This window comes from Thamnophis elegans, chromosome Z, assembly GCF_009769535.1.
Source record: "Thamnophis elegans isolate rThaEle1 chromosome Z, rThaEle1.pri, whole genome shotgun sequence".
Taxonomy (NCBI): Eukaryota; Metazoa; Chordata; class Lepidosauria; order Squamata; family Colubridae; genus Thamnophis; species Thamnophis elegans.
In genome coordinates this window covers 30,860,296-30,976,504 of record NC_045558.1, presented here as the reverse complement: position 1 = coordinate 30,976,504, position 116,209 = coordinate 30,860,296, and the positions used below count along the sequence as shown (strand labels likewise).

At 39.0% G+C, this 116,209-nt stretch overlaps 1 protein-coding gene across 2 annotated transcripts; it reads right to left on the bottom strand.

The window, feature by feature from the left end:
• Window positions 1-21,889: 21,889 nt before the first annotated feature.
• VPS50 (VPS50 subunit of EARP/GARPII complex) lies at window positions 21,890-115,916 on the bottom strand. Of its 2 annotated transcripts, XM_032237394.1 has the most exons (28): window positions 115,791-115,916; window positions 114,605-114,673; window positions 100,694-100,816; window positions 100,299-100,370; window positions 98,593-98,646; window positions 97,200-97,270; window positions 94,608-94,725; window positions 94,489-94,524; window positions 92,223-92,305; window positions 86,902-86,944; window positions 86,105-86,203; window positions 83,484-83,624; window positions 81,691-81,820; window positions 80,335-80,426; window positions 78,489-78,583; window positions 77,416-77,514; window positions 72,816-72,906; window positions 69,882-70,058; window positions 59,640-59,758; window positions 56,935-57,041; window positions 40,304-40,425; window positions 38,491-38,571; window positions 32,280-32,428; window positions 30,747-30,843; window positions 30,418-30,576; window positions 26,280-26,401; window positions 24,879-25,068; window positions 21,890-22,350 (listed from the first exon to the last, which is right to left on the bottom strand). In XM_032237394.1, exons 1-28 carry the CDS (start codon window positions 115,821-115,823, stop codon window positions 22,231-22,233), a joined length of 2,892 nt encoding a protein of 963 aa, XP_032093285.1. In that variant the 5' UTR covers window positions 115,824-115,916; the 3' UTR covers window positions 21,890-22,230. The 2 variants fall into 2 exon arrangements, with proteins under 2 accessions (XP_032093285.1, XP_032093287.1); XM_032237396.1 differs by lacking the exons at window positions 21,890-22,350; window positions 24,879-25,068; window positions 26,280-26,401 and having other exon boundaries at window positions 30,441-30,572.
• Between the last annotated feature and the right edge of the window lie 293 nt (window positions 115,917-116,209).

Genomic DNA, 116,209 nt, shown 5'->3' with positions numbered 1-116,209 from the left:
AAGCTACTAATTTGATTTTTCCTGTGGCTTTTGTGTTTCTTTTAGGAGAAAAGAATAGCAGCACTGCATTATTTTACAATCTTAATTTTTCCATTTATGCTATTTCAACTGGGTAGGGAAAACCGGGAAGCTTTCAGATTCAGGTTTTCCCAGATACGCCAACATGGCTCTCTTAATAAATTGGAACTTTGAGCAATACTTTGCCTTGGACTCTGATTTATTCTGAATGCTATTTGGAACCCTAACACACACATACATTCATACACACACACACACACACACACACACACACAAACTAGAAAAGTATTCTCAGAAAAAGGGCTACCTAAACCAATCTTAACCATTACTGTATTGTATGGTGGTAGAACATTTATTTTCAGGAATTAATTGTGGCTGATGAAGTCGACTGTCAGACTTCAGTGATACAACACTGCAAATAAATACTATTTGAGGAATATTTTATGAATAGGAAAAGTATTCCTATTCCTCAAAAACATCTTTAGTTCAATCGCTGGAATTTTCAGATAAAAATTGGACAGCACTCATTTCTGTGAATGACTGCCAGGGAGTGTACACCATACCAATGTAAGTACTGTGGTCCAATGCTGTAATGACTGTGACTGTGCCTGACTCTGAAAACTTCTGCTTAGTTAACCCTCATGTAAGTGCTCGGTCTCTATCTCTATAGCGTCTTTAGAGAATAACCTGGATGATATTTTTCTGTCTCGTTTATTGCCAGCTGTGGGCGAATAGCCATCACTGGATAGTACACACTAAGCTACTTTTTCTCAAGAAATTAATGCACACAACTCAACACTAGTGATCAACTATAGTAGACATGCAAAGCTCCAGAACATGCGGGGAGGAACCTATGGCAGGACAATGGCTGTTCAGAGAGTGACCAATGATTGGGAAAGTAAGCAGTCCTAGTGACAAAAGATAAGTGCTGAGATGGTTGTGTCAGAATCTATATTCCATTCTTTCTACATGCAATATATAGAAATGGCAATCATACTCTGTTGTTTTTGCTCTATAGATTGCCCTTTTTTCCTGAAAGAATCTGATGTACAATCAAAACCAAGACATATAGCTGTGTAAAGTGGAGTCACAGTTAAAAAATATTGTATAATCTAATTTTACTACCATTATCTCTGTCTCACACAGAGAAGAGTACTTTATAATCCAGAAAATAGGCAGGCTTTATTAATATATATAAATAAAAATGATTCCATATATAGTGAAAGTTGGGCCATAACCTTTTGCACAAGCAAGATTTCATTATTTTATGCTGAAATTATAAAGACTAAATATTCACCAATAATTTCCTTCCTTGCTCAGGTTTGGGTGGGGCTGTTCTGTTTTGCCTTTTTAAAACAACGTTTTATTGTGGATCATCTATTCACAAGAAAACAATAAAAGCATACCCCCCCCCCCAAAAAAAAAACCCAGGAAAGAGTGAAATTAGAAAGGATGGAAATACTATCTCTAATTCTTTCTAATACAGTATTTGGAAATCATCAGCACATGATTAATTATTTGTAAGAGATCCATTGAAAAATTATTGAAAACGAGGATATAGAAAACATTCAAACACCTGTCTTTATTGCATATCCATACAAGATAAATTTAATAAAGTTTGTAAAGTATTCTGAACAGCCCATCCATTTGCCAAGTTTTATAACATGGATATATGTGCAGTTTCTTTTTCTACTGAGTTTGTATTTCTACTGATATTCCCACCGTAGCATGGCTGATTCTCAAAGTAAACAGATTAGTTACAGAGATCATCAAGAAATATTGACTAAGCAGTAATTAAAGCAAACTATATCCCAGGTTAAAACACTAATAGACCATTTCCATATTGCTGCCGGAAAAAAAAATCTACATTGATTTCTCCATGATGTCAACCTCAACTTGAGGGAACCTCCTACTGACATTCATAGTAGGTCTAAAATGGAATGGAGAAATACTGAGATGTTTGCTGACTACATCAACTAATATTTATTTATCCTCCAATTAGTCCTAAATATTTATAAGTTCTCTAAGTGTTAAGCAGTGCAAATTAAACAAATTAACACATTGCCATCTGAATAGCTCTCCTATAAGTAAAGGATTCAAAAAGCTGTAAAAAAGTAGACATCAAGGGCAGTTTTTTGTAAATGAAATTCACTCACCCACAATTTATTTTGACCACTTGATATTAATTCATTCAGTCTGCAGAAAAAACTAGTCTTAGATGGCTAAGCAAAACACAATAACAGAACCTCTTGGAAGCCAGCAAAATAGGTTAATGAAATAAAATATAGGTGGCTGAATTGTTTGTAAGGCAGAAATAATGTGCCAAGGAATTGATGCACTTCCAAAGCAGAACATTAGGAAACAGTGTGAGTTATTTCTGAAAATGTATAGAGTATATATTGCCCAAGTCATTCTTGTAAATAAAAATTATCCAAGTCCCCAGTACATTCTCTGCAACAGGCCACCTTCCTCCATTTCACCTTAGGAATTAGAATTTGAAAATTAAAAGCGGGGGGGGGGCAGAGAAAACCAAACAGCAATAGCACTTAGATTTATATACCACTTCACAGTGCTTAACAGTCCTCTCTAAGCGATTTACAGGGTAAGCATCTTGGAAGGCTGAGTCAACCCTGAGCCTGATGAGATTCGATCTGCAAACTGCTGGCAACTGGTGATCAGGAGAACTAACCTGCAGTACTACATTCTAACCACTGTGCCACCACGGCTCTTTGGATATTAATGTGGGCATCTACTGGCATAACAGTCCTTAAAATAATCAAGCAAAGCTCCAGTTATATGTCCAGTTAAAAAACCCATATTTTATAAATTTCTCCATACACTGGCAACCATATCTATGGGTTTTTAAAAATCTTCTTTACTTAATGGCAAAATCTGTGATGATGAAATAGCTTTTTAAAATGGCCTAGCCATTCTTGGAAGAAACTTTTTAAAAAGCATAAACATTTATTTTCTACGAAAGCAAGACTCCAGGAACAGGGAATAGTGTGCTCTAAATGAAAGACAAGCAATTAATGTGTGTGTGCTTGTGCATTTTAAAAACTGAATGGTCCTGAGTACAGAGAAATAAGGATACAGAAAATCAAAATGATATGGAGTGATTGCAGGTATGGACAAAAATAATTACAGGGTAGCTTTGGATTGAAAAGTAAAGGAGTGACTATGTTTGAGCTTGTTTTGCTCATTATGGAATATTGGAAGGGAAGATGTAGCAACAACATGCTGAATGAACACCTGAGCAACCATTATTCTGGGAAGTAAGCAACTATTCTCAGCAAGCACCTCCACTTGAGGAGAACTGCAATTTCCATTCAACAGCTTTGCATTATTTTCCCATTTCCTACACCCCATTATGAGCAATTCTTTGGCATTATACATTCTGTTCACAGAGGAGATCTGTGGGCCCCAGTGGAGGGAAAATGAAAATTGAACCCAGCACCTCAAAGAATAAAAAACTCAATTTTTAAACTCCATGTAGTCTGATTTGCCATGTGACCACCTTCATCACCTTCAAAAGAAAACACCCCCCTTCTGTTTCATTGAAATAGCAGGCTTTTAAAAAACCCCGGTGTACATTTCTGCTGAACATCATAGTCATTTTTAAAAATCTTTTAAAATGTCTGTTGTTCTGGAAAACAACTATTGATTAATCTTAAGTAGACATGCAAAAATAAACCTATCTCAATCATCAAATATAAGCAGATCCCTTCATCTTAAAAACTCTGAAAGTGTGTCACCTAAGAAGTAATTTAAAATGTATATCATTCAACAGAAAAAGACAATATTTTGAGCTCTATTGCTTTATGACCTCATTTGAATGCTTCCATTTGGAACCTTTATTAAGACAAAAAAAATGTACATCAGCTTTCAAAATGTATCTGTTTAGTCCTGTGTAATACAAAATGGCTGGACAAGTTGGTACCCACCAAAGCTAATGTCACTTTTGTATTCTTTTGCCAAAATATATATAAATAATTTAAAATTGCACATCATGATTGATTCCAGAAACTGTAACTCACCTAACTATGCTAAACATTTGCAAATTAAACCTCTAAAATGGCTTGAGGAAAGACAAGAGTAGCAGGAGTCTCTAAAGAAGGTTATATGAAGTGGGGAAATAATGACCCTCAGATGCTACTGAACTGAACTCCAACTGCCATTAGCCTGAGGCCAATGGTAAAGGATCACAGTAAAAGATCCTTAATATTTGTAGGTTGTCCTTTAAAAGCATCTGGTGAGCTACAGATTTTCTTCATCTTCAGACCTAAAAAAAAGTTAGAACAAGTCGCCTGATAATATTAAAGAGGAGTTTTGATGAAATCTATCCTTTGATTTTTTTTTTTTTTTTGCAGCACTCATTCTACAAGTTTTCATTACTTACTCCTCAGCTTTGCCTCAAAAGAGCTCAAGTTCACTCTTTCCTAATTTATTCCCATAATGACACTGTGAGGTAGGCAAAAGGATTTCCAGAATCAGATCGCTTTGTGAATAAATATTTAAATTTAGAATTCCTTGATCCTAATATGGCTCCCTAACATTCTAATTCTGTGCTGCACTCTTATTTCTAGTCTCATGTAGGAATACATTACTTTTATCAAGGTAGCTAACTAATCTTTCTAGCGCAGTATTTAGTTTTGTGGTGGGGGAGACAGGGTTGGGCTGACAAGGGTACACAGAGGTTCGGGAGAACCTCTAGCTAAGATTTTGTGCAGTTTGATCCCATTCCTGGCTGGTCTCATTCACCCCATCCCACCCTGCTCCTCCCAGGAGTCACCAAGTGGCCCATTTTGGATGCAGCATGCAGAGGCTCAGAGAGGGTGAAAAACGGGCCTACCAGAAGTTTGGGAAGTCCCAAGAGTCGCCCACGGGCTGTCTCCAGTTTCCAGAGTGCCTCCGGAGCCTGGGGAGGCCATTTTCACCATCCCAGGGGCTTGAGGAAAGCCTCTAGAGCCTGGAGAGAGCAAAAACATCCCGATGTTGTGGCGTAGGAGTCTTGACTAGGCCATGCCCACCATGGCCACACACACTCAACTGGTCAGAGAACTGCATGCTAACCCCTGGGTGGAGACATGGATTTTCATCATGCAAAGACATGCTATGGCCTTAATCCAACTAGGTGGGAAAAGAGAGAGTGGAACCAGTAGCAAAACAGATAGCACTGATTTGTGTAGAGGTGCTTGCAAATGTTTTATCTTTGTCCACACCAAGCATGAAATTACCATATACTAAATAAATAAATGGATGAAGTGCAGGACTTACAAACTGAATCTACCATAGAAAAAAGAGAACTATGGATTTAAGAGTTGGTAAAAAGATCAGGATGGATTATGGTGGGCATTGGGTACTCCCACAGGATATATTGTGCATGTTTGTGTTTTGGCACATAGCATAGCACATCCAGATAGGGAGCCAGTGAGACATCAACTTCAAGCTTGTCCTTGGTTTGTTTGTTTGTCCTTGGTTAATACAGGTCTTCAAAAACTGATGGTTGTATTATCCAAAAGATGAGGATACAAGAAAATATTTCAATACCTGCTGTACTAAAATATAATTCCAAACTATGCATAACATAACAGATAAAGAATAAGCAACAGTTTTACTCATCTATGTCTCCTGATGTCTCAGTGATTTCTCTGTTTCATAGATCTCCTTTTCTTCAACTTCTTTGATAAGATGGTATTCACAATTCTGCTCTTTTATGCTCATCAGATGATGATTAACAGATATGGTGGCACAGTGGTTAGAATGCAATGCTGCAGGCTATTTCTGCTGATGGACTGCTATCAGCATTCAGCAGTTCAATTTCAATGGCTCAAAGTTGACTCAGACTTCCATCCTTCCAAGGTCGGTAAAATGAGGACCCAGATTGTTAGGGGCAATATGCTGACTCTGTAAACCGCTTATATATAAATCTACTGTACTTTTCAGAGTATAAGATGCACCTTTTTCCTCCAAAAAGAGGCTGAAAATCTGGGTGCGTCTTATAGATTGAATACATTTTTTGCCTCCCGAAGCTCCGCCCCTTCACAAAAATGGCCATGCATACCCTTATGGAGGCTTTCAGAGAGCTCCTGGGGGCTGGAGAGGGCAGAAATGAGCAGAAATGGGTCATTTTTGCCCCCCACCAGCCCCCAGGAGCACTCTATAAGCCTCTATAACAAAAAACAGTCTGTTTTTGCGGAAAAAAATGGGCTTTTGCTCGTTTTTGGGCCCCTTACACTCCAGGAGCACTCTGTAAGTCCTCCCAAGGCTATTCATGCCTTTTATTTGAAAAACAAATGGGCCCGTTTTCACGAAAAACGGGCTGTTTTGGGGAGGTTTGCAGAGTGCAAAAACTCCCCCCCCTTTCGGAAAGCTCTTTTGTTAGAGTGATTGATGAAAATTACATTGATCAAGTGCTGTGCCAGCAGAAACAAGTCTTAGGTGCTGCAGGTTGTCAGCGATTTCCTGCTCCAGCACATGGATAAATACATCTGGAAACATCTACCTACCTATCTACTCTCTCTCTCCCCTTATCTACCTACTGTATTTCTCTCTCTCTCTCTCTCTCTCCCTCTCTCTACCTACCTACCTACTCTCTCTCTCCCCCTACCTGCCTACTGTATTTCTCCCTCTATCTACATACCTACCTCCTCTCTCCCTCCCTACCAACCTACTGTATTTCTCTTTCTTTCCCTCTCTCCCTACCTACCTACTCTCTCTCCCTACCTACTTATTGTATTTCTTTCTCCCCATGCCTCTACCTACTACCTACTCTCTCTCTCTCTCTCTCTCTCTCTCTCTCTCTCCCTACCTACCCTACAATACCTATTGTATTTCTCTCTCTCTCCCTCTATCTACCTACCTACTTTTAAAAAAATGCCTCTTCAAAACCTTGGTGCGTCTTATACTCCGAAAAATACAGTAAGTGCTATTGCTATTTCTATTTTCCTCTAGAAAGCTTTTTATTATTTGTCTTCTATCAATTCAGGCCTATTCTAGGGTCAGTATTTTCAATTTTTCATCCACATGTAATCTATGGCACAGAAATATTTACATGTTTTGCTTCACCATTATCAAGTTAAAATATAATTCTCTGAGGCCTATACCTCCATAGTAGCTTTAATATTTGAAAAGGTATCAATAGGTCACAAGCAAGAAACAAGAGTTGGGTGGTGGATTGGATACTGTTGTCAAAAATTCTCAGTTCCCTCTCCTTGAAAACTTCAGGCAAATTCAATTAATTTCATGCTGGCACAGCATCCTGTTATTAAAATGTCAATTCAAATCATGACAGTGATTCATTAGGACTCAGGAAGAAGATTCTAATAATGCATATAATTTGCTTCTTTTAAGATTCAACTAATATAAAAATTAGTCCCAATGAAAAGAGGACATGCAAATCAGACATTTGATTTTTTTTTTAAAAAAAATGGAGCCATCTACTTAAATCTAAGTAACTGTGCATCTCATTGAATTAGAGTGGTTCATTAACTAAGCAAAAATTCAAAAGTCAGAGTGCCAGGATTGGGAGGAATTTCAGCTTCGAACTATGCTACCTTGGGACAATTACTCTAAATGTAGGTTGATGGTAGGAATTAACCCCACTGCTACTGTATACCCAAAATTATGATCTGTACGCAACTCTGCTCATTATATGTCAGGAAACCTTTGACACTTTTGCAATGCCAAAAAAGAGAAAATGTATCACCAAGCAAAGTAAAGCAATGGAACGTTGGTATGAAATTAAGTATATGTATAATCAACAAACAAAAGTTATATTTTAAATAGAAATATACTGACCATATTTGGGAGTGGCAACTTGGCCATTAAGCAAAATGGTCATTGAACAAAATCGTGATTGGGTGTATGATTTTATTTCAGCTTTTATTTGCTTTATAGATAGGCAAAGATTGTAAATGCGAGAACTAGTCATAAAGTTTTCATCACTGATACGAATGGCCTCTAAATGAAGCAGTCACAAAACAGTCATTTGTAATAGATCCCACCATTTGTGGAAGTGATGGAAATTGTGACTCTATTCAGTGTACTTTTCAGTGTGACGTAGTGATGGATAACTTCAAGTTTCCTGCTTTTATGGATATTCTTATTTGTAAGCCAAACCTGGGTGGACAGTCCCTAGAATTATGTAAAATAACACATTATTTGCTATCTAAAATGATTTATCTAAGTAGGAACTTTCCCCTGATATTTAAGCAGACAAAGATGCAAATGCTATGGATTCCTTTTAATCTGCAACAAACAATGAACAAATATGGACAGAAATATTTCCAATGCCAAGTATTCATTGTTCCAAAACTTCCAAACTCTGGAAGTAAGTCATAATTCTGGTTGCTTAAATCAGACACTGCAACACAAATCTGATCAGGAAAGTAAACCTTCTTAATTGGAAACATGAATGGGCTTGTCCTTAGGAAGTTCTGAAAGCAAAGAGACAATTAAATCACACAATGAGTTTAAGAAAAGACTAATGTTCATGACATTAAATTAAAATATAACAAGAGTAACATTTCCAAAAATGCAAAAGCAAATGCAAATATGCTATTCTAAAGTGGCCTATGATCTATTCCTATTAGAAGAGGTGCAAAAATATACTCAGTTACAAAACTGTGCATTAAACTAAAACTGAAGGGGAGGATGAACATAATCCCACATATGAACCCCAAAACAACCAATCAAAACATAAATTAGAGAATTGTGAGAAGGAAGGGGAATTCATATATAAAACAGGAGATTTAGAAAGCAAACACAGAATTGGCCATATACGTTCAGATGCCTATACACTTGTGCTCAAAGTACAAGGAACAAGCAGGATGAACTTGAAGTCCTACTACATGAGGGTAGCCAGGTTATTATAGAAACTTGGTGGGATGAAACTCATGACTGGAATGTATTGCTGGAAGGCTATAAATTATAAAACTAAGGATCCCTCATTTCAGCCCTGAGCTACAAATATTCTCCTTTTAAAGGATATAAGAAAGAAACAGACCTAATACAAGAGGTGGAGTTGCATTATATATGAGAAATCACTACATCTCTACAGAAATGTATAAAACCAAGGATGAAAATCTTCATGAATGCAGATAAGTTAATATAAAGGAAAATGAGTGCATTTTCATAGGTGTATAACAGACTATCCAATCAGGCAGGAGAAATAAAAGAACTTTTTGCTAATCGGTTAGCTAAGAGTGCAAGAAACACACCAAGTAGTAATGGAGAATTTTAATCATCTGACATTAACTGGGAGACATACTTTTCAGCAAGTAGAGGATTAAACGGGGTCCATATGAATCTCTAGGATACCTCATTTCAACCTGAGCTACAAATATTCTCCTTTATTGGGACCATTAAGAGCGATTCAACTTGGAATTAAGGAGGAATTTTCTGACAAAGAACAATCAATCAGTAAAATGGCTTGCCTTTGGAACTTTGTAGATGCTTCATCACTGAGGTCTTCAAGAAGATACTGGATAGCCATTTATCTGAAATAGTATATGGTCTCCTGTTTGAGTAATGGGTTGAACTTTAAGACCCTTCTAACCCTATTATTTTATCTTCTATGTTCTATTAAGGGACAAGGGGAAAAAAGGAAAAGTTGCTTAGAAGTAGAATGTTGGCTTTCCCCCTCTATACTCTGTTGCCATCCCAAATGTTCTACAGGGTAGCTTTGCATTTTTCCACAAGATGTATGAATGAGCTTTTTCTTCCTTTATATTTCATTTTTCTTTCCTCTGTACAAAAAGCAAACTCAGCAAAAAATGAAAGCAAAGCTGAGAATTGGCTGGATGGCTGGCTGACTGCCCCTCTTTATGCTTTTTTTCCCTGCCAGCTGGAAGAAATGAATGGTTAGCTCCACTGGAAGGTGGAATAGGACAGCAGCAGAGGTGGTATTCAGCAGGTTCTGACCAGTTCTGGAGAACTAGTAGCGGAAATTTTGAATGGTTCGGAGAACCGGTTAACACTACCTCTGACTGGCCCCACCCCGTCTATTCTCTGCCTCCCGAGTCCCAGCTGATCAGGAGGAAATAGGGATTTTGCACTATCCTTCCCCTGGAGTAGGGAGGAAATGGAGATTTTATAGTATCCTTTCCCTGCCTTGCCCATAAAGCCACGCCCACAGAACCTGTAATTAAAAAGTTTGAATCCCACCACTGGACAGTAGGGGGACTTTCCTGCAGCTGCACTAAACAGCAAGACTGGAAGCTCATATGAAAGGTTGGAAGGAGACTCATAAAATAAATCATTTGGAATAGATTAAAAATTAATTTAAGATATACTCATTTTCAACAGGGTTGATGAAAGCCGTACTCCAAAATATTTAGCTATTCCCCTCCATTATAAAAAAGTAATCCTCTTTTCCTTTCTTATCCCACTTCGCCTTTTTATTCGGAGGGATAATTATAGCCCAAAAGTATTACCCGCTGGGTCAGAGGATAACCTACCTATCCTATAGATTCTGATCAATAGCAATAGCAATAGCAGTTAGACTTATATACCGCTTCATAGGGCTTTCAGCCCTCTCTAAGCGGTTTACAGAGTCAGCATATCGCCCCCACAATCTGGGTCCTCATTTTACCCACCTCGGAAGGACGGAAGGCTGAGTCAACCCTGAGCCGGTGAGATTTGAACCGCCGAACTGCAGATAACAGTCAGCTGAAGTGGCTGCAGTACAGCACTCTAACCACTGCGCCACCTCGGCTCTGAACTGTTTTTAGGGCAAGCTTTTATAATTCTCTGAGACATACTGTGTCTCCAGGTGTTGGGAAAATTGGCTAACTACACACTGATTATTGGGAGTAAAATGAAATTATAGCCTCATTATCTCCTGTAAGCCTGCTTAGCTCAATGCCCAAATCATCACTAGTGGCAACCCTGATAAATGTGTTATTTTTTTGTATGCTAGAAAACAAAGATAGTATCTTTTGACACATTTATTGCAAAATACCTGGATTGCTGTATCATTAATAATTGTTTGGGTTCTAAAAGGAATATAAACCATGAGTGTCTACTTCCAAATGAGACCTACAATTCAAATGAAGAGCTTTCTGCTGACAGCTAATTTCCAAGTTGAAGAAAGAACCCCAAGATCTGGCAGCAACTGGAATTTCTGGCTTACTGGGACATAAAGCTGGTCTTGAGAGCTTGAGATCATAAAGCAGATCAGGGTTCTGCTTTATACAGAGAAGATCTATTTCTACAGGCAAGAAAAAACAACAAAGGGAAACAGGAGAAATAGCTTTCAGTGCTATTTTACAGAAATAATCAAACAAATACCTTGATTTAAAACTTGAGGTAAAAAGACCCAAACCAACAATAATCTAAATCTAAAATGTAATCTTTTATTAAAGTTTATCCAAAACATTTATTTGATCCAGCAATTTGATCTGCACTAAAGCCTGCTTATGTCCTTTTACATGAAGGAACAAAGGACTAGAAAAGGAAGGTGGACTTCAAGCTCTTCCTTTACTCTTCCATTGACATGGAACATTGTGACATAATGGAGTCATTTCCCCACTTTATAGAATTTTCTATTTTAAGCTGTTTTTCTAAACTGAGGTAGATTTAATTTGGATGAAATGGAATATAAATGACTGCAACTTGAAATAATGATTTAAATTACTAGTTATTAAGTTTTAATATAATTATTTACATTACAATGCATTCACTAATCAGGATTCTGGCATAACTTTTACTATACAGTATATGAATCTTTAGTTTGGATTTAACCTGAAAATATATAATATATTCATGAATATTCAGTATTCTTTGGGGGGGGAATTATATCTATATCTATCTATCTATCATCTATCTATCTATCTATCTATCTATCTATCTATCTATCTATCTATCTATCTATCTATCTATCTAAAATATTTAATTATAATTTCTGCAGAAATTAAAGAAATTAAATTAAAAGCAAGTAGATATATAAATGTGACTTATCAAGTATTTCATTAAAATAGTTCTGATTTGGGGCTTTTTTTTGCAACCTGTTAATATATTTTAATCAATGGTATGTACAGTTCAGGAACAGAAAAAACTATTTCTCAAATCCTTCAGAACTGCATTCTACAATTAACATATTTTCTTTTAATTTCTCTATCTCTACCTGTTCTTCTGTCTATATCTTTTTTTCATCCAGATCTTCTAAATCATCTAACTGGATCTTTTCATGTCTCTATGTATTCTCTATCTATCTACCTACCTACCTGTCAAATTTATACATCACCCATCCCATGTAAGTGGTTCTGAGTGGTTTACAAACAACACAATAAAACTTTATAAAACATGAATAAAAGCTTAATTGAAACATAGCTATCTGTTGCAGAGTGTGGTTGTGCAGGCAGCTTTGGGGGCATCTAGAGTAGCCCGTTACAATGCTGTTCCGCGAGCTGCAATGGCTGCCAATTTTGTTTCAGGTGCAATTCAAACTGTTGGTTACCGCCTCCGCAGCATAGGTCCAGGCTACTTGAAGAATCATTTCATCCCAATGGGACTGGCCTGGTTAAAATGGCACATCAGTTATCAAAACAGGTATTGTCTGAGCTGATTTGAAGATGTTTGTCTAATTTTCTAATACTGCTCTTATATCTTTTTACTTTTACACTGAAATTCTTTGTGTTAGCAGAGTCTGATCTTGTCCCAGGACTAATAAAACTCTTGAGGGGAAACATTGAAGTTTATTTTATCTTTAATGTTCTACCTCAAGTCAAAATTACCTTTAAATGTAAGTGGAGCCAACCCCTGCATTAAAAATGTTAAATTTATCCAGTAGCTAAAACTTTTTCCCCATTTCCTGGTCTCAATTTTTATTAATCCAATTCTTTCTAGACTGTTATGTTAGAAATATCATCGGCACCTGAAAAAATTTCCTTAGAAAAGCAGCTTCAACTTTCTGTAATTTCTCAAGATGAACACCAGGGTTTAACTGAGATCTACAAAGAAGTGCCAATGGTTTGGTTGCAAGTAGTTTTAATGGTACTACTGAACTGTAATCTACTTTCTATTGTGGGGAAAAAAGATATCATCTCTCAGAACTCAAAATAGATAAAATAATAGAAGTATTTCATTTGACAGAAGACTGAAGTAGAAATCCCAATCTAAATGTAGTCTTTTGAGTTATGACTGCAATTGGGATCAGAATTCTGTTGCTAAGTGATGTGGTCATAAAGCCATATCATGTGGTCATATCACTTAGCAATGACAATCTCTGAAGTCCCTGTTGCCATTAAACATGGAATATGGGTTGTGAGGCATGCACCTCTTTGCAAATTCCTGCCAGCTTCCAAGAACCAAAGTCAGTGAGAAAAGTTCCAGGAAATTGGAAGTCACAGCCATCTTGAAAGCAGGCCAATAGTCAAGTAAGTTGGACTGTATGTATGTATGTGTGTGTGTGTGTGTGTATGTATGTATGTATGTATGTATGTATGTATGTTATATTTGTGCTGATAAATAACTTTAAATGTGACTTTAAAGATGTGTGTGTGTGTGTGTGTATACAGTCCAACTTACTTGACTATTGGCCTGCTTGCAAGATGGCTGTGACTTCCAATATATATAGCTGACCAGGAAAGCATGGCATAAACATGCTGGGGCTTGAAGTGGCTACTGCAGGGTGGGGAAAGGTGGCAGGAGAGGCATAGCAGAAGTACAGCAATACTTGGGATGGCTGCTACTGGGTGGGGCAGAATGTACAAGGGCATGCAAGTGACAGCGAAGTGTGCAAGCACAGCACAAGCAGAAAGGGACAGGATGTGCAAGTGAAGGAAACTTACTCAAACAACTTGCACCTTCTCTGCTAGCTTCCCCATTGACTTTGTTTGTGAAGGAAAGGTTGCAAATTGATATCAGTTGACTGCAAGATGCCACAACCATCATATATATGAACCATTTGCTAAGGACTCAGATAAGTCACATAACTGTAGGAGTGTAGGGACAGACAGAACTTCAAGGACCACTTCATAACACCATTTGTTCAGCACTACTTTTAAGCCCAATGGTAATGAAGACAAAATTATTGTATCATTTGCATAGGCAAAAAAGCTACTGGTCTGTTGGCTAATTTTGGTGGGTGATGTTCATCTTTATTAAGGTATTTCATTGTTATATTGATATAATAATGAAATAAAAGTGGAACAAGAATACATTTGTTTCACTGAAAAATGTTGGAAACGTCATCAGACGCCAGGCACATTCTACCACATGTGGTGGACCTGTACTGAAGCAAAAAAATATTGGAGTAAAATCCACATGTGGTTGGAGAAAATGATACATAAACATACAGATTTAAAACCGGAACTCTTTCTATTGGGAATAATACCAGAAACATACAACAAGGACTTGAAATATCTGATTGTGAATGTTTTAACAGCTGCTAGAATTGTATTTGCCAAAAACTGAAAAACGAGAAAGTACCATCACAGGAGGAAACTATTAGGAAAATAATGGAATGTGCTGAAATGAGTAAGCTTACATTTGAAATTAGAAAACAAGAGGATGAGCAATATTATAAAGTATGGGACTTGTTTTACCAATGGCTAGATAAAAAAAACCTGGGAATGAAATTGTTTACTTATGTTGTAATAGTTTTTTGTTTTTTCTTTTCTTGCTATGATATAAAGTACTATTCACATGATATATAAAGTACAATAATGATTTTAATGTATAAGAATGGGATGATTTGAATACCTTGGTATAATTCTATGCAGTGACCATTTATATCAGAAAGATGTTTGTATATTAAATGGATGAATGATGATGTAAGGAACAATTGATATATACATGAATTGAAATACTTAACCACTATATGGATTAATAATTAATAATGGGATGATTGGTGACATTTCAATTGACATTGGTCAATTGAAAATATGAATGTATATTATAAATTAATGGGAATCCTTTGTTCTTAGAGATAGATGACACTATAATACTTTAAAGACTCATTGTTATTTGATAGATAATCATGAATTTAAGGAAATAAGGATTGTTACAAATGAAAGAATATTAATGTAATTTAAATACATAATGCCCAATGACAGCGAAATACTCAGTTATGTTTAATGTAAACCAGTAATGCTAACCCTGAGCTTAAGAATTGGTGCACAAAAACCTGTAACCAAACGACATGCTTGATGAAATGGAGGAAAATTGTTTTCTGTTCTGCTCTTGCTTTGTTTTGTATGTGTTTTGTTTAAAAAAGAATAAAAATATATTTTAAAAAAAAGAATACATCTGTTTCACTCCTTTTGTTGCTGTACTATGTCCTACCTTCATTGGTATCAATGCTCATTTAAGAATAAACTTGCAAAAGCAGTGGGTGAATGCGTGTGAGCAGCTCCATTTGTTTGAGTGGTCGCCAATGCAAATAAAGTTGTGTGAACTTGTCCGCCACTCACTCGTAACCATTTCTTCTCCCTCCCCCCTCCCACCAGTTCATAAAGCTGAAAAGGATGGGCATCACTGCTCTAGTTACATGAGGTATACTATATGTTGGGGGGAGGGGGAAATCTCCCATTTGAGGCTGTTTCAGGTTTTATGATTTTCTAAAACTGATTGAAAGCTAATTCAGGAAGTGGGGCCTTTCTAGAACCTCAGTTGAAAAAACAGGAATTGTGTCACATAAAAATGATGGAAATGAATTCTTAAACTGTTACTGGAAAGGGGCAACATATACAATATGGAAGTATATTGTAGCATATTGTTACTGGAATGTGGTAGCTACAAGAAGGCTGTTAATCTCGGAATGACTGAACTTCAAAATTTGGATGGATTTTTGTGTCTTACTGCTGCAAATAACTATTGTCAGGCTAATGAATACAGTCCCTCTTCAGATTTTTTTATATATATTTTTCTTTGAAGTATTCTCTGAATGAAGTTTGGGAGTTGAACTTTGTCTTTGGAGTTCTCTGTTGGCTAGTCTTTTCCTCTTGAGCCTTATGCAGTCCCAATGTAACCTTCATTTTGATGTAGTTTGTAGAACATTGTCATTGTATGCATGAGGCGTGCTTGTCCACAAGTATGAATTAAGTTTTGATAGGGACTGAATAGTTTTCTTAGCATTCTTAACAACTTTTGAATGAGCATGAATCAGTTGATGAATGGCCAGAGGAAGCCTCACTTTACAAACTGGTTTATCTCTGCCAGTTTTGTATTAAAAAAATGCACAGGGGGGAGCGCAGGCCCCCGCAGCCCGTTTTTGGTCCCAGGAGGCTGAAGGGAGATCTGCTAGGCCCAAAATGGGCCACGCGAGTTGTCTGTGTGTCATGAACGCATAGGCAGGGAGTAGGGGCATGGGGGATGTCACGCACACATTACATTATGGGTGTGGGCATGTGCTATCGCATGCACGCACTTGCTTTCGGCACATGATGACAAAAAAGTTAGCCATCACTGCCTTAGATAGACCACAAACATCTGGAAAACTATTAGTTGACAGCATAAAGTTACAGAAAACTAAAATTCAGATTCCAAGAAATAATGATTGGATTTTTGTAGTCTAGTCATTGTACACCTAACAATTCACCAAGAGGGAGCGGCATAAAAGTCCTGGGAGCCTTGGGAGCTACTCCAACCCCTATTGACTTCAGGGCAACACAATTAGTGATTTATTTTTTCAAACACAACTAGCAATGAAGTCAAATATATAAGCTCTCTTAGCAGTCTCTATTGTGACTAAAAGAAAGAATTTCACACATTCCCCAAAGTAAACAAAATAGCAACAGTGGTGGTTATAAGGATTATAATTAAGTTGCAAATTAGGAAAGCTATATGGAAACAGGATGAAGCTCCTTAATCTTTAAGAACATGCAAACAAGGGATGTTCAGGAGATAATCCTTCATCACACAATCATTAATTTTTTTTCAGGAACATTATCCTATTTTGATTCTGGCCCTTATACTCATTGTTGAAGCTGAAATAGTTTCAGAAGAGCCAAAAGAGGCATTAAATTAACTACCTTTGTTACCTTTAAAACGAAGACTTAGCAATATCTGAATATATTGCTAAATATAGATCCAGACAAAATTCTGCTGCAGAGGTATTTTGTGAATATAATTGTGACAAAATTGAGTTAACAGTTCTTAATTCTTTTCATCTCATGTAGGCCACATAGCAGAATGCCATGGGGGCAGATCTACTGCCTAAGCTGCCAAGAAAAGATTCCAAAGCACCATTTCCTAGCATTCAGTGTTTATTATTTTGCCATAATTCCTAGTGAATTCCTTTGACAAGATAAGATTTATTCTGAAACAAATTTACATTCAAAGGTATGAAAAAAAAGCTAATAGGATTAAGCCTTGCACATTTAAAAGACATGCACAATTCATAATCTCGATACAAGATGTTCCTTTTATTTTCACTCATACTATTTTCTCAGCATAGAAGACAGAACTACCTAGCAACCCTTTGGCAAAAAAAGACAAAAAAGTCCCACAAACACCTCCAAAACCACAGAACCCCAACAAACCCCCCCCCCCACCAATGAAATATATTATTTTAGCTTTCATATTATTTTCTTATTCTGATTTTACAGTTGCAAGAAAAAGTATGTGAACCCCTTGGGATTACATGGAGTTTTGCATGAATTGGTCATAAAATGTGCTCTGAACTTCATCTAAGTCACAACAATAGAAAAACAGTCTGCTGAAAATAATACTACACAAACATTAGATGTTGCCATGGTTTAATTGCACATAACATGTAAACATTCATAGTGCAGGGAGGAAAAAGTATGTGAGCCCCTAGCCTAATGACTTCTCCAAGAGCTAATTGGAGCAAGGAGTGAGCCAACCTTGACTCCAATCAGTGTGATATATTGGATGTGTTGCTGACAGCTGTTCTGCCCTTTAAAAACAGATACCTGTTTTGGGTTTACTGGTTTCAAGAAGCACTGTCTGATGTGAACCATGCCTCGCAGAAAAGAGCTCTCAGAAGACCTACGATCAAGAATTGTTGACTTGCATGAAGCTGGAAAGGGTTACAAAAGCCTTGACATTCATGTGTCCACAGTAAGACAGACTGTCCACAAATGGAGAAAGTTTAGCACTGTTGCTACTCTCTCTAGGTGTGGTCGTCCTGTAAAAATGACTGCAAGAGCACAGCGCAAAATGCTTCATGAGGTAAAAGAAGAATCCTAGAATGTCAACTAAAGACCTACAAAAATCTCTGGCACATGCTAACATTTTTGTTGACACATCTACTATAAGAAAAACATTGAACAAGAATGGAGTACATGGGAGGACACCATTGAGGAAGCCATTGCTGTCCAAAAAGAATATTGCAGCATGTTTGAAGTTTGCAAAAGAGCACCTGCATGTTCCACAGCACTTAAAGGGAGGGATACGGGCACTCCCTTGCAAGGTAAGGCTGAGGAGTTCGGTCAATTCCTCGCGGATAAAGTGGCTCGGCTTCGGGCAAACCTGGACTCCAATTGCGCAGAGCCAGCCAAGGTACCGAGGGAGGGTCTTGAGCACCATCGTTGGATTGATTTTCAGTCTGTTACCCCTGAGGAAGTGGGCGCCATCGGAGCAGTGAGTGCCTCCACTTGTGTACTGGACCCGTGTCCCTCCTGGCTGGTCGCGAACAGCAGGGAGATGACACGGGGCTGGATCCAGGCGATTGTGATCGCGTCTCTCCAGGAAGGGTCTTCCCCCCCCCTCTTTAAAGGAGGCAGTGGTGAGGCCCCTACTGAAGAGACCGTCCCTGAATCCAGCCGTTTTAAATAACTATCGTCCAGTCTCTAACCTCCCCTTTGTTGGGAAGGTTGTTGAGAAAGTGGTGGCCTCTCAGCTCCGTCGGTCCTTGGAGGAAACCGATTATCTAGACGCCTTCCAATCTGATTTCAGGCCTGGCTACAGCACGGAAACTGCTTTGGTCGCACTGACCGATGATCTCTGGAGAGCCAGAGACGGGGGCCGTGCCTCCGTTCTGGTTCTCCTGGACCTCTCAGCGGCCTTCGATATCATCGACCATGGTATCCTGCTGCGGCGGTTGCGAGAGGTGGGGGTGGGAGGCACCGTTTTTCGGTGGTTCTCCTCCTTCCTCTCAGGCAGGTCGCAGTCGGTATTGGTTGGAGGACAGAGGTCGACCCCTAGGCCCCTTAATTATGGGGTGCCGCAGGGGTCAGTCCTGTCCCCCCTCCTGTTCAACATTTACATGAAGCTGCTGGGAGAGATCATCTGACAGCACGGGATAGGATACCACCAATAAGCGGACGATACTCAATTGTATCTGTCCGCCACGTGCCAACTCAGTGAAGCAGTTGACGTGATGTGCCAGTGCCTGGAGGATGTGAGGGTCTGGATGGGGGTGAACAGACTGGCTCTCAATCCTGACATGACCGAGTGGCTTGTGTTTTTTCCTCCCACAAATTGGCTTAGTATTCCATCTCTCAGGCTGGGGGGATGAAATTATACGCCCCTCAGACAGGGTTCGCAATTTGGGAGTCCTCCTAGACCCACAGCTGACTTTAGATCACCATTTGTCGGCTGTGACCAGGGGGGCATTTGCCCAGGTCCGCCTGGTGACCAATTGTGTCCCTACCTGAACCAGGAGGATCTTACAACAGTCACTCATGCCCTCGTGACCTCAAGACTGGACTACTGCAATGCGCTCTACATGGGGCAGCCCTTGAAGAGTGTTCGGAGACTCCAGCTGGTCCAGAATGCAGCCGCGCGAGCGATTGTGGGTGCACCCCAGTACACCCATGTTACACCTATCCTCCGCGAGCTGCACTGGCTACCGATTGGTCTCCGGATACGCTTCAGGGTGCTAGTTATTACTTATAAATTGAATTGAATTGAATTTATTATATTTCTATGCCGCCCTTTCCCCCGAAGGGAACTCAGGGCAGCTCACAACCCAAGTCAAGGGGGGGGGGTGTACAAATAAGGAATAAAAAAGACAAACAGAACAATACACAATTTAAAAGCACACAACAACCATACCATTCGAGGGGGGACAAAAGCTCATTAGCCCCAGGCCTGTCGGAACAGCCAGGTTTTAAGGGCTTTGCGGAAGGCCTGGAGGATGGTGAGGGTTTGAATCTCCACAGAGAGCTCGTGCCAGAGGGCCGGAGCAGCCACAGAGAAGGCTCTCCTCCGGGTGGTCGCCAGTCGGCATTGACCAGCGGATGGAATTTGGAGGAGGCCTAATCTGTGGGATCTAATCGGTCTATTGGAGGTAATTGGCAGCAGGCGGTCTCTCAAGTACCCAGGTCCAATACCATGAAGAGCTTTATAAGTGACGACTAGCGCCTTGAAGTGTATCCGAAGACAAATAGGCAGCCAGTGCAGCTCGCGGAGGATAGGTGTTACGTGGGTGAACCGAGGTGCACCCACAATCGCTCGCGCGGCTGCATTCTGGACAAGCTGAAGTCTCCGAATGCTCTTCAAGGGCTGTCCCATGTAGAGCACGTTGCAGTAGTCCAGTCTTGAGGTCACAAGGGCACGAGTGACTGTTGTGAGGGCCTCCCGGTTCAGGTAGGGACGCAACTGGTGCACCAGGCGAACCTGGGCAAATGCCCCCCTGGTCACAGCCAACAAGTGGTGTTCAAAAGTCAGCTGTGGGTCCAGGAGGACTCCCAAATTGCGAACCCTGTCTGAGGGGCATACTGTTTGACCCCCCCAGCCTGAGAGATGGAAAACTTGGCCAATTAGTGGGAGGGAAACACAGCAGCCACTCGGTCTTATCCGGATAAAGCCCTACATGGTATTGGACCTGGGTACTTGAGAGACCGCCTTCTGCCGGTTACCTCTCACAGACCCATTCGATCCCACAGATTAGGCCTCCTCCGTATTCCATCTGCCGGCCAATGTCGGCTGGCGACTACTCGGAGGAGGGCCTTCTCTGTGGCTGCCCCAGCCCTTTGGAACGAGCTCCCTGTGGAGATTCGGACCCTCTCCACCCTTCAGGCCTTCCGGACAGCCGTGAAGACCTGGCTGTCCCAGCAAGCCTGGGGTTGAGTTCCCCCCCGACTCGAATTTGCTGTGTCTGTTGTGCTTTTAAATTGTTTGTATTGTCTGTTTGTCTTTGTCTTACTTTTGTAATTTCCCCTCCCTTGGCTTTGTTCAGCCGCCCTGAGTCTCTTTGGGGAATAGGGCGGCCTACAAATTGAATAAAATCCAAATCCACTACTGGCAAAATATACTGTAGATGGATGAAACCAAAATTGAGTTGTTTGGGAAAAACACACAACACTATGTGTGGAGAAAAAAAGGCACAGCACACCAACATCAAAACCTCATCCCCACTGTAAAAGATGGCGGAGGGAGCATCATGGTTTGGGGCTGCTTTGCTGCCTCAGGGCCTGGATGGATTGTTGTCATTGATGGGAAAATGAATTCCAGAGTTTATCAAGACATTTTGCAGGAAAACGTACGACCATCTGTCCGCCAATTGAAGCTCCGCAGAGGATGGGTGATACAACAGGACAATGACCCAAAGCATACAAGTAAGTCAACACAAAAATGGCTTCAACAGCATAGAATATGCTTTCTGGAGTGGTCCAGTCAAAGTCCTGATCTCAACCCGATTGAAATGCTGTGGCATGACCTTAAGAGAGTGATTCACACTATACATCCCAAGAATATTGCTACACTGAAACAGTTTTGTGAAGAGGAGTGGTCCAAAATTACTCCAGATCGTTGTGCAGGTCTGATCTGCAACTACAGGAAACGTTTGGTTGAAGTTATTGCTGCTAAAGGAGGGTCAACCAGTTATTAAGTCCAATGTTCACATACTTTCTCCTCCCTGCACTGTGAATGTTTACATGTTATGTGCAATTAAACCATGGCAACATCTAATGTTTGTGTAGTATTATTTTCAGCACATTTTATTACCAATTCATGCAAAACTCCATGTAATCCCAAGGGGTTCACATATTTTTTCTTGCAACTGTATGTTAGTGTGTGTGTAAATATATGCATACACGAACATGCACATCTACACATACAAACACAAATTTAACTCATCATGAAAGAAAGCACACTGCCAAAGTGGCAGTGAGGATAGAGGATTGAGAAGACCACACACTGATTTCAAATGTCTTTGGAGCCAGTCAGAAAAGGATGCCCACTTTCTCCATTTAGCCAAACTTCATCTGTCGTTCCATGAGCTATTTCTTCATGTTTCACATAGTCAAATAATAACACAGGCCAAAAGAAAAGAATCATGATACCGGATAGTCTTATGAATTATCTTTTAGGCCTATCTAAGTCATCAATAGCCGCTAGTAGTTTCTGCTTAGCTTTTTTGTTGATGTGAGATCCCAGACAAACATTCACCAAATTGGTCAGTTGCTTGGTGGAATATTCCTATACAAAGGAAAGAAATAGTTTAGTTTCCAGCAAACAGAATATAAGTGCCAAGAAAAAATTGTCATAGCAAAAAAAGTATTTTTCACCCCAAACGGCCATTCTGGAAAAAATGCTGAACTGGGACTGAGATGGATATTGTTTATGGTACAAACTGCTGAAGAAAATACCAGTACAAGGATAGCAGTTTAATAGGAGCTAGTTAGAATTTTAGTAAAATGTTGAACAGCATGAAATTCTATGAATAGTTTAACATCCCATGGCTCTTAAAATTTATTTTCTACTCCTCAGGAAAAACATGTCAGATTGACTTAAGACTCAGAGATACTATAAAAACAAAGTTTCAGGAAATCTGCTCACATTTGGAATTTAGTTCTGCCAAAGGGACTAGAGAACAAATTATCAATGCTGAATCTGATCAAAAGAAATAGACTATGATGCATGCAATGAATTATTACAATCCTATAATCCTTAAAGATGTGTCAGGACACAACTAATTTAAAAGCACAGTTTTGCCACTTAAATATTGCCAGAGCATTTGATTGATTATTTGAATCAGAATTTTTTAGATAAAACAGCAAAGGAAAGCAGTTCATCTATTTATCACCAGGAAAAGTAAATGTCTACATGACTGAAAGCAATCCAGAATTACCACTTAGGTCTCTCAACTGCAAACATAAGCAGTTGCAACTCTGCTGATTAAATACTTTATTTACAAATTCAAGTATGTCAAAATTAGCCAAAAACCCCCAATCCAAATGAAAAAGAAGAACCATTTTTAATAGAACTATTCAAGTTATGGTATTGATTTCTTGTTTGGAAACAGCCTGAAAGATTTGTGGATGACCCACAGGGGAATAAAACAAAGCTTCTAAAGGTTTTATGGCTTTATTACCCAAAGTGTTTTTTTTAACTGCCAACGTTATCACCAAAATTTAAAACTTACTATTTTTGTTTAGATATTAATTGATGTGTTTGCCCAAAGTTTCCTTTGGATGTCTTTCTAAATTAGAAAAGCTGAATACATTTCTGGCTCAAAGAATGTATTTTGTTTCTAGAATGTCTTAGTTATCATCTAATAACCCAGAAATGTTCATGAACTGACAACAGTAGTGCTCCAGTTTTAGCACATTACCAGGTAGAAAAACATTGTATTTCTTATTGTTATTCAATCTGATGTATCTTTGTACTGGAGCTACTGCACTGGGACATTTTCTCTTCCTATTTTTTTGGGTGGGTGTTAATATTCTATTGATTACCTAACAAAATGTGGACACTGCATATTAATGTTTCTAAATGTAAGTTCCTGCACTTGGAGAAAAAGAATTATCTGGAAAAGTACAGTATTAAGGGTACCATGTTAGCCAGAACAATATAAGAAAAGTGTTTACTGTATATACGTGCTGCTAGCAAATGACTATACAATTAATGCATCGCTAGGCAGCTACGAAGGCAAACAAAATTCTGGGATGCATCACGAGAGGTCACCAACAGGAAAAAGGGAGGTCCTAATCTTGCTATGTAGAGCTTTAGTCAGATCCCATTTGTAATATTGTGTCCAATTCTGGAGACTTCACTTAAAAATATTGATAACTAAATATTGATAATACTGAGTCTAGAAATGGGCAACAAAAATGGTGCAGGAAAGATTGAAGAAACTGAATATGTGCAGCTTGGAAGATAGGGAAAGCTCTAAATATATTAAGAATGTGAATAAGGTTCTAGAAGGCAGTATTTTCAATATTAAGCAAAAATCAAGAACAGGGGGATGTAATCTCAAACTGACAGAAGTTCAAAAGTAATGTTAGAAAGTATTTGCTTCTCAGAAAGAGTAGTTGGACCATGAAACCAACTCCCAGCAGAGGTAGTGGATCAATCCTCAGTAACTGAATTTAAATATGCTTGGGATAAAGTCATCCCATCATTTGACAAAAATTAATAAAATAAAATAAAACAAAAAAATTACATAAGGGGGGAAAAATCAAAAAGCAGCCTTGATGGACCGCTTGGTCTTTTTTCTGCAGTTTTCTATGTTTCTCTTTAAGCATAACTTAGCAGCTCTAGAACTCACCTTCGTGTCCACTAAGTTCAACACAGAAAACCCGAATTGAAAAGGCTGCCAAACAGGCAATGGATGCACCACATCCGTGCACAGTAGGCTTGGTTTCGTTAACAAAGTAAAATGAAGTCATGAGATTCTCTTTCATATTTAAACATTAGCAAAGAACCAATTTGGACTCACCAGCATATCAATATACATCACGAACTCTTCTGGCCACAACCAAATCGGGTTCCAACCAAAAAAAATTATCTTTTCTTATTTTTGCAGACAATTTCCCCTTCTGCACCATTTTTTTTTGTAAGCCCAAAATTTCCAAAATTTGGAAAGCTCTCAAAGTTCGGATCACAACCAAATCGGCTTGCAACCAAAGTTATGGAATGAATTATGGTCGTGACCAGAGTTTCTACTGTAAATTTCCAGCCCAACAGATCCAATACAATGAGAAAACCTAAAAATCGGTTCTTACTCTGTGTTCCTTGATCCAACGTTCCATGTCATTTTCAGTCAAATAATAAGCTTTAATGTAGGTCTCCACAAATTCCTTGTCTGGAATAGGCCTAATATCTGTGAGTTTCTCCAGCTTCATTAAAAACTGTTGAAAATCCAACTGCATCAGAGCACGACCTTCATTGCTACACTTCTTGACGTTGGCATAACTAGATAGACAAGTAAGCAAAGAGATAAGAATCTGGCTCGGTGCTTTAATTTTCTGAAGATTGTGGTTAAATTACAAGGGAAATAGCAAAAGGTCATCCAAGAACTAAGATTTCTAGAGATAGTTCTCATTTAATGGCCAGTGTTTAGCAACTGTTCGAAGTTATAACAGACCTCCCCCGAGCTACTTCTGACCCATTCTGAAGCCAGAAAATCGCATTTTGGATAGTTGTTAACTGATTTGCATTTATGACCATTTGCACATGACCACAATTTTTGGCATTTCCCCCATTTCCAGGGTTTGCTTCTGATTTCCAGCAAAAAAGTACCCATTGGGGAAAATAGGTACATGGTCTGTTTAACAACAGTGATCCCCTTAATGAGCATCATGACTTAGGACTATATTTCCAGGCTCGATTACAATGGTAAATCAAGCACTACTTTTACTTGGAACTGCATTAGAATAGGAGCTGTTGCTTCTGCACATACAAGAAAGGAAATTATTTTGGAATGCATCTAGCAATAGCAATAGCAGTTAGACTTATATACCGCTTCATAGGGCTTTCAGCCCTCTCTAAGCGGTTTACAGAGTCAGCATATTGCCCCCCAACAACAATCCGGGTCCTCATTTTACCCACCTCGGAAGGATGGAAGGCTGAGTCAACCCTGAGCCGGTGAGATTTAAACAGCCGAACTGCAGAACTGCAGTCAGCTGAAGTAGCCTGCAGTGCTGCATTTAACCACTGCACCACCTCGGCTCTTTTTTTAAAATCTAAACATTTTAATCAACACACATTCTAAAATACACTCCAAGAATTACTCCATGGAGTGCTGGAGCAGCTGGTCTTTTTTGAATAGAAGTGTTATTCACTAATAAATAAAATCCTTACACATATATCCAAGTTATATGCTCAGCGGAATTCAGCAATTTAACTTCACGTAAGACATATGGCACACAGTTTGCAAGCATATTATACTTATAAAACGAACAAAATTCTAAGCTCACTTATCTCACAACTACTAATTAAGTCTGCAATGGCACATTTTTGATCAAGGGTGGGCAACATTAGGTAGCTGGCGGTTATGGTTATAAGACTAGAAGAGAAAGAGAGATAGGACTTGAGGGAGGAATGCATTATATGAATAAAAAACTCTACTAGTCCAACTGTGAGTTAAATATTTATTTAAAAAAGACTATCCAAATAGCACTTACCCTTCTACAATTGTTCTATTGGCTAGTCGTATGCAGTGTTCCCAAAGAATATTTGAAACTGGCAGTGGAATACGAACTCTCTTTGACACTTCATTCATCCTCTTGTTAAACTGTTCAAATTCCTAAATTATATAAAATTTATATAATGTATAAATGTATTAAAATATGGTGAAATATACAGTAAATACCAATAAATATACATCTAAGCAGAAAACATGCAAACATACAAAATTAAAATCACAGAAACTGTCAGACAATACAATAGCAGAGTTGGAAGGGGCCTTGGAGGTCTTCTAGTCCAACTCCCTGCCTAGGCAGGAAATCCTATACCGTTCCAGACAAATGGCTATCCAACAACTTCTTAAAGACTTCCAGTGTTGGGGTATTCACAATTTCTGGAGGCAAGTTGTTCCACTGATTAATTGTTCAAACTGTCAGGAAATTTCTCCTTAGTTCTAAGTTGCTTCTCTCCTTGATTAGTTTTCCCCCATTGCTTCTTGTTCTACCCTCAGGTACCTTGGAGAATAGCTTATCTTCCTCTTCTTTGTGGCAACCCCTGAGATATTGGAAGACTGCTATCATGTCTCCCCTAGTCATTCTTTTCATTAAACTAGACATACCCAATTCCTACAACCGATCTTCATATGTTTTAGTCTCCAGTCCCTAATCACCTTTGTTGCTCTTCTCTGCACTCTTTCTAGAGCCTCCAAATCTTTTCTACATCGTGGTGACCAAAACTGAATGCAGTATTCCAAGTGTGCCCTTACCAAGGCATTATAAAGTGGTATTAAAACTTCACGTGATCTTGATTCTATCCCCGTTTATGCAGCCTAGAACTGTGTTGGCTTTTTTGGCAGCTGAGTACACTGCTGGCTCATATTTAAATGGTTGTCCACTAGGACTCCAAGATCCCTCTCACAGTTACTACTATTGAGCAAGGTACCACCTATACTGTACCTATGCATTTCGTTTTTCTTGCCTAAATGTAGAACCTTACTCTTTTCACCATTGAATTTCATTTTATTAGATAGTGCCCAATGTTCAAGTTTGTCAAGATCCTTCTGAATCTTAAGCCTGTTTTCTGGAGTGTTGGCTATTCCTGCCAGCTTGGTGTCATCTGCAAATTTGATGAGTTCCCCATTTATTCCCTCATCCAAATCATTGATGAAGATTTTGAAGAGTACTGGGCCTAAAACAGAGCTTTGGGGTACTCCATTGCATACTTCCCTCCATGTAGATGCAGTTCCATTGAGGACTACAGGTTGAGTGCGGTTGGTCAGCCAGTTACGAATCCATCTGGTGGTGATGCTGTCTAACCCACATTCTTCTACTTTAGGTTATGGTCTACCTTATCAAATGCCTTACTGAAGTCCAAGTAAACTATATTGACAGCATTCCTCTGGTCCACTAACTTTGTCACTTTGTCAAAGAATGCAATAAGTTTAGTCTGGCATGATCTGTTTTTGACAAACCCATGTTGGCTTTTGGCTATTACTTTGTTTACTTCTAGGTGTTCGCTATTGATGGGCATTCTAGAGCAGCTTTTCCCAACTGGCTCTTCTTACTTATAAGAACTAAAATTCCCTGTATTCCTTCCTGACAGCCATACTTTAGACTCAAGAGTTGAAGTTACAACACATCTCAAGACTAAATTTGAAAAGGCTTACTCCTATCATCTCTTTGTGTATCTCAGTTCTCATTGAATGAATCTGTTTCTGCATAAGAAGGTTAGTAAGAGTCATGAAGAAAAACTATTTTATGATGTATTAACTACTGATTATCTATGTATGGAAACATTCTGATCATATAACTAATGAAATTGATTACATCTAATGAGGCTGCACCAACTGCATCCAAGCTATTAAATGCACATTCTGCTGACCTAGAGTTAATTATAGTTTACCTATTTATTTACTACAAAGTATAGGTGCTTAATCCAGCAAGGCTCAAAGCTTCTTGCTGAAAATATAGTATTAAAATATGAACAATAACATAACAATTGCAGCCTGAAAAATAGCTAGAACATCCAAACCCATTGCAGAAGGCCTTGATTATCATAGGGCAGATCCTGAATATGCCAGGATCGAATAGCTTTTGAGGAGACTAATAGAGAAAAATCCAATCTGATCACAAGGCTACTGTTCCATATTACATTTTACAAAATGTTCCTTTATATTTGCTATTTTTATATTATAAATAGGAATCCAATAGAATAGAATATTTGTAGTTCAACGTTAAATTGTGGGGTCCTTGGTGAATTCTTCATTTAGTTGTTTTCATGCAGAGGTTTCATTACCAAACTAGGTAACATCATCAGTGCTAGCAGGGAATGGGTTTGTTCTCATTTTATATTCTAATGGTTTGCTCTGTCAGTGTTGGTGGGAGTGGTCTTGGTGATTCCTTGACTGGGTTGTTGTTTACGGTTTGTCAGTTCCTTGATTGAAGTATTTTTGTTTCTTGATTATTGATTTAATTTTAATCTTGATGTTAATCTCTGCTCCTCTGAATGTTGATTGCTGATGAGGAGCTGTTTCAGGTTTTTTTGTTTATTCTCTGGCTCTTTTGATTGTCTCTTTTGAATGGTACTTAGATGTTTTTTATGTCTATGTGCCTGTTAATGGCCAATTTGTCAAGAGTACCAGGTTTCCAGGAATACTCTAGTGTTTTTGGATTTGGCTTGATCTAAGATGCTCACAATTTCCCAGTTGAAACTATGATTGAGTCTGTTCATTTCTATAAAATTAAGGAGTTTTCATCAAATCTACTACTAGTTGGTATTAACAGATATGTTCTGCTAGAGTTCTGCCTGTTGGTCCTACATCGTAAATATTACAAATTTACACTGTACATTGTTAGATAGATGATTCCTGTTTTTCCCCTGTAGGTCTTTTGGTTTACTTAATGATTTGAAGGGATTTAGTTGGTTTGTGCGCTATGGTGCCATGTGGTTGTAATAGGAATCCAAGTAATATTGTGGTTACTCCCATCTAATGTTTTTATTATTATTATTATTTTAGCTTGGTGTGCGATCCTCCTCAGGGATTTGTCTAAGTGTATAGAAGACTTCAGACATGATGGAAAACCAGACATGCATGCAGCCTTCTTCTTGATTCTCTTCAATCTTTCAACTGAAAGATTTAAAAGGCAGCTAAACCTGTGAGTCATACAAATACGTACCTTGGAATCCTTCTTTACTCATATCCCAGGTTATGTAGAAAACATGTTAACGTAGCTACAACATTTCCTTTCCTTTCCTTTAAAGCTCCAGCTGAATACAGAAGTGAGCTGAGCCCACAGCATTATCCACTCTAGTGTGAAATGCTCAGAACATTCATGCAAAGAACAGAAAAAGGGTGTTCCTTAACCATTAAAATGGAAAACATTCCCCGCGAATAAAAGCTTATTTGGGACTATAAATTATGAATAGAGGAACTACAGAATACATATGCTTCTGATTTCACTCTTAAAGTATTAGGACTTTTAAGTAAGCCTGCAAATAATTCTTTAGCAGACTTAAAGAAACCCATCCTGGAATGGACAGACAAAAAGGAAATTGCAGAAGATTGAACGGCAATGGTGCAGTAGTTAGAATGCAATACTGCAGGCTACTTCTGCTGAATACTAGCTGCCTGCAGTTTCAATTCTCATCAGCTCAAGGTCGACTCAGCCTTCTATCCTTTCAAGGCAGGTAAAATGAGGGCCCAGATTGTTGGGGGCAATATGCTGATTCTGTAAAACACTTAGAGAGGGCTGTAAAGCATTGTGAAGGGGTATATAAGTCTAAGTGCTATTGCTATTGTCTTCAGTAGTAATTGGATTTGATCTTCTCAGCACTGATTAAATTATAAGTAATATGGTATTTTTTTCTTTATATTATTATGTGGGACCACATTTTAGTACTTCTAATTAAAAGAATATTACAATACCTCTGTTAAGATTCATAGACCAGATTTTGGTGAGAATGTTTCCATATGCTGCCATAGTATTTAAACATGGATAGACAAAAATGAAGGAAACTGAAGGAATCAAATTACTTAAGGAAAAATGTATTGCTTTCAACATGGAACAAAGCTTTAATATTAACAAGTTACCTCTTAGTTAGGAACATTTAAGTATGAAGCAATTAAAAATAACTTACTTTTAAGAGTGAATCGACATATATATTGTGTTGTGACATGATTTCTTTCACATCCCACTTCATATTTGCCATCTGAAGTAACATCTGTTCATAATCAATTGCTTTAGCAGCTACAATCCAGTATATAGGTTTACGTAGTTCGCTGGCTGTTGAAACTGTCTGAAACACAAAGTTTTTTCAAATTCTATTGCAGTAATTACATTAAAAACAAGAATGCATTAAGCAAATGGCACTAATTGTTAGGCATTTAAAGGTGTTTCTTCACAAAATCATTAACACACTCAAAATTACAAAAATAAAATAAAATAAAATGTATTCAGAATCCTGACCTGTGAGTAGAACTGTTGAAGAAAAGGCTTCTTGGCTGGAGGCATTACAGTATCAAGATGAGACTGGAGAAACTCAAATTGTTCAGCCAAAAATACTCTAAAAAAACAAAACAGGGATGGGGTGAGGTTTTTGTTATTGGGATTTATTATTTGATAGCCTTTTTTAAAACATTTGCAAGTCACATCAAGTCACCTATGTGTGAGTTTGGTAGCTATATAAATATATTTAATTAATTAATTACTACAGAAAAGTTACTAAGATCAAAATCTGTTTTGCCCTTGACACTTAATAGGCCTATTTAGAATGGATGCCTATCAATATTGTATCTGCAGTTACATACTTATTCAAAGCATTTATATGGCAGCCCACCTAAAGTAACTCTGGGTGGTTTACAAAAACCATAACTTCAATAAGGAAAACAATCATACAATCAATAAAGCTAAAAACAAAAACCCTGTGCTCTAGTCATTCCACTTGCGATGACCCCACAGCAGATTCTGCTACTCGCCTTCCATGCCTTCCAATCCCAGTACCTCAGTAAAAAAAAAGCTACATCTTAACACTCTTTGAAAGGATAAAAAGCTGGGATCGCTGGCAGAAGGGCGATTTACCAAGTAGGAGTTTCCATGAAAAAAGCAGGTTTTTTAGGTCCACTAGATGGCAAAACTTCAGAGAGGGGACCAGAAGCATGCTCATCCTATCTGATCTAGTGGAACAAGGGTGTCAAATTGGATTTCTACAAGGGCTGGATCAGCATTGTATTTCTCTTCTGCAGGCTGGGGGAGGGGCATGCCTCCTGCAGCACCCTGCCGGCCAAAATGGGACATGGGTGGGCTCTAGGCACTGTCCCCGCACCTCATCTTTGGCTTTGACGGCCTCCTGCAGCACTTTGCCAGCCAAAATGGGGCACTGCCCCCACATGCCCCATTTTGGCCATCAGAGTGCTACAAGAGACCATCCATGCCGAAAATGGGGCACCTTTTTTGGCTGCCAGAGGTACTGTGGGCTGGTCCTTACTATTTCCAGGCCGGCTCCACAGCCCAGATTTAAGCACTAGTGGCCCAGATTTAAGATTTGAGTTTGATACCCCTATAGTAGAACAAATGGATATTCTTAGAGAAAGGCAATAACCAGCACCTTGAAGTGCACCCAGTAGACAACCAGGAGCTAGTGAACCTTGCACAACAAAGATTTAATATGGACAAATTTATGGATGCCCAATACTATATGTGCCATTGTGCTCTGGACCATTTGTAACTTTTAAATAGTCTTGAAGGGCAATGCTTTGCCTTTGTTAGATATAAGGAGGAATTAATCAAATTAAAAAAACTCTATGCTCTATGCTAACATTCTCCATCTCTGGTACCTTTCAGATATAGGATATTTTTCTGAAGTGGGCCAGGAAAATGTTGGCAAACTTTACTATGTCCTGCTGCAGTTTTATTTATTAATAGATGCCTAAGTTAATTTATAATATATCTTGCAATTGATTTTAAGAAGTAGAAAATAACTTTTGAGGATTCTTAACGTACAAGGATTCTGTGGCTACCACTCTCTCTGCCAAACCATAAAGACTGTTGCTGGATGTCAAGACTACAAGATGACTTAAATGTGGCATTGGAACTTTTTCCTTTCTTTCTTCAACAGCAGTCAGAGTTCCAGCCACATCAGAGGACACATCCTACAAAAGAAGTAGGGTAGAAAAGGATGGGAAAGAAATTACATTGATTGGAAAAATAATCAAATGAACTTAATTAAGTCAGATAATATGAAGATAATCATCAATACTCTTCAGTAGTCCTGAGCTAGCATAATTAATAATAAACTCTGCATTTCAAGGGCATAAGTTAGCATATTTACTTCTTCTGACAGAAACTTTACATTACATACAGCATCTTTAGCTCTGAACACTCTTTTATGAATAACAATGATATCTTCTAACCCATGATTCTGATGCATTTTATGAGCATAGTGTATATAAAGTTTGTTTCACTGAGTAAAACATTCTTATTTCCTCTGAGGCCATAATTTTATAGTTTTTCAATGAGGGTCACAAGAACCGGATTAGAATTTATACACCACAATCCTTGGGAACTCCTTTATTGCCCTAAAAATAAATGCACTTTTAGGAATGAATCAATTCCTATGCTCAAATTAGGATTGCAGAAAGAAAAACTTAAGGAAAAATCAATAATGATTTCTCATAAAATATTCTAGATAACTGAAAATATAACCTACACTATATGCAATGTAGGAAGATTCTGAGAATCATTATCTATATTGACAATATAGATAATTAAATGGAAATACAGTTCATATTCAGATCTGAGTAAGGCTGCAACAGGAAACTTGAGAGTTATGATGCACTCCCTTTCACTGAACATGTTTAAGTGGAGGCTAGACAGACATCTACAGGAGATATTTAAGTTTAAAACAAGGGCTGTTTTAAACAAGGCACCCTGGAAGGCCAAATTATTGGTTGGGTAATTCCTCATTAATGGCATTTAGCATTATTTGAACACATAGACATGCAGTAAATAAGCCATTATAAACTTTAATTCAAAGCACGTAGCAACTCAGAGGTAACACAGTAGTTCAGAAGTACTTTCATCCTTTCATCAATATTGAAATACTCTCCTATGTGCTTGTTTTGTTACTGTTTGTTTTATAATCTCACTGAAAGAGGCAAACATGTTCAGTTATTTGCAGAGGACAATAATATTTGAACCAGCACCAATTGTCTTCAGGGAAACCATCACAGGCATAAATATCACTAGTTTGTACTACAACAAAACCACTCCATACTGTGTGAGTCATAATCAGTCAAGAATCCTCATGTGACCAATCAAAGAGGGTGAAGCCACAAAATTCGGAAGAAGAAAATTAAGAAATTTGCTATCGGGGCACAAAAGAAGAGAAAGGGAGTATCTGCCAAGAAAAGAATCACATCTCAAACAATGTAGGGTTTTTTGATCCAATATGGTAGGCCTCAGAAAGTCCTATTTTTGATCCAAATATCTGAGCAGAAGGATATGTCCTGCAATCCTAGCTATGATGTTGCAAGTAGACATGAGGGCAAGATACAAATGAAAAAAGAAGTAAATAAAAAGTTCTTGGATTCCCATCAGCATATTGCTTCAAACACTCTGGGTCCTCATTTCAATCTATTGATGAAAAAGTCTTGTTTAAGACATCAAAAAGCAGGTAGACACACACAAAAAGTCTTAAAAGGAACCAATTGTTTCCTGGTCTCAATTAATTCCTGTACAAGAAAGAGCGAAATTTCTTTCTTGCATTTTCTTCTTACTGCTTGGGGAGGTGGGGGGGTATTTTTGAGCAATTGCCAGACAGTACACATTCACAAAGACATGTATCAGTTCTCAATAGATTTTGCACATTAGTGTTTCCTATATTTAGATTCCTATGTAGGAGGAAGACATCATGGACAGTTCTATTAAAACATGCAATCTTTACTACTGGACACACAAATGGACTTGTTGAACAGCTTATTCTTATGCATGAAAACTGGTTAAATTCCTTGGGCCACTTCTCTTAGCCCAATCTACCTAAAAGGATTGTTGTTGTAGAGAAAATAGGAGGAAGAAGTATTATGTATGTTGGATTTCTTAAATAATAAAGCAGGATAAAATTTAATAAAATAAATAAGTAAATAAATTACTCCCATTCTACTCCTATTCCTTAATCTAGAAAAACCTGCCCCAACAACTTACTGGGCTCACCAAGACAGAGATAATTGTCCTAGTTTTCCATATGGAAAAATTAAGCCATTTCACAATATTTCCATTTCTGGAGAGAAAAAAATTGTCTTCAAAGGCAAGCAACACAAAGGAATTAATATATAATTTGGCCATCCATTTCTGTAACAATTTAAATTATATAACAGGTCGTTGCCTTGGTTTTTGCAGAAAGAAGTAAAAGTATTTTTTCCTTCTCTAAATCTTTCTGTCAAATATGAAAAGAAGGCAACCCATTACCTACAAAATCCTAATTATATTCAGTCAAGATATATTTTCAATTTCAACATTTTGTAAAAAATACCTTCTCTTCTCCATACATACTGAACAAGACATGATAGGGCTGATCAAATACACTGGACCATAACGATACCTTTTCAGATCCAGAAAAACAGTTAAAAACCCAAGAGTTGATTTAATTTTCTACCTTAGCTACCTATTTGTGTGCTTGTTATCCTATTATTGTTGAGAAGTAAATGCTGAACCTTTCCGCTGCACACATATGATTTTCATGTTTGTTTTAATTAATTCTAAAGCACTAATTTTAAAGTAATATCAAACTCTTAAATCATAACTGAAAAGGAAGGAAATTTGCTGTTTGATGCAAGTGATTACTTTTTTTTTTTGCTTCTTACACAACTACTTAAGAACTTGCTCTATTTAAAGCAAAATTACCCACATTAAACTTAATAGAACCATTCAAAGTCAGCACGATGCAGGAAGTCATCTAAAATACAGTTGGTCAAAAAGGTAACAGCTAGACGTCATTACCAAAGAAAGATTTCTCAGAAGTTAAGGAATAGAAGGGATAAAGAAGCTTGAAGCCTTAGACCTTTCATATAAACAAATAATCTTTAAAAGCCTGAAAAGTAGTTGGGGCTATTTTCTGCTTATTAAACCTGCTACAGTACACAGATTAGAAACTAAAAACTCATATAAATCCTAGCTGATCATTTATTAAACCTTTTAACAACTTTGGGTGACATTTTTGGCTTTGATTTTTTTTTTTTAGATATTAGTTACATAAAAGAGATGTACTTCTTGTATAGGGTTGCTCAGGCTAAAGTATGGCTGAATACCAAAATTACCTCTACACAATCTTCTTGTAGAATATAACACAATATTTTTCAAATAATAAAAAGTTATAGATTTTAAGCATGATTATGTTAAACATACCACAATTACTTGATTCAGTTTTAGTAGGTGAAAGCTTAAATCGGTCTCTGGACAACCATGATTTGTATTCATCAATCCATCTATAGGGGTAAGTAACTTGTTCTGCAAGGATGAGGGAGATACCCTGCCTACCATGACACTACTTTTATGTTCCCTTATAAACTATGACTCAAAAGTCCTTTATGCTCAACTAGTCCAGTACGTGATTACAATCAAAGAACTGTTTCTGAACTCCTAAAGAAAACTGTTCTCCAATGACATCAGTCCTAGTAATCATCATTCATTTTACTTCTCTGTAAATACTGTGTGTTTCCCACCCAGAAAAAGGAGCATGGGTGAGATCACCTGCTTTCATTCAATGTCTGCTAATTCAGCAGATTCTTAAGGGAAGTTAAGAATCTATGGCTATAATAGCATAGACTTTCCTTCCCAGTAGAGGTATAACTGTGCAGATATATAGCTGCAAATTAAAGGTGATTTACGGAATAGTTTGTCACTAATGCAAGTTTATTTAAAGCTTTCTCTACTTTTTACCCTTCAGAGGTTTTGAAATATAAATTAAAGAAATCCTAGCCACACTGGCAAAATTAAGTTTGGCTGTAAATTCTGGAAGTTCTCTAGGACCTGATTCCATACTCAACACATGTAAACTCAAAACAATATAAGATTCGTTTATAAAGGTTAGTATACTAACGTTAAAATAAAACATTTCTACTAGATTTTTTTAAAATATTCAAATTCCTACTTAGTATGAATAATTTTCTCCCGTAAATATAAATGATGTAAGTCCATATTAGTAAGCACAAATTAAATGACAACAACAAGATTTTACATCACATGTTTCAAAGCCAAAGCCAATCTTTTTTTCTCTTGGGAAGACTACTTTTCTCTCTTAGCTAGTCCAATTAACTCCTTTCATTTTTGTATAGGCTTAGAAATAAACTGTGCATGAGCAGAATAACTTTATGTGTATTTAGCACAAACACACTCTGGAAATATCTTATGGAGATTATCATTTAGATGGTTTTAAAAAAAGAAGAGAATATAAAGAATACAAACTTAAACAGCTTCTGAATGAAACACTTACCAGTTTAAAACTTAAACTTTCTTTTAGGAAAGAAAAAAATTGCCTAAGGAAAGCAAATACAGATTTAGAAAGAATTCTACTTTGTCTTCCCTGAAAGTATTTGTGCAGCTAACCTGAGGAAAAGATTGTGATGTTGAACATACCGTATTTCCCTGAAAATTCGACCTGTCCTGAAACTAACGCCTTGCCACATTTTTTGCTTGGGCTAAAATATAAGCCCACCCCCAAAAATAAGCCTCCTGGACAACCCCCCTCCAGCCAGGCAGAACACCGCTCACTGACTTAGCAGTATCCTGAAGGCGCCAAGCCACGGGAGCCGGGGGAAAGGTGCTCATGTTGCTTGGCACCTTCAGGATACCACTAGGTTGGGGAGTGGCATTCTGCTTGGCTGGAGGGGGGGTGTTGCTGGACAGCTGCTCCCTTGCGAACTGGCTCCCAAAGAGTCGGGCACAGCCTCAGGGGTAAAGCAGCCATGAGGAGACCACTCTCACGAGCAACCGCCCGGCAAACCCCCTCTCCAGCCAGGCAGAGTGCCATTCACTGATCTAGGGGGTATCCCTAAGGCGCCAAGGCAGGTGGCACTCTGCCCGCTCCCCAGTTCCCATGGCTTAGTACATTGGGATACCCTCTAGGTCAGTGCATGGAGCTCTGCCCGACTGGAGAGGGGGTCTTTCTCCAGAAGACTAGCAGCCATCCCACAACCATAGAGCGGATTCCTAGAGTGGCTGCTGCTGGAAGACTCGGCAGCCGGGTTTTGGAGTTTGGAAGCCACAGAAGAAGTTATGCTCAGAGCGCAGCGGGGGCAGAACAGGCGCTTGGGCAACTCCCCTCTCCAGCTGGGCAGAGCTCCATGCACTGATCTAGGGGGTATCCTGAATGTGCCAAGCCATGGGAGCTGGGGAGCGGGCAAAGCGCCAAGTACTTTGGCGCCTTAGGGATACCCCCTAGGTCAGTGAATGGCACCAGGCAATTGCTCATGAGCATGGTCACCTCATGGCTGCTTCGCCCCTGAGGCTGTGCCCGATTCTTCGGGAGTCAGTCGGCAAGGGAGCAGCTGACCGGCAACCCCAAAACAATAAGCCCTCTTCCTATAATAAGCCCAAGGCCATATTTCGTGGGGCAAAAGACAATAAGACCCCAGTCTTATTTTTGGGGAAACATGGTATATGTTTTCATGCCATTTTTGGTGATACCCCAAGGCTTCTAGACCCTCTGGGTCATGCGTCAGTGAACTCTAGAGCCTCCAAAAAGCATGTAAGAATGGGGCATGTTTTCCACTCTTTTTGGATACTGCAAGGACATTCTCCAAAGATTCCAGGCCACAGCTGCTTAGATAGGCATTTTCAAAAATATTTACAATTTTACATTGTAAATATAAAGTATTTATTTATTGATTAATATATTTAAATGATTTAATATATTTTATTACCATTTGTTATGAATTGTTTTTCATGTGTGTTTGGGTGCGTGTGGGTGGGTGGGGAGATGGCAGGTACATTGTAGTGTTTTTTCACCTAAGAACATGCACTACAGCACAGCATCTTCATTACAAGTTTATTTTGTTCATGACATAAAAATACGGAGAAAGGATTAATCCTCAAAATTGTTCTGTTAGAAACAAAATATATCTTAAATCCCCATATTTTCTTAAGATAAATTTGAGAATACATGAATCTTCCCATTTTAATCCTCTTGCAAAAATTCTAGCAAAATCCTGTGACTTACCAGATCAATCAAGCTTTCCTGGATTCTATTCAATGTGGTGCGAAGCCTACTGCTGCTAAGTCCAAGTCCTGTTGATTCAAACTAGAAATGAGAGGGAATTTTCAGTAATAAGCCTTGGGTTAAAGATAAATAAATGCAAGACAATTTCCAATTTCCAATACTGCCACTGACATGTTCTTCATAACCAATGCCCTAACCCCAATGAAATTGCTGAAACATGAAATTAATTAATTCATCAATCCTATCCATAAATATTAAAGATGAATTAATCTCTGTGCTATAAAATAGCTACATACATTTAATATTGTCATAAGAATTATCTACTGATTTGGAAGATAGTAATCAATATTGTTTATATTTCTTCAATATGATTATACTTTGAGGCATAGAAAAACCCAAGTGAATGCAAATCTGATCGAAGAATTACTACTCAGCAACATCCCTTGTCATACTCTCCGATCACCAACTTTTATAATGCAGATTTTTAAGTTTCCAAGAAAAGTGTCAGTTAACAACAGGATCATGGAAGAATTAAGCTGATTTTGATTCATTGGTATGGACCATACTTAGCTACTGCCTTGTTTAGCAACCAATCAAATTTACACTGGTGCCAAAAATGTAGCTTTATAACCAGTCATAAAGACTCAAACTTAGCACTGTTGCAGTATCCCCTGGTCACATGACTGCAATTCAGGCTTTTGACAACCAGTTTGCAGTTATGATATTGCAGTGTCCCATCGTTATTTGATCACTATTTATGACCTTAGTCAGCTTTTGAAAAGCAGAATGGATTGCTAGGTTGGCAGTAAGTCACAAGACATGGTTATATGTTGTTGCACTTAAATGACTGTGGGTGAATCACTTAACAACTACAGCAGAACTGACATTATAAGGGCCAGCTTATCAAACTTTGGCAGTATTTTATCCAAATGTAGAGCACAAAACTTCACTTTTTCCTAATTTGAGCCAAGAGACCTAATGACCACAGCCAATTCTATGCTCTCTGAAGACAATGGAACTAAAATAATATTCATTTATCTATAAATTAGAACCATATTGTTGAGGTTATATATATACCATGATCTTCATGGTATTATATTGAGATAACTGTACAAATAACTACTTTAATAGTAGCTACTTTAATCTATTTCCAAATGCTAATCATTACATCAGACTTTTATTCAGATGTAATTATCAACATTAGCATAATACAAGGCAGGATCTTTGCAACAAAGTCACTGAGATATGGAAAGGAAGTGCACTTAACCTGAAGTTTGTTTCCATCTTTTCACTGAATTTTTCATTATATTTAGAATCAATGCACATGTGATACCATTGACCTCTTGTTTTTATTCTTCCAGGACATTTTTTTTTCAAAACATAACAATACAATATCAGTCCCAAATAAAATCTTTCCATTGGTTTAAAACCATTCCCTTTCAGAACGGATAATTATATTGTATTTATCATTGTCAGTACCTTCCATCATCTTTATATAGGCAAATTAAGAGGCATCACGTTTAAAGCCCTAAGATTTGAACAATAATTAAAAAAAATATTTCAGAAAAAACTATTTCAGAATATCTTATGTCTTTTCTTCATCAATGCTCAATTTACAAAAGCTTTATTCTTTGATTACATAGACTGTATAGAAACATTGGGGGGGAGAAGTACTCTTAAAAATCAAAGTAAGAAAAACACTTCCGCGGTCTTTGTAATATTTCACAGGTAATGTACGGTGCCAGCCACAACTAATTCCATTATTTTCCATTTATAAAGTGCTCAAAATTACTGTATATTTATATTTACTTACTGTGTTATTTCGGCCAAAAAATGTATATATTGCATACATATAGTAATCAAAAAGCTGCGACATAAAGTGAATCACATCAAATGCAATGGGCTTCAAAATGTTCATCATTTGCATATATTTACCTTAGAGAAAAAAACAAAAACAATTCAACTTCAAGAATATCCCTATATAGTGCCTATTTACAAAATTAAACCAGATCTTAAAAATTATTATACTTTTCCCCAAATGAGAATGACAAATAGATCCAGTAGATCTAAGGCAGCCAGTTGGCACCAAGATTAAGATATTGAATAACAGCATTATAAATCAAACAAATCAAACTAAATAATTATTAAAAATCTTAAGTACTAGACATCAATGAAATATCTATCACATATTCAAAGGATATACACTGGGTGAACTAAGATGTAGCTAAGCTGCTAAAATAAGTGAGATAGCAGTATTAGTTGTGTTTTCCCTCTAAAGTTCTCATTTCCTATTAAAGCGTGCACATCCAACAGTTTCTCAAACTTCCAGATTAGGCTTTTTTTGAAGATTCAGAGACTGTAAATCACCCCCAGGAATGGTATAAAAATAATGCCCCCCCTTCTTTTTGTCACAAAATAGATCTGATTCTGAATACTGTACCACATAACTAAAATCCAACACATTCTACTATCTCTGCTAATAATACTGAATGTATATTTTGTTCTTGCTGCAATAACTGAAATGCTCAGGTTATTGTCAATATTCTTTCAAATATGTTAATTTTACTTCTGCTTTACAGAGAAAAGGAACTATGGAAAGAGATAAGGAGGTCCATGTATGGCATAGACCAAGGGTGTCAACCTTGATTTCATTGAGGGCTGCATCAGGGTTGTGTTGGACCTCTCAGCATGATGTCACTTGTGTCGAAGGCACCTGTGGCAGCCTGAGTGATCTGCCAGTGAAAATGGGCTCCCGAGCTCCGTTTTTGGCTGTCATATCCTCCTGCAACCTTCTGCCAGCAAAAATGGAGCTCCCTCCTGAGCTCCATTTTCATTGGCAGAGGCACCATGGGCCAGTCTTTTGCTGTTTTCAGGATAGCCCCAGGGGGCCAGATCTAAGTACCCCATGGGCTGAATTAGTCCCCCGGGCCTTAAGACTGACACCCCTGGCATAGACTATCTATCCACATTTTTCCTGTGAGACAGAAGCTTATTCCTTTAATACCATTAAGTTCCCATTTGTGGAACAAATTAGGTTGTAATGGTAGAATTTGGCACTGATATCTCCAATGGGAACTCTTTAAAATGCTGCACAGAAGACACTTTCCTTTCTAAGATTCTCAAATATATATACTATTCTTTATTCAATGCCATATCTTCTACCCCAAATGTCAGCTAATATTTCATGCAAAAAGTACCATCTTAGTTAAAAGCAATTATACAATATGGACATCATAAATCATGGAAATAATCAGGAAATTATAAATTATTTATGCTAAATTTTCCAATGAAAATCATTATCCTTATAGAAACATACCATAATCATAAAATATTGTATGCCTCAGTGTAAGAGATGCACAGTGTATTTTTTAAGTCAAATGAAACAAAGAATAAAACTCTTCAGTCGTATGAATGAACATCGAGTCTCTAATGCTTCTGGGTGCAATGCAAGGAGTTGGTTATTACTTACAAAACTCTTCATGGCACACAGCCAAGCTATTTGCAGGCTTGGTTATCTCCAATTCTTTCTGCCCTTTCCAAAATCTGACAAGAATGGCATATGATGTGTCCATCTAGTAAGCAATGCTATATAAGGAGTCATGCCTTCTAAGTCATTGTGCCTACTGCGTAGAATAACTAGCATCCACCCACCCCAATAATCCTTCTGTCCTTCTGTAAAGCATTGAAAATGTGGGTTATGCCTATAGGCATTTGACCAGGCTATAAGGTGAACTAATTTTTATTAATTGTTAGTTTGTATGGGATTGGCATCCCACATGTTTTTATTTCTGTTGTTTTGGTGCTTTCTTTGTTGTTTTTCACACCAGAGTGGCATTGTGCAAGAACATTAGTTTTAAAGAGGAAATCATTTGTGGATTAAACAAAAAATATTTAGACACTGGTAACAGTAGCTTAATTTTGTTTATAAATGTTTCTATTACTCCAAATATATATATATGAGAATCAACTTTTTTTCTTAATCTTGGTTTTCAATGGCTATAATACAGATTTAATCATATCAATTTTCTTAAAAATAACAGCATTTTGTGTTTAAATATTCAAATTTTGCAAAGAATTAAAAGATGCTGACACAGACCTGGAGAATGAATTTAATTTATTGAGTTTAATTTATGATTTAATTTTTTCTATGCCCTGATTTGGTGCTGAATCAAAAATAGGAACTATAGCTTTTCTTTTCCAATACATAAGTTAATGTTAATGTTAAACATCTGACTCTTCTATATTTTCAGTGGTATTCACTTACTATCTTATCCTAAACCTATAAGTAGTAGTAAGACAAATTGCCCTGCAAAATATGTACAAAATGCCCACATATCCTTTTAAATGACATTTCTTCTTTTAATGGCATTAACAAAATTAAATAGTGCTTCTGTACCTTTTCTGAACTTCTGTCTCTAGCTGACACTCATTTCTCTTTAGGACTATAACACAATAATTCAAGTACTTAAGAACATCTACATCCAATATAATTCACTCTTGCCATTAAGACACCAATGTTTCATTTTCCTTTCAATATGCATGTTTAGTTAGCAAAGAGTTTGAAGGACAATATTTAAGAAGCCATGGGAAAAACTAAGTGCTCCTCACCTAAATCTTGTCCCTCTTAGATATTTTTCCCACTAGATGCCAAGAACATTTGTTTATCATTGCATCATTGTACAGCTCAATACTATTTATCTTCCAAGAACATTTCTTCCTTCCGGCTATAAAATAAAACCAAATTTTCAACTTGCTTCTACAAAACTAGCAACCAGCCAGTAAATTGTCATCACCAGAAAGTTCTTTTTTTATTGTACTCTACAAAAATCAAAGGCAATGAAAGCAAATGTGAACAAAGCAATTCATGTTTCTTGACAACTACAACCAGTCCTCATTTAACTATCACTACTGGGAACAGCAACTCAGTCATAAGCAAAATAGTCACTAAATGAACTCTGCTTAGAATCTTGCTTTAGTTTGTCTTTGTTTTGCAGACCTGCAAAGGTCATAAAGCTGAGGACTGGTCACAAAACCCCTTTTCATCCCCATCGTATTTTAAAGAAAACAGCATGGTCACATTTTTATTTAAAGTCTATATTTTATTTCATTTTCACAAGCTTACCTAGCTTGTAAATTGCTCGGTGATATGAGTAAGAAATATATATTTTTAATATTAAAATGTATTTATAACACATTTTAATACTAAAAATTATAATAAAATACAATACTTATATAATGGTGATTTTCTTATGAAGTTATATATTGCAATTCCATTTTGTATTGGTACAATCTAAGATATCTTTTCCATGGCTAGGTATTTCTTTCTTAACAAACTACCTTCATCTGTACCAATGTCAATTTGGATAGATGAACTGAAAATAGATATTTAAAGTGTTTGTCATCTTATATGTATTTACACAAACTTGAAAAACACATACAGTATATATGAAAATATATAGGTGATCCTCAACTTATGACTGTGGGTAACAACCATTCAAAGTTACGACAGACCCTGGAAGAGCTACTTATAATCCAGATTCAAAGTTCTGATGCCTGACCCTCTCTCCAACAGTCATGTGAACACATTTTAGGTGCTAGACAACAAGCCCATATTTACAACTGTTTGCCACATCCCATATTCATGTGCTTATGATTTTGAAGGAAACTTGTATTTACTTCCCGTTTCTGGCAATAACACTTCCTAGCAAACAGATTTGCATAATGACTGCACTTAACAACCACTGCAAAAAAGGTCACAAAATTGGGTAGTCATTTGATGATACACTCAAGTACTGTCATGACTTACAACCCTTATTGCAAGCTCAATTATGGTCATAAATGATGAACTACCTCTATGTGTATTGTTATTTTTTTTATCCTTTTCACGTTATTTTGATTGTTTATCAACTTCTTCAAATATTCCTATACTTGCTATGACTTATGGCTGTTCTGTTATGCAAATATAAAGAAAGGAAGGAAGTATCAAAGAGAAAACGATCGGTATTTACCTGAACATCGCTTCTAATGATGGGGAGGGGAGGTGCTACCATCAGCCCCCTCGTCCGGGACTTAATTGTTGACGAGAGGGCAGACCTGGCATGTATTACTGAAACCTGGCTGGGCACAGAAGGAGGAGTCCCCCTTGTAGAGATGTGCCCAGAGGGATTTCAGGTGCTTCATCAGCCGAGAGCCCAGGGAAGGGGTGGCGGTGTGGCTATTGTAATCCGGGAGTCTCTGTTACCTCGTAGGGTCCCTGCTCCGGAGCTTGTCGGGTGTGAGTCTCTGCTGATAAAGTTGGACCTCAAGGGTCAAGTGGGTTTGCTGCTAACGTACCTGCCTCCCAACTGCGTTGCAGCATCCCTCCCCTCGCTCCTCGAGTCAGTAGCCGAGCTGGCAGTTGAGTTCCCCAGGCTTATAGTTCTGGGGGATTTCAACTTGCCATCGCTCGGTGAACGCTCTGAAGGGGCGCAGGAGTTCATGGCTTCCATGACAGCCACGGGCTTGACCCAAGTAATTCGGGGCCCAACCCATGCAGCGGGTCACATGCTCGACCTCGTATTTCTCTCGGAGCAGTGGATGTGTGATCTTGGTCTGAGGGGTAATGAGATCATACCCCTGTCGTGGTCAGACCATTGCCTACTGAGGCTTGACTTCCGGAGGCCAAACCCCCACCGTAGGGAGGAGGAACCGACCAGGTGGTTCCGCCCCAGGCGACTTATGGACCCTTTGAGGTTCCAGACGGAGCTTGGGGTTATTCCTGATACCCTCGCCCACAGTTCGGCGGAGACTCTGGCTGCCGCCTGGTACTCGGCGGCGTCGGAGTCTCTCGACCGGATTGCGCCACTACGGCCCCTCCGGGTCAGTGGATCCCGGAGAGTTCCCTGGTTTACCGAGGAACTCCGGGAGAAGAAACGCCGGAGGAGATGCCTAGAGCACCAGTGGAGGTCCGATAGGTCCGAGGCAAACCGAGCACTCTTAACTACCTGCACCAAGGACTATGTCCGAGCATTAAGAACTGCAAAAAGATCATATATTTCTTCCTTGGTTGCGTCCGCCGAGTCACGCCCAGCCGCCCTGTTCAGGATAACCCGCTCCCTCCTTAATAGGAGGGATGCGGGAGACCCCTTGCAGGGTAGGGCTGAGGATTATGCTCAATTCTTGGCGGACAAAGTAGCTCGGTTTCGATCGGACTTGGACTCCACCGCAGTAGATCCAGCTGAGACACAGGAGGATCATTTGCCACATCAGTTCTGGGTTGAGTTCCAGGAAGTTGCCTCTGGGGATGTGGACAAGGCCATCCGAGCTGTAAGTGCCTCCACTTGTATTCTGGACCCGTGTCCCTCCTGGCTGGTGGCCAACAGCAGAGAGGTGACACATGGCTGGATCCAGGCGGTTGTCACCGCCTCCCTTCGGGAGGGGCACTTCCCCGCCGCGCTCAAAACGGCGGTGGTGAGACCCCTCCTAAAGAAACCATCGTTAGATCCAGCCATCTTAAACAACTTTCGTCCTGTCTCCAACCTTCCCTTTATTGGGAAGGTTGTTGAGAAGGTGGTGGCCTTTCAGCTTCGACGGGCCTTGGAGGAAGCTAGTTATCTTGACCCCTTCCAGTCCGGCTTCAGACCTGGTTACAGCACAGAAACCGCTTTGGTCGCATTGACCGATGATCTCTGGAGGGCCAGAGATGGAGGCTATGCGTCCATCCTGGTTCTCCTTGACCTCTCAGCGGCTTTCGATACCATCGACCATGGTATCCTTCTGCGACGACTGCGGGAGGTGGGAGTGGGAGGCACTGTTTTGCGGTGGTTCTCCTCCTACCTCTCGGACAGGTCGCAGTCGGTGTTAGTGGGGGGGCAGAGATCGTCCCTGAGGCCCCTAACGTGTGGAGTACCTCAGGGTTCGGTCCTATCCCCCCTACTATTTAACATATACATGAAACCGCTGGGCGAGATCATTCGGAGGCACGGGATAAAATACCATCAATATGCGGACGATACGCAATTGTATCTGTCCGCCCCGTGCCAACTCAATGAAGCGGTGGACGTGATGAACCGGGGTCTGGAGGCCGTTAAGAACTGGATGAGTGCTAACAAACTGGTGCTCAACCCGGATAAGACCGAGTGGCTGTTGTGTTTCCCCCCCAATAATTTGGCTAATACACCAACGCTTAGGCTGGGGGGTCAAATTTTATACCCCTCAGATAGGGTCCGCAACTTAGGAGTCCTCCTGGATCCACAGCTGACTTTTGACCATCAGCTGTCAGCTGTGACCAGGGGGGCATTTGCCCAGGTTCGCCTGGTCCGCCAGTTGCGGCCCTACCTAGATCGGGGGGCCCTCACAACAGTCACTCGAGCCCTTGTGATCTCTAGACTGGAATACTGCAATGGGCTCTACATGGGGTTGCCCCTGAAGTGCATCCGGCGACTACAGCTAGTCCAAAATGCAGCCGCGCGAGTGATAGTGGGCGCACCTCGGTTCGCCCACGTTACACCTGTCCTCCGCGAGCTGCACTGGCTGCCTGTTGGTCTCCGGGTGCGCTTCAGGATAATGATGACCATCTTTAAAGCACTCCATGGTAGTGGATCTGGGTACTTGAGAGACCGCCTTCTGCCGATTACCTCCCTAAATCGACCAATCAGATCGCACAGACTGGGCCTCCTCCGAATTCCATCTGCCAGTCAATGTCGACTGGCGACCACACGGAGGAGAGCCTTTTCTGTTGCTGCCCCGACCCTATGGAACGAGCTCCCCATGGAGATCCGCACCCTCACCACGATCCAGACCTTCCGCGCAGCCCTCAAGATCTGGCTCTCCCAGCAGGCCTGGGGATAGGCTTCCAATTACCCGCCCGAGTGTTTGATTGCTGAATGAAAGTTGTGTTTTATTATTTTTCTTTTGTTCACAAAGTGTTTGTTTTGACCTTGCACTTCCCCACCCCTGTGGTTGTAAGCCGCCCTGAGTCCCCTCAGGGAAAAGGGCGGCATATAAATCCCAATAAAACCTAAACCTAAAACCTAAGCCTATCTTCAATCCTGATTGGTCCATAGACTGAAAGAAAGTGTTGCAGCCACGCCTCTACTCTTTCTGCCCAGTTCCTCGAGGTCGTAGGGAGTAAAGTCTTGCAATAAAAGTTACAACAAGGGTACCTCCTCCCCCTATGCCTAAATAGTATGGGAGGTAGTGCCTCCCATCCCCATCTTTAGAAGCGAATTTCAGGTAAGTACCAATGATCGTTCTCAATGATGGGGAGCGGAGATACTACCATCGGGACATACCCAAGCTACCGTCTCTAGGGAGGAAAATAAATTAAGATTCCGTGGCGGCTGCGGGAGCCACTACCTGCTGCAACACTCTACATCCAAAGGATGCATAAGCCAACACATAAGCATCCAGTCTGTAGTGTCAAATAAAAGTAGGGGATGGCCCAAGATGCTGCCCTACAGATATCTTCAAATGGTGCTCTAGTCGCCCATGCCAGCATAAAATGCGGGTAGAATACGTGGTAATACTCTGAGGTGGAACCTTGCCCTTGGCTTCATAGTGTAGCTTTCTTCAACTATCTGCCTATTGTGTTCGGGGTTACTCCAGCATCTTGAGTGACTGACTGGAAAGACCCCAGCAATGCTTCCGACTTACGAAACGAGGCCGTTCATCTGAGATAAAAGTCTCAGTGCCCTACGGACATCTGGCCTGTGCCAGAAACTTTCTCTAGTGTGGGAGAGAGTTGGACAAAAGTTGGGTAATACCACCTCCTGTGCCCTGTAAAAGAGGGTATTAACTTTGGGGAGGAAGGAAGAGTCTAGCCGTAATGTTACCCTGTCCTGATGGAAAACGCACAAGTCATCACGAGATGAGAGAGCCCCAAGGTCTGAAATGTGTCTAGCCGACATAATGGCGATTAAGAATGCTACTTTCAGAGTCAAGAGCTGAAAAGAGATTGTGCATATGGGTTCAAAGGGTGATTCTGACATTGCCTGTAGTACCAAAGGCAAGTCCCATGTAGGGAACCTATATATAACAGGAGGGGCACGATTGGCTGCCCCTTTTAAGAACCTCTTGATTATAGGGAAGTGTGACAAAGGGACCTGACCCTCCCCCAGTAGAATGGTAGAAACCACAGCAATTTGGCAGCGCAAAGTATTGTAGGCAAGGCCCCTGTCTAAACCGTCTTGCAAAAAATCTAAAACCTGAGGTACGGAGGCGTTCGATGGAACAATGGACGCCAATTTGCACCGCCTGACAAACACCGACCATGTGAATTATCTCCGCCCCTCTGACATTATCTTCCTGATGGTCCCTGGAAGAAGAGCAAGGGGGGGAAAGGCATATAAGAGGCCCTGATCTTATATGCATCTCAGAGCACCCATGTCCTTGGTCCCTCGCACTTGGCATCTGCTGACAAATCATGGAAGCTATGTATTCGCCGGGATCGCAAAGAGGTCGATCACCGGCGTCCTGAATCTGCGGCAGATGCAGTGAAAAAGATTCCGATAGAGCTGCCACTCCCCATAGTCCACCGTGGCCTGACTGAGCCAATCTGCCTGGTGATTGGCAGTCCCGGAAATGTGGTATGCTATGATCAAGACCACGTGTCTCCACCCACGAAATGAGTCTGTGTGCCTCTATCCACAGAGCTTTGGAGTGAGCCCCACCTTGCCAGTTCACATGAGCCTCTGTGGTGATGTTGTCAGTGAGAAGTAACATGTGCTTGTGTTGCAAGTCCCGCTGGAAGTGATGTAAGGCCAGACGGGCCTCCTTGAGCTCTAGATAGTTTATGTTGTGATGTAGATCTGTGGCAGACCAGCGTCCCTGCATCATCTTTGAGCCCATCAACGCACCCCAGCTGTAAGACCTGCATGGTTACCCTCGTCGGCTCTCTGAACTGTGACCCCCCAGTTGAGTGCTGCCGAGAGCCACCACCAGAGCAACAGGCGGACCTGTGGAGACACTGGAATAGCCAAAGATGAGTTGCTCATCATCTCTCTTTGATATGGGATTAAGGCCCACTGCAATGTCCTGGCATGAAGGCGCACCCAGGGGACTATTCCTTGCACGATATCATTGTGCCTAAAAGAAGTGAAAGGTCTACTCTAGGGATCATCCACCAGAAACGTATCCTCCATACTAATTGTTGTAGCTTAGACTTGCAGTCCTGTGACAGGAAAACCACCCTTCCCTAGAGTCTATTACCACTCCCCCGTATGGTGCAGATGCCAGATGGAATTTCAATTTGTTATCTGCCTGTCAGTTTTTCAGCCACAGAAAACATCTGGATGCTACAGAGGCAGACAAAGCTCGAGATGCAAATTTAACCGAGTCAAGAGTGGCATTACTGTTTTTTAATTACCTCAAGAAAGAGAGATGGGGCTGGAACCTCCTCCTTGTCCAAGGTAGTCTTAGCAAACATATTTTGCATTAAATCTTTTCGGGTGGTCGAAGCAGATGCTTCAGTGCTGTTGCCCAGTTTGGTTATAGATTTGCCCTTGCCTAAAAGTTGTTTAAATAGGGAAGGCTGGAAGAGGCCAGCAAAGGCTGGGGTGTCTAGCTTCCCAGTATCCTTATCATCTGACATCACCAACCTCCATATGGGTCCTCCCATTACTGAACCCTCACTGGCTAAGGAGAGTGACCCAAGCCTATCATCCTCAACTGGTTGGGGAACTGCTTCTATTGGTTTGTCCACTGTAGTAGTAATGCTACTGGATCTGGGTCTTTTGGGCGGCCTGATCCTGCTTGTTTTGATGTTTCATGCCTGAAGCTATGCCATGTGATATTGCTGAGGCAATCAATTTCTGAATATTGGGTGGTAAAATCTACAGAGCCTCATAATCCTCATCCAGGTCCTCTACCACAGGGAGATCAGATTGGGGTGCTAAGACCGGCGTGGAACCAAAAAGTCATGCGAGGACTCCTCAAGAGGATTCCCCATCATCCCCTGATAGTTCTGGGCAAAACAGAGGGGGAAGGGGAAACATCCATTCTAAAATTCCTGCCACACACACACACACACACCCCGGACAGGAAATGGAGCTTGGGAAGACTTAGGACTGGAAGCCCTGGAAGGAGACCTGGAATCACACTCCTATTGAGCCTGCAGCAGACATTCAGCCCGGACCACATGTTTTTCAGGGGCCTGCTGTCTGTGCTGCTTATCAGGTTGCGTGGCCCTGGAATGTCATTGTGCTGATGATGGTCTAGTGGCCTTAGGCCTGGTGCTAGGCCTGGGGGAAGCTTCCTCCATTCCCTGATGGTCAGAGAGGTTCTCAGATCTGGCCACCATTAACCATACTGTTCAGATATGCTGCACGCTACTGCACACCCTGCAGAGTTAATCCGTGCAATGTGTCTCTCCTTCCCACTCTCGCTGATTAAGGGCAGGTGACACTAATCTGTTTGTCAATTTCCAGGTGCCTGGCGAGGATTGGGCCTCTATTGTTAACCCTCATGGCTGAAAACAAAATGGCCATCACCCACTATTTGGCACTCAAAATGGCCACCTGGTTCAATTAAGGCCTCCCGCTTTGCTAGAAATGGTGAGAGACCGCGTGTTCAAGTGAGTTGCACTCTGGAGCAATCCCTGCCAAGGAGTCAACTAAGCCAGCAACGAGCACGATGCTAGGTGGCCAGCGAGCTTTGTTGAGGTGGAGTAGTGGCTGACTGGCTCGTTGAAAGGGAAGGAGAAAGAAATCGCATCAGAAAGATACTTTTTAAAAAGCGGCTTTTCCCGATATACGGGGCTACAGCCATGCAAGTCCTAATTGGGAAGCCAGCCGTCCTCTTACCTCTAGTCTCTCCACATGGAGTTCCAGGCTGCCAGATTAAAGCCGAATGGGGATCCGGCGCCTCTGCAAGGCAGGAGCAATGCCCGGCACCCCTTTGATCGCAGCTACAGTTATATTAATTTGGAAACTCAATCTAGAAATAAGCCAATTTAATTGAATTTTTTTGGTTCTTAAAAGATGAAAATCGCAATTCCTGCACTAGCTAAGAAACTAACAGCCTATTCGGACCATACACTAAGAGGAACTGGGCAGAAGGAGTAGAGGGGTGGCTGCAACACTTTCTCTCAGTCTATGAACCAATCAGGATTGACGATAGCACCTCCCGCTCCCCATCATTGAGAACAATTCAAGATAAGGTTATCCAAAATGGCTTATGGAGAAGCAGGATATACCATGAGCCAAATCATGTCTGTGTGTGTGTGAGAGAGAGAGAGACAAAGAGAGAGAGAGAGAGAGAGAGAGAGAGAGAGAGGGAGGGAGGGAGGGAGGGAGGGAGGGAGGGAGGGAGGGAGACAGACAGACAGACAGACAGACAGAGATCTTGTAAATTCATCATGGCTTCAAAAATGTGTCAGTGAAAATTGAAATTCTAAACAAACAAACAAAATCCTCGTCTTGGAAGCCTCTGTTTGCACACTTTCCAAGATTCCTTTGGGATATCCCTGCTTTTTACTCCAAGGCCTTCATCAAGATATACCCTTCATTTTCATGCTGAAGTTGGTTAATACATGAAAGCACAGTTTTGCCATTTTTCATCTTTATTTGCTTTAGACTATTACTATGAGAATGAAAACAAAGTTTCACAAGTTCAAATACGGTATTTCACACAGTTAAAAGCTCTGCGGGCATGCCAATTAGCAATTCTCAATACAAAACAGTAGAAGTTAAACAGAATGCCACCACAGAAATCTAACCAAACAAATTAATTGACACCACATGATTAATTGTAGTAAACATTCCATTAACTCATATATTCTACTTTGGGAAACCTTTTTAAAAATTACGTCATTAAAACAGGGACAAACAACTTTTTCTTAGCTGAATCCTACCTGCAGCAGCCTTTGGTAACATGCTAAAAACTGCACTCTGAAATACTGATAGAGCAAAGGGAAAATAGTGGGTATTGTCAAGCTAAATGTGAAATATGTTATTTTTTTAATATAATTAAATTTATATTGAGAGCCAGTTTGTAGTAGTAGTGAAGGAATCAGGCTACAAACCAGGAGACCCTACATTCTAGTCCAATCTTAGACAAAGCCAGCTTGGTGATCTTGAACCAGTCATTTTCTCTAAGCCCTAAGAAGATGACAATGGAAAGACATTTCTGGAAAACCGTGTCAAGAAAACTGCAGCGACTTGTCCAGGCAGTTTCTGAGAATCAGATACGATTGAGTGGAAGAAAAAAGTTAAATTCAGTTTACTGAACGCAATGTCTTTCCTCTCTATGAATTTAATTACTTTCCCCATTCTGTCAGGCTAAAAGTTATAGTTTTTTGAGAGGTTCTGGAAGCTTCACTCAAAGTTTGGGGAATTTCAAGTTCAACCTACCCATTTATCTCCAATGATTCCAATCCTTCCTAAATGGACAGAACTACAATAATGGTTCAAAAGTCATTCCCTTGTAAAGTTTTGCTGAGATCGATTCTCTCCCCTCTAATATCTATGTAAGCCTGATGTGGGAAGTTATCAACCATATTGGGATGAGGCATCATTAGCTTGCCAAGCTAAACACCATTATTCTGGGCTAGGCTGGGCTGGAAATATCATGGAAAATATGACCCAGAAGCTGTGAGAGTCTGGATGAGATAGAATATAATGAAGCTGAATCCTAATTAAAAAGGACTGTTATTGGTTCAAAGACGATCTAACTCTTTGCTGACTCCAAATATATCTCAGATTGGGGTATTTTCCACAAAGGAACAGGTTGTGTCTCATTTGTGCCCCTAGACTCCCAGCGATAGCTGGATACACATATGGAATCTGTGTCTTAAGGGCTTTTCCCTAGCTCTGACTCAAGGTATTAGTTGCAGCCTCACAGGGAGTAGGGATTTACTAAAGGTGATTAATGCCATTAGAGCAGGGGTCCTCAGCTGTGTGGGCATGGCTAGGTGGTCATGTGACTGGGCATGGCCAATTTAGCAGTCCAAACAATACTCACAAATTAAACTTCAATTTGTTTTGCTCCTGGGGATGGAAAGCAGGTTAGTGAAGAGATGTGGCTGCCTTGGGGTGTGTATGAGGTACTTCTGTTTTGTGTGTGTTTGTGTGTGTGTGTGTGTGTATCTTTTTCCTTCTCCCTCCCTCCCTCCCTCTGTGGCTGGGGAGACCATAAATGGGCCCATGTTTGACCTCTTGAGGCCTCCACACATCCTGTTTCTGGCCTCCCGGCCTCCCCAAAACAGGTGCGTTTTTGGCCTCCAGGGTCTCTAGAAGGCAGGTGGGGGCCAGCAGGTAGGTGGAGCGATGTGGGCGGGGCAGCCTCATGGTCCTGCGTAAGCCGGATTAATGACTGGCAGGCCATATCCGGTCCGCGGGCCATAGTTTGAGGACTCTTGCCTTAGAGAATGGTATTTGTAGTGCAGGGTTGAATTAGGGGGAACTTGGTGCTCTGGGCTAACAGTAAACAGGCCAAGCAAAGAACTACCAAGACCACCCTCACCAACAGACAGGACAAGCCACTAGAATACAAAATGAGAGGAAACCCTACTCTCTACCAGGACTGATGATGTTACCTAGTTTGAGTAATGAAATGTCTACATGAAAATAACCAAGCTCAGAGAGCAGCAAGGACCTCACAGTGATTCTTGCCCTGATCACTATTAAGGTATATAGCAATTCCCTCTCTATGGTGCTAACCCCTGAAAATTACCTGGGAACTGCAACTGCAGTTGGCAAGTGAAAACTAACACCCATCCACTATATTGTTTCATAATGTGAGTTTAAACTTGGAAGTCCGAGATTGCTTATGCCTTAAGTACCTTAGTCAGGAAGAACTGTCCCATCTGGTACATTGATTCTAACTGAGGATATCAATTTTTCCCTATTGCTAGGATGACAAATCACCCAGAGACACTGATTTTCAACTGCAGTTCCACTTCTGCAGTTCCACTTAACAAAATAATCTCTCCCTCTTTGTCCCACCCAAAATTAGGTCAGCACTAATTTGGCATCATGCTGAAAAGCTGTTAAAACAGATCATTCCATATAGCTTTTGAATATTAATATCATATAAAGTAGGTGCAGTACAGAATTCCCAATATAGGGTTATGTACTTTTAGGCTCAAGATGAACATACAAAAGTACGAGATGAATCCAAATCTTATATTTCTATTCATATAACTCAGGGGTACTTGTTTTTATTATTTCCATATTTCATATCCTATTTTATTCTGGAGAAGTTATTCACATTCATACATAGCTTTTCAAAAATGATGTGCATCTCTATTCTGTGCTAGGTCCAGGTTCTTACACCCAAACTACCATAATATTTAAAAGCCAGGCTGAAAACTTCAGCAACATACCTGCCAGGCTATCTAGGGATACTTTTTATAGAAGTAAATAATTGCAAATAATTAAAAATGAATAATTTGTGGGCTGGATTTAGGATTTTTTTCCTTATTTTTCTTATTTCAAACTCCTGAATTATTTTATATATGACAAGATCCACTAAAGTTGACTAAAATCTCTTATCAAGTTTTACAAAGACAATTCTGCATAGTGTTTAAACAAGCAAATATAACAACAGATTATTAGTCCAAAGAGAGATACTAAGAGTTTGGCCATGAGTATTGGAAAAATTTATTAATTTATTATGGCAGAATCCCAGAAGATTATGAAGAATTACAACTCATGCTTTTAGGTAAAGCTAACCAATATAGATTTTCTCCAAGCATAATGCAATATCAAAAAGAGCTCAGGGAAAACAGGGCTACAGGCGGAAAATGCATAAAAATAAGGTTCTGCGGAAAACAATTTAATTACGTTCCCTTATGTCCATATGATAAAAATTCATTTAAATTATAAACTAATGAGTCAGTAGGATCACTTGATTGAGGATTGTTATGAAAAATCTCCTTAAATACTGAAGCAAATTTTGTTTCATCAGGGATTATATTGACGCACATCCAGAAGTAGCAAATTCTCCAAGGATCACCTCTTACATCTTAACAAAGATTAAGTAGCAAGCAGAGCAACCAAACTATTTAAAGTTTCCTTGTAACACATATCTGTTTAACACATCATTGATTCTGTTAAAATATTGCAATAAGATATTGCCATATTAACCTCTCCTGACCAGAACTCCATGTAACATATAATGCAGTTCTAAAAAGTTTATAGATACTTTTCCTACACATAAGAATATTACTTCCAGACAGAAACTATCTGTTGTGAGCTTACTTCCAATTCAGCTCTGATTAAAATAAAAGATTTGTTCGTAAAACAAAAAGAAAAGAAAATTATGGCCTGTACTTCCAAAGCAATAGTGCCATCACCTGGAAGGTGAGACTGAGGCAAAATTCAATGCCTAGGAGGAGGAGGTAATTCCCGCCCCCCCCCAGTCTCAGCACTCCCCTTTTTTAACCTGGGGTTGAGGGTGAATGACAGAAGACAGAGTTTTTGTTTCCTAATCCCCAGATCAAACCTGCAGATAATAGAGACTCATAAGAGCCAACAACCACCAAGAGGCTGGGCACACTGTGGTTTCTAAAACAGAAAAATGGGAGTAGTTCAAACCTGAGGTTCAAGAACCATGGTTTTTTTAAACATACACACAAATGAAATCTTTGTTATGTATGCCAAACACATACCTCCAAAACCTCTCAGTAAAAAGAAACACAAAATACAAAAGGACAATACTAATTACCAAGATTGATCACTCATAAATGAGACAAATAGAAAAAAAAATAAACGCAGACAGACTGGGATAATACATTAGTATCCTGATTGGATGGAAGAAGCAACAAATAAGCTTGGCACAGGAATGGATCACTGTCTTTCAACCTTGGCAATCTCAAGATATGTGGACTTCAGCTCCCAAAATTCCGCAGACGGAAGATCTCACAGAGCATCCCCACATGGGATTTGTGCTGGTGGATATTTTTTAAAATGCCACAATAATAAGATGAATCCTCCCAGGTTGCTTTATTCTGTGCCTCTATTACATTATTATATGCTAAGTTTTTATTTATGTTTATAGATTTCAATGTATGTGTTTCTCTACATATCTAATATTCCATATATATCTGGTATGTTATAATATAATAATAAAGATTAAGAAAATACACCCCCCACACAATGAAATATTATATGTTCGTACATATCTTTTGTGATAATTATTATACAGTTGAAATGAACCATCCTTGTATTTTTGCATTGTTTGTTCTGTTGCCCAAGAAACGCTTGATATATTTTCATGAGTGTGTGGAGACAATACAATACAATACAATAGCAGAGTTGGAAGGGACCTTGAAGGTCTTCTACTCCAACCCCCTGCCTAGGCAGGAAACCCTACACCGTTCCAGACAAATACCGTTCCAGACTATCAGAGAGACTTTTGATAAAAACTTTTTTCCTAATAAAGCTTAAGTTCCAATCTTAAAAATATATGTAAGATAAATCAAACACAGTGTATATTTAAAAATAAAAATCCCAAAAATTCACTTACCAACAAGCCTAATTACATTAAGTGTAGTGTTGGTTAAAATTGGGGCATTCACCTTGTTGAGGCAATAATCTGATCTCTTCCTGGTCCTCAGAGTTTCTCGAGAAACACTAGATTAAGGATATTAATTGTTAAATACACAGATATCCAGGAAAATGCTCAAAAGTATCAGAAAAATAAATATTCTTTCATTTTATGTCAGCAAAAAGTATTATATATTTTCCGTATCTATATTCTATATCAGAGCTGTCAAACTTGCGGCCTACAGGCCAGATGCGTCATGCCACAGCCACACACGGTTTAGTGAAGGGGGAAAAAGTCATGATACATCACATGACGCTGCTGTAATGACACAAATTTGACATTCCTGTTCTATATTTCGTTGTATTTAAGTACAATAACAATAAAGATTCTAGTTATATCAAACTAGCAACCTGTGACTATATTGGAAACAGCTTATGCATCTTGCGTATTAAAAAAAACTTAAATCAGAGACATCTAATAAATACTGTGTTGAAAAAGTGTGGGTTTGTGTGTGGGCGGGGGGGGGGGGGGGAAGGGAGGAAGGTAGAAGAAAAACCAAAGAAATATTTTTTTTCTCTAACACATTTCAGAAATTCATTTATTTTTTTCTTCTTTGTTTGGTTGGGGTTTTTTTTCCCTTTCCTTTTTTAATGTATTTCTACTTCAGTTTAATCAAACAGTAGATATTAAAGTTTGTTCGAGTTTAAAATTTTAGTTATTATTTTAAGTTTAGTCTTTATTCTTTTAGGTATGTAACTTTCTTAAGAGTAGTTAAATGAAATGTAATATATTAGTTTTGCTTTCAGTATTATCATTTATATTATTACTTGAACTACCTGTATAATTAATTGTACTGGGTTAAAAATTTAATACAATTTTTACAATATAAAATGAAGTTGAAAATAATGTGTTTGTATTTTAATATATTTTCACTGCTTTTGTTCTGACATCTTGGAAATTTAATTTCAATCATTTAATTTTATTAAACATGAGAAAATTATAATACCTTGCCTACTTGCATTTTATTTCATATTCAAATGAAAACAATTGCTGGAGTAACATAGCAATTCCTTAAAACTACTTTTAGGATCTATTCATTGTCATCCTCTTTCACTTTACTCTTTGGATTATAAAATGCAGCAGGTAACAATTTAATTTTATAGGGAATTTATAGTGTTTTATTATTCTGTATAATAAGTATTGTTAGGACTAGAAAGAACAGACTTATTGGTTTTCACAATAAAGGTTGTGTATTGACCTTGAGTACAAATCAATAATGCCTTACAATTAAATTTCACTAATTTTGAAAACAAGGAGTGTTACAAGAAAACAAATCTTTACAGGGGGGGCATTTAGTGTTACAGATGCTTAAAAAGTTAGGTAGCTTCTTTCCAATTAGAGGATTTCTTTCTCTCTCCACTGAAGATATACCTAATGTCAAAGTCAAGACATTTTAGCTGCCTAAGACAACACAGCATGTGCTCACCGTCATTAGAAGTCAAGGACCTAAGGACCCAAAAATTTTTACAATAGTATTGTGATTTACAATAGTGTTGTGATGGCCATTAGTTTTAACAATCCTAAGCCAGAAGTCTACCTAACTTCTTTCTACCTAACCAGCACTGATTTCAAAACGTTAATCAGACTGGCTTGGATTTGATTTGTGAGATCACAGAAAATCACAGGCTTGCAACTCAAAATACATCCCAGAAAATGGCAATAGCTTATTGTTGCCAAGAAAACCACACGGATGTGTCCATAATCTCAACAGGGGAACTGAGAGCAATTCAAAAAGAGGCTTTAAGGTCATGGAGAATAGGTGATCATAATTAATAACCTTGATATATTATCTCCTGAATCGAAGGCAGCATTTCTTAAATAGAATAGTCTTCACCTAGTGATAACAATTGAAACCGACAACTCAGCACCACGGTCACCAAGTGGAAAATCATGTTAGCCCAATGAGCTCTCTCTCTCACTGCAGTTGTTAAGAGAAACATCACATGACCACACCTTAGAAGTTTACTTCTGTTTTCTCTAAACTGCTTGTCACAAGTCAGTTGTGAAGCAGAGAAATGGTGATCATGTGATTGAAGGACTCTGAAACAGTCAGAAATATGAAGTTTGATTGTACAGCTTAATCTTTTTTAACACACTGTAATTTAGAACAGTCCCTAGACAAGGCAGAAGCAAGGACTACCTTGAAATACTATTTGAGGAATAATGGTATGAGACAGGGGTGTCAAACTGGCAGCCTGATGGCTGGATGCTTCATGCGCAGGCCATGCCCACACTGGCTTTGCAAAAACAAAATATGTTGTGATATGATTGAGTTTGACACCTGTGGTATACAGGTATCATACTCCTGTCCATGCTTGTGAACTGTAGGAAATATTTACTTGATCATTACGTGTCATAAAATTCTAGGCAAGTGAAATATTTGACCATTTAGCAGGGATTTTCAATTACTCTGGCAAATGACCCAAAATATCTTAAACAGGCTCATGCTCTTTCATGCTGGCTCAGCACGCTGGGCTTCTCAGTTGGAAAGGTAACAGCCCAGGTTCGAGCCTCATGCATTAGGAGAAAAAAAATGTCCTTCCTTTTGGAATGTTAGTAATGTTGAAGGGATTAACAAATTCTCAAGAATAGAACAAATTGTAAAATATGTATGCTCAAAGTACCTTTTTACTGGAGCATCTCCAGTCTGTTCATCAACATAGTCCCTTTTCAGTTCTTCAGGAACATCACTGTCACTATCATATTCTTGATAAGCGCTCTTTTCTTGTTCATCCGATTCATACTATCAAGAACAAATCAGAAGTGTTTTTAGTTTCTTTTTTTTAAATTATTATTTAAAAAAAATTATTTTTGTTACATAAACAACACATGCCCACACTAGTGGGAGAAAAAAATCAAAACACAAAAAAGACAAAAAACAGAAAACAAGGCAGGGACAAAAAAAAAAAAGAACACAGGTATATATTATAAAAAAGTATATCAGCTGGTTACAACATGTTTTTGTGCATCTCTTCCATTAATTCATATTAATTCAAATATCTTAACTCAAATGTTTACCATATTGACATCATCATACCTCCACTTTTAGTTGACTACAGTTGTTTAAACATCTTTCATCCTTAACTATGCCAAAGATTTAATTCATAACCACATGCTAGCATTTCATTTACTTGTTTATAAAATCCTCCATTAACATCAAATCCTCATATCCTGTTTTAGCTAAACATCCATAATATTTAATACCAAAAATTCCATCCTCCATGTATATAGTTTATTATCATTCTCCTTTCTTTATGTAATTATATCGTATATCATAACATTTTCCCCATATTAGTTAACATTTAACTGTATATAGTTTTATTTTATTTTTTAATAGTGATAATTATTGTGATTAATAACCTTTGTATATGGTCCAAAAATATTTCTAACCTTCCCTTCTCATATCCAATTATTATTTATCATATCAACTCCACATTATATACATTACTATCATTATCAATTATTATTCAACTATGTCTATTACAAATAAAATTAATTAGGTTTAGCTAATTTTGAATTGTATTCTTCCATCTATCAGCCTGTGTCTCTCCAATAACAAAACCTCCTTAATCCTGTTGCCATTCGTGGATCAAGTTCTCCAAACGTCTTTATGAGCAAGTCCCAACAAGAAGATCTTTGCACCTTTTTGCTTAAGGTGCCTCTCATATAATGTCGTTGTCCTACGTTTATTGCACTTTTCAGCTTGTCTTTAATTCTCAGTGGCGGTATCAAAAGTTTTGCAAATGATATTTCATAAAGTATAAATTCTTTAATGCTTCTCATTCCTCCTACGCTCTGTCTTTCAAAGTAAAACTTCTGCGTAGCTGCCCCCCCTTCAAATGTTCCATCTTTTTCTCCCTCAGAGGTAAACCAGATGCCCGGAATGTCAGCAAATTGAAAATCTTCATCTCTGACATCCTTCATTTGTATTTCAGGGACATTCAAACATTCAACATTCTCACTTTTTTCTTCATATTTTGATGTTAAAAACAGCAAATAATCCAGCTTTCTTTCAAATCTGTCGTACGTGTCAGATAGCTTTTGTAGTGCAGAAAAAATCATTTGAAATGAATCATTTGAAACTTGAACAGACGCCATATTTGTACGCAGTTAGTATTTTCCCTTTAGAGGCTTTAAGGTATTTGCAAGTAAAAACAAGCTGGGAGCTGTACAATCTTATCTGATCTTAGACCAACCCAGCCAAGCAATAAAAGTGTCAAGTTGTAGGGAGCCAAATTATAGTAAATTGGTTTACAGCCCACTTACAGAGAGTCAGAGGAGATGTTGAAGTAATCTTTCCTTTGTCCATGTAAGTAGCATTTAAAACATTTAAAAAATAGGGTAACCACCGTCCATAAACCCATAAAGAGATCCAATTCGCCGCTAGATTCTTCTGTTCTTTGGTTTCAATTAGCTTAAATTTTTATGCGGACCATGTCTCTCTGAGTAATAAAATCACCTTACCAGCTGGAAACACTCACGCCATTCTTAGGGGCAACCTGCAGTTTCGGTTAGCTTATGGCTAATCCAGAAGTCACTGGCAAAGGAGGTTAAATTCCAAGCCCCCAGGGACTTTGCAAACGTCTCTGGGGTCACTGGATCTCCTCCAACCTTTCACTGTCTCTCCGGGACAGCTTGGGTTAAAAAATGAACCATCCAATTCCTTCGGAATAGAGGAATTTCAGGAATAGCCTGAAAATCTGTCTTCTCACTGCTAAGCCCCGCCTTCTTCTGGAAGTGTTTTTAGTTTCTTTGTGACAATCCAGAATCTCATTAAACTTTCAGTGGCCCTTAGAATATAAATGTATATACAGAGCAATACAAGTAATATAAATTATAGCATCTTATTTTACTGTTTTCCATTATTTCACAGCATTGAATTTATTTGATTTTTAAGAAAATGTATTCTAATTCAGCCAGAATATCCTGTCAATTTTTTAAAAAAATTTCAGAAAGAAATAAAGGTTGATTAAAAAATCATTTTCTTATTTTCACTCCCACAAATCTGGCTTCCACAACTTGTTTTAATCAGCATTAAATATTATCTTAGGAGAAACTTTCTATTGCCATCCAAAGTGCAAGAGAAAACAGAATTGGACTTGCAAACATTGTAATCAGCATTTTATTTTAACATCTTTTGAATGCTGAATGTGAGCTTTCAGTAAAGTGAGAAAAACAATGGATGATGAGCAAAAAGGAAAAAGAGCCAAGGGAAGTTCTCACACCCAATATGCATTTGAAACTTGAATCTAAAGAAAATGAGGTAATAATTTGTCAAAAATTATGATTTAACAAAAATGCATGTTTCCAAATAAATGAAATCCAAATGTAAGATTGATGAAACGTATATTGGAAAGCTAATAACTATCCAATCAAGTTTAAGAAAAATATGCACATTCATTTTTCCATTTTTATAATTCTTTGCAGAACATTGTTTATTGCAAAAACTAGAAGTCAAAAGATTGCCCGTTGCAAACTTCTTCTTCTATCACTCTGAGGATGAACTCATTTTAATTATTTTAAATTGGGAAGTAGCCATGTAAGCTATAATAAATGCAAAAGGTATGTAAAATAGCACCATTCAACTATAAACAATCTAAAGCCTGGTTATAGAAAAACACATTACTGTATGAAACAGATGCAATTAATGGACCTTCTAGTGATTTGTTGTTTTGATCTCATATTAAACAAAAGAAAGGTTAACTACAAATATGAATTTGAATTTTATTATCCAAAAATTATAGGAGCACAAAAACAAGTTTATACAATTATTAATTTGTTCAAGTTCTCAACAGTTTTGAAGGATCATATATAAAGTAGGCATGATTTCACTCTTGGTAGTTCTGCTGTTTTATTTCAACAAACAAACAGGAAGTATAGTTGATCAAATGGTTCAGACACTGGGTTGGAGGTTAGCAAACAGTGTGCAAGACCAGAATGCTGCCATGGGAAGGGATGAGTTCCTGTTTTTTATGCCAGTTGGGACATGAAAGGACCCCCCCCTATTGGGTGTCCCCGGGCAACAGTGATGTCACCATCTAATTCTTTGAACTCGTAAGAGCCTTGATGCTTCTGATACAAGTATGATGTGACTTCAGCAAACTTAAGAGTTTTTTACAAATCATATTAAGTGAACAATTTGCTGTGACATAAGGTAGCTTAAATTTCAAGAGTTAGAACTACAATTTTCCTCAACTATGATGGCTGGAAATTTTGAACTTATAGTTCAAACATATCTGGAGCGTACAGAGAAGACTGGCATAAGCTAACCACAAGTCCACTGTAGTAATGGGTGCATATACTTGTGTGATAAAATGTATGTGTACATACACCTAAAACAAAACAAAAAAAGCAAATTCAGATCCAGCAATTAAAGAATTGTATCAAGTGAGGGCAGATAATTTTAAATATTTAGTTACATAAATAAATTGGGGCGTTGGTTCTTACCTGATACGCCCCTTCTCTGGGCAGGTGGAGATAGCGGTCATGCATGGGTTAATGAACTGAGTCTATCAAAGTGATGTCATCGGCTCTGCGGGGCATGCTCCCGCTTTTCCTGACGCAGGAGATTAGTAGACTGCTGTGTGTGACCAATCGCTTTCTCTCCGGACTCAACCAAAAATGCTCACTGTACACCCCTGCATGGTAGGCCAGAATGCTAGGGTGGGGATGACCGCTGTCTCACCTGCCCAGAGAAGGGGCGTATCAGGTAAGAATCAATGCCCCATTCTCCTACGTTGGTGGAGACAGCGGTCATGCATGGGACCTACCAAAACTGGCGTGTCCCTGGGAGGGCATGAGACTGGCCTAGGAGCTGGAGGACGGAAGGACCTGTTGGAGCACTCGCCATCCAAAGGCTGCATCAGCTGATGCATACCTATCTATCTTGTAATGTCTGATAAGGGAATTAGGGGTAGCCCAGGTCGCTGCCTTACAGATCTCCTCCACCGAGGCCTGTCACGCCCATACCGCTGACGTGGCTGCACTGCACGTAGAATGAGTTGTGGAGGAGGGAGATGATGCACGATGTAAGTTTGCGCAATGGCTGATTTGATTCAACGTGGAATCATGGAAGGAGAAGTTTTTAGGCCCTTGTTGGTCGGATGAAAGGACACAAAGAGGGCTTTGCTTCGTCTGAAGGCAGCCATCTTGGTGATGTAAGTTTTAAGGGCATGCCTGATGTCTAGTTTGTGCCATTTGCGCTCCACACTGTGAGATGGAGCCGGGCAGAAATTTGGAAGGATGAGATCCAGAAAACAATGGAATGCTGAATTCACCTTCGGAACAAAGGTGGGGTCAATGTGGAGAACAACACGGTCTGGGTGGAAGACACACAGGTCGGCCTAGATGGAGAGGGCCGCCAACTCTGACACCCTCCATGCTGATGTTATGGCCAACAGGAAGGCAGTCTTGAGAGTGAGGTGGTGCAGAGTTGCTGCCCTGAGGGGCTCAAAGGGCGGTTCTGTAAAGAAGTCGAGGACCTTGGTCAGATCCCAAGAGCAGAATCGGTGCATGACAGGAGGACAGATATTGGATGCCCCTTTAAGGAACCTGAAGACGTGAGGATGCGAGGGGCTCATCTAGGTGGAGGGAGAGAACTGAAGAGAGGGCTGCCACCTGCCGCCACAAGGTATTCGGAGAAAGTCCCTTATCAAGACCCTGTTGCAAGAATTCAAAAAACTGGGGTACTGCAGCTTTTAATGGGTCTTCCCCTTGCCCCAGGCACCACGTTACGAAAGTCTGCCATGTAGATTCGTATATCCTATTCGTAGCTGGGCGGTGTGAGGCTTGAATGGTATGGATCACAGTCTCGGAAAGGTTATCTGCCTTCAGGACCGCCTGCTCAGCCTCCAAGCAGTTAGGCGTAGCCAGTGAGACCTGGGTGGTGAATGGAGCCCTGATGAAGGAGGGACGGAATCATTGGCAGGGGCCATTGAGGTTCCACTGAAAGATTGATCAGCTCCACGTACCATGGTCGGCGCAGCCAATTGGGAGGACCAGGATGAGCTTGGCCTCTTCCTCCAGCATTTTCCAAATCACCCTCTGTATCAGGGGGAAGGGCGGGAAGGCATACAGGAGACCGTGAGGCCACCTGCACCTGAGAGCGTCCGTCCCTTCTGCGCCTGGTGTTGTGTATCGAGACAGGTACCTGGGCATCTGTTTGTTGGCAGATGTTGTGAAGAGGTCCAAGGCTGGAGTCCCATACCTGGCTGACAGCTGATGAAATATGTGGCGATTCAAGCTCCACTCTGCTGGGTCGATTGTTGTGTGGCTCAGCCAGTCTGGTGCGGTGTTGTCCGACCCCGAGATGGGTTCGGCACATAGGGAGAGAAGGTTGGCTTCCGCCCAGGTGCCTAGTTGAAAGGCAGATTCCATGAGAGAGGCAGCTCTCGTTCCCCGCTGGCGGTTGACATGCGCCTTGGCCGTGGTGTTGTCCATCCAGATCAACACATGTGAGTGTTGGAGAAAAGGCTGGAAGTGAAGGAGAGATAGATGGATGGCCCTCAAGTCTAGCCAATTCATACTGTGTGATAGGTCTGAATTGGACCAAAGACCCTGCACTACTTGTTCCTCCAAGTGAGCTCCCCAGCCCGTGAGGCTTGCGTCTGTTGTTACCACAAGACGTGGATGGTCCCTGAAAAGAAAGCCCTGAGCTATGGCTGGAGAGATCCACCATTCCAAGGATGACAAGACTTCCGGGGTCAGGAGGACCTTCACTGAGGAATAGCTGCTGTTGGTCTTCTGGAACGGCAGAAGAAACCACTGGAGGCAGCAGCTGTGAAGCCGTGCCCAAGGGACGATAGAGAAACAGGAGACCATCTTCTCCAGCAGTTGAGACAGTTGGAGAAGAGGAACCTGCTGCCTCCTCCGTACCTCTCTGGCTAACTCCCTGAGACTGCTCTGGCGGTCCTGGGACAGGAAGATTTTCCCCTGGGATGAATCTATGAGGGTTCCCAGGTGCACCAGGCAAGGAGTGGGGACGAAGTGACTCTTCTCCTGATTGATGGAGAACCCCACTTCCTCTAACACCTGAAGGGTGTCCTGGAGATCTCTGAGGGCCTGGGGTACGTGACCTGGACAACAAGAGGATATAGCATAAGATCCAGATGGGCCTGGCCTGCAGATGTGCGGCTACGACTGACAGAAGTTTTGTGAAAACCCTTGGGGCTGAGGACAGCCCGAAGGGAAGGGCCCGATATTGGAAATGGAGGCCCACATGGACAAAGAGGAGAAACCTCCTGTGCCATTTGTGGATGGGCACGTGGAGGTAAGCCTCCGTCAAGTCTACTGATGTGAGATCGTGTCTGCGAATACTCTCTAGAATTGATAGGAGAGAGTGCATCTTGAATCTCCTGTATTTGACGAATTGAATTAAAAATTTTAGATCGAGAATTGCCCTCCAGCCCCCGGAAGACTTTGGCACGATAAAAAGATGAGAGTAAAACCCCCGTCTCTCCTGGCCTGGAGGCACAGACTGAATGGCCCAAATCTGGAGAAGATGGTGAACGGCCTGTTCTACCAGGAGCCTTTTTTGAGGGTCCCTGGAGATAGGACACGGGACAAAGTGGTTCGGAAGGCTGGAGCATAAGCCCAGGAGAAGGCCAAATCTGAATGTGGACCTGACCCACACGTCGTTGGTGATGTCGTCCCAACGATCCACGTAGGCCGCTATTGGGAGATCCTCCAAGCAGTCACTTCTGCCTCTTAAAGGAACGATTGGAATTGTCCTTGAAGGGCTTTCTGGGCTGGAATCTCTGATTGTTCCTGCCTGATCTATAGGAGAAGGATGGGGCTTGTCTAGGAGGGGCCTGTCACTGGGGACGGGAGTTGGAAGTGCTACCCTCCTGGCCATGAAAGGACTGCCTACAGTAAAAGGATTGGTTCCGACCTTCCTGCTTTTTAGTGGCTGGTTGCAGAACCTTCCTCTTATCTTTGGACTCCACCAGAAGGAGTTGTAATGGAGGACCAAAGAGAAGGGATGCAGAGTAGAAATAGCATGCAAGCCTCCACTTGGCCCGCGCTTCCGCTTGCCACTGCCTCAACCAGATAAGCCGGCAGGTAGAGATGGAGGAGGCAATGGCTTTGGAGGCAAAACGTGCCGCGTCCAGTGAGGCATCTGCAGTGTATTCTAGGGCAGCCTTAATCTTATTGGTGTCCCTGCGAGCCCTGGAATCCATGGCTGGAAGGCGAGCCTGAAGCTGTCTCAGCCACAGAAGAGCGGATTGACTAAAGAAGGAAGCTGAGGTGCCCGCCCTAACAGCCCAAGCTGAGGCCTGGTGACCCTTGACCAGAGTTTGCTCTATCCTCTTGTCCTCCAGACGTAGGGCTTCCTCCGGAGCTGCTGAGGCCGCGTTGGGAGAGGAGGGCAATTACCGGCAAATCAATAGAAGGTACCTTTAAGGCCTTGGCAAGGTCAGGAGCGACGTTGTACAGATGCTTGTCCGAAGCATTGGGAAGGGTTACTGTACCTGGAGATGTCCACTGATTGACAACGTCCATGAAGAACCGTGGTGAAGGGATCACCTCTTTTTCCACCGTAGGCTAGATGAAGAGCGGATCAGTGGTGTCAGTCTTGTCTGCTTCTGCATTCTGGGATGCTTTTGGGGCTGGGATGCCTGCAATTTTCTTTGCCTTAAACAGGAGAGAACGAAAGACAGCTGGTTTAAACAAACCGACGAAGGGAGGAGGGTCGGGTGGAAGACCCTCATTCCCTGAGAGGTCTGAGTCTCTTGTCGGGCACTCCTCTTCCCCGAAGACCGACTGTTGGTTAGAAGTGCCAGGTAGTTCATGTGACAAGGAAGCCGAGAGATCACCATCCCTGCGCCTGGAACTAGAAGAAGAGATAGACCTGCGAGAAGCAGAACGGTTAGAAGACCTGTGTTTAAGCAATACCACGCTCAATGGCCTCGGAAACCATGTCCGCCATGCCTGGTGAATAAGAACGGTGTCGGCGTGAAGACTAAGAAATATTTCCCTGGTAAAGGGATCCTCATCAGGAGTGATACTCCTGTCACAATCCGAATCATCCCCACTGTTGGCCAATATAACTGGGCCTCTAGCGTCCTTGGGCTGCAAGATGGATGCAGCAGGAGAGAGGACATCCTCTGAATCAGAAGAAAATTCAGGGGAAGGACTAGAATGAACAGGTCTCTGGGCCTGGCGTATCGGAGGTTCAGCATGCTTAGTCTTGTACCCGGCCTTCTTAGCTGGAGCCTGAGGGGCCCTGTCTTCCTTCCTAGGGGCTGATTCCTGCACTTCCCCCTGAACATGCCTTAGATCCATGTGAGGAGGCTCGGTGTTTTCAGCAGGAGCAAGCCTGCGCCTGCGACCCCTAGGGGCAGGGGGCTCGGTATCAGGGCAGAGGCCAAGGGCAGAGGAGGTAATGGAGGCTCCGGAGGGGGAGAGGAGCCATAGCCGTTACTCACAGTTAGTTTGTTGCTTCAAAATGCCTGCCAGAACTTTTCGCACCAATTTCAACGGCCACTGAGGCTGCAGAGCCTATGGGCCGAAGCCACGAGGTAGCTGAGGCCTTGTGGTGAGCGTGGGCGGGTTAGGCCCTGCAGTAAGGTTGTGGAGGCTCACTGCTGTCCTTGGAGCGACAAACTGTGAAGCTCAGGAGCTGGAGAGGCGTTCCCCAGCTGCCGGCGAATTCTTCGGCTCTAATTAGGCTCCCGCTGTATCTGGAAGCTCCTGTAGGCAGCGGCGGCGATTAACAGCGAAAGCGGCAAGGCATCAACCTGAGAGTCCCCTGCTGAGAGGATTAGGGCTTCCCTCGGCTATTTCAGCAAGCTCTGCTGAAATCCGATTCGGCAGAAAGCCCGAAGGCTTTTAGAGGCTAACCTCCATGAGGCACGGCAAAAGTTCTCTAGCCCAGAGGCTTTAGAGAGTTTAACAGGAGCTCAGCCTGGAATATCAGTTTAAAGAAACAATTTGCAAGCGAATTTAGAGAAAGTCAATTAAAAAGCCAATCAATCAATCAATTTTAACCAATTAATCTAGGAGAGAGCGATTTAACACAGCCAGTTCAATCGAACTGAGTCTGAAAAAGAGGGAGCATGCCCCGGAGAGCTGATGACATCACTTTGGTAGACTCAGTTCTACTGACTGAGTTAACCCATGCATGACCACTGTCTCCATCAACTTAGGAGAAAGTACTATTCACTGAAGCTACAGCCCACTCCAAATCAGCACTCATTAGATGGACAGGTAACATAAAATAAAAAGTATCAAAATATTCCTAAAACAAGAGTAATTTAGTTCTCGGAGTAAAATATCAATTCTTTTAATTTATTATGCCCAAGATTTCTGACTAATTCCAAATGGGCAGCTTTGCATCTTAATAGTTATTTTTTAAACAATATAACTTTTAAAATCTAAAGAAATAGTAAATGTTCTCTCATTATTGTTACCAGCTGTAAATGTCCAATTATTTCCCTTTCATTCTGTATGAAGTGAGCCATCTCTTTCGATGATATATATGGGAGAAGTGTTTGTCAGATGTCTGAGCACAATTTAACATTCTGTCTGGCAAATGAATTCAGTTCTTAATAGTAAGGATACCACTATTTGATCTTATGACAGCATCAATTGCCCATATGCCTAACCAATTACAATAGACATAGAAAGTCTACAAAACCCCAATTAAAATGCCAAGTTTTTGAGATGTAAAAATATTAGATCAAGATAAATCACCTCCAAAGTCTTTGTATTTTTAGTTTAATATATAAGCTATACAATGCAATGAGAATGTCCAAACAAACTTCAAATCACCCTTTGATTCCTAATTATTTTGTCATACTTCTTTTGAATATCAATGTTTGATATTCTATGCATTACAATTTGCAGGATTATTTCTTTTTACTTACCCCATTAGAAGCCAACACATCTTCTGTCTCATCATCCTTGTTGTTGGCTTGGATTTCAAAGGGATTTCCTCCATTACGATATTGCTCAAAAAGAGTTAAATCTCCTTCTGTTTCTAATGCAGGCTGCTTGCTTGGTGACACAGTAGGGGAACGTGATTGTCCCATGAATTTAAATTCCTATTACCATCAACAGAAGATTATTTATACACTGGTTGTGAAGTCTAAATATTTATCAACATTATTACATGTTGATACAACACTTTCTGGACAAATCCTGCAATATTAACTTTTTAGATAGTAATGCTTTCAATTCCTGCATTTTTAAAAACTCCATATTTAATGGTTATTTGAATGCCTGTATAATTTTAACAGCTCTGTCAAATTCCTTCACAGGATATATAATACATCTTAGAACTAAAAAGCTTTTTAAACAGAGTTTAATTAATGCATTGCGCTGAATTATGCAAACAGAAATTTAATATGTGTACAACTATGAGAATTGAAATGCACTTAGCTATTGAAATAATAAAAATAATTAAATATATAAAAGATTGTCAAAACAGAGCTCAGAAAAGTTGCCAAAACTGCTTTTGGATGTATCAATATGCAGCCTGTAAACCCTAAGCTGACAGTGAAAAAGATCTGTATTCCCAGAAGTGATGCCTCATGGGCTCTCCTTCATTCATGGAGTCCGACAGTATTTTCAGAGCTGTTGAAAGTTAGAGCTATCAATAGCTAGGAACAGCTGGCAATTCCATATTTCCCTTAAGCAGAAGATGCAACTAGTTTGTTAATGCTAAACACGATTTGGGCTTGGTGAGTTCCACAAACTTTCTCTTAACTATTTTGGTGAGAATTTAGAGATCCATAGAAACCATTATAGTGATGCCTGAAAAGTTAATGAGTGGTGATATACTGTATTTTTCGGAGTATAAGACACACCGGAGTATAAGACGCACCAAGATTTTGAAGAGGTAAATTTTTAAAAGGTTTTTGCCCTCCCCAGCTCCCAGGAGCACTCTACAGGCATTCCAAACCATCTGCACGCTCCATTTTTGTGGAAAATGGACCATGCAGAGAGTTTGGGAGGCCTGCAAAGTGCTCCTAGGGAGGGCAAAAATGTGACATGTGGGGCTTGATCTTCTTAAAGAGTAAGGCTTTTATCTATCTCAAATCCACTTTTCTCTACCCCTCCCATGGCAGGGCAGGAATAAACAGCTTTTCTCCACATTTTATTGTTTTTCCCCTTGCCTCGGACTGGCAGTGATGGTGAGCCTCTTGGCCCAAGGAGCGGCAGTTGGCTCACTTCTTCTCTTCAGCTAGGAGCGAAAGACATGTGGGGGCTGCTGAATGGCTGCTATTGTGCTTGGCTGGGAACGGCCCATTGGATGAGAAGGGATGGGGATAGATTCCATTTGGATTAAAGGTTCCTCGTGGCAGCGCAAGATGGAAAGGAAACTTTGGAATGCGGCAGCTGCCAGGCTCCAGGAATACGGCGCTCCTATATTCCGAAGTTCCCTTTTCATCCCGCGCTTCTTCTATTAGCCAAAATCCTGACGATGCAAATAGCAATTTTCCGGAGAGAAAAGGGTCCAGAGAAAAGTTCGTGCAGAGAAGATTGGTTCTTTTCCCTTGCTCCACCTCCCCCCCCCCCGCCCAAGTCTCTCTGGATCTGTTATGCAGTGCTTATTGCTACTGCTGCTATTGTGCCCAGCTACCGTATCTCTTTGCTGCATGACAGATCCGACACACACACACGATCTGTCGGGCAGCAAAGAGATACGGTAGCTGGGTGTAATAGCAATAAGCAGATCCTGAGAGACTGGGGAGATGGGGAGTGGAGGAAGGGAAGGGAAGAGGAACAATCTCTCTACAAAGGCTTTTATCCGAACGCTAGATTGGAAAGTTAAAAACTTGAAATGGAATACAATCAAGCTTGATTCAAAGGCTTTGGCTCCAGAGATCACTGTGCTGCCACCCGAAAATGCTATTACCGCAATCTCTGCCACCTGCAACAGCCTGAGACAGGGCAGGTAAAACGGGCACTGCAGAGATCGCGGTACCAGCGTTTTGGGTGGCAACTCAGCGACCTCAGGAACCAAAGCCTTTGAATCAAGCTTGATTGTACCTCATTCCAGGTTTTTAACTTCCCATCTAGCATTCTGATAAGTCTTTCTAGAGAGATTGTTCCTCTTCCCTTCCCTTCCTTCCCCCACCCTCCCACCCAATCTCTCCGGACCAAATCAAACTTAATTGTACCCCATTTCAAGTTTTTAACTTCCCAATCTAGCGTTCTGAGAAATCTACCATCTCTGAGGCACCTTTCGTTTGTAGAAGGAGGAGGGCGGCTTAAAGCAGCGTCTCCTTAAACCAAAGCCTTTGAGTAACTATTAAAGAAAGGCGTGCTTTTCGGGTGGCAGTTAGCAGGTTCCAAGCTCGGCTTTCTTTCCCAGTTACTCAAAGTCTTTGGTATACTCTGCCCTCGCCCTCCTCCTCTTCCTGCAAGTGAAAGGTACCTCAGAGATTCAGCGGGTAGCTCAGGGGAGACAATCTCTGAGCCACCTTTCACTTGTAGGAGGAGGAGGGCGAGGGCAGAGTATACCAATGACTTCACTCCCCAGCAATGTGAGGAGCCGCTGCCAATGCTGCCACTGCCTGAGCCCTCCCAGGAGCCTAGCTGAGTGGGAGTCCCAAAAGTGAAATGTCTCTCCTTTCCAGTCATCACAATCTCTGCAGCGTCCGCTTCATCATACAGCCCCGGTGGCTACATTCGGAGTATAAGATGCACCCAGATTTTCACCCTCTTTTTTGGAGTAAAAAGGTGTGTCTTATACTCCGAAAAATACGGTATATGATATATTTCAGTAACACTATGTAGCAGCCTTGATCAAAGCAGCTATCATCTTTCCTGTGTTTGAAATGGTCTGGACTTACATGAAGTTGCAATATGCTGAAACTTGATTTAACGGGACAAAGTTCCCAAGTCTCATTCTCTAAGAACATTCGCAGTTCTTCAAGACGAGTTCTGAAATAAATAATTAGTGTCAGAGAAAGCACACCATATAGCTTATTTTAGAAAAAATAGCAAAGAAGAAGCAAAGTCTTCACCAGAGCCGTATGGTTATACATGATAGGGGAAAGATGGATGGAGGTTGTTGGTTCTGTTTTCACTAGGATCATTCGATGAAACTAAGCTATAATAATTTAGATTAAGCTGGGGGCGTGGCCTGTTGCCGAGGAGGGCTCCACCGAGCTCCTCAGAGATCTGGTCTGTATATCTAAATAAGATCATAGATAGCACCCCTTTTTGGCTAAGAAAGGGGCAGGGAGTAGCTCTGTAGGCTAGGGTCTATTCGTAAGCCACAGCCTTTTTCTTTTTTTGGCTGTGGATAGAGATTAGATCCAGCGTGAGCGGAGCTTTTATCTCCAGCCAGTTCTTCTCAGCTGCCTTTTTTTTTGGCAGCCCCAGACAGGCTAGCCCCCCCCAGGACAAAACAAAGTTTTTTTTCAAGCTAGAATTGATACGGGCGGGTCCCACCCCTGTGAGATTTATGTTTTTATTACTATCTTAAATACCAGCACCATTTGTCTTAGAGACTTCTTTGTCTAAATGGATTTCAAAATGGCGATTTCTCTCCGTGGATGATTGATAGTGGATATACTTAGCCGGTTTTACCTTCCTGCAGACCGCTCCTTAACAAAATAAACTCTTCTTCTTTGGAAACAGAGGGGAGCAAAGCGCTGCTTACTTGTTTATTTATTATGGCACCCAGGTCAAAGAAGCGCCTTGCTACAAATGTGTCTAAAGAATTTAAAGAATTTTTACTGGAACCACAGCCTTTGTCTCCTATGCCTTCTACTGGAGAACTTTTAACACAGGAATATTTCTTTAAAATGTTTAATGATTTTAAACAAGAAATTAAGGAATTTGTATTGGAACTATATGATGATTTAAAGTCTAAAGTTAATCAAATGAAGGCGAATACGTTTGCAGCCGTGTCTGCCCTGTCAGATTATTCTGCTGAAATAGAGAACAAATTGGAAAGTTTGGAGAAGGCTAATTTTAATTTGACTACCAATATTCAAATTTTACAACAAAAAATTAGAGACACTGAACAACAGCTTATGATGATAAATTTTAATAGGAAGGCATTTGCAATAAGAGTCAGAGGATTCCGTGAAAAGGAGCAAGAGAATCTGAAACAGACCTTTGCTGAAGCCTTCAGCCATGCGGTGGGAAGCCCGGGACTTAATTTTGATTGGCAGATTCGGAAAATCTATCGCCAGAACTCATTGATAGCGGAACAGCGACAGCTCCCGAGGGACATAATTATACATTTCTCCACAAAAGAATCCAGAAACGCGATTGTGCAAAAGTTTCATAACAACAGTCTCCGAGTTGATGACCAGGACCTGATTGTCTTCAAAGATATACCTTTCCAGATGTTGAAAGCAAGAAGGGACTACACCTTTTTAACTAAAGAGCTTAGGAGTCAACAGATTCGATACAGATGGGAGGCCCCTGCCGGCATCACAGTTACATTTGAGAATCAAAGATTTCGTCTTAACTCTGTTTCGGAGGCTCAAGATTTCTACTGTAGGACTTTGAAGGCGGGACTTCCTGACTCACTTGGAAGAGAGGAGAGACAAGCGGAAGAAGGCAAGCGGCAGGCCGTGTGGCTGCAAGATGGAGGGGGTAGCCTTTCCTCCCTCGGAGAAGCAGAAAAACGGAGATCGAGAATTTAGACATTTCAAAATATTCGCCAAAGTTAAGGACTGAATGGGGGTTTGAGACCTCTCTCCGGTAGAAAAAGCGGACTAATTCTTATCAGAAGGGAAAGCTGGGTGAAACTACTTTGAGCTAGATTTTAAATTAACGTTAGCATAAATTTGATAGTGGTAAACATTAGACAAGCAAGGGATGAGGGTAAAATATATGTGGAATGATTTACGTTGTTTAAAGCTTATTAGAACAGAAAGCCGGTTGGGATTATCTTAAGATAGGTGTAAAAAGAATGCGGAATGATTTATGTTGTTTAAACTTTGTTAGAAGGGACTATTTTAAAACAGAAGGTTAACTGACTCTTGCTGAAAGTATTATTTGAATATGTGGAATGATCCATGCTATTTAACTTTTATTAGAAGGGAAAGTTGGTTGAAATTGCTTTGAGTTAGATTTTAAACAAATGTTAGCATAAATTTGATAGTGGTAAATATCAGACAAGTAAGGGATGAGGGTAAAATGCATGTGGAATGAACTACGTTATTTAAATCCTATTAGAAGAGAAAGTCGGTTGGAATTATCTTAAGATAGAAGTTGATTTCTGTGTAAAGTAATATTTGATCTACGCTGCTTAACTTTACTAAGAAGGGGAAGCTTGGCTAGATTATTTTGAATTACTGTTTGAAAAGGAGGTTAAGAAAGATCATTTACGCTGTTTAAATTTTACTAGAAGGGAATGCTTGATTACTCTTCTGCAAAGTAATTTGAATATGTGGCATGAACCATGTTGCTTAAATTTTATCGGAAGGGATCATAAGGTTTAGGAAGAGGAACGGGAGAGTCTACAGAAGGTTGGGGTAAATAGCAAAGAAGTAAGAGACGAGAATAAAATATAGATAGAATGATTTATACTATTTAAGCATAGATAAAGATGGGGGGCTGAGATCAACACAAAGAGTGGTTTTTTTTTCGTTTTTTTTTTCTCTTTTCTTTTCTCTCTTCTTTTTTTCTGTTTTTCTTTCTTTTGACATATTACTTTTATTTTTTAATCCATATGTATACAAGATATTTTAGACAGAAGGTAGTACCAGGTGTGGGCCCTGGGAAGTCGGGAGGATTAGGGATGGGGATTTGTGGGGGGGGGTGGGGGGGTGTTAACATAGTCTTAATAAGAACAAGAATGTATTTATATACGGTGGTTCTTCTTCTTTTTTTTTTTTCCCTTGGTTCATTTTATCTCCTTTTTTTTTTCTTTTCTTATAGTAAATACCCTGTATATAAGTGATTGCAAATGGAATGTGAAAAATGAATAAAATATATTTAAAAAAAAATAATTTAGATTAAAAAAAATATAGCTTCATAATGCACATAACATTATTATTCTAACTTCCCAACTAGAAGTAGAGTCTTTGAATAACAGTTATCAGGAAACAAAATGGGAGCAATACTTGATTAGCCTTTTCACCTCTTCCGGTTGGCTTTCCTTATGGTATTTTCCCAACAAGTAAATTTAAGATTTTCTAAAAACTATGATCCTTACTCCCAAAAAGAAATACATTTTTCCACTGACTAGAAGACAGCTAAAGCACAATTACAGATATATAACTAATGTATGTTATCACTCTTAGCATAAAAACAATTAGCAACAGTAAAAAGTTTGGAAAAGCACTATAATGAAGAATTATATGATTGTTTATTAACTTAAATGACTTTTTTTATTTATGAAAATTTATATAGTGACCCAACTGACTCTCAGTGACTCCAGGTAGCTTACAAAAACATTTGCTGAGTTATTTCTTCTTGAGATTGCTCACCAAGCTAAAACATAGAGTTGAAACAGTTTTCAAAATATCCAGCAAATAATGTAATTTTCTTTTACCATTTCCCTTTAGAAACTATAAAAACTGAATAGTTTTGCTGAACAAAATCTGAATAGATATATGCCAAGAGACTCAGATCAACCAGCAGCCTAACAACCAGAAATAGTAATGTGAATGAATTTTTTAAGTTTAAAGTGAAAGTCAGTTTGGTTTTCTGGTTAAAAGCATCAGATTAGAAACAAGGAAATCATGATTTCAAGCTGTCTTAGGCACAAAGCCAACTGTGTAACTTTGGAACAGTCACTGTCTCTTCATGACAAACTACTTCCAAAAATCTTGCCATGAAAACTGCAGAGATTTGTCCAACAGTCATTATTAAGCTTGACCTGAAGGCCTGTGCACAAATTTTAGAGTGAAACATGGGATTAATTATCCAGTAGTTTAGCACTCTTCATTGCTAGAAAAAGAAAGATACTTTTTTTAATAACAAGAGCAGTCTACATTGTGGTTCTTTTATTTTTGACTTAGCCTAATGTACAAATGGAATTAGGGATTAGGCTATATTCTGTACAATATTGAAATTATGTAGGAATATATTTAAATTAGCAGTCAAATAATCAGAAGTTGCTACTCAAAGTCTGAGATTTAATTTCTGCCATCTATAAGGATGGGGAAAAGCTTGGCAAGAATTCCTGACAGAATTCCCAAGATAATTCCTGGCTACTACTAGCCAGATTTGGCAATACTGGTCCAGACAAATAAAGACCTATATTAATAGACGCCAGTTCTCATATCTCTTCATTATGGAAAAAAAGACTTTCTTTTTTAGAGAAAATTTTATGTTAATTTACACATTTAAAATTAAGCATTCACTTTGCTTATTATTATTATATGGACACCACATAATGTGGGATGCATGAGTATGTGCTTTATAATTTGTCCACTATATTAAGTATTAAATTTCCACAACTGAAAAAATTGTAAAACTTACCTGTGATAATTCTTGAAATAATTAACACTTTGTTTTCTAATGGAATCTTGCAACACTTCTGACTTGCTGCCACAAAATTCTTCTCCAACCTGCACCAGCCTAGTAAAAATAATATCCCCATTAAACATTCACTATAGTATGTAATTGTAAATATTTTTAAAACTCTTGTCTTTTATGAGTCTCTAATCTCTGCAAATCTAGAAGTTTTGAAATGGCTTTGCCAAAAGGTTTTCTAATTAAAGGCATATTGCAAAATATTGCAATATTAACTTGCCTACAACAGCAGCATAGATAAAACTTAATTTAGTGAGAACCTGAATCTGATTTGAATAAGACATTTATCTCTAAATATGGAAGAACCTCGTTTATAAATCCTAAAAATCAGAACATTTGGGCTCACAATGATCTTCTTGGATCATTCATCAATAGTGGACAAAAATGACAAAGTTGCTAATAGTTTCAATGCTTGATTAGTGCAGTATAAAAATTATAACTAATTGAATTGATGGCTGCAGAGATGGTAAATTGTGTTTTGAGGAGATATCACATCACTTCAAAGTGGAAACAGTTGAATCTATCACCAATTGTTTTCCAAGCCAATTCATTACAACATATAAAGCTTTATATCTCTTGGATCCAAATTACTAGCAGAATCATCTACGCCTGTGTATGTCTTCAACATAAGGTATCCAAAGGAAAAATTTTTGCAGACCTACAGTGCATGTAGAGACTTTTCTATGGAGCAATTGGGAACGGAGGCGGGTTCCTATTCATTACACTTAACTTTTTTCAGAAATGTTCATAATTTATAAAAGGTGCTTTGGTCTCATTTTCTACATTTTTACTGCATGAAAATATAGGAAACTTACCTAAGGTAGCGTATCAAATTTATCTGAATAAATTGATCCTCCTTGCAGGCTAAGGGATTGTAGGAGAGCACCAATATGGAGAAAGTTAAACTACAATATAACTAAGAGCTTCGGGAGATTGTCCTATTAATAGCCAAATGGGCTAAGTAATTAACAGTAATTATATACCTATACAGTATTATATACAGAACCTTGTCAACCTACCTGCTAATAATATCCAGTACAAATATGAAGTCATCATATTTGAAGTTAGACATATCGGTGCCCAGCAAATAGATCTTCACTTTCAATTGGACATCCTATTTAAAACAAAAAGTCTAAAATACTATAGAAACAATAATTTGCTATTTTAACTATTTATAATTAAACAATCACAAAGCATAAAAAATGGAAAATCTTATTTGCTCATTGTTTGCTCATCAGCTGAAATTCATCAAAGATCCCCCAAAGAGTTGCAGGATAGTTGTTTATTTAAACTCAGTTTTAAAATTAAAATTAATGTTAACAAAGTTTATTGTCTGTCCCTTGCTGGTTTGTTGAGAAGCACCCAATCTGGCAGGGAGGGATCAAACATGGAATCACTGTACAATCTCAAAAGTGTATAGACAGAACATATTTTTTGTTTTATTTATTAAATTTATATGCTATCCCTCTTCCTGCTAAGCCTACTCTGGGTGGCTATTAATACTACAGTTAGCTTGAACTCTGCATGTGCGGATCTTGTTCACATCTCACATTACTGTTATATTTTATTCAGAAATTCTTTTTTTTTCATTTAAAAGTAGGATTGATAACACTGTGGAAATTCAACTTGATTATAGCAGTTTAGGACTATTCCTCAGATACTAAATACATATTTACAACCAACTGTTAGTACAAGCACAGATAGATAAAAAAACAGATGGTTGAATAAAAAGTAATGCCTTTAATGTTATAAATCATCTAAAAATCATAGAACAGGTGCAGTAGAAGATCTTGTGTGTTTTTTAGCATCTGTTCCTCCACTTTAGTTGGGGAAAGTTGCTAAGAGAAAAGGCTGTGTTGCTAAGTATTCTGCAGTGAATACTTATGAGTGTACTCTAAGCAATGCAGTGACTATATTTTTTTTACTACCAAAGGAGTTTCTCTAAATGGAATTCACCACCAGATACTGATTGTTCATGGTGATGGCTGTGTTGACACAGGTAGTGTGCATTGCTGAATCAAACAACAGAAAAAATGGTAAACTAGGAAGAGCTATTTGTGGATCAAGAATTAAGCAGATGACCTATGACACCAAACAACTAGTTTCATGTGAGAAAGGTTGACGAACTGTTTAAAGACAATAAGTGAATCATTGAAGGGAAATTGCTGTCAAGATTGGCATTTCACAGGAATGGGTTTTTGTACTTCAACAATGGAAGATGCTATAAGATATGTCCTTTAAATTGATGATAGCAGGATGAAAGTTTCAAGAGCTGTAATTTGCTAGCAACTGTTATCAGACTAAAAAAATGAAGTTGGGGATTTTTTTTCACAGCAGCATGATGGTCAACAAAATTTAGGGTCATCAGCATGATCTAGAAAGAAGGCCTCAGTCTTAGAATTTCAAGACTGCAAAAACTAAAGATTCAAAACCCAAGATTTGGAAAGAAAACTCATGATTATAGTCTTTGGAGATGTTATTCACATCAATTTCCTTGAATCTGGCACATAACTCAGGAGCACTGCACTGCAACAATTAAAATTTCAAAACAGCATTAAGCAGAATGTGGATGCATAAGACAAAAATGTTGCTGCAGTATGACAATGCTAAGACTCACTCTTCCTTCTTTCACAAAGAATTCAGTAAGAAACAAGATTAATCAGTAAGATTAATCACCTTGCACTTAATACAAAAACTTGAATAAGATACAGCGTAAAACAAAGCCCTTCAACTGATACTCATTCCCCAGGGAACATCTGTAATTTTAAGATAAATAAATAATCTTTTTTTCCACTTTTTAAGCATGTCATTTAAAATCATGCACAGAAATTGATCTTATTTTGATGGATCAAATTTCAAACAAACCTGCCATATTCGTGAAAGGCCATGTTCCAATTTTTTTTTCACGTAGCTGCGGTCAAAATTGGTCTCCTCAGTATCCAGGATGTTATTTCCATCTAAAATATAATTTAACTGTAATTTCAGGCATCAGAAATGAGGAGAAAATTGAGTTTTACAAAAAAAGGAAAGATTTCAGGCATTGTTGATTCATTTTATTTCTTTTGAATCTTCAACATCTTCAAATAGAAATTAAACACTATAAACAAAGTCTTGTGTTTTATAACACAGAACAGAGAATCTATGAGTAGATACAAGTAGAAAATATCTCACATTGTCCTTGACTAATCTGCTGGCTGGGATTGATGAGTCCTGATGATAAAGAGTCCAATTACATGTAACAATAAAATAGCTCTGTTTTAAAGAGCCTAGAGATTTGTTCTAATATGCTACTGAATGTAACCCAATGCTCACTGCCACATTGATGCCTCACTGCATCACTAAAAAAATTATCAGTCAATCACACAGATCTAATCTGATAAGGTATGTAATAGAGATGTCCCCAAAACCAAAGATTCTGTCAAACTGACAAAATGTACCAAAGCAGCAGAGCTTGCATAACAAGAGCATGATGCTCATTTAATCATTTGTCCTCGTCTCACTCATAGAGTAAAATACTTTGTTCAACAAAAATAAGTCCCTAATAAATGTGTTCTAGACTTCAGCCTTACAGTGTATGTGAGATCTAAGATACAACACATTTTCAAGCTAAGGATCACATTTAGCCAATGAATAGCTTAATAGAAGCAAAAAAGGAGTGGGTGGAACCAAGACAATTAATTAAACTAAGTATAGCTAATCTCATCTCTCTTCCAGGAATTTATATGTACATAGCACCTCCCCCTTTAACTTCACCGCTGCAAAGACTTAAGTAAACTGCTCTGAGAGAAAATGAACTGGCTCAAAGTCTTCCAATGAGTTTTATAGAAGAGGGTAGATCCGAAGGTTCTAATATTTATATTACATTTTTGAGTTCGTGAAACCATTACTTTCAGAGTAGAAGGAGATTCTGGGACCAAAGTTGTGTATATTTTGCACTAGGCAAGCATGCTAAATATAATTAAACCCTTAAATCTATGACCAAATAAAAGTTAATGGCCTCTAGCAAACAAATGTTTAGATGTGAAAAAGAAAATGCTAATTAATCACAAAAGATGCTGAATATAAAATACAACAACCATTTGGTACATGTTCCTTAAACTAAGACACGTAGCTTCCCACTGAAACAATGGACATACATTGACCATGTTATTCAAACAGATCAGATGGGCTCCACTCCAATTTTTATGCTTGGAAACTGAAAATAGAAGAGGCATTTCCTACCAGAAGATGGAGACTCCCCATGGTCATATTTTTCATGCCAATCCATTGTCCGATAATAACTCAGCATGACCTCCCATAGAGCTTTGCACAAATCAGCAAGGCATGGAATGTAACTGTCTGATGTAATGTGCTGTGCAATACACAAAACAGGTCTATGAAAGTATCTTGCTTTCTTAATTCAAAAACAATGCCAAATAGGCATAAAAGTTAACTATTAGCACAAAACAATTAAAAATGACTGTTTAACTTGTACATTTTAATCTTGCATTTTGTATTTTAAATTTTATGTCACTTAGTATGTCTTAATTTTAACTGTAATGCTGATAATACAAATAAATAAACATTAAAACTGATAAGCTACATATATACTTCTGTAATTTAATAATACATATGTCTGTTTCCTACAGATGGAAAGTTAATAATTTTTTCTTAAGAGGACACCCAACCTCCTCACTTTAAAAAAAAAACATGAACATTTATCTCTTGTTCATTAGTTTCAAGTTATAATGGATTGTCCCAAAAGTACTTTTTCAAGAGGCAAACTTTCTGGTTTTTCTTTGAAGACGTTTTTGAAGAGCTGAAGAAGCTTCTTAGATGAGAAGTGAAACATCTTCAAAGAAAAATCTGAAAATTCCATTGCCTCTTGAAAAAGTAGCTTTGGAACATGCCTGAAAATCTTCTAAAATGGATTGCATTTTTTTTTAAAAAAAACCTATTCTTTTCCAATAAAAAGAGACCATTTTCCATTTAATATAAAATATTTGTAACTCTTGTACTTACAAAGTGATATAAATTTTCCCCAAAACATTCAAGAATTGTTGATAGTGCAGTAATTAGCAGGCTTTAAATACACTATTAGTCTGAAAAGTCAACAGGCGCTAGCACTTAAAATCTGAATGATTTTTCCTACCTTGTCAATTAGTTCATTTAAATTAAGAACATAAGTGTTTTCTTTTAAAGAAAAATATGTGTTTTAAATCTCCAAACAAGCTAGGTACAATATATACAATTTTCCCCAGGTTTTAAAAATAAATGCTGTTAAGAATTAATTAATTGAATTAATTCAATTAATTCAATTCCTAAAATAGTCACTTCCCATTAAATCTGATGATTGTGCTTAATTAAGTGAAGAATCCTAAGATCCATATGCAAACACTTCTATAAAATTTAAAGACTTTCTGGTATTAAACGTCCCAATGCTTTTTGGGGGAATTTATTTTTTTCAGCTTCCCAGGCTGGCCTATTGTCTAGGGAATTCTTGGAAAACTCCATCCAAGTACTTCATTAAGTAGTTCTACCCTGTAAAACTGCCTCCTCCAAGAAATTCTGATGGCCTTGACTTTACCAGCATTCTTATTTTTCTGTCAGGCAGCGAGGCCAGGATATTAGTTGAGAGTGTAAAATAAATACATGGTTTCTTATGTTTTGCTATGGCCCTTATCACTTTATATTGCATTGGCATTGCATTGTTTTGCACTATTTTTACTCCATTTTGCTCTACTTTGTGTTTTCTATATTGCTAGCTGCTCAGTCGTTAGTTCAGAGTTTATAAATTTATAAATAAATATGCTTTTTAATTTTCCATATCCATCTTATCCTACTTTATCTTTATGACACTCTTTTATCCCAAATTAATTATGGACTTAATTTTAAAAGATTGCTTTACATTTATAACATATGATTTCATCCTAAATTAAATATGGACTTAATTTTAAAAGGTTGTTTTTGTAAATAGGTAGGAACATCAGCATATACAAACATTAAATGTTCAAAACCACTGTAGAACTACATACTGTGCAAAGATCCTTGTATTGAAGCTTCTGAAATTTGGTGTCGCTGTTTCCTGCACACAATTCAACATACCCTAGAACAACCTGGAATACTGTATTGTGAATGGCTTGAGTAAAGTGCATATGTAGTTGGTCCATGGCTGTCTGGATAGAGATGAAGAGCATTTAAAGACATCAGTTGCCTAATTCTATTTGGACACTCTGCAACTCCAACAAAGTGAACTTATCTATATATCTATAGCTCAGAATTAAACTATGAAATCCTTGGCACTTTCTGAATTTGGTTTGTTTGCAGATGTTTTATTACCCACCTAAGTAACAATAGCATAAGTAGTCAAACAATCAGGTAGGAAACAATACATTAATCAAGGAATCACTAAGCAGGAAACCATATTGCCACCAAAACTGGTAGGGTAAAATACTGTATATAAATAGGGAGCAAATCTTGAGAACTCATTCAGACCAATATTACCAAATTGCACAATGAAACATCTGCAAACAAAGAAACAAGCTCAGACAGCACCCTAGCAATAGCAATAGGACTTACCGTATTTTTCAGAGTATAAAATGCATCTTTTTCCCTCAAAAAAGAGGCTGAAAATCTGGGTGCGTAAAAACGGTCTGTTTTTTGCTCAATTTTGCCCCCTACCCTAGCCCCCAGGAGCACTCTATAAGCCTCCTAAAGGCTATGCATGCCCTCTTTTTTTGACAAAAAAGGGCCTTTTTTTTGCAAAAAACTGGCTGTTTTTTGCTCATTTTTGGCCCACCCTACCCCCAGGAGCACTCTACAAGCCTCCTAAATAGGCTATTTATGCCCTTTTTAAAAAACGGGCCTGTTTTCAAGAAAAACAGGCCATTTTTGGGAGGTCTGCAGAGTGCAAAAACTTTTTTTTTAATTTGCCTCTTCAAAATTTTGGTGTGTCTTATACTCTGAAAAATACGGTATATACTGCTTTACAGAACTTTACAGCCCCCTCTAAGCGGGTTTACAGAGTCATCATATTGCCCCCAACAATTTGGGTCTCATTTTACCCACCTCAGAAGGATGGAAGGCTGAGTCAACCTTGAGCCTGGTGAGATCTGAACTGCTAAATTACAGGCAGCCAGCAGGCTGAAGTAGCTTGCAGTATGCACTCTAACCACTGCACCACCAAGGCTCTTCCAACATGGACTTCAAAGCACACTTTCCAATCCATTATAGCAAATTTGATCATTTGTATCTCTTTATACTTAAATGAAAATTGAAGGTCAAGGGTTTCCTTGTTTCTTTTCCTAGGTTTTCCTTCCCAGAAGTGACTAATAATGATATTCCCAAAATCAGAATAAGAGTCGTATTTTGCTCCCACTTCAATATAATTAGATCTCAAAATACTCATTTTTTTCATTCATGAATAATATCAGAAATTAAGAACTGAGTGTTTCCCAGTCAAAAGTGTATTTTCCCCCTCCAGAGAAATGTATAATTGAAAGCTGAAATAGAGATGAATCATGAAAGAACACCCTATTGAAATAAGGGGAACAAATATATTTTGCTCTTCTCACATTGACATTCTGAGACTATGCTTTAATTATTTATGATTCTAAACTATTTCTCCAGGGAGCAGTAAATGCAAAATTAGTTCTTTTAAAAAGAAATATGCACATGATTTAAAATTGATTTTGGGTGCCATAAATGAACATTCTAATAAGGCTTCTCATTTCCAAGACTCAATTTTCCTTCAGCTGTGCTCTGTCGTGTTCTCTCTCTCTCTCTCTCTTTCTCTCTCTCTCTCTCTCTCTCCCCTCTCATAGTCCTTGACTTATGGCAACAATTGAGTCCAAAATTTCTATGGTTTAACAAGACAGTTATTAAGTGAGCTATCTTATCCTCCGCGAGCTGCACTGGCTACCGATCGGTCTCCGGATACGCTTCAAAGTGCTAGTCGTAACTTATAAAGCCCTTCATGGTATTGGACCTGGGTACTTGAGAGACCGCCTGCTGCCAATTACCTCCCAAAGACCCGTCAGATCACACAGGGTCGGCCTCCTCCGGGTTCCGTCCACCAGCCAATGCCATCTGGCTACTACCCAGGGGAGGGCCTTCTCTGTAGCAGCTCCGGCCCTTTGGAATGAACTCCCCGCGGAGATCCGGACCCTCACCTCTCTCCAGGCCTTCTGGAAAGCCGTTAAAACCTGGCTGTGCCGGCAGGCCTGGGGTTGATGAGTTCCCCTCCCCTCTCGACTGGTATGGCTGTGTGATTTTCGTGTATTTTAATTATGTGTACTGTTGTTTATGTTCCCTTTCCCCTTTGAGTTGTTCGCCGCCCTGAGTCCCTCCTGGAGAAGGGCGGCATACAAATAAACCAAAACTGAAACTGAAACTATCTTCCAATTAAATGAATCATGCAGTTGTTAAGAGAATCTGGCTTCCCCATTGACTTTGCTTGTCAGAAGTCAGCTGTGAATTTTACAAATGGTGATCATTCGACAGTAGGATGTTGTAACAGACATACATGCAGGTTGCCAAGTGCCTGAATTTTGATCACATGACCATGGGTATGCTGCATGGTCACAAGTGTGAAACCGTCCTAAGAAAGGCTAACCCACTGCATATCAGGATGCAATTTGAACAAGAGAATACTAACCTGTGTTTTTCCAAGTAGCCTATATGCCTGTTGCACCTTAGTATAATGGTTTATGTCAAAGTTCTTGCATATTTTAGAAAGTGCAACATCTAACTGCTCCTGTAAAGTAACAATCATTTAGCATTTAGTAAAAGATAGCATGGGGAAAAAACCCTACAATTCAAATGCATTTGATGCATTTGTTCACAATAAAACAAAATGCCTTCAAACAAAGGTATGAGAATCTTATTTTTGGAATATTGAGTAGACAGAAATCAACTAAATGATCTATGGAAATTATTACTTCCTCGTAAGATTTACAGCTTTAGTGTTTAATTAAAATGCAAGTATGGGTTATGATAAAGGCATGTTAATTATGTAGGTTGTGGATAAATTGGATATGGAGGCGTCTTCCATTTTCTCAAAACTCTAATTATAATAGAAGTAGGATTACTGTACACAATGAATCTAAACTGTGTGTAAAATCCTGGGCGGACAGTACATACCAATAATGAAATGATGAAAGTCTTTGCTAAAATATGGTGACAACTACCAAGCTAGCAGGCTTTTAATTGTAATTTAGCAAATTTCTGGATTTTAAAGCTATTAATTCAAATGCCTATACTACAGGTTATCTTTAGTTCAAAGTCAGCATAAGGAACAATAGTAGGAAAAGAGCTATTGAACTTGCATCCTGCATCTGATTAAATTCCGTGGGAACAGAATGTTCGAATAGATAGGATTTCAGTCTGATCTATCATGATGAAAATACTTTTATCATTTAATGGGCAAAACTACTTACACTCATCTAAACTCACCTCAATTTGCTCCAAGGTGTCCTGTAGTTTTGAATTCAATTCACTGCAAAACAAAAGACAACCATTAGAAGTTATAGTGTTTTCAAATTTCAGAAGTTATTTTTTTTTTCAAATTAAGATGAATATTAGTGTCGTTTCAGAAACCTTTTAAGGTCATTCTTCTAAAATATTATGCACAATACATTTTATACCAAAACATCCGATAACCAGATAATTATTTTATACTTTGGTGTAGAAACAATGTAATTTGCATAAACCAAACAATAAAATGGGAAGTCCACTCAATAATTTTCAAAATTCAGGAATCTCATAGCATTGATAAGGATCTACTATAGCAGGTGATAGCATCTAATCTAAACTAGCTCATTCCAGAAAGGCTAAGGAGAGTTACACTTATTTAAATGAGAGACCATCAGAAACCAGGGTTGCAGACTAGACTGGAAAGTTGAAAAAATAAATTGGAAAAGACAATGACCCCCATATACCTGCGGGTAAAAAAACTACATGGATTTGTCTAGAGACATAGATGTTAAAATGAATTCAAAGAATTCTTTCTCTTTCTGAACTGAGATCCATCAAAAGTTAAATAACTTTTTGATGTAGAGGAGCGTAGAAATGTTGTGGTCCACTGGTGGCCTGTAGAGCTGGCAGCAGAGTCAGACAGTGAGGAGGTTGGGGAGGAACATGGGTCAGTCCTGGAGTCTGGGGAAGGCTCAGACAAGGGCTCTGCATCAGAGGCAGAGAGGGGGCAGGGCCTTCTGGTTGTTATGTGCTGCCTCTGAAGCCTCCGGAGTCTGACATCAGTGAGGACACTTTCTCAACTCCATTTCTTATGAAGGGGAGACAAATAGGAGCAACCGAAGAAAAAAGCAGATGACAAGCGGTCTATTTTTTATAAATTGAGCTTATATTCCGTTCTAGAGCTAACTGTGTTTGGGCTTCTTTAAAAAAGAAATATCTATATAAGCTCTGCCAGAAAGCCACTTTATTCATATCAAAGTTAACTGATGGAAATCTGTGGTTCATACCTCAAATACCGAACACAGAACAAATGTTACAATTGTTCTCGGAATAATTATTTGTTCTTTCAATGATGTAATTAATTATGCCAAAACTATTCACTTGTGTCATTCATTTATTGAAACAACTAAGGCATGTTAAGACTCCAGTTTATTTTAGTCTCTATTGCTGGAAAATAATCAAAAGAAAATAGCACCATTCCATTGAGGAAAAGAGAGTTCAGATAGAAATTTCGTATGCTAAAGAAAATATGCTGTATACAGGTAATCCTTGAGTTACGAATGTAATGGAGATTGCTAATTAAAAGAACGAACCTCATCCCTCCAGTTACTCAAATACACAGGTCATTAAGAGTGCATGGGGTATCTCAGGAGTGGGGAAACCATGGAAAGACTAATGCAGGGACCAAAGCGTCCAGCCACCAAAGGCCTCCCCTCACCCACTGAGAGATCCAATGCTCCTCTTCCCATCCATTGGGGTCCCAAGCTGCTTGGACTTTTCCTCTCCACCCCATCACCAACTGCTAACTTATCTTTGGCACCATGCTTGAGCGCACTGCACTGCCCACACTCTCCTCCTGCGCAGACTTCGGTATCAGAGGCCTTGTCCAGCCAGGCAGAGAAATGCCAGGCCAGCTTCTCCCATTCTCTGCCATCCCCAGCTTCTCTCAGAAGTGGGCGTGGCCCTGCTCTGCCACTTGCTGGAGCGCCAAAACCATCCTGATTTCACAAATTGCACCACCATGGAGTTGCAGAGCTTGGCATCCCTCACTTGCTAAAAGCACTCGTTTTTCAAATTGCAAGAGGGGCTGCTAAACAGACGTGCTTTCCAGCTCCATTGAATGTCTCCTCGCAGCTCAAGACACCCTTCTTTTTCTGGAGAAATGGAAAAGGAAGAAAAGCATAGGAAACCAAAGAAGAATCCTCTGAAGTTGTCACTTTTCCCAATGCAGAGCAGAAGAGACCAAGCAACTCCATGAGGCAAGTTATGGGGCTAAAGAAAAAAGTAAAACCAGCCTTTCCAACTTCATGGGATCTTACCTTTTTTTTTTTTTTTGCGAGAAGCTGGAAAGGCTGATCTTTCTTTTTTTTGTTTTAGCACCACAAATTTGTTGCAATTCGGAAAAGGAATGCTTCTGGCAAGCGAAGGGAGCAGGGTGATGGTGCGCCAAGCCCTCCAGCTCCACAGTGGCAGAGAAACATGGTGAAACTGGAAAGCTGGTTTGTTTAGGAGCCCTCTTGCAATTTGCTTCTGGCAAGCAAGGGGAGCAAGCTGGTGACATGTCAAAATCTCCAGTTCTGCAGCAGCACAATTTGTAAAATCCATGTGGGTTCAGCGCTCCAGAAAGAGGTGGAGTAGGCTCCACCCAGTTGTGAGAGAGGCTGGGGCTCTGCAGGGAAATGAAGAGGTTGGCCCGGCATCAATGTTCTCTCTAATTTTTTTTCAATGTGTGCGGAAAAGTTTAGTGTTTGAGTGGCACATTTTCATGCCTGAGCACCTGAATTTTTTTAGCCATAATTGCCATCAGAGCAGATGTTGGGGAGGGGGGCAGGGAGGAAAAGGGTCCCCTCCCTCTCCCTCAGACATCCAGGAAGGAAGGAAGGAAGGAAGGAAGGAAGGAAGGAAGGGGGAGGGAAAGGAAATTGGGAAGAAGAAAAGGAAAGGAAAAGAGAAAGGAAAAGAGAAAGGAAAGGAAAAAGGAAAGAAAAAGGAAAAGAATGAAAGGAAAAAGGAAAGGAAATGGGAAAGAAGAAAGGAAAGGAAAGGAAATGGAAAAGAAGGAAAGGATGAAAAAGGGAGGGAAAGGAAAGGGAAAAGAAAAAAAGGGAAAAAGAAATAAAGAAAGGAAAAGAGAAAGGAAAGGAAAAGAGAAAGGAAAGGAGAAAGGAAAGGAAAGGAAATGGAAAAGGAAAGGAAAGGAAAGGAGAAAGGAAATGGAAAAGGAAAGGAAAGGAGAAAGGAAAGGAAAGGAGAAAGGAAAGGAGAAAGGAAAGGAGAAAGGAAAGGAGAAAGGAAAGGAAAAGAGAAATCAAAGGAAAAAGGAAAGGAAATGGAAAAGAAGGAAAGGAAAAAGGAAAGAAAAGGAGAAAGGAAAAGAGAAAGGAAAGGAAAAAAGGAAAAGGAAAGGAAGATAGAAGGAAGACAGTAAGGGAAAGGAAAGAGTGGAATGGATTGGTACTGCTCAAAAATCAAGTCTCAAGTTTCCGTGGACCCCTTTGGCTCAGGCAGTCCAACTCCATGCTGCTTCCCTCTCTCCGCAAAGCGAAGCGATCGCAGAAACATTGCCGAGCCCAGAATGGGGCTTCAGATGATGCAATGCCTAAGAAACCCCTGATGTGTAGAGAAACTCAAGCTACAACCAGCAAATCGCGTTTCCCAGGAATCGACAAAGCTTCAGAGGACCAATGGAAATTCTCCCTTCTGCAGCGTCATCTGTCTCCGGGCAGTCTTTCTTGATTTCACCAATCATCAGATGGAGGAGAGAGTTCGGTGCAGAGAGAGAAGGGGGGGTGGGGAGATATTTCCAGTCATATTTTAAGACATTAAAAAACACTGCCCGGCAGTTTGTAACTTCTGCGTGGTCTTTTCTTGTTACGTGCGCAGCTGTGCAGCTTAGAGGGAACATTGCCCGGCACGTCTCAATCTGGCTGGACAAAAGCTCCAGACCCAAGGCTGTGTAGGAGAGGGACATGCGCAGCATTAACCTATCAGGCATAGCACCAAAGATTGCAGTGTGTCTGTGGTTGTTCGCAAGGGCGAACGACTGCTGTGGTGCTTTGGGCCTTGGTTGTAAATACTTTTGGTGGGGATGTCATAACTTTGAACATTCGCTATGTGAACGTTTGTAACTTGGGGAATACTTGTATATAAGTATTTCTTTGGGAATACAATGTATTAAAGTATTTGACATGATTAATTAAAATGCCTATATATTCATATAAATTGACTTTCTTTTTTCAATATAAAGAAAAAGGTGATAAACACAGGAATGAACAGATCAATGTCAGTTTTATACGCAATCATTCTTAAATCCAATTCTACATCAGTATATTCTTAAAAATTCAGAATGTTATTTTTAATATTTTTTCTGTAAAATATAATATTCCTTCTAAAATACATATTTCTTGTATTCTACATACCTTTTTACATAGTTTATAAATATTTAGAAATAGCAATCTTTATCACAATATTCAATATTCAAGGAATCGCAAGTGGAAAGATTTAGTAGAAAAAGTAAAAATAAGATTGGCTTAACAATATAGATATATCAGATTCTCAAGTATCCTTAAAAAATAAAATATATATAAAATACAGTCGAATGAAATTGTACAATCTGTAGAAATCTATGTAATCCTTTACATGTACAATTATAAAAATCTTGGACCAATGTTAGTACATGACTTTTCATCTATTTGAAATATTAAAACTCTAAAATCTTTTAAAACATCCAGATTACAAGATATCACCTTTCCTTGAAATAATACCACCTAATGGACATAGGAAGCATGTCCCTTATTAGCAGAACTTGCTGTATGGAACCATCCCTTCCTTGAAAGATGACCAACCTTAAACCTGTTAGAATTTTGTGACACTAAAAAAAAAAATCATGTTTTCCTTGGGACTGGTGAAAGGACAAGTTCCCACTGAAATTGAATACAAAATGTGATTGCTTAGCAATAGTTATTTACTAATTTTTATCGTAATATGATTAAAATTACAAATAAAAATATTTATAAAGTTTATAAAAACAAACTTTATAAACTTTATAAATAAGCAAGCAAACAACTCAGAGACTGAATTTACATAATATGTCATGCCAAAAACAAACAAATCACATTTTGGTCTAGCATCATGTACAAAGTAAGTCTAAGCATTTCTACCACGCAGTCCAACTCTATGCATATTAATCTTAAAGTATGCCCCAGTCTCCAGATGTATGTTTAGCATTGCAAATATAGTCTTTATGCATCAGAGACTTTACAGCCTTCAGTACAAGACAATCAGTTAATGTTGGAACAGAAATACTATGTTGCATAACAACTAAGCCCCTTAAGACTCAAGTGCACTGTCATAGTTAGCAGCCACAACTTGCTTCTTGGAAACTTTATTAAAGTACAATTTAAAACCATTAAACATATACATATACCATTCTTTTTATTCTAATTAGAAAATTAATCTCTAAAATTAAATCCAACTAAATTCAAAGTAACTAACAACTGTCTAAAATGCCACTTTGCCTCTTTGTTCACCCTATATGTTTCCAAAAAAGAATCAGCTACACAAAATGTCTCTGGTGTTACCTTATGCAACTGTAGTGTTTGAAAGTGCTAGCTGCCTTCTGGCATTCCAGGCACAATTGTATAGCCCCTGGATAATCTTCCTCCTGTAAGAAATCAAGTATATATTTTTGAAAAGCAATTGGGCAGAGGCTATGAAAGAAGGCATGGCAGTTATATTTTCAGACTTTTAGCAGTACAAATCATGAAACATCACCGTCATCATGAAGCTGCAGTCTTCAGGCCAGTGTAAGATAATATAGACCACGGGTGTCAAACTTGCCGCGTCACATTACCATCACATGACGTTTTCCCATTTGCAGAGCTGGAGTAGGCATGGCCTGCACATGATGCATCCGCCCTGCGGGTTGCCAGTTTGACACCCTGATATAGACCAATGTTTCTCAACGTCAGCAATTTTAAGGTGTGGACTTCAGCTACCAGAATTCCTCAGCCAGCAATACTAGGGCTTAAGGTCTAGCCATCTTTAAAGTTGCTGAGGTTTAGAAGCATTGATGTAAATTCACTTAGATGAAAAGAAGGTCTCTATAGGGGCAATGTGATTTCCCCATCAAAACAACAATGGAATAAAGGCCTCCAGAACATCCTAAGTAAACCGAAAGAAGAAAAAATAGGAATTATCCACAACATACTGTGTAAAGACTATAATAGTCATTATGTAGGTCAAACAGAACACTAGCAGAGCATGAACAACAACGAAAAAATCTGAAGATATATTAAAAACTTCTTAATTTCACCACACATGGATAGACTTACTGTATATACTCGAGTATAAGCCTAGTTTTTCAGCCCACTTTTTGGGCTGAAAAAAGCCGCCTCGGCTTATACTCGAGTCAGTGAAAAATTTGCCCGAAATGGAGGAGAAAAAGGGGCGGGGCCATGCCGCTGGGTGACACTCGTGAATGGCCCAGTGCCCCTGTGAGTTTCCCCTCCCTCTGTGTCAGTTTGCCGCGCAACGCGCACCGCACCATCCCCCCTCCTCACGTTCTAATGTAATGCAGGGCTGTCTTACGATTCCCCTTCCTCCCCCTCCTGCCGCTCTGCAACGATGTCCCACCTCCTCCTTGTTATGGCAAGCAGCCACATAGCGATGTCCCACCTCCTCTGGTACAGTGATCCAATGATAGGAATCACTGTGCCGTGTGTCATAGGAGGCGGGACATCGCTCCCGCGGCTGCACGGGACATCATCATCACAGCGGGACATCAGCATCATGAGGTGAGTGAAGTATTTCATTGAATACACTGCTAGTTTACTGTTTTTCTTTGAAATAAATATTCAAAAACATTATTGGTATCTATTTTTATTTTTGAAATTTACCGGTAGCTGCTGCATTTCCCACCCTAGGCTTATACTCGAGTCAATAACTTTTCCAGTTTTTTGTGGTAAAATTAGGTGCCTCGGCTTATATTCGGGTCGGCCTATACTCGAGTATATACGGTAACCATACTTTCAACTGGGAAACTATGAGCATCCTAAGCCAGGCCAAGCCAAAAATTGCTAGAAAATTCCTGAAAGCCTGGCACTCAGATAAATCAATCATTAACAGATGCATAGCTATAAACAATATCCACATACCATTCAAAAGAAAAATCAAAAAGCCGAAAAGGAAACAAAAAGACCTCACCAGAAATCAACATCCAGCTGAGCAGAGATTAATGCCAAGATTAACACTAGACCAACAATCAAGCAAACAATACCCCAATTAAGAAACTACCAGCTGAGACAAGCAAGCTAACACTGAACAGCCCAATCAAGGAACCACTAAGTCCACTGCCACCAACATTGGCAGGGCAAACCACTATAAAATGTGAGCAAACCAGTATAAAATGAGAGCAAACCCTACTCCTTTACTGGCACTGTTACTTAGCTCAGAGACCACCAAGGACCCCACAACTATGCATCAGAAATTGCTTTGACAAAAATGGACTGCTAACTGCAATAACAAGAAAATGCTAGTGTACGTTGCTGTCTGTGAGCAAAAGCCTCTCCTGGCTTTAGTAAGAACATGTCTTCCAACAGTGCTCACTGAAACTTGGCAGCAAGAGCCAAGTGGTGTCAAGACATGGAGTAATAACTCAGACTGTATCTCCCTTCTAAAAGAAGCTACACAACTTTTCAGTAGGTTGTATAGCAATGGTCTTATACTGTCTGTGAATTCTGAAAGCTACAGTCTCAAATTTGGACAAGGCCAAGAAGGCTATTCTAATATCTTTGGAATATATAGAACAAATAACATTTTTCAAACTCAATTACATCTATTTCTTACCTCCAACATTTCACTCAAACGCACATCGGTCTGTTGCTAAAAATTAAAGAAGTAAGGTATTATTATATGTGGCACAAATTATAAAATATTAATTTGTCAATTATATGTTCTGTTCGTACCAGGGTTTTTATTGTTCTTAGAGATTTTAGCAGCCCAACTAGCAACTGGCGTTTCCGTTGATTTGCAAGAAGACCCAAGCTGGCTTGAGTAAAGCCCTCCTTGGCTGAATTCAGATGCCTACAGAAAATATATATTTTTTTGAGAAATTTTTTTATTGTTTTAGTTAAAGAAAAACACAAAAAAAAGAATCAACAAAATATTTTTGTTTTACTGACATCAAAGCTTTTATCAAAAGTCATATTGCACTAATCATCAAATATTCAATCTGAGGTTAATGCAGAGTTCAGTCAAATACCATCCAAAAGCTTTGGGGGGGGGGGAGAATCAATACAATAATACATTTCCCTACATTTGACAAGTAATTCTTAATTACCCAATTTCCCTGAAAATAAGACAGGGTCTTATTTTTTTAACCTCCAAAATAAGCGCTTAGCCTTATTTTCAGGGAGGTCTTATTATTTTTGAGGAGCAAGAGCTGTTGAGTGTGGTTACCTCATGGCTGCCGCTGTGTTGCAATATTTTCGGGGAGAGCTTATTTTAGTGCACACGCTCAAAAGCCTGATTGGGCTTATTATCCAGGGAGGTCTTATTTTCAGGGAAACAGAGTACCTACAAGCTGCATTCAGATGTTATGCTAGGCCGATCAACAAGATGGCTTCATATACTGTGCAAATAACTTCTAACAAAGAACAAAATTACTGTATATGGAAGGTGAGAGAAGTGATTGTTTAATTATCAGGGATCTATTTAACATCCATTCTTTAACATTAAGTTGATAGAAAGGCTGAGAGAAAAGGCTATGTTGCTATTGTTCATGAAATGGAAGTTTGAAGTGAGTACTTCCCACCATGGTTGACTTTTTTGACTGCCAAAGGGGTTGCTTCAATTAAAATCAACACTAAACACAAGTTTTTAATGTTGATAATTGTGCTGAAATGAACAGGATATATCACCGGTCCAAAAAATACAATGATGGTAAATTGGGAAAAAACTGATTTGTGAGAAATGCATGACCCCTTTTCTTGAACTGACACTGTTAACAGGGAATGATGATACAATACTCAGAACTTTCAAACAATGATTAAGCAGAAAAAATGCTGCTAAATGTTAATGCTAAGCATCACACCTCCTAAGTCACTAAAAATGCAGTTATGAAATTGGGTTTCCCTTTCTTACCCCATCTACCACAGAGAAATATCAATGTAGTGGTACAATGTTTGCTTTTTCCCAAAATTGAAGAACTACTTTCTCAGGCATCTGTTTGACTCAAATGAAAATGTGGAAAGGACTGTCAGGACTTGCATGAAGGGACAAAATATAATGTTCCTTCATGATGCTTTTAAAAATCTTGTCTATTAACAATTTCTACCATATTTTTGGGAGTATAAAACGCACTCTTTTCCCTCAAAGAGGCTGAAAATCTGTATGCATCTTATATAAGGAATACAGCATTTTTTGCCTCCCGAAACCCACCCCACTTCACCAAATTGGCTGTGCCTAGCCTTTAGGAGCCTTGCAAAGTGCTTGTGGGGGCTGGGGAGAGCAGAAATGAGTGAAAAATGGCTGGTTTTTCCTCAATTCCCCACCCCCACCCCCCAGGAGCACTCTATAAGTCTCCTAAAGGCTATTCATGCCCTTTTTTGAAAAAAAACGGGCCCGTTTTTATGAAAAATGAGCTATTTTTTTGCTCATTTCTGGCTCCAACCCCCCCCCCCCGGAACACTATAAGCCTCCTAAAGGCTATTCATACCCATTTTTTTTTTTCATGAAAAACTGGCTGTTTTTGACAGGTCTGCGGAGTGCAAAAACTTTTTTTTTAATTTGCCTCTTCAAAACCTTGATGCGTCTTATACTCTGAAAAATGCGGTGAGTAGAAGTTTGAAATTCTTTTGGCCTGCTACATAAGGAGGGGGGAAACCAAAATTGCTGTATTATACTAATCAGCATTCACTAGGGAGGACGTTAGATATGTATCAGGGCTGTCAAACTTGCGCACTGCAGACGAGATGCGTCACGTGCTGGCCACGGCCACGGCCAGTTTAGCAAAGGGGGGAAAAGTCCCCATACATCCCATGACAACGCCACGACGTGAGTTTGACACCCCTATTCATTTCTTTAAGACACTTTTTAAATGTCTCTTCGTTGCATTTTTTTATGCTGTTTTTTTTTTTTAAATTAATGTTTTGTATTTTAATCATTTTTGAATAAAGTTTTGTATGAAAAAAATAATAGTCTATTATGGCAGAAATGCATTGCAAATTAGGGTGGTTATAGATAGGAATGAATGCCACTGATAAAAGAGATCATTTCAAGGATTATTTTCCTATTTCATTCATTAAACTATCTCCATAAAAATTAAACACATAGGAATGAGGCATTACTTTTCATTCAACAATCATATTCATACGCAGTATTGGGCATGATGAATCAGATTACCAGAGATATAAGCAGCAATGTCTTATAGCCCAGGATATCGTTATATGTTTTGTACTTATATAAATGAGACAAAACAAAACAATAAAGCAATTGTGAAGCTTTTTTACTACATTATTTTCTAAAGTAATTAAACTTAATTCAAAGGTATATCATACCGTCTTCCATTTGTACAGATAACAGCAGCTAACTTAAGGCTTGTTTGCAATGATGTAACTCGTTCAAGTTCCTACAGAAATGTAATGAAGTCCATTTAGCTTTCCAGGGAAATAGAACCATTGATCAAAATGCAATGTTCTCATACAAACATTTTATATAAAAAGTAAAGAACAGTTAAACATTCAAGTAAACCATGATAATGATCTAATAAAGACAACATAGGAATTCATCACTTGCACAAAGATAACTCACACTAGGAATGCATTAGATCCTGACACCAAATTGTACTTTTGGCAAGAATTATAGCTGTTTCTTTGAAAAAAATTCTTAAATGCAGTTTTGCCATTAGGGAAAATACATGTAAATCAGAATCTATTCTTGCCCAATGACAAGAATCTAAAGGATGCAGCAAATATTCAAATAAGAGTAATATGCTGTTTGTGCTATGTGTAGCTGGACAGAAAGAAAGGAACATGGAATAAAATGATACAAAGCACAACATGTCCCCAAGCAATCAGCATCATTTGTCACCGAGGTTTTTGATCACTAACTGCTTCTGGTCTGGCTCAAGAATTCAATTAAATATACCCCTAGTGCTGAACATGAAATATGCAATTTTGCAACACTGATAACATTTTTTTCAAACTGCAATCAAACTACTTTTTTGCCTTTCAAAAGAACTTCAGATATGATATAAAAATAGCAATGGGAATAATAACTCATTGGAAAATAAAGATGTTCACAAGAAGTAATGTCCACTCAAACAAGTCTTTCAATCCTTTATCTAGACTTCTTTCTTTCAAATGAAAGCTACTGAATTGCTTAAATAGCAAGCTATGAAATAGCCAAAGGGCTTAAAGTAAAAAAACAAAAAACCAAGGGTTAAATAATGTGGTACTTACAATCAAGTGCCTTCATATATCTCCTTGGTTCTAATCAGGCTCTCAATTCCATCTTAATTTATTTTAGAGTTTCTTAATTAAAGAAAACCAAACGTGGAAAATGCTATGCAACAAAGCCAAGTACCAACCTTCAGAATGACCTTTATTTTCTTAGAAAATAAACATGAAGCATAGCTGCAGGATACTCCCCATAAAGACGACAAAGATATGCTGCTGGAGTGGTAAAGAATATCCCAAACGACTACATGCAACGTGGAGAACAACTCCACTTTTTGCACTTCAGCATCAGAGAACTCTATGTATATTTACTATATTCTACACCAGACCTCTGATATATCAACCCCATCAATTGTAAAGCTTATACATACACAAACCTGACTTTTCACTAATTCAGTTTTCTTTCTGCAGTAAACACACGAGGCTCAGAGTAAATATTTAATTTTATAAATATAAGTTTTATAAATTTATTAGTTTGTTTATATTACCTTACCTTGACATATGCAGTCTGTTTCTCAAGGATCAAGTCTGCAACTTTTTTGGATACCTTAGATGAAACACTTAAAGTTAGTTACAATATATACTTGTATCAAACTGTATCTGAATCATACACATAAAAGATCTTAAGCAATTTGGAATAATACATCTTAAATATTTTATTCCACTTAATTTTATTCCATGTTTAAATAAATGGAGATAGAAGTAATAAACACTCCTTGAGATTGCCATGCTTTGCAAAATAACCAAATCAAAATTATAGATTTTCATCCAAAATCCAAAGTACTAATGAAATTAATCTTCCACCCCACTGTAAACTGAAGAACATACTTAAATAAAAATTAAGGTGCTCCAGTATGCCATAATTATAATGGTTCATCTATAAAGAAGCGTGAAAGAACTCTGCATTTTAAAATATATATAAGGTTACAGAATGCAGTATTACTCCGGTTAAGTTAAAAAAAATAAATTGCTTTCCTATTTAATAAATTCTTTTTCCCATTCTGAATTCCAGTATATGAAAATTGCGTTTTGCAAGAAATGAACAAGACAAAATATCTTTTATTTATTATTCAATTATAGCTGTTTTTCTTGAAGGGACAAGGAAATAATTATGTTACATGATTCCTTTGAAGCATTCATTTCTCTTTATTTGTCATTATCATTCAGATTATAATACATTTCCTAAAGAAAGCAAGACTTCCAACATCTAATTCCTACATGCAAAGGGTAGCAGCCATAAACTATTATTTGTAAGAAGGTGAAAAAGATAACAAATTAAATGATCATTCTCCATTTCCCCCTTTGACATGCAGAAAATGTGAAAGACTCCGAAGAAAATAAAGTATCTTTGAATCTCTGCTAATTATATGAACTTCTTCACAATCGCCAGATTGGATTTATACCCCGGGTGAAATTCAGCAGGTTCTAACAGGTTCTGGAGAACCAGTAATGGAAATTTTGAGTAGTTCAGCAAATACCTCTGGCTGGCCCCAGGGTTTGGTAGGAATGGATATTTTGCAGTATCCTTCCCCTGCCACACCCACCAAGCCACGCCCACAGAACCGGTAGTAAAAAAAATGAATTTCACCACTGATTTATACACTGTTAAATTATGTTCTTTCTTTTGTTTGGGTTTGTATTATGGTGGTATGTTACCACAGACAGCTGTGTGTGTATCTAAACGGTAGTTAACAGGCTTAGTGTGCACTTAACTACGATATTTTCTACTAGATTTCACAGAGCAGCAAAAATAATTATTGACTAGAAATGTTTGAAAGCTCATTTTCAAAACTCAAAATAGAGTTTAGAGACCAGGCACCAGTGGGCAATTTTCTTGAATAACAGATATGTCTCAAATGCTTTCAACTGGATATGCCAGGGATTGAATTGTAACTATATTGCCCCATGGAGTTATAAAGAAGAATAAGAAGTCTGCTGTCATTCAAGTATTTTGAACTTTAATATCCCATCAGTCCAACTTAACCATGACCAATAGCAAAAGGTTGGGAATGTTATAGTTCATGGCAATAAATAAAAAACAGCAGAAAGTGAAATGTGATCATCTTAATTATAATTTCTTCACTGTCTTCACTGAAGTACTTCAACCTGTTTTCAAAGTCATATAACTATTCTGAGAAGTAATGAGATTTATGGAAATCAATAAAATGAGCAGGGAAGAAGAAAGAACTTTCTACTTACAGCTGCTTGCTGCTGTTTTAGTTTGTCTCTATACTCTTCCAATTCCTGAAGACTAAGAACAGTTGGCAGCTGCTACAGATAAACAAAATCAAAATTCATTTTAAAAATACACACAAAATCAACCTAAGGGGAAAAGTTTTTGAAAAATGTGACTTTGACTCAGTTTAGTAAACTAAGAAAAAATATGGTTGCTATATTTATTTTGTGTATTTTTTTAAATTGTTTTATAATGTTAGAATGGCAAGCAATTCAGAGTCATTTAATTAAGTTGCCCAGCTATAGAAATTAATTGAATGAAAAAAGTGTTCTCTTTTAATGGCAGTGACATAGCAATGAAGAGCAAAGTATATTATCAAGAAAAAAAAACACTGTTTATTCCAATTCAGTGTTCTTACCTCTAACTCATACTTAACAATATCAAAGGAATCATTGGAAAAATAGATTTCTTCAATGCTGTTAATTATTTCCTGCTGGGCCTGAGGATCAATTGGTTGCTCCCGGAGTTCTCTAAGTTCTTCCTTTAATATATGACAGAAAATAATGTATCACTAATTTATTTTTAAAAAGTATATAAAAGGCAAGTCAGAGAAGGTGTTTCATATATATATATATATATATATATATATATATATATATATATATATATATATATATATATATACATACATACATACATACATACATACATACATACACACACACACACACATACATATATATATATATATACACATACATAATACATACATACATACATACATACATACATACATACACACACACACATATACATATACATATACATATACATATACATATATATTGCAAAGAGAGATTTGTCTCTGAATAAATTAGTTTACTCAATAAATCATGATTAGAATATAATGTGTAGACTTGAACATTGAAACCTATTTAAGAAGTTTATACACCAGTTCAATCCAGCTGGACTCCAAGTAGAATACAATCTATAAAATATAGTTAATAATAATACAGTAATATAAAATATATCCAATATCCAATTATATCTTATCAAAGTGGCATTATATCTTATCAAAATGACAAGCTTGTTCATCTCAATTTTGCAGTAAAAATTAGAAATAATTGCAGTTAAAAATCAGTCCCAATAAAATTTTATGTTTTATAATACAATACAATACAATAGCAGAGTTGGAAGGGACCTTGGAGGTCTCCTAGTCCAACCTCCTGCCTAGGCAGGAAATCCTACACCGTTTCAGACAAATGGCTATCCAACATCTTCTTAAAGACTTCCAGTGTTGGGGCATTCACAACTTCTGGAGGCAAGCTGTTCCACTGATTAATTGTTCTGTGAGGAAATTTCTCCTCAGTTTTAAGTTGCTTCTCTCCTTGATTAGTTCCCACTCATTGCTTCTTGTTCTACTCTCAGGTGCCTTGGAGAATAGTTTGACTCCCTCTTCTTTGTGGCAACCCCTGAGATATTGGAACACTGCTATCATGTCTCCCCTAGTCCTTTTCATTAAACTAGACATACCCAGTTCCTGCAATTGTTCTTCATATGTTTTAGTCTCCAGTCCCCTAATCATCTTTGTTGTTCTTCTTGGCACTCTTTCTAGAGTCTTCACATCTTTTCTACATTGTGGCGACCAAAACTGAATGCAGTATTCCAAGTGTGGCCTTACCAAGGCATTATAAAATGGTATTAACACTTCATGTGATCTTGATTCTATCTCTCTATTTATGTAGCCTAGAACTGTGTTGTCTTTTTTGGCAGCTGCTGCACACTGCTGGCTCATATTTAAATGGCTGTCCACTAGAACTCCAAGATTCCTCTCACAGTTACTACTATTGAGCAAGGTATCACCTATACTGTACCTGTGCATTTCATTTTTCTTGCCTAAATGTAGAACCTTACTCTTTTCACCATTGAATTTCATTTTATTAGATAGTGCCCAATGTTCAAGTTTGTCAAGGATAAATCTATGAAAAAAAGGATAACATTTACTCCTCAGTTATTTTTGTTAGGTATAACTACTGATTGTACAGTGGTAGAGGTTAATCTGATCTTGCATTTAATAACGGCAGCAAGACTGTTGGTGGCGCAATACTGGAAGAAGGAAGATTTGCCTACAATCCAAGAATGGACACTGAAAGTCACAAATTTAGCTGAGATGGCGAAAATATCTGCATATCTTAAAGACCATTTGTCAGCATCACTCCATTACATAATTAGGAAAGGAAGACTAAGAGACTCCATGGGAAGAAATCCAAAGTACTTTTACTAATTATAAATGGTAAGCAAGCAGTTGCGAAGCAAAGTCTACTTAATTAGGCGCGAAAGCAAGTGTTATATAGAATAGCCCATTCCCCACCCCTTAGGATCATAGCTCCAGTCCAATCATAAGTCCTTCAAGTGTCAGGTGTGAGATAACTTCAAAAGGCATCACGAAGATGGAATGTCGAGGCCGTTATTCTACGCGGGAAGGTCTCACGCATGCGCCATCCGAGCATCTCGAACATCCTAGAAGACTTCTCCAGCACATCAATTAACCCCTCCCAAATACCAGCCCTCCCTCCCCGTTTCATGGCAGCTGAAGCAACAGCAAGGCAGAAGCTGACATCCGGCCGTCCCCCGGAAAAAGGCTGTTAGGCCTGGAAAAAAAACAAATGAAATAGACAAACAACAAAACACAAAAAGAAGAAGGAGGGGGGGGAAAAGAAAGTCAAGGCTTGTCGGGATAAGCAGCATAAAATTCTTGAAGTAGGTGGGGAGCACGAACATGGGATTTATCAACCCATTCAGTGTGTGAGGGAGGAAAGTGCTTCCAAGCCACCAGGTATTGGATGCGATTACGGTGCTTGCGGGAATCAAGAATGGCACGAACTTCAAAGTGACGTTCCCCATCAATTAGTAATGGAGCAGGTGGAGGTTCGTCTGGGGGACGCAAGTGGGAAACCTGAACAGGTTTGATGAGGTTAATGTGGAACACCGGGTGGATTCGGTTGAGGTGTTTTGGCAATTGTAAACGAACAGAAACAGGATTGATGACCTTCACAATAGGGAAAGGGCCAACATATTTGGGTCCCAATTTCTTTGACTTCTGTGTAGTGTGCAGGAATTTCGTGGACAAATATACCAAATCCCCAGGCCGGTATTCATAGGGCTGAGAGCGTTTTTTATCCGCTTGCTTCTTATGGGCTTTATGTGCAGCGTCCAAATGAACAGTTTAGCTAATGCCTTGGCGGAAGGAATTTTGTGACAAGGCACGAAATGAACTTGCTTGGAAAACAAATCAGTGACCACCCATATAACGGTATGCCCCTGGCTTTCGGGAAGCTCAACAATAAAGTCCATAGAAATCTCCTTCCAAGGAGCAACCGGGCGAGCGACGGACTGGAGCAGGCCTTGCGGTTTTCCTGGCGGTTCTTTGGCGGCAGCGCAAATTGGGCAACTGGCCACATAAAGTTCAATGTCTTTCTTTAAAGAGGGCCACCAGAATTGTCTCTTCACGAGGTGCAAAGTTTTTACGAATCCAAAATGACCCGCCAATCTGGAGTCATGAGCTCGACGAAGGACCACGAGCCGTAGGGACGCGGGGATGTATAATTTAGCACCAATCCACGGTAGATCGTCCCTCATGGTGCACTCGTCACGATGGTTCAGGAACCAGTCGTCGTGAGGAAGAGCTTTTTTAAGGTCAGAAAGAAGATCTTGAGGCACCTCCTTCTGTGCTTGGGTCTGTTGACGCGTGAGTACCGGAGCTGCCAGGAGCGGTTGGATGATACTCAGTTTAGAGCAATTATATTGAGGTAATCTGGACAAAGCATCCGCCATGAAGTTCTTCCCTCCCGGGATATACTTTAGAGTGAAATTGAAACGGTTGAAATATTGGGCCCATCGCATTTGTTTGGGGGAGAGACGACGAGGCGTCCGCAACGCTTCCAAGTTCTTGTGGTCAGTCCACACCTCAAATGGGTGTTTAGCGCCCTCTAGGAAATGGCGCCACGTAGCCAGGGCCCACCGGACCGCGAAAGCCTCCTTTTCCCAAACTGCCCAACGCCTCTCCGTGTCAGTGAGCTTTCGGGAGGTGTACGCGCAAGGCTGCAGGTTATCTTGGTCGTTGGCTTGCAGCAGAATGGCCCCTACGGCGACATCACTGGCATCAGCCTGGACGACGAAAGGCCGGTCGAGGTCAGGATGCTTAAGTACTGGTTCAGCGGCAAAGAGGCGTTTAAGTTTCTCGAATGCCGCCTGGCATTCCATGTTCCAGTCCAAAGGCTTAGTAGGTTTAGGTTTCGGGTCGCCTTTCGTCTTGAGCAAATTAGTAATAGGAAGAGCAATCTTAGCAAAAGAGGGAATGAACTGACGGTAGAAGTTAGCGAAACCCAAAAAATTTTGCAATTGCTTACGAGTTTTGGGCGCGTCCCATTTAGTGACCGCCCTCACCTTCTCAGGATCCATTTCAATGCCATCAGGTGAGATGCGATAGCCAAGATAGTCAATTTTAGTTTAGTGAAACTCACACTTAGACAATTTGGCATAGAGGTCAGTGGCACGGAGTTTTTTCAAAACAGTGCGCACCAGAGCGACGTGGTGGTCGTAGGTGCGGGTATAGATAAGGATATCGTCCAAATATACGATAACTCCTTTGTAGAGATGATCGTGCAAGATGTCATTAATAAGTTGCATGAAAACAGCAGGAGCCCCCTGTAGGCCAAAAGGCATGACCCGGAACTGAAAGCAACCAAGAGGGCAGTTGAAAGCAGTCTTCCATTCGTCTCCTTCCTTAATGCGTACTCTATAGTAAGCTTCCCGGAGGTCCAATTTAGTAAAGATGCGGCCCTTCCCTAGCTGTGCCAACAAATCTTTCATCAACGGGAGCGGGTAGAGGTTCTGAGTTGAGATAGCGTTAAGGTTTTTAAAATTACAGCATAAACGAAGAGAACCATATTTTTTTTCACGGAAAAGTACAGGGGCAGCCACTTTGGGTCGAGCCGGCTCAATGAAACCACGTTTCAAATTTTTGTCAATGAAAGAACGCATTTCCTCCATTTCCCTGGGCGACATGGAGTAAATCTGGGGTTTAGGGAGCTTAACCCCGGGTAAAATGTCTATGGAGCAATCAGTAGGCCTGTGGGGGGGCAGATTGTCCGAAGATGTTTCGCTGAAGACTTCCTTAAGATCCCAATACTCTTTCGGAATTTTCTCCTCTCCTGCAATTCTCTCCTGCCCCCTAGCGGCCACTTCAGGAATGTCAGTGATAGGTTGGCCCGGAGAGCCCTCCCCCACTGGAGGCACCTTGGAGCGAACGCGTAAGCGGCCCGTCCGCCAATTTATGTGAGGGTTCCACTTCCGGAGCCACGGGATGCCCAAAATGAGTGGCCTGTCCATGCCCGGTGCGACCACAAAGGAAATTAGTTCAGTATGGGTACCCATCTTCATTTCCAAAGGTTCCGTAAAAAAAATGGGTGCCCCCCCCCCCCGCAATAGATCCATCTATTTGGCAAAACACAATTGGGGTTTTCAAAGTGCGCAATTTGAGGCCCAATTTTTCCACCATGGCTGGGTTGATCATGGATCGGAAACAGCCTGAATCGAGCAAGGCCTGAAGGGTGGCAGGTTGCCCCTCAGGAGGAACTTTTAACTCAATAGGGATTAGCAGGGGCCCCTTGTTTGAACTCACCCAGTGAGGCGATGTGTCGTCATCGGAGTCCTCAGAAGAAGAGGAGTTGGCGTCCGCGTCTCCCTCTAATGGCTGGGCAAAAGGAGGGGGGTTGGAGTCCACAGCGAAAGCTGTTTCCTTCTTCTTCTTCTCTGCGACTCTGCCAGACTTTTCTTCACGTTTGGGGGGGAGTTGAGCAGAGAGGGGCAATTTAGCACGGCATTCGGGGGCGGTGTGCCCTAATTTTCCACAACGAAAGCATGTTAAAGGTCTGGAGAGGCCTGAAGGGGGCCCCCTCCCTTCACCTCGTCGTTTGAAGAGCAATTGAGTGGCTTGAGGGGGGAGGGACTTGGCAGCCCTCTCTTTCCGCTTCCTCCTTTCCTCTTTAGCATAACGGAGCCGGGTTAAGTCGAGTTCAGCGTCCGCTGCGTGCTCAAACCACGTGATCAAACGTCTAGGCAGGTTACGATTGACACATTGCTGATAAATGTCTTCATCTAACCCCGAAGCAAATTTGTCCAGTAGGGCGTCCTCCCCCCAGCCTCTCATGTATTGTGAAAGACACTGAAATTCCTGGATGTATTGGGCGACAGGTCTATCGTCCTGTTCAAAGGTTATAAATTTCAATTTGCTCCGCTTCTCCGTTAACGGGTCATCAAAACGTTGGCGGAAGGCCTCCATAAAGCGGTTGAAATTCCCCAAGAGGGGAGAGCCAGACATATGCAAAGCAGTTGACCATTTGGCAGCTTCACCATCTAAAGACAAAAGAACCATTCTGACCCTCATGATGTCAGTCTCAAAATCTCGGCCATAAATTTCCATGTAATTAAACACCTGCATAAGAAAAGAGGCCAGGCCAGCAGAATCACCATTGTAACGCACAGGCAAGGGAGGGATTTTAGCCATCCGATGTCTTCGGGGGGGTGGGCCCCCTTGGTCAGCAAAACCTCTAGCCGCAGGGGATGAAGCAGGCCGAGGGGGAGGGGGAGACGGCGGGCGTGGGTAATGTTGCCAACTTCTCCAGTCTCTTTCATCCTCCCCCCTTCTTTCCTCAAAGTATCTTTGACCCCAATAATCAGGGAATTCACTCCTCTGGGGTTTTCTCATGGGCCCCTGGTGTTGCCAGCTTCTCCAGTCTCTTTCATCGTCCCCCCTTCTTTCCCCAAAGTACCTTTGACTCCAATAATCAGGGAATTCACTCGTCTGGGGTTTTCTCACGGCTCCCGGCTCCAGCGATGGTTGTCGGGGTTGCCTTTGGGTGATTCCAGCATTCCAGCTTGTCTCTGCCTCTCTTTGTCCCACCGAAGTCGACCATCGGGGTGGGGGAGGTTCAGGCTGGCTGGAAATTTGCAGTTGAAATAAACCTTCGTGTAGGGAGAGGTCGGGCGGGCCGGGCTCGTGTAGCGAAAGGTCGGGAGGTCCTACTCCGCTGGAATCTGCACCTCCAACGGCCCCCTCCTCCTCCCTGATCGGAGAAGACATTACCTCCCTTCTCGGTAGACGTAAATCTCCTGGAAAGGGTTTAAGTAGACTTTGCTTCTTGTCAGCATCACTCCATTACATAATTAGGAAAGGAAGACTAAGAGACTCCATGGGAAGAAATCCAAAGTACTTTTACTAATTATAAATGGTAAGCAAGCAGTTGCGAAGCAAAGTCTACTTAATTAGGCGCGAAAGCAAGTGTTATATAGAATAGCCCATTCCCCACCCCTTAGGATCATAGCTCCAGTCCAATCATAAGTCCTTCAAGTGTCAGGTGTGAGATAACTTCAAAAGGCATCACGAAGATGGAATGTCGAGGCCGTTATTCTACGCAGGAAGGTCTCACGCATGCGCCATCCGAGCATCTCGAACATCCTAGAAGACTTCTCCAGCACATCAATTAACCCCTCCCAAATACCAGCCCTCCCTCCCCGTTTCATGGCAGCTGAAGCAACAGCAAGGCAGAAGCTGACACCATTCAAATGAGAGATACAAACGAGACTGGAAAAAATGGATCGATCATATACAAAATAAATATGGAACTAAGAAATTCCAGATAGCCTATGCTTAAGACTAGGAATGATTTGAACTGTTTATAGTTAATTTAGCAAGGAGGAGCTAAGTTCAATGTAAAGAGGTTATTAATTTCTTACTTTTATTTTGTATCAATATATCTTAGACTGTGGTTGTTAAATATCTATACCGTGTACGGCAGTGTTTTTCAACCACTGTGCCGTGGCACACTAGTGTGCCGTGACATAGTGTAAGGTGTGCCGTGGGAAAAACACTTTATATATAGTCAATATAGGCACAGAGTTAAATTTTTTTAACATTTTCTAATGGTGGTGTGCCTCGTGATTTTTTTCATGAAAAAAGTGTGCCTTTGCACAAAAAAGGTTGAAAAACACTGGTGTACGGGTTCTGGGAAGTGGGGGGGGTAGGTTTTGGGTGTTCGGGGGGAGGGGGGGAAACTATTCCAGGTTTGATTTTAAAGTAGTATGATTGCACATGTATATTGTCCTCTCTTACAACATGATATTGTCTATGTAATAATATACATGTGATTGTATGTTATGGAAATGAAAATAAAATATTTTAAATCGGAAGATCCTTCTATACCTTAAGCCTGTCTTCTGGAGTGTTAGCTATTCCTGCCAGCTTGGTGTCATCTGCAGATTTGATGAGTTCCCCATTTATTCCCTCATTGATGAAGATTTTGAAGAGTACTGGGCCTAAAACAGAGCCTTGGGGTACTCCACTGCACACTTCCCTCCATGTAGATGCAGTTCCATTGAGGACTACACGTTGAGTGCGGTTGGTCAGCCAGTTACGAATTCATCTGGTGGTGATGCTGTCTAACCCACATTTTTCTACTTTATCTAGTAGTAGGTTATGGTCTACCTTATCAAATGCCTTACTGAAGTCCAAGTAAACTATATTGACGGCATTCCTCTGGTCCACTAATTTTGTCACTATGTCAAAGAATGCAATAAGATTAGTCTGGCATGATCTGTTTTTGACAAACCCATGTTGGCTTTTGGCTATTACTTTATTTACTTCTAGCTGTTCGCTAATTCGTTGCTTGATTATCTTTTCCAGAATCTTTTTCGGTATTGAGGTCAGGATCATAGGTCTATAGTTCCCTGGATCTATTTTTTTTTTCCTTTTTTGAAGATGGGAACCACATCAGCTCTTTTCTAGTCCTCCGGCAGTTCCTCAGTGCTCCAGGATCTCTGAAAGATATAGTTCAGTGGTTCTGAGATCTCATCTGCCAGTTGCTTCAGAACCCTGGGGTGTAATCCATCCGGTCCTGGTGATTTGAACTCGTCTAGCATAGACAGGTGCTCACTTACCATTTTCTTCCCTATTTCAATTTGTGTTCCTAATCTGTTTTTTGTGGTGCTGTTTTTGATAGGTTGGACTGTTTTATCTCTTTGTGTAAAGACAGATGCAAAGAACGAGTTAAACAGTTCTTCTTTCTCCCTGTTGCTTGTCACCTTCTTGCCACTTTCTCCCAGCAATGGACCAATTGTTTCCTTAACTTTTTTCTTGTTTTTAACAAGTTGGAAGAAGCTTTTTTTGTTATTTTTTACTTTCGTGGCAAGACTTTCTTCATTGTGAACCTTAGGTTTCCTTACTTCATCTTTACAGGATCAGGCTATTTGCTGATAATAATTTTATTTTAATTTTATTTATAATTTTAATTGCAATATAGCTCTAGTAGGATATGGTACACATTTGATTAAATAGTCCCCAAAATCATTATGTGGATTCCAACTATATGCAAATTACATATATCCACAATTTTCAATATACATCTGCAACAATGCATATATTTGCAGGACAGATGTTTCATTTTTCACCCTTAAATTTTACAAAACTGTGTAACATTTTGGAAAATAGAGTAACAGTTCTACTTCTTGTATTTAATTAACTGTACTTGAATATTAAATATGTTTTATAATAAAAGTATGGTATAATTATCACAATACATTTGTGTAAAACTTTTATTGTTCTAAAAGCTAGCATTCAATTTCGCATAGGCTTTAGCTTTCCTTGCTATATACTAACATATAGAAATGTACTGTGTATCTTAGGTGGGAAAGAATTAAGAAATAGACATTCCACCTTGAAAACATGAATTGGAATCTAATCCTTAAGAATAAATATATCTTCTCTTAGCAACTCAAAACATATTTTGCAAAAAGAATCGCCAAAATTTTGAAAGAGCAGCTTAATGTAATCACATGCAATTGCTTCTGATCCAACTACACTACACATAGGATGAAAAGAAAACATGTTCACTGGGAAAAAATGCCAGCCAGCTCACGCACTGACTAATTCTTTATTTTAGCAGAATTGTACTTTTAGAATTACACATAAGTTCTCCATCAAATGCCCTCTGCATGTTTTCACCATCCTCGTACGTTTTATTAAAGTGCCATCTTGAGGAATATCTTTGAAATTGCAGATTTCAAAAGAACCATAGTATTGCAGTTGAATATTTTTAGAAAGTTCAATTTCAACAACTTTTGATATATTAAGAAAAGTTCTAAGAGAAGGAATGTCCAAATGATAAACTAAACTTGTTTTAGAATTATTACACCTGCTTAATATTTTAATAGTGATAAAGAAACTACATCCTGTTAGCAGTTGTCACTTTTAGCTGACATATCATAAATAACAATACTTGTTTTGATCAACATATTCATAATATTCATAATCCATTATTGGAATAGTTTTAAATGGTTTATTCTAGGTTGCATATAGTAATATGAATATACTAGAATAAAAATGGTGTTGGCTGTATTTCTACTATATCACCACCCATAGTCATTTGGTTGAGTTGGGCAGCTGTAGAAATTGAGTGAACAAACAAGCTCAGATGTGTAACAAATGAATTGCTGTAAGGAGGTTTTATATGAAAACCTCCTTACACCAAACTATGCTAGCCAGTAAGGATCAACAGTAATGGGAGCTTTCTATTGATGACCAGGGTGCACGAAGAGTGCATCCTGAGAGTCCAGCAGAATACAGATTTAATAAATAGAAATAAAATATATTTGTAAAGCTAAAAGAAAGGGAAAAGAGAGAATAGATTTGAATAAAAGTGAATTAATCATGTGGAAATCAATGAGCATGGAATTAAAGGTGTATGTTTATCATGAGGCTGTGTTGTTTCCTGATCTGTTTATGCTGAACTAAAAAAACCAAACAAACATTGTAAGCCTACTGAATTTTATCTGGGAATCTCAGCATACAAACAAGGCAGTAACTCATTATCTAGCTTTCTAACTAGCATGTTCCTGCTCAACATAGTAGGACCAACTCAATAAAACCATTATGATTTAATATTACTTCTAATTTTGTTGAGATTTGTAAACAGTTAATTATCTGGCTCCAGAATTCTTACCAACATAGATTCCCCACTGACAGGCTGCTGAAAAAATTAACAATTCCTTTTAGTCTTAGTTATTAAGAAAAACATACAAAATCATTAGTAGACTGTATTAACAAATATTTTCAATGCATCCAGATCTAAGATAGTAGCAGAAGTGGGCAAAAAATTGAAGTTGAACCAGTTAGACTCGGAATCATCTCATTCCAACTGTACCAAAAGTTGGCCTGAAATATTGGAGCTGTGAAAAAGAAGAATTTATTTCAAGGCCAGATTGCTTTCTGCACAGTCAAAAAGGCCAACTCTTAAGTCAAAGTATATATTGTGAGGTTAGAATAGAATATTTCAGGAGTGAAATCATGATATATTGAAATACCTGTATATTTTAATGTCTAACTATCTGAATGGATTCAATGGATCCATAATACCCAAACCAAAAAGACCAGTTTTTGAAATAATTTGCATAGAAGTATGTCTTATTCACACCATCTTACAAGACATGCATGTATCATTATTTGCAACTCCATCTTTGCCTACAATTTCTTCCCTTATTTCTTTCCCAAAGGAAATCTACAAAGGAAGATAAAACTAAAAATGTTACACAAGTACAACCAATGAGCAACAGAGTGATGCATCTGGATGGAGTAAAAATGTCTCCACATTCTGACAAAAAAAAAAACCTGAGAAAGCTCTCAAGAATTTAAATTTAGCACATTGTTAACCTCCATAGAAGTTAATTATTGCAGGGTGCATTATTTATACTCTTTGATTTCCCAAAGAAATTTAAGAGATAATCACATTAGTTCCTTAATCTAGTGATAAATGTTAATGTTTTTTTTTCCTTCTGGAGCAATATTATTTCTTAATTTATAATTATAACCCTTGTGTAAATCATGGGTGTTCAAACTTTTTGTCAATCCTTCAAGGCAGTTGAGATAAAAAAAACCAAACCATGTGTATTAACATTACCCTTACTGTTTAGTTGCAGTTCTTCCTTCTGTCTCTCAAGGTAATTCTCACTGCCCATTATATTTTTTCAGAAATATATTAGGGGTTTTTTTTAAAAAAATCATAGAACTGTAGTGATAGAAAATTGGCTGCATGAACCCCATCATGTCCTTTCTAGAACCCACAAAATCATAACTTTCATATCCAGAACTACTCCTAACTAGACAAGCAACATAAATAGGCAAAATATTTCCAATTTATCAGTGCCCATGTGTCACTTAGATGAGATGAGCAGTATAGAAAAATGATAAATAAGTAAGTACAATGAAGAACTTATATGAATCATTGTGGTATCATTTGAATTTATTTGATCAACATAATTCTTGCAACTATGTTATATTTCCCAAATTAGCAAAAAGAAAAAGGGACTCTGCTTTCCAATTGAGAAGTCAAATAACCATTTTTTTTGCTTTTTCGTTGCTTATTTCTCTAAGGTTCTATATTGACAATCACCATCCCTACATAATTATAAATTATAACTATGTCAAAAAAGCAGTGTAAAGATTATTTCATTCATATCTTTTCATGACTTCATGAACCTGCACTTCATGACATGTAATAATTCACAAAAATGGATGGATTTAGAGGAGTTGCATGATACCTCAAGAAAGGTTAAAATATGAGAGGGTTTTTTGTACGGCTGCCAAAAACTAAGAGACAACAGAGAATATGCAAGCATATGAAAAAAAAATGGAGGATTACACAAATACAGTATCTTGTAAAAATTCTTGTGAATACAGAAGTTGCAACAGATTTTATAGTTCCTCAGTAATTCTACATCATTCCCTTCCCCCACTCAAACTCACTCTTCATTCCAATTTAACATATGCAGAACGGGTTACTATGAAATCAGTTGCAATTGATGCATCAATTGTTACAGCCAGATTCTAATATAGTGGGAACTCTGACATCAATGGCAGTAAGAGTCATAAAATGTATAAGGGATCCTCAAATAGTTGCTAGAAATGTAAAATTCAAATATGAAGCTTTTATCACATTTGGTGTTCTTGCAAAAGAGTTAAGCAATATTTGATGGAAATTAATAATGTAATTCAAAAAATACTGAAAATTAATGTATAATTTAGATCAGAAACTTTTTTATTAGGCTTTATGGATAAAGCCTTATAAAACTCACATGGTATTTTTTATGATTATATATGATAATAGCAGCATGACATTTATATGCTCAACATTGGAATGATTCTATGATACCCACAATAGAAGAATGATTAATAAAGATGATAGAACTGGCAATGAGGGCTAACTTAATGTCCTTTGTGAGGCTGGCGAAATTCATCTATAATTGAAAGTCTTTTATGGACATTTTTCAGGCGACAGAGAAAAATCAAATGTTGACATATGGATTTGATGAATGTTAAAATTTAAAAAGAAAAAAAGATATCTTTCTTATCCCTTTTCTTCTTTTGGGGTAAATGACATTTTAACACAGTTTTAAACTAAGAGTCAAAAATATGTTTCTTTTTCTAGAATAATTATGTGAATGTATATCTATAATCTGTATGTAAGAGAATAAATGACAGTAAAAATATAAAGCATAATATAGGTAAATAATATTTGGTCATAAGTAGCTAAGTTTAAATAAATAAAGAAATGTACATAAAAATAGATAACGAATAAGGAGATTATGAATGAAAGATAGAAATGTATAGTAGGAAAAACACTAACTGCAAAGAAATCGATTTGGAACTGCGGTATGATATACGATGGAACTTATTGTTCCTATGGTGTTTTTAATTTATGTGTTTGTTTTTGTTGATGTGCTTATGTGTTTAAAATAAAAAAAATTTATCACAAGTATGTTTCTTTTTCTATTTTTTTTACAATGTATCTTTTCTCTTGGTTTTCTATATTAGTCTAAATTGTTTTTATGTGTATGTTTTGTAAAATGTAATTAAATAATGTGATACCAAATAGTAATAAGATTCATAACACACATGGGAATTATCTGAAGTACTTTTATAAATTAAAGCTGCCAGAAAATATTAAATAATAGTAAACAAGCAGAGAGACATCCAATTATTAGAACAGGAAAGTGGATATCATAAAACTCATCCTATTCACTATTATTGCAGAATAGAAAGGATAAGGCTGACATATTGCTAAAGATCTCATCACCTATCCTGATGCTAATGTCATTAACCCAATTTGACAAGGATGCTGACTTTAGGCAGCTGTATGGAATACAAATAGATGTCTCAGAAAACAAATATAAAACAGAAATTGAAATAAATTTTAACATTATATGTATTCAGTCCTACCTTGCTTGGAATTCTGAAGTTCTCAAGGGGGCTCAAATCATGAATACTATCCTGAGGACTTTTAAGACCCTTAAGCAGGAAAAAATCAAATATGTCACTTTCTGCAGTCCCAATAATTAAGCAACTTATTTATGAATACATGAGTGCTTCAACTAGTGCTTCAGGATGCATATACATTTGAAAACCAAACCTTGGTAAATTTGAACTATTCTCACGAATAAGGTTTTCCAGCTACAAATAGTTTACGAACCTGTACAACAAAAGAACCTGTATAATAAAAGGATGTACTTTTTCTCAGGATAATCCTTCACTACAATCTATGTACTGGAACTAATGGATGTTGTAATCTAAACATTCTGAAAAACACTTTATTTGTTCAATCTTAAGACTTATATCAGAAGAAAATACTTGTTGACTCTCACAGAAAAGAATTAGAAAGTTTGAAATGAAATGGCCAATATTATTTCCTTTAAAAAACACTGAAAATGAGATTTATGGTCAATAGTCACAATTTTGGAATATTAAGTCTCATTTTTTTTTAGATTGTTCTGTCAAAAAAACACATCATCTTGTATTTGTCTCTCTTGGCCCAGTTTTGACCAATTGTCCTGATCTTTTTGTTATCAAATAGTATGAGAAAAGGTTCCAAGTTTAACTGATCATTACATTTTGAAATCATTTCCACACAAATAATTTAAACTGGGAAAACAAGCTCAGCCTGAACAGCCACAATTCAATCCTACAACGCATATGGACTCCTTGTGTTCCTGAATGAATAAATTACTGACAACCCAGGAAACGTTCTTCTTATAACTTCTTTATTCAGGCATCAGACCTCCCTCCCCAAATAATAGTAATAAATAATAACCTTAAATCCTGTGCGTATTTACAAATATGCAAATCCTATTTAACTGAACTCCTTTTTCAGAGCAACGCACGCCAAACTGTATCTTATCTACTACAAAACGCATTAGGACTTTTTTTTTTTTTAGAAAATATAACATATTATCGTGGTTTTTCTTCTCGTTCAAAATTCCCTTTTTTAATTATAGGAATTCCGGCCTTGCGAAGCACACACACTGACTCTCGTACTGACTATGCTCTCTTTTGCAGAAATTGTTTCAGTTACATCTTTCTTAACCTCGCTTTATCAAACGTAAGCCTTCCGTTCTTCCCACCCCGCTACCTGTCGGGTCATCAGAGACTTGATTTTCTGCATGATGACACAATTTCTACCGGCCGGCCAGCCACTCGTCTCGCAAACTCCCTTCGACCAAGGAACGCAGCTGCCTGTTAACACAGCGAAGCCATTTTGGGCATCACATGATCCGCCTGTCTTCCTTCTGAATCATGGGATTTGGAGTTTACCGTGGAAGCTTAGCTTCCGGATTTTGGATGCCGACACGCAGCTGAGAAAAATACAACTCCCACAAAGCTCAGCGTGTTTCCTGTCTTTTCAGCTAGCGGAATTTCAGGGTGAAATATGCCTTTTAACGATAAAATGAATTTAAAGGGACCATCTGATGCTTGGGTAGCGGAATTTGGTTATTTCCAGAAATGTATTTTGTTTCTAATGGAATAATTAGCCTGATCCAAGATATTAAT

Coding starts and splice junctions, on each gene's coding strand:
- VPS50 (XM_032237394.1), bottom strand. CDS start 115,823: ATGCAGAAAATCAAGTCTCTGATGACCCGACAG. Junction 86,204..86,901: donor ACACCTTGGAGCAAATTGAG/GTGAGTTTAGAT, acceptor GTTACTTTACAG/GAGCAGTTAGATGTTGCACT. Junction 81,821..83,483: donor AATACAAGGATCTTTGCACA/GTATGTAGTTCT, acceptor TGTATTGCACAG/CACATTACATCAGACAGTTA.